We start from the raw sequence: 138,658 nt of genomic DNA, 5'->3' as shown, positions 1-138,658 counted from the left end.
GGCTGTCCGCTTTCCCCCTCCTCTTTGTGCTCAACATCGAAACCCTGGAAACTACAATTTGAGCACATGAGGGGATCAGGGCAATACGATTTGGCAGCACTGATCACAAAACCTCAGTCTTCGCAGACAACATCTTGCTCACACTCATGGAGCCTAGCTCCTCACTTCCGGCAGTGCAGGAGGATTTAAAGGACTTTGAAGCTGTGGTGGGCTTCAAGGTCAACTTCTCCAAATCTTCCATTCTAAACCTTACACTCCCCGAAGCCGATGCCGCAAGACTAAGAGGCCAGACACCGCCTCAATGGGCTAAACACTCGCTCCTGTATTTTGGTATCCACCTCTACCCTAGAATTGACGGTCTCCTTAGAGCCAACTTTCCTCCGGTGATGACACAGCTTCAGTAAGATTTTAAGAGATGGAGGCCTTTGTACATCTCCTGGCTTGATCGGATAAACGCCGTCAAAATGATGGTGCTACCTAAACTTTTATATCTATTCCAGGCGCTTCCAATCAATCTTGACTTCCTTCCACACTTACGTTCTCTTGTCATTAATTTCATTTGGCAGGGAGGAAGGGAGGGGACAACTTCTGTTTCATGTACCGTCCGAAAACATGGGAGGAGTGGCGTTCCCAGACTTTGCGCTTTACTATTAGGCGGCACAACTGCGGGTGGTTCTGGAATGGTCCTTGAGAGAATCTGATAAACACTGGCTCCATATGGACAGGTCGATAGCGGGCAGGTCCATCTGGGATCTTCTGTGGAAGCAGAGGAAGGACAGACCCGCGAACGCTTACCTTAGCACACCCACCCACACCACGCTCAAAGTCTGGGACAATATTATGTGGAGGGAGGGGTGGATATTTTTCCCTTCTCCCTATACCCCAATCCATTTGAACCCTGCCTTTCCACCAGCAATACACGATGGGCCTTTGATTGTTGGAGAGAGGGGATGTGTTTAACGGTTTCCGAATTATTTCATAACTAGGACGTGCTGATGTTTGAGAATTGCCAACGGGACTTTGATGTAGCACAGAGCGAGCACTACCACTACCTCCAGCTGAAGCACTGGGTCTCTCAACCGCCCATAAGAGACGTGGCCATCAAGGAATACACTGCCATGGAGAGATTGGTCAGACGAGCGGGTACCATGAAGGGGGCAATTTCCGCACTATATGCCATACTGCTTGCCAATATACACGCTCCAAGGGCATGTACATGTCTTTCTGGGAACAGGCGGTAGGGCGAGACATTACTGACGAGTGGAAGCACATTTGGGGGGATCTCACCAAAGATTATCATTCAGTAGCCCTTAGAGAAGCACACTATAAGATGCTCCTAGACTGGTACATTTACCCCATCAAACTCAAACGTCGACCGGTGGAAAAAGTGCCTGCATGTGGTGGCGGTGTCTGCAAGACACCGCCATCCATATTAGGATGCTGGCGGTCAATGGCCTTTCCACAGCGGCATTGCCGCCGTGGAAAGGCATACAGTCCATTGCGGGCCCCCAGGGTGAAGGAGGGGGTGAGGGGTGCACATGGGGGGTACCTATGGTACCGCCCTCATTGCCATGCACTACGTGGTAGGCACCACCTGGTGCCTGTCATGTAGTACATGGCAGTGCCGTGCACAGTCCTTTTCCATTGCGGCGGGTCTGCAGCCAGCAGATGCACCCGCAATGGAAAAGTCACAGGATGCGCCCGCCAGTGTGGCGGGCGCATCCTAATGTGCATGGCGGGACCGCCGCAGCATCGGTGGGTGGCTCCACGTTCCGTTACGATGGCAGGCGGACATAGTAATAGGTCCCCTAGTTATTTATAGTGGTCAGTTGTGCCTCCCAGTGATACTTCTTAATTTCGGGTAGGACATACCATCCTCTAGTGAATAAATACAGGAATAATTGGGAAAGTAAAGAAAAGAAAGAGAAAAATAGAAGAAATTGAATTAGTGGAGGTGGAAGGAAAACTGTATAAAAAGATGAAAGAGTTGGAAAGAAAAGAAAAAAATTATGAAATTATGAGAGACGAAGAAGAAACTGAGATTAATTGAAGTTGGCAATTGGGAAAGAATGGTTATTTTATGATAGCTCTAAAATGGGGATTGATGGAGCAAGGTCTCGAGAAAAATAGAGACTTGCTCAGAAGCAATCCGCTCATTTAATTCACTAACAAGTTATTAACCACATCGATGCTATGCATTTTCCCGCTGTGTGCTGGAAGCAACAAAAACACATGTTACATGACGAGCTGGGCTCGTCATGAGCGTAGCAGGAGGCTACCTCATGACGAGCCCAGCTCGTCATGAGTGTGGAAGGGGTTAATAAAGTTTTGTGAAAATGAATACGCATTACAACAACGTGGGGTAGTGAAGCTTGCATATGCATGCCTACTGTGAATAACTCTGAAATAGGACTAATACCGCTTTAAATCTGGGTATCTGTTTCGGAAATGCGTCAACTACATCTGTGTAGTATCAATCAATCAATCAATCAACCATTTGTAGAGCGCGCTACATACCGGTGAGGGTCTCAAGGCGCTGGGGAGGGGCGTCTACTGATCGAACAGCCAGGTCTTGAGAAGTCTCCTGAAGGTCAGCAGGTCTTGGGTCTGTCGTAGGCTCAGTGGGATGGTGTTCCAGGTCTTGGTGGCGAGGTGGGAGAAGGATCCCCCGCCAGTGGTTGTTCTTCGGATGTGTGAGGTCAGCAGAACGGAGCTGGCGGTTAGGGATGTAGAAGGAAAGTTGTCTGTTGAGGTAGGCTGGTCCGGTCTCGTGGAGTGCCTTGTATGCGTGGATGAGGAGCTTGAAGGATATCCTCTTGTTGACAGGCAGCCAGTGCAGGTTTTTCAGGTGGGGGGTGATGTGGCTGTGGCGTGAAACATCGAGGATCAGTCGTGCCGAGGCGTTTTGGATGCGTTACAGTTGTTTGATGAGCTTGGTCGGGGCTCCTGCGTAGAGGGCGTTTCGGTAGTCGAGTCTGCTGCTGACGAGGGCCTGGGTTACTGTTCTTCTTGTATCTGTCGGGATCCACCTGTAGATCTTGGGGAGAATGTGGAGGCTGTTGAAGCAGGAGGACGAGACGGCTTTGACTTGCTTGGTCATGGAGAGCGTTGTGTCGAGGATGATTCCCGGGTTGCGTGCGTGGGGGTAGTCACGCGGCGTTTTTCAAAAATTGACACGGCCAAAGATACTGGACCGGGTGCTGGATGGCGTCACCTCGCTCTACCTCATAATTTGTGACATCCAGTGACACCTATCATAGTGTCTAACCGAATTTAATGCATTACTCATTGAGACTTGACTACTATAAGTTGTTGAGAAAGATTCACTTGAACTCATATAAAAGCATCTGGACCGTTTCCGGATTACATGCATATTTGCATCTTATACTGAAATAGAAAGCGGGCGGACTGCACCACCTGTAGACAGTTTTAAACCGTTATCAACGATTCGGAGTCCTCCATTTGTGAGACATCATTCTGCAGTGCCATTTGCATTCAAAAATATATTTTTTGCCCTGAGGATGCCCAATTCTGGGCGAAACGCGTTGGCTGTCATTTCTGTCAAGATATTATTTGAAGACTGCAATAAAAATATATTTGTAAAACAACTTGAAGGACCACTACCCCCTTTTTTGTGAACACATATGAAACCTTTTCTTGAGCAAAAACTTGATTTGCGCACAGTATTCTAAATTGTTGCCTCTCTGTTCTCTAGTTTTGTCTGTATAATTAGGGTTCTCTAGCAGTGGATCTAAGAGGTGGGCAACTATGGTAAATAAGGTTTTGCCTTGACTATTTGTGTATATACTAGGGTGGTGCAACTGTCGATTTCTACTGCTATTTGCTGTTTGCTTGCGTGCGTGGTCGGTGGGTGTCGGGGTTGCCCTCAGCCACCAAGAGTCATCCCAGGCTGATGGGTTGGAGAAGAGGATGAGAACCTCCGTTTGGTCAGCTTCAGTTGGCTGATCTTCATCCAGTCGGCGACTGCCTTCATTCCTTCGTGGAGGTTGGCTTTTGCGGCGATGGGGTCCTTGGTGAGGGAGAGGATCAGTTGAGTGTCGTCGGCGTAGGAGATTATGTTGAGGTTGTGCTGTCGGGCGACTTGTGCGAGCGGGGCCATGTAAATGTTGAACAGTGTCGGGCTGAGGGAGGATCACTGAGGTACACCGCAGATGATCTCGGAGGCTTTGGAACGGAAAAGGGGGAGGCGGGCGCTCTGGGTTCTGCCGGGGAGGAAGGAGGTGGTCCATTCCAGGGCTTTGTCTTGGATCCCTACGCCGTGGAGGCATGCGCGTAGTGTGCGGTGGCAGACGATGTCTAAGGCGGCGGAGAGGTCCAGGAGGATGAGGGCTGCAGTATCACCGCTGTCCAGCATGGTCCCAATGTCGTCAGCGGCGGCGATGAGGGCTGTTTCATTGCTGTGGTTGCTGTGGAACCCTGACTGGGAAGGGTCCAGGATTCTATTCTGTTTTCTTCGAGGTATCGGGTTAGCTGTCTGTTGACAATCTTCTCAATGACCTTGACGGGGAACGGGAGCAGAGAGATGGGAAGTTCTTGAGGTCTTTAGGGTCTGCCTTGGGTTTTTTGAGCAGGGCGTTGATCTCGGAGTGTTTCCAGCTCTCAGGGAAGGTCGCGGTCTCGAAGGAGAGGTTGATGACGTTGCGCATGTGGCGTGCAATGGAGCGGCTGGTTTTGTTGAAGATGTGGTGTGGGAATGGGTCTGATGGGGAGCCGGAGTGGACTGTGCTCATGGTTTTGATGGTGTCATCGATGCTCACGCTGGCCCAGGCTAGCAGGGGGTCGTGTTCGATGATGTACGGAGGGTCTGTTGTGTTGCTGTCTGTTGTGGCTGTCTGGGTGATGAAGCTGTTGTGGATGTCTGCTATCTTGTGGTTGAAAAATGTGGCGAAGGAATCGCACAGGGCTTGCGATGGTGGGATGTCGTTGGTGTTGGAGCTGGGGTTGGAGAGTTCTTTCACGATGTTGAAGAGCTCCTTGCTGTTGTGTGCGTTGTTGTCGAGGCGGTCTTTGAAGGACGTCCTCTTGGTAGTCCTGATGAGGTGATGGTGGTTGTGGGTGGCGTCCTTGTGGGCTGCGTGGCTGTCCGGAGTCTGTTCCCTGTGCCATTTTTATTCTAATTTTCGGCAGGCCCGCTTGGAGGCTAGGAGTTCTGGGGTGAACCAGCTGGCCCTCTTGCTGGTGTCTCTGTGTGGGGGGGGGGGTTCTTCAGCGGGGCCAGGGTGTTGGCGCAGTTGTCGATCCAGCGTGTGAGGCTGTGGGCAGCATCGTCGGTGTTGGAGGGTTCGTTGGGTGGGCTGAGAGCGAGTTTGTGTGTAGTTGGTCTTCGGTGATTCGTGGGAAAGGAACTGTCCAGAGCTGGAATATGAATTGTCGGATTTAATAAAGTTTGCTTGTTACCAATAAAGTGATGTATGGGAATGAGATTTATGATTAAAAAGTAAGGGGACGGGTTATTTAACAATGAATGAATTGAATATCTGTCTTATAAGCATGGTGTGATGAAGACCACTCCTTGCCTTGTCCAATCAAACTCAGAATTTTCCCGATATTGAAACATTAGTGAGTGGAACCTGGTGAAATGAAAGGTATAATTGAAGTAGTTTAGTTAGTTAGAGGAACAAGAGCGGAACCTTTGCATGGAAGGGAAGAGCGTGTTGGAGTGAATCGCTGCTGGAGCAGATGCCTAAGCGGGTGGAGGGAGCTGAATGCAGAACCTGAAGAAGATCATCCTATCCTGATCCAATTGGGTTAATTCTGAAGATTCTGGAATCAACTCAAGGAGGGAGAGAGTGCCAGAGAAGGGTGCAGTGCAACAGTCGGTATTTTAGAGAGGTCCAGCTGTCCTGTCCCGTTTCCTGTCCTGAAGTCTTTGTCTCCTGAACCTATCCCAATGGACCCCCTCAAGCCCTTTGGCCAGAGGGTCGGTCTTCTAGACCATCCTGGTTAATTATATTTTTCCGTTAATTGCTAAATGTTCTTTTGTCTCTTTCATCTATCCTCTCTAATTAAGGCATTCTTATTATTGCAAGGGTTCGAGAATGATGCATTGTATCACCTAATTGAATTTTTCTCTCATAAGTATTTGGTGTCTACGCTGTAGTGAGATTGTTCACATGCATTTTTTTACTTAAGATAACATTTTAAAACTATTCAGAGTCGGTGGCTATTTGATTATAAGGTTATTTCAAAGTTTTTTTTTGTAAAAACAATTTTTATTGGCATTCAAGTTTGAGATTAGTTTAGTACAAAGAGTAAAACAATGCGGTGATAGCCGACATTTTAGGATAACAGTGCAGTTCTGACAAGACGCCTTTTATATATAACATTCCCCCAAACCGTTCCCTCCCTGTCTCCCACCCCCCTAGTCAGTGTGCCGTTGTCCTCTCTCTCAAGCAGCCGAGCGCCAACAGTGAGTTACCTCCCTGATAAGAACAATAATAAAAGGTAAGTAGTGCATATCAATGGGGGATCCAATCTCTCAGAACCTCTATCGTTACTTGTTGTTAGTGCGTGCCTCACTGGAAGTGGGGTATCCCTTAAAACAATGTCCCTACGGTGTCGCTACTCCCTCATCTTCGCTCAGTTCGCTCTCAGGCAGCTGGAGCGCAATCACTAGGGCCTCCCACGCTCTAGCCACCTCCAATGCCTTGTCATTATCTAGGCGCCTGGCCTGTTGCAGCCGCAACGTGCTCTCCGCTTTCGCCCACCACACCAGAGTGGCCCTCCAACGCAAGTAGCTGGGTCCCTGGCTAGATTTCCAGTGCACGGTGATCTCTCGTTTGGCTAGTATCAAGCCCAAATCGTAAAATTTACTGGTAACGCGAGTACGGGGGGTGTGAGGAAACCATAACAATAAGCAGGCGCCCATATCCGCGTCAATCTGCCGGTCCGTGACAGCATTCGGGCATGTCATCACCGCTTCCCAGTAACCAGCTAGCTCACCACAGGACCAAAACATGTGTGCGAAGTTCGCTTCCGCTGTCCCACATCTAGGACAGAGCGAAGATGCACCTTCAAAATAGTGCGAAATCTTAACTGGCGTTAGGTATGCTCGGTGTAGGGTGAAAAACTGGATCAACTGGAACCTGGCATTCCTAGTGCCCTTCCATGCCCGCCGCAATAGCTGTGGCCACGTCGACTCTGGGATCGGTCGCCCGATATCCCCTTCCCACTTGGCCCTCAGCCCATCCAGGGGCTGCAGGGTTTCCGTCGACAGCCTCCGGTAAAGGCAGGTGACGGCCTTGTAAGTACCAGCAGCCATGACCACATATTGACAGCACTCTGATGTCGGTGGTTCGGTGAGCCCTCCCTTCCAGTGTCTTTGAATACCGGCCACCAGTGAGGCGTGCAGCAGGTAGTCACCTCTCGGGAGGTCGTAAGCGTCTCGCAGCTCTTGGAACGTGAGCAGCGACCCCTCTTTGTAAAGATCACCGAGCATTTGCAAGCCAAGCTCCTCCCAGGTCGCCAGCGCAGACCAGTTGCCGCAGTGCGGAAAAGCCGTGCACATCCATAGCGGGATCTCAGGGGCATATGGGCGAGTGGTACCGGCGCGCCTATGGCAACGAAGCCAACAGCTCCGAATCGTACGTTCCTCCAGTGTGAGCTGGGTGAAGTCCAATTTCTGGCCTAGGATTATAAAGGAGATGACATGTCTTTAAAATAGTCTGCCCACTACCCCCTCTGGACCTCGGAACTCTAAAGCCACTGCCTGGGTAAGCCACTGCAGCTGCGCTGCCAAGTAATACCACTCGAAATCCGGGACCGCAAGTCCCCCGTCTGCCCTGGGGCGCATCAACGTGGCCAGCGCAACGCGCCATCTACCCGACCCCCAGATGAACCCGGAGATTAGGGAGCGGAGTTTGTTAAAAACCGATGCCGGGATCCAGATCGGCAGACTGCGAAACAGATATAATAAACGGGGAAGTGCTACCATTTTCAGTAGCGCCACCCGTCCCGCGACCGAAAGCGGCAGCGTCCGCCAGAATCCCATGCAGCCTCGCAAACTCCGAATCGCTCTGTCGACGTTACCCTCCAGGAGGGCCAACGATGTATGATAGATGCGCGTACCATCGCAGTTCGCCCTCCGGGTGGGAGTCATCCGTCCCTGGTGTCAGCGGGAAGAGGCAAGATTTCCCCCAGTTGACTCTCAGTCCTGAAAGGTGGCCAAAATCCGAGAGCAAGCGCTCGGCCCCACGCAGGGAATCGTCAGTGTCCGCTAAAAACAGCAAACAGTCGTCTGCATAGAGAGAGATGTAATGGGTGTCGCCTCTCAGTGGAAGGCCTTCATACGCTCGACCCATACGGTCGTGTGCGGCCAGGGGCTCTATAGCGAGCGCAAATAGTAGGGGGGACAAGGAGCATCCCTGTCGAGTCCCCCGAACTACCCTGTATGGGGCAGAGATGGTGGCCCCTGTCTTGACTCGGGCAGCGGCCGCAGCATAAAGCAAAGCAGTCCACTTCACAAATCGTTCGCCCAGTCCAAAGGCCTCCAATACCCGGAGCAGGTATGGCCACTCAACGCTGTCAAATGCTTTCTCGATGTCAATCGAAAGGACAGCGGCACCCGGGTGGCCAGTAGCATCGCCCCCCATGACCCGAAGCAGCCGACGCACACAGGTGGCGGTGGTGCGCTGGGGAATAAAGCCCGCCTGGTCTGAGTGCACCAAGGAGCGCATGTGGGCCAGAAGCCGCGTCGCGAGAACCTTGCTCAGAATCTTATAGTCCGTTGTGAGCATGGAGAGTGGGCGGTAGGCCGAATGGGAGCCAGCATCGCCCTCACGCTTCAGTAAGGGTACCACCAAAGCCTCGCGAGTAGTCGCAGGTAAGACCCCGGTGTCCCAGGCCTCCCGGTAAACCGCCTGTAATCGCGGTATCAGTACATCCGCGTAGGCTGCGTAAAATTCAATCGGTAGCCCATCCGTGCCAGGGGTCTTGTGGCGAGCCATGTGCTTGATGGCCACCCGGATCTCTCCCTCAGAGATATCCCCGCCTAAGTGGTCCGCGTGTTCCGGGTCAAGCTGGGGCAGCTGCTCTGCTAATAGGAACTCATCCAGCTCCACAGGTGTACGTGGCATCTTGCTCCTATAAAGGTGCGCATAATATGTCAAGAATTGATCGTTGATCTCGGACTGAGTATAAACCATGTGTCCCTCCGGGGTGGCCAGAGCCACAATCGGAGTGCCTCGGGTCCCAGGACTGGCCAACCAGGCCAGCAGTGAGCCCACCTTGTCTTGCTCAGCATGAGCTTGAACAAGAAACTCCTTATAGTCAAAGCAGCGCAGCTTCTCCATCGCCGACGCCACTTCCTCCCGCGCGGCCGAAACCGCTCCGTGAGCCTCAGGAGTCATGTGATTACGTCGCTCCACATCCCGTAAGCGATCCTCGCTTCGCGCAACATCCTGCAGGAGGGTCTTACGGACTCCCGCGGTAGCCGAAATACAGACGCCCTGAACAACCGCCTTAAAGGGGTCCCACTCTAGTGCCCTACTTGAAGCTGTGCCCACGTTAGCTTCATAATAGCCTTCCACCCCAATGCGTACATCGGCCTTAAAAGCCGCGTCCTCCAACGCCAACGGATTTAACCTCCACGTCGGGATAGCTTAGCGTTGCCGCGTCCATTGGACCACCACCAAGCAAGGGTTATGGTCGGATATCGTTTTAGCCAGGTATTCGCTGTGGCGGACTAAGCACTGATCATCCGGTGAGCAGAGAATGCTGTCAAGGCGAACATGCAGAGCGTGTGGGGGGGAGTAAAAGGAAAAATCCCTCTCTGTAGGGTGTTGAGTTCGTCATGCATCAACCAGGCCCCAGCTACTTTGCCACTCTCCCCTACTCTTCGCTAGCCTGTGCGCTGCCGCCTGCGCCAGTGGTGGGTGAGATCTATCTAATTCCACATCCAGTACAGAGTTAAAATCCCCCCCTAGTAGGACCGTATTGGCTAGGACTGTCGCCAGTTTCCCGGACAATCGCGCAAAAAAGGCAGGCTGTTCCACATTTGGGGCGTAGACGCTGCAGAGCGTCACGTCCCTCCCATCAAGGCGGCCCTGTACAGCCACAAACCTCCCCTCAGGATCGATCACTGTCACCAAGGGTTGGAAGGGGACCCCCGCCCGCACCCAAATCAAAACTCCCCTCACAAAGGGCGAGTATACTGTGTAAAACAGCTGTCCCCGCCACCTGCGCTGCAGAGCCCGCCCCTCTGTTTGGTCAATATAGGTTTCCTGCAGGAAGGCTACCTGAATCCCCCTACGAACAAGATAGGCATGCACCTTGTGGCGTTTCAGCATGGAATTCAGTCCCCGCACATTCCAGGTCACACACCTCAGCTCAGGTAAGGTCCCCATTCACAATAGCAAGTACAGTTCCGAATAAAGAAAAAATCTTAGGCACACTGACAACACCCCAAAACCAGAACCCTAAGACCACCCAACAGTCCCACGTCCCACCCATCCCCAGAATAGGCCCCAAACAGTAGAAACCCATCCAAAAGTCAAAATCCCAAGAAGAACAGTCTCTGGTAACTACCAGAGTCCCACAATAGGTGTGAGATAGGGGGGGTGGCTTGTCGCTATTTCCAACAGACCACAAGCTACATACACCTCCCGACCGGCCCTCTCCAGTGTGCCCTAGGTGCCCCACATCCCCACCCCGTCGGCGGCAGGAGCCACTATGTGTGCTAGACAGCCGCCCAACAACAGTTCCCTGCCCGCCCGGGTTACATGTCTCTACCCCAAACACAAATCAGGAACACAGCAGCCTATACAATACCACTTCGGGGGGGAGGGGGGCATTAGGATCATTCGTCCAGTAAGTCATCTGCAGTTCCAGGAGTGACATGGGGCGGCCCGGGGCCCCCAGCGCCCGACTCCTCCGAAGCCGCCTCCTAGAGCCCCCACGGGAGCCCGACTCCATCATAAGGTTATTTCAAAGTTAGTAAGTATTTAAGATAATATCACCATCAACTAGCTCAACTAATGGTCCATCGACCAGACAAAAGAGATTTTTGATCTTTGAGGGGTTAGCTTAAGAAATGAACAGAGACATTTGAATAAAACCAATCCTAAATGGTTAATGAAAATGTATAAACTTGATCACCAGCGGTTTAGATATTGTGTGAATTTATGGACCCAGGTCAGTATATGGTAGTGGAGTGCCTGTTGATGCTGAACCGCTGGATCAGTACCATCCTGGCATCTGAGACACACACACCTGTTCTTTTTTTTGATAATCAGAACCTGCACAGACTTCACTCCAGCAATGAAACCAAGGTCATAACATGCATCCCTTATCCCACTCAATTGCACAGTTCGTGGTAAGTCCCAAGACCAGTCACCCCTATAATGATAAGCAGTAACCAGGTGTAGCAGTCAAGAGAAAGAGACTGAGAACATACGACCACCAATAAAACCACAATCAAGGGAGGAGGTAAAAACACTAAACTAATAGTGATAAATCGCTCACAACTAAATAAAGTGGATGCATAAACAGACACAGGGAGAGAGTGAGGATCGCAAGATTTTATCCTCTCCTGGAGCACCCTACACCTGGAACAACTCACAATTACAATTTAGCGATGTTCTGTAATATTGTAAGTACATTTGGGGTTTATGTTGTACATATATTTTATGAGCACCACTGCTTAGCTTACCATCTGGCTATATTTACAAACTGGATAAAATAACCAGGCGTGCAGCATTTGCGTTAATAGTTAACAATATGTCAGAAATATACCAGTTTCACTAAAAGGTCCTGTCTAGAAACACGTCACGTCTGCGTTTAAGACCCAAGATGATGCAGAAAGGCATTCAGAGGCTTGTTTCCTGAAGTGTTGCGCCTGCCTCACCATGGTAACGGAACTTGAGGATTATGTAAATGTTTGTGTATTACTGCTTATGCTTTATATAGTGGTTTACGACACCATCAGTGCGTCTGGGTGCTCTCTTGTATTCTGTCAACACTGACTTGTGTAGGTACCATAAATTACACATCGGCTTTGTCTTTCTATCAACTCCCAAATAATAGTGTTATCAGTAGATGGCACCAGAGACTGTTTCATATATTCACTTTTCAGGGAGAGGCAGCCTTTATGTTGCCATTCCGAAGTTTAACAAAAGAGCTCATCCGTAGGCAGGAACACTGGAATTATACTATTTTGTGGCCACAATATTTTCTACATAATTATGGATTTGCAGAATGTGCCAAATAATTTATCATTTGCTGTATGAAGATAATATCAAAAGCAAGTTATCTGTTCGCGTTTTGTGAGGCATTCTGAAAAGACGAGCCAAGGTAAGCGAATGCCATGTGTTTCAACCCCCCCAAAAAAAATATATATCTGTGCGCGAATGCCGTATGTGTTTAGAAACAAAACACAGAGTCATCTGATTGCATTTCTTCCAGAAAGACAAACAAAAGAATAATCTGAAAACATGAGCTGAAGCAATCATAGTTGTGTGTGTTTCTAAACTAAAAATGCCAACCTCTATCATTGAATGCCGTGTGTGTTTGGAATCTGAAAGTACTGTCGTCTGATTGGAATTTTTTCGGAAAGACAATAAAAAGAATATTTTGAAAACATGACCAAAGGCAATCAAATGCTGTGTGTGTTTCTAAACTAGAAAGGAAAGAAATCAAGAAAGACCTTGTGAAACGTGGTGTTAGTTCATTTCCAAGATGGCCGCCAGGTTTTCAGCTCTATGGGCTCCATTGCAAGCACCTGTCTCTTCACTGTGTCTTCATTACAGCGAGGCAGCCAGCGTCTTCACAACTGAATGTAATTTAGTACACAACGCTTGCACAAATGCAAAAACATGGTAAAGCCATCCACCATAAAATGTTTTAATTTAGAGAAGTTCAATATTGACCCCTCACCCCCATGAACTCGAAACAAAAACGGGAAATAAGCAGCTGCCTGACACTGGAGCTCAGGGCAACTGAAAACATTAAGCACTTGTGCTTTTTACACACAGGACAGGGGCGGGAGGTGTTGTTCTGGGAAGGACACGAAGATTAAGTGAACTGGGAAAGCATTGGAGCAGAGCAGATTCAAGAAAATAAAGCTAGACAGGCTGTAAGTAAAACATCCTGAGTAACAACACATGTAACAGAGGGTGTCACCGGGGAGGTTACAACAGGTGAAAAGGAGGTACTAAGGAGGAACTACTAAGCCTATTGCCTAATCAAAAGCCACCATTTACAAAGGACAGTAACAGGAGCCAATTGAAAAGATGGGTGGAAAATAGGCAGAGCCTAAAGTCCATATCTGAATACAGCATGTCTCGAAGAGCCAGCGCAAGCGCTGTATAGGTGAGATCTAAACAAATAACCAATTTCTAAACAGATTTTAAAGCACCAGGAAAGGCCTAAATGGAACAAGATGCACAACATTTGCCACAGACAAGAGTATTCAAGCAAGGTTGCATCTTGACCCTCTTCTGTTCAATTTCTATATGAATGACAGAATGACATGCATAGAAAACTACTTACAGCATTTCCTGATGTTCATAAGAAGAAGCAACACGAGCATTCCGCTGCTTTTTTATGCAGATGCTCCAACAACTTTCCTTATTTCAGTACATCAAAAATCAGAAATCATGATCAGGAAACCAAGATGCAAGAGGACCCCTTGTTTAAATTAGGTAACTATAGATTACAACACAACAAAGACTTTTAAAAACCTGGTTGTATAATATCAAGCCAGTTATCTTAAGCAATCATGTGGCTCAGACCCAAGAAGAACGGCTAAAGGAAATCTACAAGCTGCAAAGAGACACAACACAGAACCAAAAAGGCCAGAAACATGTTTCAAGATTGATATTAGCATGTCAGCATTACGTCAACTAAAGAGGATAGTGTGGAATAAAATAATTGGCTTCCTCCAATAAACAGCAATTGCTGAGTTAGAAAAAGATCTCAGGTATGCGTCCACCGAAAAGACGCAAATGCACAGCCCTTCAATGACATTAAAAGGCAGTTTAGTATATTGAGCCACCATAATGGTACATAGTAACACTCTCACCATAAAAAAGCATCTGGCTAAGGGACAACTCATCATATATTTGCCATGTACATGTATGGATACTGGTCCCAATCCAGAATTCCCTTTGTGCTACTATGTAGAATTTAGAGAACAAACAACAGGAATACACCCATATACCCAGTTGAGAACTGGGCGATGAACGTAACATGAACAATGTCTCAACAGTTAACATTAGTATGCACATATAATTGCAAAAGGAAAAGACAAGAGATTCTAAAGTAGGAGAATGTGCCAATGGCACTATGTATTTTGGAAAAAGTGTAGGAAAACAATAGTATCAGCATTGTTTACACTGAATGTAAGTATAACCAGAAAATACTATGAGCACATACGTGCTCGTGACACATAAGGTGAAAGGCGCAAGTGACAAATGACACAGCGATAAACGTCGCAGAGTGCACAGTGGTGAAATATTTCCAAAGAGCGTTAGGTTCACAATAAATTATTTACACAAAATTGCACAGAAATTAGCACTATGTGAACCAGAGGCAAGCGCCGAAAGCTGCGCTGGGAGTCAATGACTTTTCGACCCTTAGTGAGTCAGGGTCATCTTTAGGACCAGGTTACCGTAGCATAGGTGCTGATGGGGGGTAAACCAGGAGAAATTGATCTTTGCTGATGGGTGCGGGGCCCAGTGAGCTTGGTGTACCGCCAACCGGAGTACACAGGAGTAAGAATGCCTATTTGAAACAAATAACCGTCCCAAGGAATGGGAGGAAGGATGATGACCAACAGAAGTCCTGTGGGTGTGGAGGGCTTCAGCTGCGGTCGCGCGGGTTGTGCATCCAGGGGCTGAGGGTAATGAGGTGTTCCAAGCTGGGAAAAACGCGATGAGCCGGAGGCAAGATTGAGGAGTCCGGGGGCGGTCGTTAGTAAGGCATGCGGTCCAATAGCGAGTCCAGGTCAAATCTGGATCCTTGTGGAGCTGGTGAGGACAATCGGCGTGTGTCCGATTCACAATCCTATACCATTACAAACCTCCACCTACCCAGTTTTCAGTATCTCTTTAGCTCCTTCTCTGTAAACTCGGACCTACACTCCGCTTCCAAGGCGGAGGCATGTACAAAGTACAAAATTTATTGGGCATCTGAGGCTGCTTTAGGAATTACTGCCTCCTCATCACGCTCCTTGAGATGGGTTCATCGATTTTATTACACTAACTACATCTAAAGGCAATAACAAATATTCAGGGGAGAGCTGGTCTTTGTGCAATTGTGTAAATGGCAGATCTTAAGAGAAACAATTGTCAAAATACAGTGATGCAATAAATAGCAACCAGCACACTCAGAACGGGTGAACGGAGGGAATTACTCATTTTAAACACATTTCCAGGAATAGATCTGTCCCATTATTTGATGTCTTTGACCCTAGTATCTTTTCTCGTTGTGTGCCTCAGACCCTGAAGCGGCCAAGCAAACAAAGGAATGCAAAGAAGGGAATCATTTCATCAATGCATTAACCGGTTTTCAGTTCCAGTTAAAGATTTAAGTTAATCCAATGATGTCTCCAAAATTGACTCATGTTCACAAATATATATGTAGCACCTTGAAGTGAAAAGCTCAGTTTCAAGCCTTCTTAAGGTCCAGAGAGGCATTTTATGTGATATATTTGATTTCTCTCAAATACAGAATGCGGTGGTGAAACAGCAGTTTAAAAATAATTGTAATTTCATAATTTAATCTAGCTGGCAGTCCCAGTGTTTCTCTCATACTGTAATCTAGATTATGGGACAATACTGGAATCTGGTAAAGTGACCACCCACTCCTGTATCTTTCATGTATTGCAGATTCTGAATCATTCCGCTTGTTCAGTTTTTCTCTACACATTTGGTCAATCATTTAGTAGAATGTCAACTAACCTTGTATGATAGGAGTTATCGATCATTTCTGGACTTCATTTAGTCTTTCATAACCACATATAACCGTTATGCCTCTATTTTTAATCAGAATGAGGTTTCTGTAGTATGTTGTACTTTTAACTATATGTCAAGTGATGCTTAATTGTCTAGTTTCCTTCTGATTGCTCTGTTACTTAAATGGTTATTCAGTTATTCTGCGTGTATTCGTGGTTTTTCTTTTTTTTAGTGGGCGTCTTCTGTAACAGTTTTGAAATGTACATTGGCAGGCCACATCTAATAATGAAATCCGCACTTACTTTCATCTACCCAAGCTGTACAGTATTCTGAACATTTAGGTCACTGGTATTGCCATACCTCTGTAGACGAAGGATGGTTTCCTGTAGCCATGCATGATTCCTTTATGCCTGATCATCTGTCTGCTCTGTATCAGGTATAGGTTTTCATAGTTAAAAAGCAAAATATTTAGAGGGTTTCCTGATTTCCCTGGTGGGGACTATCTGATGTCATGAGAGGACTTTTTTACTTGAAAGTCTTGCTACACTCACCTGGGTCAAATCCTTCTTGACGAACAGATTTCAGCAGGATGCTAGGTCCCTTTCTGTAAATGTAAATGTAAATGTAAATGTAAATGTAAATGTACATGTATTTATATAGCGCAAATCACTGACCGAGGTCGGTATCTAATCGCTTGCTTAGGGAACCCGTCCTGGTATTCCCCTGTGAGATAACCCCGGCAGGGTATCCACAAGGTGAAAGCCAGGCATCCCGCCGCGAGGGGCCGTTGTGGAGATTAAGCAAGCTATTGCCCAGAGTCGCAGAGTGTGAACCCGTGAGTCGAGAAGGCACCGGAGCGAGAATTATCGAGTCCGTGGAATTTTTATGAGCCCAAGACCCGCCGAGGCAGGGAATTGAACCCTGGTCCAGGGCCGATCTCAGCTTCCGGGTCTGCCGCCTCTAACCCCTGAGCCACACTTCTCTCTGTCTTCCAAGAAACCTTTGATTTGGGGCGTTCCACAAGGTTCTGCCCTGAGTCCACTCTTGTTCAACGTATACCTTAAACCTCTAGCAAAAGTGGTTGAATCTTGGGGCGTGAAAGTAATTTTTTATGCTGACGACACCCAACTAGTGTTCTCTTTTAAAGACCACTCCGAAACATCATTCCACAACTTTCGGCACTGCATGATGATCATCGCGGCTTGGATGTCGGCCAATAACCTAAAGCTCAACACAGAAAAGACGGAAGTCTTATTTTTTAACCAGAAATCTCCCACTCCTTCCAGTCTCTGGTGGCCTGCTGAACTCAACCCTCCTCCGGAACCAGTCCAAGCTGCCCGTAATTTAGGCTTCCAATTTAACTCTGCCCTCTCCTGCAAGACACAAATAAACAAAGTCACCTCATCTTGCTTTGGAAAGCTTCGTATGCTAAAAAAAATCATCCCCTACCTGCCTCTGGACTCTCGTAAGACTGTAGTCCATGCCCTCATCACCGCTCATTTGGACTACGCAAATAGTCTTTATGTAGGTGCCCCGGCGTACCTAGTAAACCAACTACAGAGAGTCCAGAATGCAGCGGCCAGGCTGATTTGCAACATTCCCTTTCGCCATTCTATTTCAGCCCATCTGATTAAACTCCATTGGCTCCCAATAAGACTCCGCATTCACTTTAAAGCCTTAATATTGGCTTTTAGAGCTCTTAATGATCGAGGCCCCATCTACCTCCGTCACAGAATGAAGCTCTCACATGCACCCCGAAACCTCAGATCCAATCATCTCCGCCTTATGATCTGTCCTCACTACCGTTTGGCACGCATGGGAGGAAGGGCCTTTGCAGTGGTCACTTCGAAACTGTGAAACCTGCTCCCCTTAGAGCTAAGATTTATGACGTCCGAACCCCTTTTTCGAAAAAAATTAAAGACCTGGTTGTTTTCCCTCATCTAGTCTCCCCTTATCCCTTTTCATCCCCCTGATCCTCTTGAGATAAATGTCTTCAGCGCCGGGACACCTCCGTCGGAGATAGCTGAGCGCTTTATAAACTACTAAATAAATAAAAAATAATACAGTCAGAACATGCATCCGGTAACAGACTAGTGTGAGTTCTCTTTTGTACTATAATTGATATTTCTGTAATGTACATTCAGAATATTTAAATTATTTCAGTCTACAGTGACTCAGTGGCGTAACGAAACTTGAGGAGCCCCCCTGAAAAATACATGGGGGGGCCCTCCTAGCGGCACAGCCCACCACCTTCTACTTTGCCTCATCACCCAAAAATCTGGTATATTTTGATTTTTAAACCTCCAACATTTAATGAAATGCCTCTATATTGTCTAGTTCAATGTTTTAATAAGAAAGTGGGAAAAACTCTTAATATATAAACTGCGCCATTTGTAACATTATTGTCAAGAGCAGATTATTTAACTGAGACAGCAATCAGAACAATGCCAAGGAGTGGTCCTATTGTCTTAGGAACTGCCTATCGCTGAAGAACAAAGAACAACTATTTTGATAGACAATAACCTGAAACTTTGAAAGACAAACCCAAACTTGCAATTTCACAGACTCGCCTGACAATATACATGAGGAGTACACAAGCTATAACTCAGTATACTGCAAGCTCCAAGAGAGATAAACTAGTAAATTATCTGCATGCCACACACTTGCGATTGTCAAGGGTGTACATGAAAATAACGTGAATTGAAGAAGCAATTTTAATTTCTACCATCATGCCTGCATTAGTAAACAGGACAAAAACAGGCAGGCAAACGAGGCTGGTGATGAAAACTGCTTGGATGCTTCAGAACATTGTTGCAGATGTTTGTCCGTTTGAATTTATCATTTCTGTAGAGTAAACAATGCTAATTGCAAGATTTAAGAATGCGATAGCTGCAAGAATCCGTGGCTGAGTGAATCTGACTAACGCTGTCAACCGTACCCCTCAACTAATTCAAACTGTCCGAAGTAGCAGCGGCATTGATTTCCGCGCCTTTCCCAGTCCCTCCACGAAGATGTGAACCGATTTGAAAAACTAATTCTCTTGCACGACGGCGTTCACACCGCCAGAACAAGAAGACTCAAGTTTGACACCCACGGTATTGATGACACTTTAAAGCAAGCGCACCCTTGGTTACGAAAAAACAAGTTTCCATGGACCTGATTAATACCGCCTCTGAATCAAACAGCAGGACTCGAAACGCGTCGGCATTTCTTCCTTTAATAACATTCAATGCCAGCGAGATTTGTCCACCAACCGGCATCTATTCCCTGATCTGAATACGAATAGATTTATATTGTATCAGGACACGGGGTGACATCTGATAAGTTTCTTCACTCCACATGTTTTGTATTGATGATTGAGATTGAGATTTGTGATCATTGAGTTTTTCAGCAATTATTAATTGTTCCATGTTTCAGCAAAATTGCAAGCACATTGTTGTTATATGTACAGTCACAGGTTCACTATTATGTTTTGTCATTGTAAGTGTTGATGATTTGTTTTTCATTGTGTTTTAAAACATATGGCAATACATGAAGTTGACGACGGTCTTTGTTCTGTGTAGATATAAAAAGCATTTGATGATTCAGCAAAAAGAAAAACAACATAAATCAATGTCAGGATAAATCAATAAAGTTGTGTTTATCCTCAAATTAACATTTATTGTTTGAATTCACATTAGAGGCTTAGGTAACCCCCCTTAGTTTCACAATTGCAAGATTTAAGGCACACGTTTTACAGACCATATCAGCAAGTAGTTGTTAAAGCAAAGGAAAAAGTGCAAATACTTTCAAAGTGCAAAATAATACAATCAACAGTGCAGCAATATACAAAAATCATGCATTTCATGTAAAACAATCCCTCTTTCTTCTTGCATCAAGGAATAGTTGCAAGAAGGCGAGTATTCAAGGGAAAGATACAAAACAAGAAGTAGCAGGAGGGATGGGACTGGGAGGTAATCACTCAACAGGAGTTAAAGGGATAGCTGCAAGAAAGCCTGAACTAAATGGATGGCTGCAAGGAGGCAGGAGCTAAAGGGACAGAGCCAAGAAGACAGAAGATAAGAGGCTGGAGCTATCTTGAATGTATTGTATTGTTATATTTACAGAGGGCTTACTACCCCTATGTGGAGCACTAAAGCGCTTACCTCTTGCCTACATGAGTAGCAAGCTATACTATGTGTAGGGTGTGTGGTTCGAAGGGTGTTGTATTTGTTTTGATGCTCTGTGGGAAGTGTTTCCATGTTGTGTTTGAGGACCACTGAGCGGGGTGTGTGCAGTTTATTGTGCAATAGTGCACAGTGCTAAGCAATCTGACGGATTAGGTGTGAGAGATATGCACGCTATTTTGGTTTTCATCGCTCTGCAGGTCCATTCATGCTATTTCTATAGTTCATAATCCCACTTTGATGGTTACAGCACTGAGTCGTCCATTCTGAGATGCTGTGTCTACTGTTTAAAGTTAATGGCTCTGAGCAGGCATAGATTAAAGAGTAGGGATTTGTGGAGATCTCTGCTGGAATGGACTTTGTTAAAAACATCCCATATCTCATTGCCATTGTGAGGTGCCAAGAAGTAGTCGCCAGTGGTAGTATGTAGGTAGTTGGATCAGAACAGAATTGTCTCTGTGCTGTGCTGCATCACATGTCTGCAGCAGGTTCAGCTGACTGCCCCTGAGATTCCTCAAAGTGAGGATGAATGAGGAGTGTGTGAGCGCTGTACTGCGCAAGATGCGTGAGTTCAAGATGAGTGTGTAAGTGATGCCTTGAGGAGGTATGTACATTTTTGGTGCAAATACCCATCCACATATAGGTTAGTATATAGTGATTTGCGACAAAAACATGGCTGTTTGCTTGTAATGCTTGAAATGGAAATATAAAAGTGTGAGTACTCTATCATCTGGCGAACCTGTTTTCAACTGAGAAGTGCTGGCACTGTCCCATTAAAAGTAATGCACAAGTGCTGAGAAGTTTATTTTATTTATTTATTTATTTGCAAACTTATACCGCGCTAGGACTCGACTCCCGAAGGAGTATCTCCGCGCCTCTGGCATCATCTGTGAGCAAAGAAACCCAAACATATAGCAGTCCTCCCTAGATAAATGACCTAGTACTGAAAGAGAAAAGTTTTAAATTTTTTCCTGAAAAGAAGGTGTTCTCTGCATAGTCTGATTTCCATGGGGAGATCATTCCACAGCTTCGGGCCAGCCACTGACAAGGCCCTACCCCCTTGTCTTGTCTTCTTAAACCTGGGAACACATAGCAGTTGTTGATCTCCTGATCTAAGAGATCTGGAGGGGACATATAAATTAAGCTTTTTAGTCAGGTAGTCGGGGCCTTTCCCTGTGAGACATTTGTGAATGACACAGCATATTTTAAACTTCACCCTTTGTTTCACTGAAAGCCAGTGAAGTTTGGTTAACAGAGGTTTGGATGGAGTACGAGCAGGGACATTAAGAACAAGACGTGCAGCGGTGTTTTGCACAACTTGTAATCTTGCAATAATCCCCTTGTTGGCGGCTAGCAGCAATCCATTGCAATAATCTAATCTACTCAACACGAGCGACTGTACCAGAGTTCTTCTGGTGGTATCAGGGAGCAGGGGGAACACTTTCCGGAGAAGCCCAATAACAGGGAAACAGGAGCCGACCACTTGATTTCCATGTTGTTTCAAGGCAAGCTCTTGATCCAATTTTACTCCAAGATCTTTTACAACCTGTTTAGGCTCAGGGACTGGGCCCAGATCTTGAGGCCACCAGTCAGGAGTCCACAGGCGTTTAGCTTCCCCGAAGAGCATCACCTCCGTTTTAGAAACGTTGCACTGAAGGAAGTTTGATGCCATCCAGTGGGCCACCTTTTTCATCCCCCTGGCAAAGGAGTTTCGCACTTCAGGTGTCAGCGTTTTAAACGGAAAGAGGAGTTGAGTATCGTCCGCGTACGATACCGGGATGAAGCCGTGGGATCTCATGATGTTAGCCAGGGGGGCCACGTAGATGTTAAATAACGTGGGGCTCAAACAAGAGCCCTGTGGCACCCCCTTTGAGATCTCCACCTCCTCCGACCGATACGGACCCAAGATGACACTTTGGGTACGCTTTGTGAGAAAACTCCTTAGCCAGGCCAGCGCCTTGCCTTCCAGCCCGATGTCAATTAATCTGGAGATCATGATGTCATATGACACAGTGTCAAACGCCGCTGACAGATCTAAAAGCACCAGGATAACGGAAAAACCTCTATCCTGTAGCAGGTAATCTCTCAATTAATGTAGTGCATCAGTGCTGAGAAGTGCAGGTACTCTCCCTGTCAAATTTCAGAAGTGCAGGCACTCAGTACCAGACTTCACCTGCCCATTTTAAGCACTGGTTGCATGGGACAGCCCGTGGACCACCTATAGTACACCCCCTTGACACAAAGTATCACAAAGTGCAAGTTGTTCTTAACACTACCTTCTTGAGAAATTTCTGGATTACAAACTGTAGGAAAAAAACGAAGATAGCTCAGACTTTCTAATAGAAAATAAGCTTCCCTCTTTAATACTTTGCAGGTAGGAGACACATTGATGGAATTAGAAACTCTTTAATGTCTCATTAAAAGCTAAAATAATGGCGAATGGAGGACATAAGCACACAGCGTGATTCAGGCTGACCCTCTCTATCTCGAGGGTACCATGAGTGAGGCAGCTCTGAAACCCACACATCACTGTCAACCTCCAGCAGGTCCACCGAAGTGATTGTCATCATTAATGCCAACTGTTGATAAAAATGCCAGGAGTGTATTTCAAAATCAAAGAAGCTAGGCAGTATTGTGTTCCATCATTACCACGTAATAGACTTCAGGATTCCAGGCCACTGTGCTAAGATGACATTATTTACATTCTGTTACCCACTGCAGGAGTTCCCAAGTTCATTCAACATATTTTTCATGAGTTTTGTGGTAAATAACATAGGAGACAGGCATTATTACCTCCCATGTGAATGAATAATATGTTTTAAAAATACATGCATTTGATGAAAATGTAGGCTTTGTTATGCTACTCATCTTGTTGTACCATTCTTGTTGACATAAAGAGAGAATATTTGCTATGTTGACACTAGGCAGTCTACGGAAGAGGAGGTTGTTGCAATCAAGTGTGGTGCTTCTGACTACTACTAATTTCTCTTACATGTTGGTGTAGTGTAGTGCTCATTAAAAGAAATGCCTGACTGCCCACTATGCATCGCACAAACCCACAAACCACAAGCTCGCAGTTGAAAAATGCTTTGTGGGTTCAACCAGCTCCCAATTTTGTGAATTTCGGCCAATTCAGAATTTGGCCATCTTAATTTACCTAGAGATGAATGGATTAAATATATCTCTAGATGTTTTGTTTGCTTCTGCAGCATGATACTCTTTCAGTGAGGTAATTTTTCATGTTGAGGAAATGGGGCATGAGCACACTTGTAATGCAAAGAGAAATGGAAATGTATTTTCCATGATGGGCCTAGCCATGCCAGCACACATGGTAACTATGACCATCATGTTCACAGATGGCCCGAGGGATATTTTAAGGTTTTTGGGGGCCCTGGGCCAAGCATATTTTGGGGGACCCTGTTAGGAACAGTTTTAAATTCATGATCCAGTTTCAGCTCTTTCATGTTCTCGTTGGCCATGTCAGAGACAGTGCACAGGCACACTGGTCCAAATTCAAATTATGTTTACATGTAAACATTCAGGGATAGGGGATGTGTGTTTTTAATACAGTAACACAGGAGTATCTCACTATTAACTCCAAATAATCTCTGTGACACAGACGTTTCTCATATGTGAGGTACTAATTTGATCTTAAAGAAACTTTTTGAATGGCTGTTGCATGTAACATAAACACAACATTTAACTACAAAATGTCTGTAATAGACACTCACCCAAATTGAAAATTAAGCAAGCAAGTGGTAGCTGAACGTCATCTCCACAAACATAATCACTTCAAATATTGCCTAATTTTCACACAGTTACAGAAAAAAACAGGAATGGGGCATGCGTAATTTACTGAATATCTGAATGTGAAGCACGATTAGGTATTTTTAGCAAAATGAAAAATGAACATTGTCATATCAACAGAACACCACACCGCTCCTCCAGAGGAAGCATGCAATCATAGAAAACAATTTAGACTTGTCAATTGTCCGCTTTCATAGTTTCCACCAAGGTGCAATGGAATTGCTGCCTAAAATCCTTAAGACTGGCTGCAGCATCTGCATAAATTGTCATTTACCAGGTTTTTATTTAGGTATGCGTCCCACCCCTCTCCCCCTTGCAGCTACTGGAGTGTTACCCGCCCTGTAATAAAAAAACATCAATAACTCCAACAATGCCCTCGCAGGGCTGCAGGGTCGCTTTCAACAATATTTCACGTAAGGACTAAAAGCTTATTATTATGTGTTGCTCAAGCCTTGCAACGGTACCAAGCAACCTTGCCTGGGGCCCTGAGTAAAAGCAGCCCCGAATGCAGAGAAGTGAAGAAAGAACGCAGCAGAACTTAACAACATAGCGAGCGACTGGAGTACTACTACCAGTCATGCCATCGCCTCACTCTCTCTCACCCACTCACCTGACACCTGCCGCTTCGGTGTCATGCATGGGCCGACGGCAGGAGACCGCAGCTGGAAATTACATTTTGTCTTGGTCCCAATGTCCGAAATGGCCCTATCGGCCCTCGCATGTGTAGTACACTGACTAGTCTGCGTATGACAATTCAGTCACACCAGCGCAGCTCTTCCCACCCTATGCCCCTACCCTGAGGCTCAAGACAGCACTGAAGCGCGTGTGCAGAATACACCATATAATAGCGACAAGCATAACATTAAAATTAGGCCCCAGCGACGGACCCTTAGGGTACTGTGCCCTGCAGGGGCCCCTGGAGCTCGGGCCCCCCGAACTGCGGGGGCGTTTGTTACGCCCGTGCAGTGACTGTCATATGATCACACTATGTAGTGAAAGACTTTTTACAGTTTGGGCCTGATTATGATTTGCTTCTAACTTTCTGACCCATGTGCTAACCCCTGTTTACTCATAGGTCAGAATTACGATGTTAAAGGTATTTAACGCATCCAATATTTATCGGACGTGTTGAATAACTCAACTTTTGTTAAATTTCGGCAGTCTAAACCGGACAATATTTAACCACAGAAAACAGGCAGTATTTACCATATCATGCAGATTTTGGGGCATTAAACATCTAAATCCACAAGTTGTTCCCCATAAACTCATAATAGGAGTTATTTATCGCACCAGATAAATACCATACCCTGTGGTATCATTATTTATTAGGGGCAATAACTACTTGTACTCAGGCCCTTAGGACATTAATATGATTTGTTTCCTTTATCTCTTCCAGATAGAGTGATAGGTAATTTTTTCCCAGAAGTAAGTAAATGTACTTGGTTTCTCTGATGTAAATATTCTTATTTGTCACTGGATCTACATATGTAGTGAAGGTGTGTGGTTCTCAGATGACGCAACAGATTACCTTTTTGAGTGAAAGGTTTATAACATACAGAGCATTTATATGGTTTCTCTCCACTGTGAACCCTCTGATGTATCATCAGTGTTCTCTTTGTAATGAAAGCCTTGTCACATTCAGAACATTTATATGGTTTCTCCCCTGTGTGGATTTTCTGATGAACTGAAAGATGAATCTTTCGCTTGAAAGCCTTGTCACATTCCGTACATTTATATGGTGACTCCCCCGTGTGGACTCTCTTGTGACTGTACAGATCACTATACCGCGTAAAAGCCTTATCACATTCAGAACATTTATAAGGTTTCTCTCCAGTGTGAGTTCTCTGATGTATTGTCAGCCTTGCCTTATCAATGTATGACTTATCACATTCAGAACATTTGTAGGGTCTCTCTCCAGTGTGATATCTCTGGTGCACTAATAGTTCAGTCTTCAGAATGAAAGCCTTGCCACATTCAGAGCATTTATAAGGTTTCTCTCCCTTGTGATTTCTCTGGTGTAATGACAATATATATTTTTGTTTGAATGCCTTGTCACAGTCAGTACAATTATATGGTTTCTCTCCAGTGTGATCGCTCAGATGCCGCATCAGATGAGGCTTGGCTTTGAAACCCTTGTCACACTCAGAACATTTGTATGGAATCTCACCGCTGTGAGACAAGTGATGTCTTCTTAACTCTCCTTTTGTAATGAAAGCCTTCTCACATTCAGAACATCCATAAGGTTCTGTCCCAGTGTGAACTCTCTGATGTATTACCAATGATGACTTTAAACTGAAAGCCTTCTCACATTCAGAACATTTATAAGGTTTCTCACCGGTGTGAGTTTTCTGGTGACTGATTAGTCCACCTATTCTAGTAAAAGCTTTTTGACATTCGGAACATTTATATGGTTTCTCGCCGGTGTGATTTCTTTGATGTAATATTAGCAGGCCCTTTGTGATGAAACACTTGTCACATTCAGAACATTTATATGGCCTCTCACCGGTGTGTGTTCTCTGGTGACAGATTAGACCACTTTTTACAGTAAAAGATTTTTGACATTCGGAACATTTATATGGTTTCTCGCCAGTGTGATTTCTTTGATGTAATATTAGCAGGGCCTTTGAAATGAAACACTTGTCACACTCGGAACATTTATATGGTTTCTCGCCAGTGTGATTTCTTTGATGCATTATAAGCTGACTCTTTGTGATGAAAAACTTGTCAAATTCAGAACATTTATATGGTTTATCGCCAGTGTGTGTTCTCTGGTGAAGGGTTAGACTACCTCTTATGGTAAAAGCTTTTTGACATTCAGAACATATATATGGTTTTTCCCCAGTGTGAAATCTCTCATGAACTGTTAAATCACTCTGTTTTGTGAAAGCCTTATTACACTCAGAACATCTATATCGTTTTTCCACCATGAGAATTCTCTCATGTGATGACGATTTACTCTTTTGCTTGAAAGTCTTGGCACATTTAGAACATTTATATGGTTTCTTTCCAGTGTGATTTGTGTGAGGTAGTACAAGTCCATCTTTTTGACTGAAAATCTTGTTGAATTCAAAGCATTCACATGGTTTCTCATCAGTATGAGTTTGTTGATCTATCAGCAGCTGTGCCGTTGTCATGAACATCTGGCCACATTCAGTCCATTTATAAGGTCTTCGTTCAGTGTAGCCTGACTTTTGTCCAATGAGAGCCATTTGTGATACAGTCTTTACCTTTGAGACATTGAAATGTTTTTTTTTCAGTATGGTTTTGTTTGCCTACCATCAAATGGCTTTTTCTAATAAAAGTCTTGGTAAACACTGCAGATTTATTTTGTCTTAATATGCTGACATCTTCTTGATGTTTTTCCAGATGGGTCTCCTTGATGTTTTTCCAGATGGGTATTTATATAGAAATCTCTGTTACATTTAGTGCATTTGTGCACCTCCCCCATTTGAACACATTATGTTTAAATAATTACATAGTTGTAATAATATTCTAGAGACACTGAGTAAATGCATGTAGCTTCTCCTGTGTCTGTCCAGGTTAGTACTTTCAAGTTAGGTACATTTTACTAACACGTAGAAATGAAAAATAACCTCTCTACATACTAAATTATTGGTACTAATATTACAACTGCAAAGCTGTGTACTTAAATGAAGTGCACCTTTCTCTTTGCCATGACAAATTAAGTAAATAATTTCTACTTATAGTCCCACTGTGTACAGATGCTCAGCTAAGTTAACACTGTGGAGGCATAATTTCTGCATTCTAACTCTCTCCTATTTCCTTTCTCGGTGGTATAAAGTCAATATTATGGCATTAGCTGGCACACTTGATTTGTTAGAAGATAGCCATTTCTGTTCTCATATTCAGTGTTTATTTACATGGCATTACTCTGTGCTAGCCTCTCACTAGGGGATATTCTGATGTGTTGCTAGAGTTGCCTGTTACGCAGAAGACAGCAATAGGTAGATGTGTCCGTGGCTGGTGTCCAGTGTAAATGTATACATTTTCTGTTGTTATTCAAACTACTTTAGCCTGGAAAGATTTATTACATTCTAAACATTTCTGTGGACTTTCTCCTTTGTAGGTCACTTGATTGATTAGAGTTCCTTGAGGTGTTAATTTGTAGACATACTGAAGAGATACTCCTTACTCCTTTGTTGTGAGGTACTATGTCCCTTTCATCATTCTATTGGGGTCTGCTACCAATTCAGCACAGAAAAGGCTGTTTGTCTAAGGATCGCATAGCAGTAACAATTGTAGAGCTTCTTTAGTGGAAAAAAATCTCCGAAAACTGTTCCGTACTTTTCAAGTGGTTAGTGTCTCAAAAGTTGAATTGCAATTCCTGGTGTCCAAGATATTCCTCTGATTATTGCTTTTATTTTTGCTGTCTTTCACTAAAAGGACAAAAATAATATCTAAGCATTAGCATTTCATGAGCCCAAAAAAACAAATATCAGAATTAAAAAAATCTATTTGTTTTCTTATATGGAAATGAATTAACAAAAGCCAGGTACACAATTGTACATTAGCATAGAAGTGATTTAATCATAATCTAATGAACATGGTATTTTATTTATGTGTAAACCAAAACACTCGCAATCTTGTAACGAGATCCAGAGCACATTGTTAGTCATTCATTAACAATGTTCACATCACAAATTATAATGGACACTGAGAAATCTGCAATCCAAAGACCAAATACATGACAACAAACATAGGAAAAAGTGGCAAACATGACTCTGCTGACAACATGGATTAAAACAAAAACCTGGAAGTGTAATCCAATGATTACAGCATGAATTGACGCTGACATAAAGACATCTATCATTAATGGTAATATCCACAGCATGTATTGGGCTAAATATGAAAGCTTCTAAGACATGTATTTACTTAGTTCTTTTATTTGAGCAGCACAGCAATACCAATTACAGTTTTCTGGTGCTAAAAGAGAGGAAGCTGCGGCCAGAAGTTAGGTTTTATTGAACAAATAGCCACATTTTCAAAAGCTTTGTTCAAACAAGGTTATCAGTAGGGGTGGGTGGAACTTGCGGAGCTCTAACCTGCGGAGTTATCTAAAAACTCAGTGGAATTCGCCGAGTTTGTATACGGTACCGAGTGCAAACTGGACCAAAGACGGAAATGTCCAGCTCCAGCACAGGGTGCACCTGCAGGATCGTGTACTGTTGCACTGCAATAAGTACGTGTGCAGCAATGTGGTGCACGTGCACCATCAAGTTCTCGGCTTGCACTATGTGAATGAAAGTAGTGTACAGGAATGGCACCAGGAGCACGTGCACTATCAAGTACTTGCTTGTACAGGACTGAACAAATGCCTGGTGCACGTGCAGCATCAGGTACTTCGATGGCACCAAACACACGCCTGACATCAGTGCATGTGCAGCAGTGCTCGCATAGCACTCTAAGGGAATGGCAGCAGTTCAGCTCCTTCCCAGTCCTAGTTGTTTTTGACCGCTGAGTGTAGCAGTCTGTATGAGCCGCTGGGATTTCTTTCTTTCTGTGCGACCCCCGAGTACAGTGATACCCAGCAAGCTACCCTACACCCAGAGCAGGGTGAAGCAGAGTAGGGGACGGGTGTCGGCCGGTACTGTGTTCCTCCTTCGCAGTTGACATAGTGCGGGTTATGGAGTGACTCCTCTACTCTGGTGGTGCTTCATCCAGGCAGCGTCCACAAGGAGGAGCAAGAAGTGAGCAGGTTACGCGGTAAAGTCGAAGCCAACTGCAGTCCGGAGGCATAGCCAGAGCGTCTCAATGGTGACCACACGCCAGGCATTCCTTTTGTCTCCCCGAAAGGGACACAGTATCCTTCATTTTTGTGAGCGTGCGCTGGTAATCTCAGCCACGCCAGTGGTTGGCGGAGTTTTACCGAACTCCGTGCTCCAAGCAGAGAGGGCAAAACTTTTTTTTTTTTAATTTGTCAAAAACCTTTATTGAGAATGAATGGCACTTCAAGTTACAGTGTATGCAGGTGGAAGGTCCGCAATCGAAGAGGAGGACTACATTTGTTACATATATTATATAAACCATCATATATAAGAAGCTCATTGCATTACACAGAAAGAGAAATGCTGAAGTGAGATGGAAGAAGGCGGAAGGGACCTGAAGAGTGTGTGGGTGGGGAGGCAGCACCTCACGAGCCAACTTCGGCAGCCACGGAGGGCGGGAGGGGAGCGTGGGAGAGGTCGCAAAGGGCAGGGCGCCTTTGCGCTGGAGATAAGAGACAGGCACTAAGTCCCAGAATTCGGACAGAAGTGTCTGACAGCGCAAAGCGTACTCGAGCCAAGCGCTAACCTAGGGCACAGATCTTCGACCCTAGCACATGGAGACCCTGCGCCGTGCGAAAACAAGAAGCATTGCAGTCGGCCGACGAGTAGCGTCTTGCAGAATTTCACAAAGCCTAGGAGACAAAGCAGTGAGTCCGGTGTGACAGGCATAGAGGTAATGTCAGTGATAGCGACGCACACATCGCACCAGTATGCTGAGACCTTGGGGCACAGCCAGGCGAGGTGGGAAAAGTCTGCTGCGGGAGCGGAGCATCGCACACATCTGTCGCTGGGGGTGAGGCCCATTTTGTGCAGCTCACCGGGGGAGCGGTATAGTCTATGCAAGTATTTGAAATGCATGAGGCGCAGGCGGTAGTTTAGGGATAAGCGTTTGGTCTGATTGCAGAAGTACAGCCAGACCTCCTGAGAGAGATCGCCCCCAAGGTCTTCACTCCATGCCGCACGGGCCTGGTCAGTGGAGATGGAAGAGTCCGCAAGCGCGAGGGCGTAATTCTTGGTGACCTGCTTGTGGGGAAGGGGGATGTGTAGATAAAGTTGAGGACAGCCATTGGGGGGGCTGAGGAAACGTGGGATGAAGCCCCCTGAAGAGAGCTCTGAATTGATAATAAAGCAGAGTGTCCATGGGGACGGACTCTGGTGTGAGAGAAAAAAAGTGTTGCTAGGGTAGAGGTCCGACACCGTGGAAAGTCCCAAGCGGGTCGCACGTTTGACCATTCCGGCCGTCTGTAGAGGGGGGCATGTCGGGTTATGTGCAATGGGCATGGCATTTGCAGAGAGCATGCTAAAGCCAGAATATCTCCGGAGCCCATCCCAGGCCCAACGCAAAGTCTCCACTGTGTCGATCTCGCCGTGTGGGGGTATCGCTGGGGCAAAAAGAGTGGTCAGGAGCGGCCAGGGAACAGCAAGATCAGCCTCCACCACCAAGAGCGGTTGGAAAGCCGTCGGGTGTTTTCGCGGCGTGTGACTGATGGACTAAGCTTACAAACATGAACAAATGAGGAGGATGGTTTATTGAAAAACATCTCCAAACGAGTACAAAATATAGTAAAGGACAAAAGATTACTCTATTACAAATCATTTGAAGAAATTAACAAAAAGTCAAGTCTGCTGATTAAAATAAGAAATCTCTACCAAAGACTGTGTTTGTGAATGTCCTAAATAAGAGAAAAGGAAGCATCGCATAACAAGTTTATAATATCTATCTTGTTAATAGGACTGAAAAGTGAACAAAGTGGTTGCGCAGCAATTGATAACACGTTGGTGCATCACTATTATCTTTGGGGGATACCCTGTGTCCACACAAAAAGGAAGCAAACTTTTCTCTGTTGGTCCTGAGGAAGGTGGTACAAGCCCACCGAAACGCGCATCGACCTGGCGTGGAAATTGACATTACAATCTGTGTTACCTCAGTCACAGAAAAAAGAGATTGTTCTGGATGAGAAGTGAAGTGTGTGTAAGTGTATGTATGAGTAGTATGTGAGTGTGTAGAGATGTGTGGCATTGAAGGGTGGTTTCTTTGATGCGTATATATAACTTGAAAAATATATATTTGATGTTGTGTATTTTAATGTCTATATGAAAGAACCAAAGGAGTTTAATGAATTTAAAAAGAAAAATATATAAAAAACGTAGAAAAAAGTATTTTGATATAATACAACAAATCAATAAAATACTGAAAATACAAATATAGAAAGTGTTTTATTTGCTATGCTTTGAAGGGCTTTTTGAAAAGTATATGAACTATGTCACAAGATGAAAAATGATTTAGGCCATGAGGGAATTCTATTTTGTTGTATTGACGTTTTCCTCTCTCTTCCCTGGCTTTAAGTATAAAAGAGGGGGTCCCTTACCCATGTTACAAGCCGTCGAGTGTAGCCAGAAGTGAAGGGAGCTGGCTTGGGCGCTGAGGGCATATAGTTTGAAATCCGGGGCTCCCAGTCTGCCACGCGACAAAGGAAGAGTGAGTATATTATATGTGAGGTATCAAGGTTGCCGACCGGCCGAGACAATGCTGATTATAAGTGAGTGGAGTCTGCGAAAAAAGTGAGCTGTGAGGGAGATGGGGACATTCATGAATAAATACAATAACTTCGGGAGCACCACCAACTTGGCGATGGCTATGCGCCCCGCCGGAGACAGGGGCAGTCTTCGCCAGAGTTGGATCTTAGACTCCAGCCAGTCCACTGCGCGGCTGAAATTGGCCTTTCAGAGTTCGTCCACATCCCTGCTGACCCAAATGCCTAGGTATCTAGTAGGTCCCGACTCCAATGCAAATGGGTAATCAGGAGTGAAGGCTACAGTGGCGTCTGTGAGGGGTAAAAGAATGGACTTGCTCCAGTTAACCTGGATGCAGATAGGCCCCCGAAACGTACCACCTCGCGGACCATAGGTCCGAGATTCTCCAGGGGATTGCAGACATAGAGTGTGACGTCGCCTGCATACATGGAGACAACCAGAGCTCGAGCCGCGAAGCCGAGACCCCTCTTAGTGTGGTATTGTCTGAGCCCGGCAGCATGGGGTTCCATGGCGATAACGAATAACATGGGTGAAAGCGGGCACCCCTGTCTTGTGACCCTAGCGATGGGATTAGGCTCCCTGATCTGACCATTGATCCAAAGGCGGGCTGTGGGATGGGTGTAGAGAAGCTGAACTTTGGCAGAAAAAATGGGCTAAAGCCTAAGCGAGGGAGTAGGTAAAAAAGAAATGGCCACTCTAGAGTATCAAAAGCTTTGGTGTCGTCCAAAAGGGCCGCCACAGCCAGAAGTGCGGGATTGATTTGATGAAGGACAGAAAAAATGGTCTGGAGATTATGTGACGTAGCGTGGCCGGGGATGAAGCCAGACTGGTCCGGGCGAGCGATTAGCGGTATGAGAGGGAGAAGGCAGGAGGCCAGCAATTTGACAAAGATCTTGTTATCAGTATTAATGAGAGACAGAGGACGATAAGAGTCAGGAGAAGCTTTAGCAAGGCCTCGTGGAGCGAGGGAGGGAATTGGCCACACTCAAATGATTGTTTGTACAAAGCAGCGAGGTGCGGACCAGAAAGGCCACAAAAGCCTTATGAAAGGACACTGGTAAGCTGTTAGAACCGGGGGCCTTGTCCCCCAGCACGCTGTTGATGGCAGCCAGGAACTCCTCCATGGAGAAAGGTTCGTTGAGGTATTCCCAGTGGCTGATGCCCAGCCAGAGGAGCTGAAGGGTATGAAAATATTGATCAAGAATGTCAAGCGGGGGCACGGCCCCAGCTGTGTAGAGTTGGGAATAAAATGCAGTAAATTGAGCCACTACTTCCTCGGGAGAGGTAGTTCTGTCCAGATGTCCGTCCTGGAGCGCAGTAATATAAGAGGCCGCGTGGGGCTGTCGTAAGAGATTGGCCAGAGTCTTGCCAGGACGATCCCCCTCGCTGAAGCGGCGCACCTTCGCCTCTCCACCTAAGAAGGAGAGCTCCCTATTGGCTTCATCATTGAAATCAGTGAGTTTACCCCGGAGCTTCGCAAAAGTGTCAGGGTTAGGGTCAAGAGAATGCAAGTCTAAAGCCTTAAACCCCCCCTTATCCTGTCAAGAGTGCCATGAATAGAGCGTAGCACACTGAATTGCTTGGAAATGCATTCACCTCGGATCCCTACCTTAAAACCCTCCCAGGGCGTGGAAGGGGAGTCGTCAGAGCCTACATTGAGGTCAAAGTAGTTTGTGATTGCATTTGAATCTCGTCACAAAATACCGAATCCCGGACCGCATTGGGAGCAGCTGCCAAGAGAAGATGCGCCGTGGGAAGTGAGGGAGTTGCACACAGAGGCGAACGGGAGCGTGGTCGGAAAGGGTGCGCGCATGTGTTCCACCGAGGTAAGCCACGCAAAGGCGTCCGACGTAGTGATCAAGAGCAGGACCAGCAGCCCCAGGAGCCTGTCACGCATGTGCCCTTGCGTGCCACGGGACAGGTGTGCCGCCACGCATCGAACAGTGAGTTATCAGTGAGTATGGAGTGCAGAAGGCAGAAGAGAGGTTGCGCGCGGGTGGAGAGCATGTCAAGAGTGGCTGATAGTGTAATGTTGAAATCGCACTCCACCCCCCCCCCCCCAAAAGGAGCGCGGCTAGACCCAGAGAAGAAATGTGCTGCCTAACCTGCGCGAAGAATTCAGGGTCATCGGAATTAGGAGCATATAGCATCGCGAGGATCAGTGGTTGGGCCAGGAGAGTGCAGCACAGGATGACAAAGCATCCCAGGAGGTCTAGGATACCCCGTGAGAATAGTTGGAATAGAAGTCGATTTCACCCCAATGTCTAGAGAGAAGCTTGGAGGAGGTGGCGGGCAGCAGATGGGTCTCTTGAAGAAAACAAAGGTCAACCTTATGCCTGATAAGGTGGGCATGTACCAGGCGGCCCTTGCAGTGCTTATTGAAATTGCGGACTTTCCAAGACCAGAGAGTGGTGTCCGTCATTTCGCAGTGTCAGGTGAGTGAATGACGGATATGGACAGATGTGCAATGGGGACCATGAGCAGTGGAAATGGGAAGTGCAGTGTAAAAACCAGAAATGGAAGCTAGTGGAGGTCATGGGAGAGAGGAGGAAAGGAGAAGGCCAGTACTGCAGGAGCGGTGAGCAGACCCACGACCATAGCGAGGCCCAGGGCCCAATGGACAACGAGCAGGAGTGCAACAGTGGAGAGAAGGGAACACATGCAGTAACTGGGACAGAGTGGAACTCAGCTATGGAAGGCAGCATTACACCAGAAAGCACAGATTGCAAAGACACAATAGCAGAGGCAGGAGTCAGTCATTATCACTCAGGTTGCTGTAGACAACAGCCTGGGAGCAGGATTGAGAAGAGCATTGTGCCTGGTTAAATTTCTTCGCATAGGCCAATGCAGCCTTTGGCACCGTGAACATATGCACTTTGGAGCCCTGCGTGACACGCAGCTTGAGAATAAACAGACAATATCCCAACTGGTATTTAAGGGTGGGCGGACATTTCCGTTCCGCCCACGGAATGTGCGGAAATTTGCCCTTTCCGCCTTCTGCGGGAAAAGCTGGGCAAATTTCCGCACACTCGGGGGCGGAACGGAAGTTGGCTGCCCGCCTCCCGCCCGCAATATTACATTGTTTAAAAGCCCAAAAATAAGTTTAAAAACACTTACCTTATCACAGGGGCATCTTCCTGTTTTATCTCGTCTTCTTCTTAAAACTGCACATGCGTATATCACACCAGGAATGCTCAGTTTCAAGAAGAAGCCGAGATAGAACAGGAAGATGCCCCAGTGATAAGGTAAGTATTTTTAAACTTATTTTTGGGCTTTTAAACAATGTAATATTGCGGGCGGGAGGCGGGCATGCGTCACGTAACGGGAATTTGGGGAGAGGCACGTAAATTGGTTCAATTTCCGTGCCTCTCCACGAAAGTCCATTACGCGACTTCCGCCCACCCCTACTGGTATTACTGTAGAGACAATTAGACATCTATGCGAAAAGCATTACGATGAACAGAAACAAGGAGACTCGATACGTTTTGGAACGTGCTCATGGCATCGTGTAATTAAAGAAAAATAGGAATAAGAAACACAGTTGTAGCAGCACTGTACATAAATGAATAAGAAAACAACTCGAATTGGACTTGGTGCTTGGTATGTGCAAGTGACACAAGGGTGGCGATGCAAGTGACAATTGTGATCAGCATGAACGGCGCATGGTGTGAAAGTGTTTGAATACACAGTGAAGCAAAAGAACAATGTGGCTCAATTTAAATTGCAATGCGAAAGTTTGTCTGATTTAAAAGAATGATTCAAACAAGCCACACTGGGAGATGCGCCAATTAATGCGCTGAGGGGTCGACGAAGTTTCGATCCTTGTTAATCAGGATCATCTTCCGGACCGGGTTGCCTTTGGAAAAAGGTGCTGTACGGGGAAGGAAGGAAGAAGGTAAGGCTAGGAAAGGGAGGAGGAGGGAGAGGGGGGGAGAAGAACAGACGCTGGCGCAATGGGTCAGAAAATGGCTGGGGAGGCCCATGTAATAAGGGTGCAGTGGGGTCCCGGGGAAGGGTGGTCGAGGGTGAAAGGTCCTGTGGGACAACAAAAAAACAGTGAGGCTGGGAGCTATGCGATGGGCGTGAACAGAAGGAGACAATTGAGGGATAGGGGTGATGAGATCCAGAGGGCGGAGTGGGGAGGTTGGGCTGGATGGAAAAGGGATCACGTGAAGGGTGGCAAAGGAAGAGAGATGCTGAGGTGAACTGATGTCGTAGTGGGGTACAGGCAGACAGCATTCAATTGGTCCATTATCAAGTCATGGTGGACCCTGTTGAAGGCTGCTGAGAGATCACGCATTATTAAAGCAGCGTTGCCCTCGACACCCAAAGCCTCTCTTGATTTCTTCAACAGACTTGATAAGGGATGATTCTGTGCTATGGACTACTCTAAGGCCATATTGTGCTGGATCTAATGAGTTGTTATCCTGTATGACTCTGGTTAGCTGGGAATTCATGGCCTTTTCTACCAGTATTGTTGGGAAAGGAAGCTGTGAGATGGGTCAAAAATAGATTGAGATCCTTTGGTACATGGTTTTGTTTTTTCAGAAGGGGGAGAGTAGATGACTCCTTCCATGCTTTAGGAAGGAGCCCTGATTTGAGGTATGTGTTTATCGACGCCTAGACATTGCGTTCGGAATATAAGCCTTGTGAAAAAAAACGGCATGATCCACCCCGCTTTTGAATCACGGGCTGTTAAGTTTAAGGGACTTTGTCGATGACACGTAAAATGCACAGACTGAATGCTATCCGCCTGTGTTTTAAATGGGAGTAGTTAGTGATCCGTTTCTTTCCATCAAACAGGAATCGGGTTCTAAAGATTAACCAACAAGCCAAGCCTGGCACCATGTAAAAAGATTTCCCGAATAAGGTAATTGCCCGACATTTGATGCCCAAATACTATATGTTGCTATAAACCATCTTGCTTTTTTAAAAACATCAAATTGCAACATAGATTTTCTTTTCACCAACAGCACACGATTGGTGCCACAGTCCACAGGATATTGCTAATTTTGATTTGTTGAATTTTGGGAACATGAGCTCTTCTTTTTCTGAATGTCAAGAAGACAAGGTAACTATTTTTAGGTTGTGCTTGTCCGTTTGAAGTTGAAGGTTTACCTCAGGAGTGAGGATAGTAAGGACTGTTGTTTCTTATCTTTCGCAGGAGTGAACCCCCCAAGGTCCTGAGGAGAATCCCCGCTACTAAGGGGTTTCGAAACGCGTCGACCCTTTCTTTCCTTTCCAGGCCAATCACATGAAAATGTCATTTGTAAATCACTTAGATTGTTTAAAACTTCTGATGGCCTGTGTTTGATTTATTTGTTGTTATTTATAACATTGTTGTGAAACAATTCTATTAATACCCCACCACCCATAATAATAATAGATTCCCCCGAATCTAGGTGTGGGTATTCTCGGTTTTTCTTCTTCTTTTTTCTAATTCTGCAACTATTTTATTCTACTTGTATGTCTGATGTGGTGAGAAAGAAGTTTGTGTATGACTTTTTCATGGAATGAATGTTGGATGACAAATGAGCTCGTACGATTGAGGTCCATTCTTTCTTTGTTTAAAACGTATCTTTCTCTGGTAGTTTTGGTTTATTTTCTAATCCTTATACACCACCTTTTTGAGAATAGATTTTATGATATGTCCCTCTCCCCTTGCCATGATCAATTTGATAATTGTGTATAAAAAAGATAAAACTATTTGTGAAATCTCAAAAAATTAAAAAGATTAAGACTGACATATGTTTGTCTTGTGTATGCGGCAATAGTTTGAAGTCGTTGCGCATCTGAAGTTGGTTGACTCACATAGCAGTACTGGCATTCTGTTCTGTTCAAACTGATTTGAACATAGCATTGAATAGTGAGGTAAGTATTTCAACTATTGGTTCAGGAGTCAATCTAATCACTTATACCGGACAGGGATCGAGGGGAGATCCTGATTTAACAGATAAAAAGAAGTCTAATGGTGGTTTTTCTGAGAGTGGGTGAATTCTGTTAAGAGAGTCATGGGCACTGAAGGACCAGAGCTAATATGCGCGTTCTGGCTGTAAGAGATTAATGAAACCTCTCGTCACCACCCAAGAGCAACTGAAGGTGTGAAAAATCTGTTCGACTTTATTTAAAAAGAACAATGCGAATTCATCGCAAAGAGTATGGCTACTAGACATTTATGAGTGCAGGGAGAGGCTAGTCTGGATACTGTTCTAAAAAGTCCTTTGAGTGTTTTACAGCAGTTAGCTGATTGGCAAAGAAGTCTGTTTTCGTTTTTATTAACAATGCCGTATATATAATTTTCTCTTTCTGAGCTATTATAGCTCTTTATCCAATTGTGTTCTTGGTGCTAGCAAATTTGTTTTGCTCCCTAAGTTCCTATGAATACCAAGGTGCAGTTGGATAGGAATGCTTAGGTTTGGATATATTTTCAGGTGCTAAAATCCTGCACGCTGATTGGATTCAATCAGTATACAACGCCGTAGCTGCCTCTATTTTAGGACTGGGCGGTAAATTCCGTTCCGCTTGTGGAATTGGGTTAATTTCTCGTTCCGCAAAGAACGCAGATTTGCCAAAAATTCAGCGATTCGTGGCTTCACAGAATATTTTGCTTGTTCGCGCTTTCAAAATGCGTGTTCACGAGATATTTCCCCCCCCGAGCACGTAAACAGCGTTTGCGAACAGGAAAAAAGCATCGCGAACAGGGGGAACAAGCAATTCCGCATGTTTGCAGACATTTGTTATCGTTTTGCAGAGCTTCGCATAGCGCGTCTACGCAAATTATGCCCATCCCTAGCCTACTCTATATCCTTGGGTGACATGGAAGTATAGAGCTGTTCTTCTAATAGGGACCAGTTGATGTGTTCCATGCCTGAATGGTAAGTGATCGTGATACCAAGAAGGGGATGCGAAATCAAATAGAATTGCTGAGTGATCAGACCATGTGAGAGGTAATAAACCTGTATAAGCTAAATGCAGAGGATTGGAAAAGATACCGTCCCAGGTGTGGCCTCCATTGTGGGTAGGGTCTAATTGTACTAAACCAGTGCTACTCATCATGTCCTGAAGGACAGCGGTGCCTGAATACAAAGTGCATTCTAGATGGAAGTTAAAATCACCAGGTATGGTGAAATTATTTGTGCAAAGACCCATCTCCTAATAGGGTACCTAGGTTTGCCACAAAAGCACTTTTTGGACCAGAGGTCCAGAGAGTAATATTCCCTTGAAAGAGGGATGGTTAGAATATTGGAAGGAGAAGTACAGGGCTTCGCAGGTAGTAGCAGTGACCGTAGGGTAAGAAGCTGACAATCAGTTATGGTAAATAACTGCTAGGCCCCCCCCCTCCTAAAGGGCCTATTCAGGGTGTGACAAATTAACCCTCTGTAGCATTGACCATTTCGGGGCCCGCTGTCGCATCCATCCAAGATTCCGTAACAAATGCAATCTTTATATTAGGACTTTGAATTAGTTTGGCACACTCACTAGAGATCTAGCATTTAAAAGGGTGCAGCGCAATAGTTTGTCGCTTTGCTTGGCGCTATACTAAGGATTGGCGAGTGTATTCGGATTCATTCCTATGAACATGATCTTGGGTAGGGTGGCCTTACACTTGTGGCAGGCTATTTGAGACTGATTCGGTGATGTATAAAAGTTTAAGCATATGCAGGCAAAGTTCTTACCTCTGGTGATTAGGGCATGTAACTCCGCCCCAGTATACATTCTTATTTGCATTGTCTCGATCGTTGGAGATGCAAGGGGGCTGGCGCTGAGCGCAGTCCAAGCACAGACAGGATTATCATGTGCGCCCGCTAAGCGGATGTGCTTTAGCTGGATTTAAAGAAGCCCCCATGCGAGGTTAGGGGGGCCAGGTGGACGTGTCCTGATTAGTGCGGATAGCATGAAATTCAAATAAGTTTTTTCAAAGAAATTGACTTTCCAACCTGGGTCCAGCTATTCCAGAATCTGAGGAGAGGCTTCCCTGCTCCCAGATTCGTACTGGTAAAGTAAATCCAAACAAATTAAAAAGGGTGCAATAAGGAACACATGGAAGGAATAAAAATACTGCAAAGGAATCCTCTGCAATAAGGCGCTCACTTAGTAAGAGCCAGGCACCTCCCAGAGAACACAACAGGCCCGGCTCCAGGATTTGGGATCTGGGTAGGCCATGAAGAAGAATGGGTGGGCCATAAAGATGAGTTGGCTTGTCCAGAGTCTCCTTGGTGTCCGAGAGCTGGGTGTTTGCATGTTGGGTGGTCTTGTATGGATGTGAGTTGCATACCATATGTATTGCCGGGTTCTGACTGCTAGTTTTAACTAAGTATTGTAGAGGTTTAAACCCATAGGTTTGATCTCTTCTGCTCTCGGCATCTCGCTCTCTTATCTCTCCATGTCACCCTCCTCTCTTCCGCCTCCACCCTCCTTTCTCTCCAGTTTACCTTGCTGTCCTGCTCACTTCACCTTCTACTTCTTCTCACCCCACTCCATTCTCTCTTTACATCATCCTACTCTCTCTCCACCTTAGCCCCATGCGTCCGGACATCCCTTCACATTCTCCACTTCTCTTTCATATTTCTCTCACCTCACCCCCCTCTCTTTCCGCACAACATGATGGACAAGCAAATAAAATGCTTCCACAAGGCAGGTCAATAACCCTGCATCCATCTGTGTGAGCTGGCCCACTAAGACAAGACAAGACAAGACAAGACAATACAAGTCCCTGTTAGGCCTGATGTCATCCTGTATAGGCCTCATCCCGGTTTGCAGGCTTGGTATGAGATTTGTCCAAAACAAACTGGGTATTGAATGGAAACACATTGACAGCTCATGGGGCAACATAGTCCAAGTCACAAAAAACTGAAGCAAACCCTGTTGCAGTGTAGCAGCCCAACAAATTGAAAACCATGGCTCTTTCCACATTTTAACAGAAACATTTGTACTGAAAACCGATGCGTCCATGGATTGCTTGAGACAGCATCTCTAATAACTATCAACCAGAGGTCTTTGTTCGGCTGCAGAAAAGATGTTTCACATTACATCTGGGCCACGCAATTAGGCCTAGAGGCGTTCCTACTAAGACTAGCAGGCAGGTACCAGGGGTCCTGCATGTGGGCCAGTTAGTCCTGCATCCTCGGAGCTGCAATTCACAAATACAGCCAGTGTGCTAACTCTCCATTCACTGCAATAAACCAACCCCAGTTGGAGAACCTTCCAGTTTTTCTCTTGCTGACAATCGGTTGCTGGTTGCTGTTATCCAACAAGTCCTGGAGTTTGCATAGCAACCCAGGCATATTTGTAAACCAATTTATGCTAATTTAGCTAAAGGAAGTTTGGAGGGGTGTTTCACCTGCAAAAAAAGGGTAAAGCTTCCCTCAAAATAACAGTGTTCCCTAAGTAAAACACCAGCAGGGACACTAACAGTAAAATCATGAGGGGTGGGGCCTGAACGGCCAAGATGGCGGACGCGCCTTGGAAAAGCTCCGATCCAGGCCGCGTTAATCCGTCACAATCCTGCTGTGCGCCGCACTACTAGACTGCCTGGGCAAATCCCCCTGCCACCCGAGTCCAGCGCATGGTTCAGGCATATGTGTTGAGCCCAAAAACCCACTTGGCTCCCATCCTGTAGGCGCCATGACGAGGAACCGTGGACTGGGCCTACCTCTGTGGTGTGGCGTGCCCCTGCCCGGAGGGTAAGGCTCCGAAGTGAGTTCCCCAGAGGCCGCGGTGAAAAGCAGCCGAGAGACCTGTCGAGGCGCCCGAGTAGACAAGACTATGGTGGTGAGGTCTACAGGTGTGAAGTCTGCGGGCCCACGACGGGGCTGTCGGAGACACGAGTGGGTGTACATTGCCCGGCAACACTGCTACGAAGACTGTTGGAAGCCAGACGTGGCGATTCCTGAGCGTCTTGAGTGGCCAACTGGCCGTGCAGTTGATCGGGCGGAGGCCTCAGAGCTGAGGGGTTTATGCTGCAGCTGCGCCGGACGGGCATGAGATGACAGCCTAACACTAGGAAGCTGTGGCGGTCTACCTGATCCTTCGGCAAACGCTGAATGGTGCATGCTGGAAATGCTACCTGCAGTCTGGTCGGAGGTCCCAGAGGGCAGACTGCGAGGCAGAAGGTAGGCGGTGGGTCCCGGTGCCAACTCCGGGGAGCCCTTGAAAGTGCGAGCCTGGGGGGGTGGCTGCTGATATAGTGAGGCGGCAGCTCATTTGAGGGCCGTAAGATGCTCCCAGGGTCTGAGTAAGGTGCCCCTCGCTGTTTGGGAAGCAGAGAGCAGAGCCTTCAGTTTACAGTACGATGTGTGAGCTAACGGGGCTCTGGCATCGTGGTGGTTGCGCTGTGGCGGCCCCGGCCGGACTGTGGTTGCCTGCCACCCCTTAACACACTTGGCAGACCCATGTGGCTTTCCATTGCCAGAGCACCTGCGGACTGTGGAGATGCTTGGAGGCAAGCATGAGGCGGTGTACATAGCCTGGGATGGGGGTGTACTAACACTGACCGCCGCTGGACCGAGCTGCATTGGGCCTCAGTGGACGAGTGGAAAAGACTCTACCCTTGCTTGACGCTATCTGTGAACCTGAAGACAACATCCTTCTGGCCGGGTACTGTGGGTCAGTAATTGTAATTGTGCCTGAAGGGTGAATTTGACAGTACCCAGATGGGCCCTGAACTTGGCCAACAACAGGGCCACCATGGGAAAAGATAAGACCACCAAGACTACACAATTCAACAAAATTGAGAATTATACCCAGGTCGTTGCACCGGCGGGAAGCGCTAGTGAGGTGCATACTTACTCTGTCGAGCACTCAACTGTGACAGTCCCACCAAAGGAGCCCACATTATCTGACCTCATGGCAGCCATCCAGAGCACACGCACGAAGCTAGTTGCTAAAATAAACTCTGTGGCCATCGATGTCACCATGCTCTGGGAGGACCTGCAGGGGTGGTGGACTGAGTGACCACTGCAGAGGGAGACGTGGCGGACCAGCATTCAGAGGTGGTGACTCTTCGCGAAATGGTATTTACCAACCGCCTGGAAGTCCGAGTCAAAGATGCAGAGGGCTGGTCTCAGAGGAACAACCTGCGCTTTGTGGGATTTCCTGAAAAGGCAGAAGAGCAGTCGGCGGAGCTGGTCCTCGGGGAGTGGATCAAAAAGATCAAGCACCCACAGACATCATCAACATTCTTCACAGTGGAACAAACACATAGGGCGCTGGAGCAGGCCCCCGTCCTGGTGCGCCGCCAAGGGCCATTATCACCCGGATGTTTAGTACAGAGATAGGGACGCATTACTGCAGCACATGCGAGTGAAGGGTCCCCCCGATCTCTGTGTTCCCGGATAACACCTTGAAGGTCCAAGAGCTGCGGCAAACTTTTGCAGCAGTCAAGGGGAGGCTCCGCAACCATAATCTACACAATAAGTTTGATGTTCCCGGCAAAGTTCCGGGTCCTACATCAGGAAAAGGTGCATTTCTTCTGCTCAGAGGCTGAAGCTTCAGACTCGGTGGACACCCGCCTGGGGCCCCCTTTTCTGTCTTCGGGGAGATCAAGGCCACATACCTTAATGACTAAATGCAGATCATCACGACAAAGACGGCGAGTAGCGAAAACTGTATGGCTTGGCTCGCAAACTGGACAGGGACGCATAGAAGTTTGCTCTGATGGAACACTGCGTGAAATAAATGCCCAGCTGGCAACTCCAAAAATTCATTTAGATAGACAGGATGGCCCTGAGTACTACACGGACAGCACAGACGACGGCCATCCATGATTTTCTCTTGACAAAATATGGTCATTTCTACAGACCAGAGGCTGTGATGGGTGGTGGCACAGACAGGAACTCCTGCAAGGCCCCTACTAATTAAACTTCCTTTACTACATCCTGGACTTGCAGAATCCGTTTGTATGCTTCTGCTGTTGTGGAACCGGGGAGGGAGGTGCTATCTGGATCTGGGCCCCCACATACTTCAATTCCAAAATGTGTATGTACTTTCTAGTAAGCAGAGGGGCTTGGGCGAGAATTTCATCTAGATAACACTGTATTGATGTGCACAGCTTTCACATGTAGGGACCAGGAGTCGTTTGGCTGCTGCAGGGTAGCGAGAGGGGGAGTTTTTTCTTCTAGTCCTTCCTTACCTTGGTGCCGGTCGTGGGGCACCGACCCCTAGTATTGCACAGCAGTTATCTCAATTTTTTTATTTTTTTATATATTTTTTATTTTAACAGTAAGCGAGAGTAGGCATTACAGAATCAGGCGTCATACTATAAAATACAGAACAGGGACAAGCGGGGGAAATATACAGGCAAATAATTAATGCAATGGGAACATGTGGCATATTCTCGATTACGCATAATAAAGCAAAAGGAACAAACAATTATCAAATGATCTAATACAATCCCATCCGCAATAATATAGGATAATTAAAGCCAGTATAGACACCCGAACAAAGAAAGGATCAGTGAAGGTTAGACAGCCCACATCTCGTAAAAAGGGAAACAGGAAAGAAAAAGGGGCCATGAACAAAACAAAGGAAAAAAAAAAACCCTAACCCTGCACCCCTGCAATGGCTACGGCCTAACCCCACTAGCAGCGTGCCTGTCGCCCAAGAACTTGCCCTAAAAGAAGGAAAGAAGAGAAAGTGGAGGAGGAGAAAGCAAATACACTCCTGGCCTCTCATACCCCCCGCCAGCAGCGACCACCCCGAAACATAGTAAAATCAGTATTCAGCAAAATATGCAGACCCATCGGGGGAGTTTTAGCAAATAACCACCAAATCCCGTTACATTATAGGCACAATCCCGTCACGAAATAAAGCTGTATTTATCAGACCCAGGTAATCAAGTTCAGCCCTGGCCAGTACGGTCCTCCGTAAAAGTCTATTGCACTCGAGCCGCCATCTTGCTGGGAAAGACAAAGCGTTCATAGAAGTCCATGGCAGTGCTGCAGGATCGAAAACAGGATAAAAGTACATAATGTCCACTAGTCAAACGAGGAAAAGTGTCCAAAGACAACGAGTTTCTCCAATAGTCACTAAGGAACTCAGTAAGGCATAACAGACCATCAGTACATGTATTAGAGGGCAGCAGGACAAAGCAGGGGATGCTGGTGATACTCATGGGCTTGCTGGCTGATAATTGGGCATCGACCAAGCTCATTGAATCCGGGTCTCGCACGGGGTCCTCGATCTCAGGCATACATCGAACCGCTGGTACCACAGCCAGCTGAAAATGTAATGAAGAGTCGTCATCCAGTCCCAGGATACCGTCCACTTGCACAATCAGTGTCCGGAACACAGCGATGGTTTGCGAGTGGAGCGCCTCAATGGCGGCCATAACGGCCTGCAGCGATAGCGTGCCTTCCGTCCGCCCCATCACCTCTCACTAGGTGATAGAGCATGACTTGAACCCCGGGGGCCGACTACTCCGGGGTAACAGGCCACGCGAATACAATGTCAACAATGGGCGCTCCGCTTCTTGTAAAATCGACACCTTCGCCGTTAGCGTGGGCCCAAGCCCGTCAACCCCGGGAAGGTAGCAGGGTCTCCGGGCACCAGACCCCGACCACGGCAGCCGGTGCAGCACGCTGGTGTGTCCTCGGTGTAGACCGTTCAAAGACTCTTCATCCAAAAATCAACAATTTACGGCCCACTTCGGGAGACCGGGCTCAATCCAGGTCCCGCGGCCGCTGTTGATCAACTACAACCCGGGTAGGTCAGAAATCGAGGCCCCGGCTTCCGTACGTTGTTAGACCGAGAATGGAAACACGGCGTATCTTCGTCATCCGATAAGATAGAAAACTCAGGATTGCACCTTTAGAAGCAGAAAAACTTCACGAGCACGGGAATCCGGTGCAAGTTCAGGAGTAGTGGCAGGATATTCGAGCTGCTGGCGGAGGTCGGGGGAGCCGGGAGCTTACGCGGCCATCTTGATTGCTAGCGTAGCTCCTCCCTCTTATCTCAAGTTTTTGATGTGACATACTGATGAGTACAGAGTTGGGTATGGGGTGGAATCAGCAGTTTTTAGTGCCGCTTGTTGTGAGGCAGACCGGCTTGGTGGTACTACCCAGGGGATGGGGGGAGTTGTGGGTATGGGAAGTTCTTTTCTTGTTTCAACACAGGGTGGGGGTAGCTTAGAAGGATGAAAGGGTAAGGGTGTGACGAGACGCTACCTGGAACTTTGTTCAAATATAGAACAGCTTCTGCAGGTAAACTAAAATGGTAGATAAGACATTTAAATTCCTGACGTGGAATGTCAGGGGATTAGCACAGCCCAGGAAAAGTCAAAGAGTGAATGCATACCTTAAGAGATATCATATCTTGTTCGCCTTTCTCCAGGAGACACATGTCAAGGGGAACTGTCTCCCGGTGCTGCGTAAGCGATTGAGGGGTCAACTGTATGCAACATCGTACTCGCGGTTACGCACGGGATACCTTAATCTGGGTGGCTCCCAGGGTGCAGTTTCAGCACAGGGGCCATGTAGTGGTCACTGACCGCCGTTCTATGATCTTGTCTGGAGTGCTAGATGGACAAGATCTCTGTCTAATTTTGGTATATGCTCCAAATGCGGATCACCCGCAGTTCTTTACTGAGTTGATAACAGCAGCGACTCCATACCTAACCAATGACATATAGCTCGCAGGCGACTGTAATTGTATACTTGACCCAACGCTGGACCGAGAGCCTCCCAGAATACACACAAAACCCCACATGATGTCATGATTGCAGACATTGATGCCAGAGTTAGGGTTAAAAGATGTATGGAGAGAAAGGCACCAGACTGCTAGAATATTCTCTTGCGACACACTGGCAGTGTGTACATATAGCAGACTAGACTATTATCTATCGACTCCAGGCCTCGCAATTCTGACTTGCAAGGTGACATATCCGGCGAGGTATCTTTCTGACCATACCCCATCTTGCTCTCCCTGGCTTGGTAAGTATCGCACCCAGTGGTGCCGCAATGGCACCTATGTGCGGAGGCACTGGCAGACCTGCCAGTTTTGGCAGCGGTCCAGAATGCAATAGGGCATTATTTCCACAAAAGCTGGGGAAGTTTTACGAGTAGGGCTCATGACTGGGCAGCAATGAAAGTGGTACTCTGAGAAGTGTGTATGAATACATCATATGGGGTGCGGAAACAATTGATAGGTGACCTGGAACAAGATGAATCCAAATTATTGCACATAGAAAAGATGCTCCCGACTCAACCTTACAGGCTAGAAGAGTGGTGACGCTTGCGTACCGCCGTACTCGATGACTTGCGCAAACTGGAAAAATACACTTATATGGCCCACAGACAGAGACTATATGCTGCGGGGGAACAAGATGGGGGCTCTCTTAGTCAGATTGGTGAGGCAGCAGGACTCCCAAGTTCCCATCTTGCTGTTGAGTGACCCAGGGGGCACATTACACAAGGGGTATAAATATGCTGATATGACCTCAGCTAACTGACTTGTATGCACTGGAAATGACAACGCCAGACCCCAGTGGGATGTACTTTTGTAGTGGGACTAGTCTGAGGCCGGAAGATAGGCCTATACTCGAGGCAGCCCTGACTAAGGATGAAATTCTTACCTTGTTGAAAAATCAAAAGACGGCAAGTGACGGCTTTCCTGCAAAATGTTATCATAAATCTGCAGACTTAATTGTCGATAGGCTGTTGAAGGTATACAGTGATGCTTACCAAGTGTGGTGCCTCCCGGATACTATGCGAGAAGCACTTGCGGGGTTAGTGCTCAAACCGGGCAAACCAGAAGATGAGGTGAAGTCTTATAGAGCTCTCTCGATGCTTAATGTGGATACCAAAATACTGAGTGATATGCTGGCATCCCGAATGCTTCCCTCCCTACCTACACTTCTACATGAAGATCAATGTGGGTTCATTCCTACGAGGAGCACCATGATTAAATCTTCAAAGACTCTTTAACGACCTCCAGGCCCCTGAAATACAAGATGGCCTACATGCGATTGCATTGTTCGATATAGAACAAGCCTTTGATTTGGTAGTAATTTATAGCATAGATAATACTACTGTATACTGCACCGACCGCCAGAGACCGAACTGGTGGCTATGTGCCGGAGTCCTTCCCTCTATGCCCGGAACGATGTAAGGGTGCCCCCTATTGCCGCTACTATTTGCGGTGGCAATGGAACCGCTCGCAATGTTGCTATGACACCGGCTTATGTAATGGGGAATCAGGGTGGGGAGAACTGTGCATATAATATCTGTCTACTCCGATCACACACCCCCCCCCCCGCAACTTACACTGGCGTGGCGGCAGGAAGGATTCCACTACTTGCAGGGCTTGAAAAAATTCACTCGACCGCTCGCATTTGCGAGTCAGATTAATTCAGGACGAGCTATTTTTAGGTCCTACTTGCCCTTCCTGGCGAGTAAGAAGACAAACTGACACTTGACCTCTGCCTCTGAAAGCAGAGGAAATGTGACAAGATAGCAAGATGTAAAGGCATCTTTATTGCTCACTAAGTAAAAGAGAAATAAAAATGCTTTTAAATCTTGTTAACTTGTCACATTTGCTCAGCTTTCAGAGTCAGAGGTCAAGTGCATTTCAGTAAGGGCGAGGAGATTTTGTAGGTAACTAGACCTGCAGGTCTAGTGCATTTTTTATGATTTTTCAAGCCCTGCTACTTGGGTATTAGGATAACCACAGAGAGGTAGAGATTCCTGGATTTGAACATAGGTAGGGTCTTGACAGGAGTACGTGCGTCGGTCCAACTTTGGAAGGACCTTCCTCTTACACTATTCAAGATGGTGATATTGCTTTGCTGCCAAAATGTCATGCAGGGTTTGTTGTATGAGATCCCCTGACGGTACTTTCGAGAGCTGGACAGCCTCCTCGTGGATCTATTATGGTCCACGAAGCGGAAAAGAATTGGACTACATAAACTGAAACAACTCTGGGAAAGAGAGTGTTTTCAACACCCCAATCTAGAGTTCTATTATATGGCAGCAAACCTCTAGCATGCGATACATTGGTTTGATGAGTGGGATAATTGGGAGAGCTACTGGATGGGAGTTTGAAGGTACTCCCAGCAAAGTGTTGTTAGTCCTTCTCCCGGCTCCTGCCAAAAGAAAACATAGCCATACATTTCTGAGCTAGACACTAGTGGTTGCCAAGCAACAAATTGCTATTAAATGGCTGCATGCATGCCCACCGAGTCATGGGGAAAGGTTGCGGGACATGCTAAAATGGGCGACTGCGGAAGAGGTCAGAATGAGGCATGTTAGGCGGGATGAGAAGCTAGAAGATGATCTAAGGGCGTGAAGACAGATGCTCTTGGATCTGCTTATAGGGGAGGGGACACCGGTTCGGTGTGACATAGTGGAATATCCAATAGCAAAGATACATGGCATCTGCACTGTTATGCACTGTAATCCTGGGAGGCCTAAGAACCACTCAAGGCTCAAAAAGTGTTGTTTTGCAAACTGTTCATTGTATACTGGGATCCCGCCTTCTTACATACCTATAGCTACACCAAAATGTTGCTAATATGTTATCACACCAGAGTTTCTCCTGTGGGGGTTAGTGGGAGGGAAACGAGTTGGTATAGTCTAATCACAATGTATCAGCACATTGATGCAAGTTGCATGATGTATCCGACAGTTGAGGTTTTAAATTTAATAAAATGTTTTTTTTTAAATCTATGAAAACATGATGGCCCCCTCCACCCGACTCTAAACAGAGTGAACAGACTGTCAGCTTGGCGGACATTTGTGGCAGAGTACCTTGTCCAGCAACATCTAAACGAGACTTCAAGTTCATTATTTTACTGTCCACATTAGAATGAACTAACATGACCTTCATGTTTAAATGGTTGAGCATGTGCCTTTGGTTTCTCATTAATCTTCTAATCTTGATGTTATTATTATTATTATTATTAATTAATTCTTGTTGAGGGCATGGCTACCCATAGGCATCCCAGAGCGTACGCAGCAACGGACAAAACCTAGAGTCTTTACTGCAGGTTCTGAAATAACCATGCTTTTAGCTGTTTCCTGAATGTAAGGTGATCTGTTGTGGATCTAAGCTTGGGCGGGAGGGAGTTCCATAGGATGAAGGCATTGTAGGAAAACATGAGTCCACCTGATCGCACTCTCCTTGTTTTAGGTACTGTGGAAAAGTAAATTTTGCCATGTTCTGTGTCCCTACGTGTTCCCCATCTTATGCTATATGTGCATGATTAATATGCATATGTATTCTCTATGACCGATTAAAGACGCAATTACAGTTGTGTCCATCTCTAGTATGCCAGTTTCCAGTTCTCGTGAAAGCTACGAGTATTAGGCCTATGTAAACCTACGTTGCCACGTTTTACAGTGTGCACGTTAATTCATTGAATTGTCCCCGTTTCTAGGCCTCAAAAGAGCCCGGACTCAGATTCAGCTCCTGTCTCCTGAACCCTCTCCGAGGAGCGATACAGCCCCCACCTGCATCCCTGACCCTTCACTTACTTCCTGCCGCGCAGTGCCCGGCTCGGCCTGGCTCTGCCTGCTAGTCTGCCAAGAGTATGTTATGATTCTAGTTATCAGTCCAGCCCTCCTTCTCTGCATTCCTAAGCTACTGAATCACATCAATAGTTTCCGTCATGGTCTAGCCTTTATGTCTCCATGTAAGAGAAATACTGTATTAATATTCATAGAATATTCCTCGCACACGCACTACATGTAGAATAATGCATGCACCAGTCTTAGTGTCTGTTAGCCTTTACCCTGATAACTTTTGGATTCTATCAACATGTACTCTAAACACTAGATACTAGATATGCCTGGGTACATGTCGCTCTGACACTCCAGACTTTAGTCTCCTCTTCTAGCGCAGAAGTCATAGCCCCCCAGTTCTCCCTAGTAACACGTCATTGCCAGTTTGCGCGCACCACTAGGTCAGAGGTCCCAGCTGCTCAGGTAGCCCCCTCCATGTTTCCGCCCCGTTTATGACATATTCTGTTACGTCTACATCACATGTCTATGTATCCGCCTACTGCTACGCCTACTGTATTGAATACCATGTGTTTTGTTTAACTATAAATATTGTGCACTGTTATTAAAGTTTGCTAGCCACTCTTGCCCAGATCCTGCCCCCGGCAGCTGCCATCCCATTCCCATGCAGGCTGTCCTGTTCCTGTCCCGTTATGCTTGATTAAAGCCTGTATACTCTGGCTACCTCGTATCTTGACTCTTATTTATTGAGCTAAACCGTTTATTTATTGTAGTCAAAAATAGTACCGGTAATTAATTATTTATTTACCACATAATGGCGCCCGAATAGGGACTTGCCCTTTTCCCACGCGCCAGAGAAGCCACGCAGGCCCCCTGATCCTCTGCAGCCGTGACGGAACCATACCGTGCACGTGCAGATATTTCTGCTTCAAGTATCCCTCAGGCCCACGGAGGAGACGGAGGTTGCGGTCCAGCGTCCAGGCGAGGCGGTGGAGGAACGCGGCGAGTCCCGACCAGAGCCCAAGCCGAGAGTCCAAGGTCCGAGGTATCCGGAGGCCCACCCGTAACAGAAGTCCGAAGTTCGTCCGTCCGTCGTCGTAGCAGTCCAGTCCAGTCCGAGGCCTTCCGTTCTTGCTGCCCGGTGAGTACCGTTGCTGGGGTAGTATCTAGACAGGGTCAATTAATTTGTCTCTGGTCCGTGGGTTTGGGTACGCAGATCCAACACGAAGTGTCCACTTAGGTGGATGCGGGTCCTGACGTGTCTCTTTATGGGACCGGTAAGTTTCGTACTGTTTTAGCAGTGCATCTAGTCCTTCTAGTTTCTGTTCTAGTCAGTTCTGTTCTCGAGAAATTCATGTATTCTGTTTTCAGTACTCCAGGTAGTATTTTGTCCGAACTGTTATTTTAAATGTTCTTCAATGTGTTTTCAATGTCGTGGTATGAATGTGTTGTTTTTCAGTAATCATCGTGTTCATTGTGTATTGTATTGTGTCTAGACTCCAGTTCAGCCATGCCTCTGTTCTCCAAGTTACGTCAGTTAAAAACTAGAAAAGGTCTGTTAGAAGAAGCAGTTCCTGTCCCGCCTAGGGACAGTCCAGGTCATTTTATGTATCAAAAGCATGGCATAAGTGCCATATTGTATTTAGATTTATGGGTGGAGTACACCAAACAGTTAGAGGAAAAGTATAGATGGCCCGTATCAGGTACGTGGGATGCCGAGTGCATCATGCGAGTAGAAGAAGCATTATGGAAAAAGAAAGCCAGACAGTCTCAGAAAGACGCCATCGAGTTATGGCGCAAAGAATCTCACAGGAGAACAGAAAAAGAAATCAGAAAGTCAGAATTAAGTAGAGAATCCTTAGAAAGGGAATTAATCGAAGTAGGTGAACGAGTTAAAGCCGAACAGTCAGACCGACAGAGAAATGCCCTCATTAAGGGTATGTATCCTCTTCTTGCCGAGGGCTTGCCAAAAGCAACCCCGGAAGCACCATGTAATTTTCCGCCGCCATTAGTTCCGATTAAGCTACGTCACAAACCGACCGCAGCTGATATTTTTCTCTCGTCCTATTTGGACGACACAGTCCCAGAATATGCGAATCCTGCTCCGCCAGCTCCTGTAAATAATGTAATTCCTGCTCTTCCAGCCACCGGGGCACCTGTTGCAGTACCTGTTACGGTACCCCCGGTCCAGCCCATAGTACAGCCCATAGTACAAGTTCCCGCTACATCAGTCACTCTACCAGCACGAAGAGTATCAGTCGACGATTCCAGTTTAGGGGCCGCGGGAGGAGGTCCTCCTGGCACCCCGCCGCCAAATAAACGTATAGGGTTAGTCGAGTTACATGAACGTGCGTTACAGCGTACGCCCAAATACCAGTCCGTTGCAGATATCAGACGAGCTCTTACGGAATGCCGTTATGATCCAGTCCCAGGCGATGATAATATGGTTATATATTCATTGCGTGTAAGACGGGTGACCGAGTATTTGGACACCCTACCGAATATGAAAGAAGATCTAGACAGAATATATCGTTTCATCCGTACAGGAGGAGACCCAGAAAGTATTGGCGAAATCATGTCTCAAAGGAAAGCTGAGACCCAGCTCATGTTATTAAAGTTTCTAATCAATTGTTTAATAAGGGAACCAGATTCCCCGACTAAAGATCCGAACGAAATGAAAATTCTAACAAGGTGGAGTGATAATATAGCCGAGGGTAAACACAGGACAATCAGTAGTATAGAAAGTATGTACAAGAAAATACGCAAAGAAATAATAAGGTTACACGAACAACGTAAAGGAGCACAAGTAAACGAGAAAGAAAGTAATTCAGATACTGAAGAAGTAGAAGACGAGAATACCGCCAGAATAGCGTATGTAGGAAAATCTAGATATTCAGACCGACATTTATGTCCGGAACACAAGAAAGTTTTCCATCATCCAGCACCAGAACAAGGTTCTCTAGAACAAGTATTTCAAGCTACCGATCACATTCTGAAATCACATATCGGTTATAGTGAACTTAGTACTATGCATGAACAAGAACTAGCCCGATCAGCAGTCCGATGGATTACTGATTCTACCACTTTTCCAGACGAAATAGTGGCACAAATGTTTCTGAAACTGCCCCCAGCCGAGCAGCGATTGGTGGGTATGTATATGATCCAGCACCTCATTACATTATATGAGGGTCAACATTCTGATCCAGGTCCGTTACATGATGTTCTAAACGAGTTACTCCAGTATAAATGGAAAGGTTTAGGTACCGATTTAATTAGTGTCATTCTAGAACAGCGCCACAAATATAGAACGTTTCTGAACCCGCATTTTGTTCATGTCTCACCTCCAGAAAGTAAACCATTTTACATAGATAGACAGCATCCCTTACGAGAAGTACATCCAGTTAGGACAGCGGGTGGTGAAATGCAACGAGTATTTGTTTACACCCCTATCACAAAGATGGAACTCTTAGAGATGAAGAAATTAATTCCCTGTCACGACAAAGATCCAGCAGGGTTCCATCGAGAATTAAAAGACATGCTCCGTATGGGAGAATACACGTATCCAGATATAATTAAAATGCTAAAGGTCCTGTTGCCCGCAGGGGTATATGAGAAACTCAAGGAAAAAGAATGGGAGGTGGGAGAGAAAAAGATAGATTGGGCAGTTCTAGAAGCTGAAGATAAGATACGAGTACCAGGTACCGGTCTTGGAGATAAATGTAAAGAATTACCAGAGTTATTGATTCAGGTTTTGCCAAGGTTATTAGCCACGAAAAAGGAAGACTGGGATGCAATCTCAGCATGCAAACAGAAACAGGATGAAGATACTAGTGATTTTTATTCTAGATTCGAGAAATGCTTTATCATCAACAGTGGTTTGAAGACAGGTAGCGAGTCATACCCTCATCTTTTTGTTACTAAACTAGTCGAGAATTCAAGCCCACAAGTTAAGAATCGAGTTTTGAAAGTCGAAAGTACTTGGCAAGCTAGTACCCCGTCACAGATGCTCCAGATGCTCCAGTATCACCAGAATAGAATCAGAGAAGAACAAGAACACGAAAGGAGACGTATGAAAGACACGAAAATGAAAGTACTAGTTGCACAATCTGTTCCACAAGACAGTCAGAAGAGGGGTCCGAATCAAGCCAGTCATCCTGCAGCTCCCGTTAAAGGGACATGCAATTATTGTAAACAGCCAGGTCATTTTATAAACGAGTGTGCAGTTCTGAAACACAACATAGCCACTGGTAAAACTAAAGAAAGACCACGCCCGCCTAGACAAGAACAAGTTTCACAGACTTCTCAGTCACCACAGAATGCACAACAGACAATTCCAGCACCGCAGCCTATCGCTGCAACACAGCATGTTACACAGCAAATGTACCAGTATGCCCAGTCCGAGTATCCAGAGTATCAGCCATATTCATGAAACAGCCTAGAGAGGGAGGTAGGCTTGCCTCTCATCGAGATTCCTGTAGATCAAGAGGGTCCCTATGTACATAGTCAAGTATTAGGGAAAGACAGAAAGTTTCTGATTGATACAGGGGCAAGTAGGACTACTATCAGTCATGACGAGGTTCCAGGGGCTCCGCTCTCAGGCTCTAGAAATGTTTCCCTTGGATTTTCAGGAAAGCCTATTGTTAACGAGATATCAAAGCCAGTTACTCTAGAAGTTGGTCCATTGTCCCGAACTACTGATTTGTTACTTACGAAGTCATGTCCAGAAAATTTGTTAGGTATTAAGACATTGAAGGAATTAGGTGCAGTAATATGTTGCTCCCCAGAGGGAGTTCGTTTGTTTTTGCGTGACTTCAAAGGTCACTATGTATTACGAGATTTTGATCCAAGATTGTCCAATGTACCGCAGCATTTATGGGCGCAAGGTCCAACTGATGTAGGTTTCATGCAAATCACACCCCATCGTGTGACCCTCAAGCAAGGTGTAGTCTTGCCACGAATCAGACAGTACAGATTGCCACCTGAGGCTGTAGCAGCCTTATCCAAAATTATTGACGAGCTTATTGCTCAAGGAGTGGTTGTAGAAACTGACTCCAATGTATGTAATTCTCCTATCATTCCAGTCATGAAACGTACTGATCCAAATGCACCTCCAGTATATCGATTAGTGATTGACCTTCGAGAACTTAATAAATGTATCATACCCCAGTATCCAGTAGTCCCAGATATTTCATCCCTATTGACAGCTATTGATTCTGAAGCTGTATTTTTTACAGTAATAGACCTCAAGAATGCATTTTTCAGTGTCCCGATTCATCCAGATAGCCAGTACCTTTTCGGTTTTTGTTTAAATGGAAGGAGCTATAAATTCACACGAGCTCCTCAAGGTTTCACAGAAAGTCCTAGCATTTACAGTCAAGCACTCAAAAGACAACTAGACAATATTCACATGCCAGATGACACTGCCCTGCTCCAGTATGTCGATGATCTACTGATCACAGCCCGTTCTGAACGTGCTTGCGAGCGAGCGTCACTTACAGTTCTGTATTTCCTAGCAGAGATGGGGCACAAGGTGTCCCCTTCGAAGCTCCAGTTCTGTGTCCAGCAAGTGATCTACTTAGGCCACTTACTGTCCAAGTGGGGTAGGCAGTTGACACCCGATCGTATCCAGTTAATAGCGAGCCTGCCACAGCCCAAGACACAGAAGGAGGTACGTGCTTTTATCGGCCTCACTTCTTACTGCAGACAATGGATTCCTCAGTATGCATTTCTAGCCAAGCCACTGATACAGTTAACGACACAGGAGGCAGCCGTATCGACTGTCCTCCCTTGGACATCCGAACATACACTTGCTTTTAATGAGTTAAAGAAAGCCTTATGCCAAGCCCCTGTTCTAGCAACACCGAACTATAGTAAGCCTTTTACACTTTTTGTCACAGAACGTGATGGTACAGCATTATCTGTTCTCACGCAAGATCAAGCAGGACAATACAAGCCCTGTGCTTATTTTTAGAGCACATTAGATCCAGTAGCCCAGGCTCTGCCTGCGTGCCTCAAGTCAGTTGCAGCCACAGCTCTAGCAATCAGACAAAGTGATTCCATAGTATTAGGACACTCCCTGACAGTACAAGTTCCACACTCCGTGGAAGTTCTTTTAAACCGAACACAGACTCAGCACTTGACAATTGCACGTTTAACAGGTTATGAACTGACACTGTTCCAGCCACACATAGAAATCAGACGCTGCAACGTTCTAAATCCTGCTACACTGTTACCGTCAGTTACTTCAAATCCGGCCACACATGACTGTGTGGAAGTTGTTAACACTATGACTAAGCCAAGACAAGACCTGACAGACATTCCATTACCTAATCCCGACCTGACACTTTATGTGGATGGTTCATGTATGAGAACAAGTACAGGAGAACTAGTAGCCGCGTATGCAGTGACTACTGAAACTGAAGTTATAGAAACACATCGTATTGACACCCTGTCTGCCCAAGCAGCAGAGCTTATCGCTCTGACCCAAGCCTGCATACGTGCTAAGAACCTGAAAGTAAACATATATACAGATTCACGTTACGCATTCGGAGTCGTACACGACTTTGGAGTGCTCTGGCAGGAGAGAGGTTTCATGACTTCTCATGGAACCAAGATTCAGCATGGTCTCCTCATTCAAGCTCTGTTAGATGCAATACATTTACCGACAGCTATTGCTATCATGAAGTGCAAGGCACATACTAAAGTTACTGACATCATTTCCCAGGGTAATGATCTAGCAGATCGAACAGCCAAGCTTACAGCTCAGACACCAGACATTCCAGTTAGCAAGACACAGACATCCACTCCAGAACAGACTACTTGTATGACAGTTAAGGATCCTACACAAGATGTCATAGACATACAATTACATGCTACTCCTGAAGAAATCAAGAAATGGTCCGAACAAGGAGGGGTCCAGACAGATCAGGGATGGGTGACGAAGGGAAAAGCCACATGGTTTCTCCCCGACTCTATGGTTCAAGTCATTATTAATACCGCACATAGTCCAGCACACCTAGGAGAAAAAGCTATGTTAGACAGTATACAGAACCTTTGGTTTAACAAGCACTTACGAGCTGCAGCCAAGCAGAAAGTCCGTACTTGTATGATATGTTGCCAGTTCAATCCAGGTAAAAGTGTTCCGGTGGAACAAGGTGGATTCCAGCCCCCTGACCACCCTTTTGAAGTCCTCCAGATGGATTATATTCAGATGGAGCGATGTCGAGGTTTCAAGTATGTCCTCGTAGTTGTATGCGCTTTGTCCAGGTGGACAGAAGCATATCCAGTTCCAGATTACACAGCAGCGACCACTGCCAGGCAGTTGGTTCGTGAATTCTTCCCCCGTTATAGACTCCCTAGGGTCGTGTATTCTGATAACGGCCAGCCATTCTCATCCGAACTCATGAAGCATGTTTCCCTCTTGTTAGGGTACCAGTGGAAGTTCCATTGTGTACGCCATCCAGAAGCAGCCGGTCTCGTAGAGAGACATAATCAAACCCTGAAAATCCGTATTGCTAAGACATGTAAAGAGAAAGGTGTAGACTGGCTAGTTGCCCTGCCAGTTGCTCTATTCTTCATGCGCATGGTCGCACACTCCAGATCAGGTCTGTCCCCTTATGAGGTCGTATTCGGCCGCCCCCAAACATGTGGGGTACACCTAGACCCCGCAGTATTACAGATATTTCCAGTAATATGTTGACAGATTACCTAGCTTCCTTGATGTCTGCCCTACACTCTTGTCGTTCACAGGTTGCCGCCGCATTCCCAGACAATACCGAAGTGAAACCGCATTAGGTCATTCCAGGCGACCTCGTCCTTGTAAGGAACTTTGATCGTTCAAGTCCGCTGGAGCCTCGTTGGAAAGAGCCGCGACTTGTCCTCTTGACCACCCGCACGGCCGTGAAGTTGGAAGGCCGTAAGGGTTGGGTCCATCTGTCTCATGTCAAGAAATTTCACGGACTCAGAAACAAGACTTTTAATGACATTTCTACAGACATTTCCAATTCTAAAGACTGCCTGAAACCAGACTCTAAATCAAACATTCATTCAATTCCAGAACTGAAAGTTCCTCTGTTGGAGAAAACTTCGCAGCAGGAATATCGATTGAAACTCCGGTCTAGTAAAATAAGTCAGCCAGTTTAATTGTCTAAGTCCCCCTCGGGTGAAACGGTTAGACAGGTATCTGACATGTATGAGATAGACCCCCATAGTGAGAGAGTTAGTCAAAATTCTATACGATGTATCGTTTTTCTAAGTTTCTTATTGTTTCTAAGTTTGATGGTTACCTGCACAAGTTATGCATTTCATTTATGTTTTCCAATTTCTCATGTAAATAAGTTTCCTAATGCTACAGTAGAGCACACATTTAGTGATCTGCCTCCTCACGAGTTATCCTATCGTCTTGCTATGAGAAATAATACATTTATAAGAATGTTACACTATTCACACCAGACCAGCAATGCCACTAATTGTTGGGTGTGTGGTCGACTCCCCCCTTTCCAGACACCGAAGGGAGTTCTGCCACTCTTTCCTTATCCGTTTTCACATAATGTTTCGTGTGGAGCATGGTCCACGTTAACGTCCTCCTCCAATGATATGTCCCTTCTGAATAGAACATGTTTTCCAGACAAGCAAGGTCTCTCCCATAGAACAGGGTTAGATCTAGAGAATGAAGTTTATAATTTAGGTAATTATTCTTCGAATTTTATGGTCCTGAATGTTCAGTCTGATACTACTCCAGACTTACCTGCTATTTCAGTACTACCAGTCAAAGGCGAATTATGTGTCAGAAATAATGGTTCCGCACATGTAGGACATAGTGATTGTACTACTACTGTCGAGTATAGTGACAGTGGGAAATCTATTTTCAAAGCTTCACGTCATTCTTATTTTGTTTGTGGTCAGACCGCATATGTTCGTCTGCCCCTCGATTGGGATGGAACATGTTACATTGCCTTCCTACTGCCACCAGTTTTTCTAGCCCCATCAGATTATCACAGAGACACACATCTAGTACACGTTAGACATAGGAGGGAGATCGAGTCCCCAATTGTCGATCAAACTGAAACTGCTCTAGAACAGTATACAGATTTCAATAAAGGTTTCTTCTTCTTTATAGGCCCTATCCAGAATAGTAAGCTAATCCGTAGGTTAACCAGAACCCTTGAAGCAGTAGTGAATGAGACTACTTCTGCTCTAGGTAACTTAACCGAAGAGCAATCTGCTATGAGATTTGTCGTGCTCCAAAATCGTCTCGTTCTTGACGTCATACTGGCCGATAGAGGAGGAGCATGTAGAGTCATCGGATCTAGTTGCTGCATTTTCATTCCTAATAACGCGCCGTCTGTTTATTCAGCTATAACCAGACTTCATAAAATTGCCCATCAGTTACACCAGAATCCAGGCACCTGGACATGGTCCGGTTGGCTCTGGAGTATCATATCTGCCTGGGGATGGAAAGTATTGTCATTCCTAGGTATTGCAGTAATGATCATATTCAGTTGCTGCCTCTGTATACAATGTGGCCCTGCGATTTGCAGCATTTGTGCTACCTCTTGTATTCCTAGTCCTAAGTCCCGTTCCAAGACAATTCGAGACGAGCAAAGGATGCTGTATGAAATGATAGATGGTATCATGAATATAGATGTTTCCTGATGGAAACGTAGGGTCAAGGAGGGAATGTGGAAAAGTAAATTTTGCTATGTTCTGTGTCCCTACGTGTTCCCCATCTTATGCTATATGTGCATGATTAATATGCATATGTATTCTCTATGACCGATTAAAGACGCAATTACAGTTGTGTCCATCTCTAGTATGCCAGTTTCCAGTTCTCGTGAAAGCTACGAGTATTAGGCCTATGTAAACCTACGTTGCCACGTTTTACAGTGTGCACGTTAATTCATTGAATTGTCCCCGTTTCTAGGCCTCAAAAGAGCCCGGACTCAGATTCAGCTCCTGTCTCCTGAACCCTCTCCGAGGAGCGATACAGCCCCCACCTGCATCCCTGACCCTTCACTTACTTCCTGCCTCGCAGTGCCCGGCTCGGCCTGGCTCTGCCTGCTAGTCTGCCAAGAGTATGTTATGATTCTAGTTATCAGTCCAGCCCTCCTTCTCTGCATTCCTAAGCTACTGAATCACATCAATAGTTTCCGTCATGGTCTAGCCTTTATGTCTCCATGTAAGAGAAATACTGTATTAATATTCATAGAATATTCCTCGCACACGCACTACATGTAGAATAATGCATGCACCAGTCTTAGTGTCTGTTAGCCTTTACCCTGATAACTTTTGGATTCTATCAACATGTACTCTAAACACTAGATACTAGATATGCCTGGGTACATGTCGCTCTGACACTCCAGACTTTAGTCTCCTCTTCTAGCGCAGAAGTCATAGCCCCCCAGTTCTCCCTAGTAACACGTCATTGCCAGTTTGCGCGCACCACTAGGTCAGAGGTCCCAGCTGCTCAGGTAGCCCCCTCCATGTTTCCGCCCCGTTTATGACATATTCTGTTACGTCTACATCACATGTCTATGTATCCGCCTACTGCTACGCCTACTGTATTGAATACCATGTGTTTTGTTTAACTATAAATATTGTGCACTGTTATTAAAGTTTGCTAGCCACTCTTGCCCAGATCCTGCCCCCGGCAGCTGCCATCCCATTCCCATGCAGGCTGTCCTGTTCCTGTCCCGTTATGCTTGATTAAAGCCTGTATACTCTGGCTACCTCGTATCTTGACTCTTATTTATTGAGCTAAACCGTTTATTTATTGTAGTCAAAAATAGTACCGGTAATTAATTATTTATTTACCACAGTACACTGGATGGAAGAGGTTGGCAGATCTTAGATTATGCACGGGTCGGTGGAATGTTAAGAGGATATGATTTATTTTTGGGCCTGTGCGTTCTGCTATGGGCAGCCAGTGAAGTGCATTTATTGCTGGTTTCGCCGATTGTTTTCCTGGGATTTTGAGTAGTAGTCTGGCCGCGAAGTTCTGCACTACTTGAAGCTTTCTAATCGTGGTGTTAGGAGTTACTAAGTATAAAGAGTTACAATAATCCAGCCGGGGGAGGACCAGTGATTGTACCATGGTTTTGAGCACGGTATCAGGGAGTAATGGCAGTATCTTTCTTAGTTGCCTTAGGATGCTGCAGCAGGTGGCTGCTACTTGTACCTCTTGGTGGTCAAGTTTAAGAGATCTGTTGAGCCAGATTCCTAGGCTTTTGATCCTATCTTTGGGAGTGGGGGGTACCAAGACAGTTTGGCCACCTTATATTTGAATGTGCCTCGGCTTTATTTCTGAGAATCATTAGCTCCGTTTTGTCCCCGTTTAGCCTGAGGTAGGATTGGTCCATCCAGGTGGCCACCTGCTCCAGGCAGGATTCTAGGTCAATAGAGCTCTTTTTAGGGTGATTGAGGGCTACCACCAGTTAGGTGTCATCCGCGTGTGTGACTATACTAGCTCCAAAAGGCAGTATTAGCTCGGCCAGTGGTCTGAGGTACACATTAAAAAGAGTGGGGCTTAACGACGATCCCTGCGGTACCCCGCAAGTAAGTGGGATCTCTCTTGCGGTGTGCCTGCCTTCGAACACTTGGAACGTTCTATCTGTCAAGAAGGATTTAAGCCACGAGAGGGCATTTCCTACTACTACCTCCTCTTTAAGTCTGTCTAATAAGATGCTGTGGTTTACTGTATCAAAAGCGGCTGTTAGGTCCAGCAGGATAACTGCCACTGTCCCTCCGAGATCGAACACTTTCTGGATTCATCCATAACTGTTAGGAGTGCCGTTTCCGTCCCATGGTTAAGTCGGAAGCCTGTCTGTGAACTATGTAGGATTTCATGTGATTCCAGGTCGTTGGACAGTCACATGTTTACGTGTTTTCCAGTATTTTACTGACTAATGGGATTAGTGATACTGGCCGATAGTTGACCCAGTTTTCTGGATTCAAGTTTTTTTTTTTTATAAGTGCTTTCACCATCGCGTGTTTTCATCTTACCGGTACTGTCGAGGTGGTAAGGGATAGATTGAGCATTTCCAGGAGCACTGGGAGGATTGTTTCCTTGACTTTCCTCAGCAAGTGCGCAGGTGTTGGGTCGCATGGGGATCCTGATTTGACTTTTGCAAAAAGTTTGTCAAGGGTATTTAAATCCATGATCGGGATGTCCTCCAAAAAATAAGGTTTCTCCGGTCCATTGACTTGTTAGGGGGTTGGTGTATCCTTATGCTGAGGAGGTTGGAACGCATTGTATATGTTAAGAATTTTATTGTTAAAACATTCTGCCAGTTCCTTACATCTCTGTGGGGCTCCTTCTGTGGAACCTTCTGGCTGAGGGCACGTTGATAATGTTTTCGCTATTCTGGCTATTTCTCTTGGGGTGTTAGCTGCTGATTTGATTTTTTCCTCAATATTTAGTTCCTGCACTTTTTTTTATTTCTGTTTGGTATATTTTTATTGCCTCTCTATATTTTAGTTTTTTCTCCGGGCAGTAGTTCCTCCTCCATGCCCTCTCTAGCTTTTTACATTTTTGCTTGAGTTCACGAATATTCAGGGTGTACCATGGGAATCTTTTATTTGCGGGCCTCTTGGCCCTCCATTTGAGGGGGATAGTGGCATCCAAGGATGTAGTAATCCATTCAGCGTACTTATCATAAGCCATATTGGGGTCATTGCTACCGCTAGGGTAGGTCATTGTTAAGATGTCCATCCAGGTTTCGGGGATAATTTGTGCCCACGGTCAGTCCCAATCCTTTGTAGACTGGTCAGTGGGAGGGGGGCTAGGTAATCTCCAGATTATTGGGACTATAAAATGGTCTGACCAGGGAATAGGGACGGGTTCATGTGATAATATATTATCAATGTTTGAAAAAACTGGGTCCAGTATATGGCCTTTATTGTGGGCTGGGCTGGTTACAGTCTGACCTTGTTGAAGAGCTAGTAGATTTTGTGTAAGGCTGTATGCCTCGCCTTTCTTAGGGTCTTCTAGGTGCAGATTTAGGTCTCCTAGGATAGTGAAGTTGGTCGCTATGTTTGCCCTAGATGATGCTATGTTGGTGAGGGATTCCGTGAATATTCCACAGGGGCCGGGGGGTCTGTATATTAGGATTCCTGATAGTGAGCATGTGGGTGTAAAGCTTAGTGTGAAGCGCGCGCTCTCACAGTTCTGTATAATATCAGGTTCAGTGCGCCCTTTTATGTGGTTTTTAAGAATGATGACAATCCCTCCTACCTTCCCTGAAGTTCTGTCTTTCCTTACTATATGATAGCCTGGAGGGAGAGCTTGTACCACGTCTGGGTCTGAGTCTATGTGCAACCAAGTTTCCGTCAGGAATAGAGCTTCCGGCTCCTCCTCACTGAGTAAGATATTGATTTCCATATAGTGCTTTGGCATTGACCTGCAGTTTACTAGAAGTAGTTTAAACTCCAAGTTATTATCTTTATCAGTGGTACCCAGCTCAGGTGTCTGGATTTGGAATTTGCAATTAGGGCAGGTGCGATACCTAGATGATGGGGAGATGCAGTGTCTACAGAGCTTGTTTCCCGGTTTCCTGATTGCCATAAGATGATGCCTTGAGTATGTTATTTGTGCTACATTTGGTCCAGGAGAACTGGCCCCTGGTCCCGGCTGGGTGCGGTTGGGCGCAGGCGGGCTTGCCTTTGGCGCGGAACGGGAGGCATTGGTAATTAGCAGGTGTGGTAGATCAGCAGGGAGCAGCTGATTGGGGAGAGTGAGCGGAAGTCGTAATCCCTTCCAGTGGCACGTTCCGGTCTCTCCACACAAACCGAAAAAAATCGGCGGTTGACCGGGGACCTAGTGCTGAGGGTGAATGGAGGTGGGTAGCTGTGACAGACTAAAAACAAGTTATGCAGGATTTAAAATCTGTACGTTTTAAGCAAATAAGTAGTTTAAAAATGGCAGGTACCAGTGTATGGAGCCCTTTCCCAGGCGCTCTTCCCACACACAGTCAACCTCTGTATTTGCCTGGCGCGAAAGCTGCACAGGATGCGAGGCACCGGTAAATAGCCGGTGTGGTCGATCAGCTGGGAGCAGCTGATTGGGGAGAGTGAGCGGAAGTCGTAATCACTTCCGGTGGCACGTTCCGGTCCCTCCACGCAAACTGAAAAATCGCCGGTGGACCGGGGACCTAGTGCTGAGGGTGCGGTGAATGGAGGTGGGTAGCTGTGACAGATTAAAAACAAGTTATGCAGGATTTAAATCTGTACATTTTAAGCAAATACGTGGTTTAAAAATGGCAGGTACCAGAGGCAACACTGGTGATAATACTCAGCCAGTAATACGCACTCTTATAGAATGTTTTATTGTTGGGGGTTGCCGTAGGAGAGAGCATAATATATACAGCAGGCCAAAGGGTGCCAGTGACCCAGCAATCAATCAGTACCACTGCAAGTGCAGAGCATTCTTCAGAGGCTTGTTTTAGATCACACAATTCAGTCCAGAGAACCATATGATGAGTTGTACAGGGGATCATATTTTGAAGATTATTCTTTTATGTCACAATTTGAAGTATTCAAAAGATATGGAGTCATTGGGTTTGAAGCGGTTATAAGAAATAGCCAATGCATCAAGAGGCATGTCCTGGGACACCAAAGACAACAATTTAGTTAATTTTCCTGTATTTGTATTTGCAGTGTTTTCGTAAGCTAGCCATTGCTGTCTGTCACGAGTTATCTAGTGCATTGTGATCAATAACACCCGCAATGCCATACATGCAGTGAGAATCATAACACTCATACCTCCCCATCTCAAGTTCATGTCCTCAGACCTTTAACTCATTTTCTCTTGATCCTCATTCCGGGCTTCAACAAAGATGTGTTTAGGAGGACACCCAGATACAAAGCTGTTCTCCTCTCTGTAGCAGCTATTAATGGGGCACTGGTACAGGGTTAACAGCCAAGGACTTAAAGGGTTCCTGTTACACCAAGGCGTTTGGCACCCAGACCTAAAGAGCAGAGTTTCTCTATTCTTGACCTAGCTGACAGCTGACGAGACAGGTTTCCCTCATGAGGTGAACAAATCAATAAAATAAAATGTCTCCTTTGTTTACTGGGTTGAAGTTAATATACCTAATTATATAACGCAGTAAAGAAACAACAGTGGGACCATTTTCATAATCCCGAATAATGTTACTGTATTCAGTACTGTGTACAGGACTGCCACCAGACCAGTGAATTAACCAGGATGACCAGTTTTATCATTTCAAAGCCAAGAACAACTTTGAAATGTGTAAAATCAGTAGTTTCCCCCTTTCAGATTTGTAAAACGGTGAATAAAAAATTGAATTCCTTCAAAAAGTAATCCTAAACTGCTCTTTTTACAAACATTGGAGCGAATAGAGGCAGAATTCAGCTCTTGTACTTTCCAGACTCAGCCCCAGCTCAGGGTCCTTGAATCAGCCCCAGCTCATGGTCCTTGAATCAGCCCCAGCTCAGGGTCGGCTTTGAATCAGCCCCAGCACAGGGTCGGCCTTGTATCAGCCCCAAATCAGGCTCGGCCTTGTATCAGCCCCAGGGTCGGCCTTGAATCAGCCCCAGGGTCATAAGGAGCTGGAGAAGGCCAGGCGGCCACTTTGAAGTCATGCAACACAAAAAAAGGCCCAAAAAGGAAGAATAAAGGAGAAATAAAGAGAAATTACAAGAAAGAAGGGAAATCAAGTACAGCAAAAGAAGAAACTGCACAAAGAGTAAGGAGAAGAAGGTCTGCACAATAACAAAATGACAGAAGACATAAGCAACAAGAATACCGCAAACGCAATTTTCCGCACCCCACTACCGTTCAGCTTGTCAGAACCACAAACAGGCATTCGGTGGAAAAGATTGCTAAGGCAATTCGGACGATAAATGCGTGCCAACTGCAAGGCATACACAGATGACCAGAACATAGACTTGTTCTTAAACTTTGTAGGTGATGAGGTTGAGGACCTGCTAATTACATTTCCCCGCGATCAAACAGCAACATACAAGGGAATAATAAAGTGTCTCACAGACAAATGTAGATTTCGAGAGGTGCACGTTCAACACCACATGTCACCTAGCAGAAGAGTCCCTCGACGATTTCGCAACCAGACTGTGGAAACTAGTAACCTATTGCGAATTCGACAAGTTTGACAAAAAACAAGCAATAAGACTGTGCATCATTGAAGGCGGTCAGTCAGTGGAATTCCGCGCACAAATTCTGAAGTAACCAGCCTCGCTCGAGAAAATACTGACCATGTCCCAAGCGGAGGCCAGAGCAACAACTCATGAAAGACAGATGGAACTGGGAAAGGCAAGAAAAGTGGAACAAGCAAACCGCGTAACTGGAAATGTCGAGAAGAGAGACAATACACCACCAACAAGAAAGAAGCAAGAAAGAACATGCTATCGATGCGGACTTGAATTTCCACATACCCGCGCATGCCTGGCAATGGGCCACAGATGCAGAAAATGCAACAGAGAAAACCATTTCGCAAGCGCCTGCATGAGTGAACAATTTAAAAGAGAGCGAGGAAGACTACTAATGCACCCTTCTTGGACACGGTTGGTGCTTCCTTAATGAGTTGCCTCAAGCCCGCCCTGTATAGACTCTAGCAAACAACAACCTGAAACTGGAACCTAATTAAAGGTAATACATCTGCATGTCTCAGAAATGCTTGACTCTCAACTGGTCTCATGTCAACTAAAGCTGTGAATAAGTGTCTTGAAGAATACCGTGGGTCTTCTAAATAAGCTGGTGACTGTTATTTCCACACACCTGCGGCCTGCAAACAGGCCTTCCTATCAGCTTGTGTAATGGCGACACTAGCTTACTGACTGGGAATGCCAGAAAGAATGCAAACATGAGAGTTGCTTTAAACAGCAGAGTCTCAAATTCTGCATATTTTTTATGGCCTGGTTTAACAATGCAGCTTTTGCCAGAAAATTATGTGAGAACTCCAGGAGAGGGGCTTTGGCTTCGCCCACACTTTGTGAGCCTGGAGTACATGTTTTGATTAGGCAAAAGGTGTGCACTTCCACAAAAAGAGCTTTCTCTCCACACAGCTGTGATCATTGTGTTTATTTATCCAGCTGCCCGAGGTTGAACTTTCAAGAACACACACATGCTGTTAAATTGTCTAAGATAACTAGATACTTTATGTTGTTTTTCTCTAACAGCAGCACGGATCGGAGGAGAGCAGTCATTAAACGACATGGATTGATAGGTCTGGCTTGACAATCCAACTGCCAACTGACCTTTTAACCTACATGAATATTATTCTACAATTATTTGCTACTACATTATTGCATATCCAATCCCATATTATCTACTTGTAATGCTTCACATTACGGTACGCAAAAAGAACAATTGATGGACAAAATGCTGAACAATGTCAAACATTCACTCTAGAGATCTGGGTCTAAATCCATAGTTTTTTTACTCGCCATTCCGGTTTGGACCCAGCCATATGTAAATCAGTCTTGACCCTGCACCCCATGGGAACAGTTCATCCGGAACTACGAGGCCAGGTCCTCCATGGGGCGAAACAATCATCCTTGTTTTCTGAGTGGCTAATCTGGCTGATATGGGGTGATATCCTGGAACCGGTCCCAGGATGGTGAGCGAAAAACTATGCATTTAGGCCAACATCTCTGTACTGGAGGTGAATATTTGACATTGTTCAGCATCTGTCCTTCAATTGTTCTTTTTGCATTTGTCACCCCGAGTGGGACGGGTAAGCCCAGACATGGGTCTTGTGCTCTCCATGCCACTGGAGTCAAGCTATCCTGGCTGATGAAGGCTGAAAGCCCGAAACTGGTCCGAGGATGCTTGTTTCCAGTCCAGGGAGGACATGGCCTGGAAGTTCGGGCTGGACTGTTCCCAATGGGCGCAGGGTCAAGACTGATTTAACCCAGATCTATTGACTGGGGAGAATGTTAGATTTGCTCTGCATTCCGTCCACTAACTGTGTCTTTTGCTTTCTCACCCTAAGTGCACCGGGTATGCCCAGACGTGGGTCCCGGGTTCACTGTGCCACTGGATTCAAGCTAGCCGAATGTATGACGATACAACGCATTTTTTTTACAACGCACTACCATTACAACGAAATTTTTACAACACAAAAACTATTACAACGCATGTATTTACAACGCATGTTTTTACAACGCAAATACCTTTACAACGCATACCATTACAACGTAAGTATTGGTAAGTATATAATAATATTTTAAATGTAAATTAATTGAAATTAATATAATTTAATTTAATTAATTTAATTAAAATTTAATTTTACTTTATTTTTATCCTGTACCCCTGTACCACAAAAACCCCAAACTGTCCCTAAACCCTAAAAATACCCCTTTACCCAAAAACCCAAAACTGACCCTGAACCCTAAAAATACCCCTTTACCCAAAAACCCCAAACTGACCCTGACCCTAAAAATACCCCTTTACCCAAAAACCCAAAACTGACCCTGAACCCTAAAAATACCCCTTTACCCAAAAACCCAAAACTGACCCTGAACCCTAAAAATACCCTTTTACCCAAAAACCAAAAACTGACCCTGAACCCTAAAAATACCCCTTTACCCCAAAACCCAAAACTGACCCTGAACCCTAAAAATACCCCTTTACCCAAAAACCCAAAACTGACCCTGAACCCTAAAAATACCCCTTTATCCCAAAACTGACCCTGAACCCTAAAAATACCCCTTTACCCAAAAACCCAAAACTGACCCTGAACCCTAAAAATACCCCCTTACCCAAAAACCCAAAACTGACCCTGAACCCTAAAAATACCCCTTTACCCAAAAACCCAAAACTGACCCTGAACCCTAAAAATACCCCTTTATTCAAAAACCCAAAACTGACCCTGAACCCTAAAAATACCCCTTTACCCAAAAACCCAAACCTATAACATTTTAAATATAATTATATACTTACCAATACTTACGTTGTAATGGTATGCGTTGTAAAGGTACCTACGTTGTAAAAACATGGGTTGTAAATACATGCGTTGTAATGGTTTTTGCGTTGTAAAAGTTTCATTGTAATGGTAGTGCATTGTAAAAGTTGCATTGTAAAAGTTGTTTCCCAGCTAGCCTGGCTGATGTGGAGTGCTGCCCACATGTCTTATTTTCAGGCCAGGGAAGACCTGGCTTGGCAGTTCAGGCTGAACTGTTCGCATGAGGCATAGGGTCAAGACTGAATAGCATATAGATGGGTCTGAACTTGGGTGGCGAAGTGAGCTAAAGAACGATGAAGGATTCAACCCAGATATGTGACTGGGGGTGAGTGTCTGAAAAGTTTCAGCGCTCCGTCCATCATCACCTTGTGTTTGCTTTGTTCGCCCTAACTTGGCAGGGTATTCCCAGACGTGGGTCCCTTGCTCACTTTGCCACTGGATTCAAGCTAGCCTGGCTGATGGGGTGTGCTAGCCCGAAACCGGTCCCAGGATGTGAGTGTCTGAAAAGTTTCAGCGCTCCTTCCATCATCTCCTTGTGTTTGCTTTCTTTTAAAACAAGGGCATAAATTGCTGTCTTCATGGCTGTAACATAAAAGCGATCTTGAGAATGATTCTCTTAGATGGAGGAGGAAAGAGATTTCAACATTTGCAGCCTTCCTCTACTACTTCCAGAATCCAAGAATCTCACGTAAAATGAAATGCTTTTTCCTTCCTCCAACTGGTCGCTTTGGGCTAATTTCACCATAATCTGGAGTACTGGGAATTCGTTAGGGAAGCAGGCCTTCTGTATGGTTTGATTCTTAAATCTTCTTCCTCTTTGTTTCTTTGAGTTGTAATTAGATTCCCTTATAGGGGGTGTCTAAATGAAGATTTAGACCGACTTTGCCTAAAAAGAAGAGGAATGAGACTGATGGGTTTAAGAAGAGTGTTTCTTTTCCTTGAATATTTTATGTAGTCTTTCTTCAAGCTCAAGACCAAAAATCTTGTTTTCTTCGAAAGGTAGATGCAGGGCTGTATTCTTTTGTGCTTAAACAGTTTGCCAGTCTCTCAGAAATATGTTCCTACTGGCACTACCATAGCTCCATCAGAAAGAACTGCTGCTCTAACCACATGGAAGGAGATATCCCAAAAAAAATCATACGGTCCTTCCAGATCTTCTAAAGCAGCTGTACTTTCAGATCCCTCTTGAACAGTTCTTTAAAGCCTGATGTATAACTCTGGCTCATGCAGTCAAGTCCTGCATCATGCCCCTGAACACAGTGTGTATAATGCCCCCGATGATACCCCTGAACGCTGTGTGCATCATGCCCCTGATCATGTACCTCTGAACATAGAGACTCACATCTCACCCCAGTACAATGTTGCTTCTGCCCCTAAACACTCTCTTCACTAAGTGCTAGATAATATCCCCTCAAAGCACTACCGAATACCCCCGAGCACGGCGTGAATGCACTCTTCGCTAACAATGTAAGTATGCCTTTGGGTGCAGTGTGAGGGTGCTCCATTGTTTTATATTTTTTTGTACCTTCTGTATGATTTGGTAACATGCTCCTTCTGTTATTGCAGAGCACTGGATGCTTCCTTTGTTTACATGCCGCTCTATGTAACGATCAAGCTGAGGGGCCGTTTCACAGAACTAACTTAAGACAAAATCATAAACTTACTACTTTTGGTATTCACAGAAGGCATTTAGTAGTAGTAGAGTTAGGATTTTGTCTAAAGTTTGACTTAAGACAAACTTAAGACAAACTTAAGACAGACTTAAGACAAAATCCTAACTTAAGTCTGTCTTAAGTCTGTCTTAAGTTTGTCTTAAGTCAAACTTAAGACAAAATCCTAACTTTACTACTACTAAATTCCTTCTGTGAATACCAAAAGTAGTAAGTTTAGGATTTTGTCTTAAGTTAGTTCTGTGAATCGGACCCTGAGATCTTGCGAGATCTTGGTGGCCATGTTGAGTGAGGCTGGGTGCTGTCACTGGTGTTCGCATTCTCACAAAGAGGATGTTTTACCTCAAGGACACCAGCCTGAGCTGAACTCAACGTTGGAGCCCAAGCCTACCAGAGAACAAGTATCATCATTAGTGTAGCATCCCCCCTAGACTGGTAGCATGCAATGAATCACGCCACACACAGAGCTGGTTATTACACGTCTTCATTCTTCAGAGTGTAACCATAAACTGAAACGTAATGCATCATGAATTTATCAACCCCACCCAAACAATTACGTCATTGAGCTAAGGAGTCCATTTGGAACAATAAGGGTGCCGCGCTCTATTATGCACAAGACACTACACTTACCTGAACATGGAAATGCACCCTTCACCCCACAGCATCCAGACAACTATTTTGTTAGAATCTGAAAGATAAAAAGACAACCAATTAAAGTCAGGTAAGGTACCACGCACCGCGCATACATGCACACTAAATTAAGTTGCAAAAAACTATAAAAGCAAGCAAATCATCAAGATGGTAGCCAGTGTCAGATCAAGGACAGTGTTTCTTCATATTTTCATGTTTTTCTGTCACCAAAAACATATTCCGCTACCAGAGGCTAACGCTGCTAATAGAGACTAACACTGCTTCCAGCTGCTACCAGTGACTAATAATACCACTTACTTCGTTGTGTAGCCAGTGTGCTTAACGGTCTATTTCTGTACAAATATCACAGACATTCCTAAATCAACAAGTGGAACTTCGTGAGATATTAGGTGATTGATCTGCTAATGGTTGTTCGGTATTTTGCATAACCGCCTATTGTATTAGTGGAATGTTATGCATATGACATACCTCTGTTTCCTTTTGTGCAGACATTGTGTACAATAACATGAGGAAACAAAGATCCTAGAATCCCCAGGTGAGATGTAGCACCGTTTCCGTATACGTGCACGACGCACCACTTCAGAAGACAAGACTAGTTGATCACAGGTATCTACAGTTGACATATTGATATCCACAAACAGGGTAGAGGGAAAGGCATCCAGCATGGAAGAGATCAGGTATTCATGACTGTCTTATTGGGCTTACGGAGTTGATCATCATCATCATCACAACGGGGCAATTCAAGGGCTTCTCAAGTAGGTCCATATCTCTGCGAGGCCTTGGGCTACTAAGGTAAGTCCACATCATCTGATACATACATGCTGCATAGATGCCAGCCCTCATGTCAGGATTGGACACAGAATATAACTTCTTTAGAGCAGTGTCTACTCTTATCTGTGGAATCTGAATCCTTTAACATTTTCATCTCTACATAAGCATTCGTAAAAGTCATCTCTGGATAGCAGACTGCAATACCTCTCCAAAAGAAAGATTATCAGTTATTCTTGATCAACTATCGCCATATTACTCTTCTGGATGCATCAGGAAGGATCTTTGCAGCCAGCATATTAGAAAAATCTTTGGGACTGGGCTTCGTCTAAAGGAATTAGACCACATGTACAGGCTGTATTCCGACCAAACCACTCTGCAATGGTTAGCATCGCAATTGTACAGACCTTAATATGTACTATATGTGGTTAGAAAATTGCAAATTCTATAGCGCTTTCATTGACTTCTTGAAAGTTTTTTGCAAAGTGGACACGCCGACCCTTTGGGAAAAACAGATCTCACTGAGCATACCATCGGATTTATTAACCTCATCACTGCGGCGTGAATTCCGCCGCAGTGCTGAAGATTCTTATCGCGTAAGTGGTCATGGCGGCTCCCGGCCGTCTTTAGCACACGCCCACCATGACTCATGACGGCCGGGAGCCGTCATCAGCGTCGAAGAGGTTAAAACTATTTTTAGAATTGCATTCCCCCACTATTGCAGAGCATTAATGGGAAGAAGTGATGGACTAACACAAACAATTCAGACAAATAACCGCCGAAAACAGAGCCGTCTCTAGGCCTCCCATTCTTTTTTCGATATATCTTCATGATCTCCCCACTCAATTTGTAAATATTAGGAATTTCCTTCCACGGGATACAATTCATGATCTACTAGTATTACTGTATGCAGGTGATGAGGTTTTATTTGATCGTACTTCAGTAGGCTTAAAAATAAATTTAAAGCTTTGAATGAATATGCAGGAAACAACTGTTTAGAAATTAACATCACTAAAGCCAAAATAATGGATCTGAAGGGAAGAAAGCATTGTCACCCTTTTAGTTGGTACATAGGTAGAACACCAATTGAAATGGTAAAATCATACATGTATTCAGGAAAAGACTGCCAGAGACTCGATAATATTAATTTTAAACATTTTGGAAACAAGGCATTAGGGAAATATGGCAGCATTAAATCGGTTTATAAATTTTCTGGAGGGAGACATTTTAAACACTTAGTAGAATTTACAGAGTAAATATCCCTCTGGTTCTTACAAATGCACTGGAGTATATTACCATTTACCAATGGTACTTTTTAAACCAATACGAAGGCACAATTCTTTGAAACCTGGCTATGATAAGCCAAGGAGTCCCTGTGCAGGTTTTTCTTTTGATAGTCAATTTTATTGATTTTGTGAAAAGACAATAATAGAACCTGAGTATAAACAGCACAGCATTTCCACCAGCATAATTACAGATGACATTAGGAGAGTAAAACATTATGTTGGTATACATTGTCGTATTTCCGCCCTCCGAATGATACATAAGAATGGACCCAGAAAAGACAGGGGGACTGATTAACCCACCAGTCCCAACCATTTGCCCCAAATTTTCAGATGATTGTCCGGGCATCCCCTGGCCTCGTACAGTACTCCTTTGCGCCATTTGGTTATGTTAGGCGGGACGGGATTTTTCCATGCCATTGCACAAGGGTGGTGCCTAAGAATAACTTGTCTGCTCTAGAACCGTCCAGCCCGTCTGTGATCCCTAGTGGTATATTCAAGGGGTTGTGAGGTACCTCCCAATAGGACGCTATGAGGGGGCAAAACCATACCACACGGAAAAAATCAGCGGGCTCAGCCCCACATCGTGTACAAGATGGGTGTGGCATTAGTCCTGCCCTATGTACGCGGACAGGGGTGAGATAATGTAAATTGATACTTGTATAGCGCACTACTCACCCGCAAGGGTCTCAAGGCGCTTGTACGAATACCGCTGTGGAACCCATCCTGGCTCTCCCTGTGAGGTGTCCACTCCTGGGCACCCCCAAGGTGGAGGCCAGGCATCCTTAGCGTTGTGTATGTAATGTATGTATGTATAGGCATTTATATAGCGCACTACTTACCCGTAGGGTCCCAAGGCGCTTCGACCGCTGCGAAACCCTTCCTGGTTTCCCTGAGAGATGGTCCCTTAATGGGTCTCTCCAGGGTGAGACCAGGCATCCCCGGCGGTCTGGTGGGGCCGTTAGTGAAGATGAGGCAAGCTAATGCCCAGAGTTGCCGAGTGTGAACGCTGATCAGAGTGGGCACCGAGGCGAGAGAATTATCGAGTCTGCTGACCCTGGTCCAGAAACCTGCCGCGCCGGGAATCGAACCCTGGTCCCGGGCCGTCCTCTGCTCTCGGGTCTGCCGCCTCTAACCAGTGAGCCACACTACTAGATTAAGCAAGCTATTGCCCAGAGTTGCAGAGTGGGACCCATGATTCGAATAGGCACCGAGGCGAGAATTATCAGGTCCGTGGAATTTTGAGCCCAAGACCCGCCGAGGTGGGGAATTGAACCCTGGTCCCGGGCTAGACCTCTGCATCAGAGTCTGCCGCTCTAACCATTGAGCCACACTTCTCCAGGTATGTAGATAGTATAGTTTGACCAAGCGGAGTCCTGCTGAGACAGTGATGGTCTTGGGGGCCATCAAGGCATCTCTCCAGTCATCGTCTTCCAAAGCACACAGCCAGGCCTCCCATCTAGTTCTTAGTGGGTCAAGGGAGGTGGGACCATTGTTAGTTAAGAAGCTATAAATGTGTCATACCACCCCTCTCCCCAAGTCGCCCATTGTGATTTGAGCTTCTAAGGAGCTGTGCTCTGGAAGCAACATGGCTGTTACTATATGTACGCTGAGCGCGTGGCGGAGTTGTAAGTAGTTATAAAACTGTGACGGGTGGAGTGAGTGTCTGGTTTGAAAGTCCAAGAAGGAAAATATATGGACGCCGACCCAAATGTCACGAGTTGCGAGATACCAATAAGATCCCAGCCCCGGAAACCCTCTAGGCCCCCCACTTCATGTAGCCACGTGCCTTGCCAGAGGGGTGTTTGCTGGGTCAGCCTATTCCCCCATTGGGTATGATGCAGGGAGGCACGCCAGGCTAGCAGATCTGCGTGGGTTACTGTGGGTAAGGTCTTGGGTATGGGTCCCCGCACGGAGGGGTCCCCGTACATCATAGTCTGGACCTGAGAGAGCCCCAGATCCCACAACCCGGTCCTATAGGCGAGGTCAGACCAGCCCCCATTGAACCAATCGTGCAGTACTAGGAGGCATTTTGCTAAGTAGTATAGATACAAGTTTGTCATACCCATGCCTCCGTCGAAGGGCGAAATTTGTCAGCGGGAGAGGGCTATGCGTGGCCGTGAACCACTCCAGAGGAACCTCGCGATTAAACTGTCCAACCCCCTGAACCAACGCCGGGGAATAGAGGATGTAGTATTTTTAATGATGTATAGAAATCAGGGAAGAATCATCATATTAAAAAGTGCTACTCTACCTAATGGGTTGAGCGGCTGGGCTTGCCCCTTCTGGAGGTCTTTTTGGTTTTTGTGACTAGTGGGGTGACATTATATGCCCAGGCCAGCTCAGGGAGCAGAGCGACCCAGATTCCCAAGTATTTAAACGATTGTCGTCTGACGGGGATGGTAGACTGCCAATCAAAGCACTCTCTAGATAGATGCAGGGGCACCAGGGTTGATTTTGCGGCGTTTCAGCATAAGCCGGAGACTCGCTCGAAGGTACGGAGTATTTGTAGGCATCTGGGGCCGGATTGGGTCTGCTCTGCGAGGAAGAGTAGGACATCATGTGCGTATAAGGCAATTTTGTCCTCATGAGAGCCTTTCCACTTCCAGTCCTGGACCCAGTCATCAGCACGAATGAGGGTGGCCAGGGGCTCCATTGCCAGGGCAAAAAGGAGAGTCGAGAGGATTGCATGAGAGCATTGAAGTCTCCTCCCACCACCGTTGTTCCCAGCGGTAAGGAGCTAATCATCTCCCCAATGCCGCCTAGAGTCTGTGTATGTATGGCATCAGGAATATAATTGGAGAGGGCCTTGTCGCCCATTGTTCCGGAGAGAGCAACAAAGGGACCGTGGGGATCCCTGGTGCTTTGAGTAGGTACGAAGGGCAAGTTGCGCTTCAGTAGGATCTCCACTCCGATTGATCCCCGTGTGAAGCCTGAGTGCCAGGATCTGTCGAACCTGTATCTTCCGAGGAAGGGACAGAGATTACCCATAAGATGGGTTTCTTGGAGCAGGAGTATGTCGGGGTGTATCTTTGGGCATGCCGCAGAACAGCGGTGCGCTTGATTCTGTCCAGCAGGCCGTTGACATTCAATGACATTACCCGGAGAAAGTCTCCTCTATGTATTATCTGTGTCATGGTCGGTGTGAGAAGCCCACGGAATCCCGGGAACCCTCCATGTGGTGGGAGTGTTTGGGTGATGGGTAGTGTTGGATGGAGGCCTCGCCTGTTGGTATGTAGTTTGAGTGTAAGGCCATGCTGGTGTAAGGTGTGAGGACTTCCGTGTATGAACGTCTTTGGGTCTGGACTTCCCTTGAGTAGTCCGGGAATATCATAATAGTGTGGTTTTGGTAGGATAGGGTTTTCTGAATGCGGGCCTGCCGTAGGATCAAGTCTCTTTCTCTGAAATAGAGGATTTACCATGATTCCTGTGGTCGGCTTTATCCAGACATCCCACAGGTTCATGTGTGTCTTTATTGATTCCTTGGGTCGGCACGGGGGAGTCTCGGTATCTCTCTGGCCAGGTCGCTTAGTTGTGTCGAGATAGGCTTCGACTTCAGGCAGAGCATGGCTCCACCATCGATGCGTCAGAGCCACAATAGTGACAAGGGTAGGCAAGTCCCTGGGACACAGCCACTTCAGCTCGAAGTTCGTTCAACTCCCTGATACGTCATGTGCAGGGCAGATTGGGTTGGTAGGGGAGTGGGGCTAAGTCTGGAGATCACCCGGTAGTCCGTTTTTCTTGGTGGTTGTTGCCCATAGGATGTAGGGTGGCAGGATTAAGGTCCACCACCTGTGTGGCGCATAAGGGATGCACTTGGTCTCCCTCAGGCATCCAGAGTCCAGTTGGGGTTTTCGGGTGGAGTTACTGGGTGTGATAGCGAGTGCACCCCTTAACTCAGTAAGGAGGCCAGAGAGCAGAATCCTGGGGGCCCAACGGGGAAGGGAGAGGGGACAGAAACCCACCACTGCGCAAATTCGCAACCGATCTCCCTACCTGTAGGCGTTCAGGTGTCGTCCCGCGTTGCTGCTCAGTAGGATGGTGAATTTGGCTCACTTTCTTCAGTGGAGTCAAAGCTCTGCTCTCCCCTCCTAGGTCTCACCAGTCCTCCAGGCCTAGGGTGAGCGCCTCTGCATCCGGGGTTCCCGCGATTCAGGAAGAGGGCCCACGCCAGGCTCCGAACCCCCTCGGAGCAGGGGGCAGCAGCAGGGGAGTCCCAGGAGGCTTAATAGGAGTGAGGGGGTTTAGGCCTTCATTGGGTGCGGGATAAGCACGCACTGAGACCCACTCTGCTTCAGGGTCAGCCACAGTGCTTGAACAGGCATCCAGGGCCCAAATGCAGGCTGGTCCACACAGGCTTTCATGTTGTGCTTGTCTCAGATGTCAGAGAGGCTGTGCCAGGCGGGGCGGAGAACGGGTACAGGGCCAATCATTGCATGGTTGTGTTAGTGGCACCCTCGGGCCTCTGACTGCTGCCGCAACCCGATGCGGGTTTCACAGGCGGTGGCGGGCCATCGCCACGTTGTTATGAGGCGGGAGGGTGAGATCAGGCCCCTATGCTCCTGTGTGATGGGTGTGGCCCACCATTTGTCCGAGGCGCAGCCGGGAGGTCCAGGCTCACCGGAGAAGAGAGGGAGGACCAGGGCCCGCCGCCGCATGAAACAGCCTCCAAACTCCCCACCAGAGGTCGGCCAGACGCCGTCCTGAGCCACTAGTCCGCAGGATGACAAAGCCGGTTCCTCTCCCTCGGTGGTGTCAGGGCTCCGGCTCCCCCTCCCAAGACTCGCCAGTCCACCAGGACCAGGGCTGGCGCCCCCGCACCAGAGGTTCCCACGTCCCAGAGAAGGCGCTCCCCCAGGATCCGGGCCCCTTCGGAGCAGGTGGTGGATACAGAAGAGTCCCGCAGAGACTTAATGATCAGGAGGGGTGAGAACTCCACTGGAGGCCCCCGCTGCGCGACCACCGCTGCCGATCCCCGTCGGCACGGGTCCTGGCCGTCGTCAGGGGCGGGATGGGCACGCCTTTGGTCTTATCCTCTCTCAGGGACAGCTCCGGTGCCCGAGTCGACACCTGGGGCCCAGATGCACACCAGCCCAAGCGGACCTTCAGTTGCGTCCACTCCAGGTTCGGGACCCTCCTTGCCGGAGGGTCCCCACCCCTCTGGGGAATGCACAAGTCTTCGTCTGTCACCGGTCCGCGCGGGAGACGACTCTAAGCACCAGACCAGGACACCGGGTAAGGCTACAGGCCAAAGTGTTGTTTCAGGGCCAGCCGTCGCGTCTTTACATCTATGGTTTTCCCAGGGCCTCTGATTGCTTGTCTTACTTGATGTGAGGGCCCCAGGAATGCAGCGGGCCGCCTTTACACCATTACAAGGTGGGAGGATGATCGCTGGTCCTTATGCTGTTCTGTGGACACAGGGGTGGTGTAACTAAAAGCTTTATAAATGGAACTGAACTGAACTGTGGCGAGTGCGGGCTGCCATTTTGTCTTGGATGCAGTCGGAAGGCCCTGGCGGATCTGACTGCTGCACTTCACGCCTCATGGTTCTGCTCCACGCCAATGTCCACCCCTGGCTGCAGCTGAGTGGATGCCAGTGCTGGAGGGGAAGATTAGCTGCCGATGGTGGCGGACGACAGAGGGGTCCAGAGCACTCTCAGAGTGCAACCGCCATCTTGACGCTCCAAGCCACGCCCCCGTACAGGTTTTAAGACTAGAACTTGATCTTACTAGTTAATTTGCCGCGACAATGGCAAAAATAGTTTAATGGGCCTATAACTCATTTCATACAAAAGAAGGTTCTCTCAAAGATATATTGAGGCAGGAACCCCTAGAAGTACACAAAATAACATACTTTTATGGAAAACCTAAAATTGGTGTTAAATCAACTGGAATGTAAGATGGAATGTTTGTGTGTCTAGACCGTGCACAAATTAAATTTTTCTTAAAAACCTTGATTCCAAGATTAAGTCTCCCTTTCATGATGTGTGAACTCTGGAAGTGCATACTGTTACTGTGTAGAGATGTCCTTTTTTGGTCTTGGCTTAGAGACGTGCGAAGCGCGTTCTCGGCAGAGAACTATAGCAATCGTTTTAGGCGACAAACGGAGACAAGAGCTGGGCACGCGCCCAGCATTCTGAATGGGAGAGGGAGCGACAAGAGCTGGCCACACTCGGATTTGGTAGCACGCACGCTCATGGCGCCAGCGTCTCCGCCGCGTGCCGATGACTGCTCTGTTCCTGGCCGGCTTCACGGAAGGCAGCATGCTTGTTATGATAAGTCATCTACAGGAAATTGTTTAATTATACAATGTTTTGTCCTAACGTTACCCAGAAAAACACATTCTGTAATGGTAGTAGCGGTGTTTTAAATGAGAAGGTGCCCTCAGGCACTGCCTTTCTTAAATTTGAGAGGGGGCAGAAGTACCAGCACCTTTTCGCACTGCTGTAAAGCGTTTGATGGATGAATGAATGAATGAATGAATGAATGAATGATTACGTATTTGTATCGCGCATGGCTACCCGAAGGCATCCCAGCGCTTTAGACAACGTTCACTCACCAAGATCAGACAAACAGGAGGGTTTTCAGTGACTTCCTGAAACTAAGATGGTTACTTTCCATTCTAAGATAGAGTGGAAGATTGTTCCAGAGTCTAGAAGCCTGTAGGGAGAAGCGTCTGCCACCCATGCGCACTTTCCTCATTTTTGGAATTGCGAGGAGATTCTTATTAGAGGATCTTAGTTCCCGCTTAGGGAGGTAGGGACAGAATAGTGACTGTATGAGTGAGGGACCTTTTTTGTGGATTACTTTATGGACCGTAACCAGGGTTTTAAATTCGATCCTCTGCTGCAGCCAGTGCAGTTGACGGAGTGCAGGTTTGGCCGATGTCCTTCGCGGTATGTTCAGCAGCGTGCGTGCTGCACAATTTTGAACAGTCTGCAGTATCTTGATTGTACCTTGGGGGGAGCCTAGATATACCGCATTGGAGTAATCCAGGCGTGATAAAATCAGCGCCTGTACTAATATCCTTCTGGCTTCAAAGGGAAGAAGACTGATAATCTTTCTCAGAAGCCTAATAAGTGCGTAGCATGTGGCAGCTACCTTACGGGCGTGGACTGAGAAATTAAGAGCAGGGTTCATCCATACCCCAAGGCTCTTAATTTGGGTCTTCGGCTTGGGTGGTTGACCCAGCTTGTCTGGCCACCAGCCCTCCACTGTAGTTGGAGCCTTATAACCCAACATCATCACCTCAGTTTTAGACCCGTTCAGTTTCAGGAAGGATTCATCCATCCATTCCCGAACTTTATTGAGGCAGCTGGAAAGTCTTTCAAAAGGAGCCTCCTGGGTAGATAGTGAGATGATCAGTTGCGTGTCATCTGCGTATGTAACAAGTTGTACTCCCCAGGGAAGCACCATCTCAGCCAAAGGCCTCATATAGATATTAAATAAGGTGGGCTGAGGGATGAGCCCTGGGGTACACCGCAGTTAAGACACATTTGGGGAGAGGATGCATCATTATCAAAGACTACAAAGGTCCTGTTAGACAGAAAGGAGTGCAGCCACTGTAGAGCGTGGCCTGAGACACCAACTTCCTCCAGCCTGCGAAGCAGAATGGAGTGGTTCACGGTGTCAAAGGCCGCGCTGAGATCTAATAATAATATGGCCGCATGATTCCCACTGTCAACGATCTTCCTTGCTTCCTCAATCACTGTGATCAATGCAGTTTCAGTGCCTTGATTTCTCCTAAACCCTGTCTGCGTAGTATGGAAAAGATTATTATCCTCCAAGAAGGTAGCCAATAAAGAATTGACATACTTCTCAGTAAGTTTACTGACAGTGGGCAAAAGAGAGATGGGGCGATAGTTGGCCCAGTCCTCAGGGTTAAGATTGTTTTTTTTTAACAGGGCCTTAACTTTAGCCTGCTTCCAGGTTGATGGTACCTGGCCCGAAGTCAGAGAGGCGTTGATCACCTCCTGAATGACTAGGGCCACCGTATCAGATACCAGATTTAGTATTGTGGGGGGTGCGGGGTCATTCGGGGAGCCTGATTTCAGGTTCTTTAAAAGACACTGAGTTGTAAGGAGGTCTATCGGACAAAACTCATTAAGTAGAATTAGGTCCTTATGGAGTACCAAGGGGGGTCCAGTGGGCAAATTCTGGAAAGATGAGTATATGGTGTCTAATTTATTGAGGAAGAATTTGGCCAATTCCTCGCAACGTACCTGGGCCAATCCTAAATCTTCAGTTGGGGCAGGAGTAGTGACCAAAGCTTTAAAAATTTTGAAGATTTCTCTTGGGGAATTGGCAGCCATACTAATCTTGGTATGATAGTAATTGGATTGGGTGATTTTAATCTCATCCTTATACTTTTTCAGGGCAAGTTTGTATTTGGCCTTGTCACTTTCGGAGTAATGCTTTCTCCACTGTCTTTCCTGTCGCTTGCAAGCAAGTTTTAGTAATTTCAAGTCAGGCGTGTACCAGGCTTTCTTGTTCTTGCCACTTCTATGAGATAATTCTATCTTTGGAAGGGCAAGATTCAAAGAGGTCTCCAGCCACAGATTGAGGGACATATCAGCTTGCAAAGGGTCAGAGGAGATTTCGGGTCGAGTGTTCTTAAGTTTGGCATCCCAAGTTTCAATAGGTAGTTTGGACCAGATCCGACAGGATTTTTTTATGAGTTTAGCAGGTTCAGGTAGGTTCTGCGAGGGCATAGAAAACAGTATTAATGAATGATCAGACCACGGGATCCTGATCGCATTATCATAACTCAGAAGCTCGACATTGGTATAGCAATGATCAAGAATATGTCCTGCTGAGTGTGTTGGATCCGTGACTAGTTGTTTCAGATGGAGAACTTCGAGACCGGTGCTCAATTTAATGGAGGCCGGTGCATCAACTTCCTCTGCATGGATGTTGAAGTCTCCCAAGATGGTAAAATTGGGGTGGATGGTAGAGTAGTTGCTAGCTACGCAGGCAAGATCTTCACAGAATTGACCACATGGGCCGGGAGGTCTATAGAGCAGAATTCCAGAAAAGGTGTTAGTGGGAGAAAAGGAGATGGCAAATTTAATGCTTTCAGCCCCAGAGATAGAAAGATTTTCAAATCGACACCCAAGGATATTCCTATAGATAATGGCAATCCCTCCCCCCCGATCAAGAAGACGATCTAGTATATGGCATAATTGGGAGGTAAAGCCCGAACAATATCCGGTTGAGAACAGTCATTTGTCCAAGTTTCTGTGAGGAAGAGTACGTCTAAGTCTCGTTCCTCCACCAACATAGCGAGCTCAGTCGCATGTTTGGGTAGGGAGCGACAGTTAAGTAAGGCCAGACGGTATTTATCAGCGCCGCCCTCCGTGCGATGTAAAATTTCGGGGAAGAGATTATAGCTGCATCCAGTGCAAAAGTTGGGGGCACAAATGTGGCTACCCAACAAAATACACTTAGTGGACACAGAAGGTTTCAGATCCAACAACTCATTCCGGCTATATATAATCGCCGGTCTAACCTGTGTTGTGGAGGATAGCATCGTGGCCCCTGGTCCCGGTCTGGCACGGACGGGCACAGATGGGCTGTCCTTAGGCGCTCCTTTGGCGCGATGTAGGCGCATCCGCAAAGCGCGTCCGCTGCGCGGAGAGAGTACGTATGGCTAAATACTAACGCCGAGTGCCTGGCGCTTCCGAAACTAGACTGCACCCTGCTCAGCAACCTGGGAGATCCCTCCCTAAGATGGCCGCCGCGTTTTTGTACTTGCCTCCTAAGATCGAGGCTGGACTGAGCCCTCAATCGGCACAGTCAGTAAAGTACAGGAAATTTTAAAAATGCCTCCAAGGCTAAAGTAATGCAATAACACAAGAAATAACAATTTTTTTTAAAAACGAACTTCAGAGCAATTCAGAGTGTGCTGTGGCAGTGTGTGTCTCCCGGCTTCCGCCTCAGGAGAGTAAGCGTGTCTCGCGAGCAATGTTAGTTTCTGGCTAAATACTAGCGCCGAGTGCCTTGCGCTTCTGAAACTAGACTGCACCCTGCTCAGCAACCTGGGAGATCCCTCCCTAAGATGGCCGCCGCGTTTTTGTACTTGCCTTCTAAGATCGAGGCTGGACTGAGCCCTCAATCGGCACAGTCAGTAAAGTACAGGAAATTTTAAAAATGCCTCCAAGGCTAAAGTAATGCAATAACACAAGAAATAACAATTTTTTTAAAAACGAACTTCAGAGCAATTCAGATTGTGCTGTGGCAGTGTGTGTCTCCCGGCTTCCGCCTCAGGAGAGTAAGCGTGTCTCGCGAGCAATGTTAGTTCCTGGCTAAATACTAGCGCCGAGTGCCTTGCGCTTCTGAAACTAGACTGCACCCTGCTCAGCAACCTGGGAGATCCCTCCCTAAGATGGCCGCCGCGTTTTTGTACTTGCCTCCTAAGATCGAGGCTGGACTGAGCCCTCAATCGGCACAGTCAGTAAAGTACAGGAAATTTTAAAAATGCCTCCAAGGCTAAAGTAATGCAATAACACAAGAAATAACAATTTTTTTTAAAACGAACTTCAGAGCAATTCAGAATGTGCTGTGGCAGTGTGTGTCTCCCGGCTTCCGCCTCAGGAGAGTAAGCAATGGGAGAGTACCGGCACTTCTTCTCATTGGTAAACAGGCACCCAGACAACACCGGCTTTTGGCATGGGCGAGCTGGGCTCAGGCACAGGGCGCCAATATTCAGAGGGCTGGACGGAGCTGTATGTATTAACGTTATGCAAACAGCAGCAAACTTCTCACCTTTCTCCAACCTCTGTGACTCTGCGCTCTCGTTTCTTTCAGTTTAAAGCATTTTTATTCATACCATGGAGGATATTTTTAACGGACAGCACATTAGCCCCCTTCCTTGCCCCCTTCACCCTCTCATCCTTCACCTTCTCACCCTTGCTGACACACACACACAAATGTTGTTCATGCTACGAATGGCGGGGGACCTTGCTTTTGAATTCCATGATCCTGTTCACATTTATGCACTGAGATCAGATCGGAACCACCCTCACGCTTTCCCACAAATCACTGCAGAGAGGCAGTGTTTTGCTTCCTGACCAAGGTTCAGGGGCTCGGTAATCTGACTCATCCCATTAATCCCATATATTGCATGGGATGCTGTGTGCATACGTTGAAATACAAGTGCCCCCTATGAACACGAGGGACGCTTGTTGTTCACAATGCACTAATTGTAAAGCATAACACTTTACAGCAGCTGAGCAAATGTTCAGTATAATAAAGAGGTTATGCACTTTTCTTACTTGTATTCGATCATGTGCACAGATGCTACAAGAGCTGTAGTGTGTGTAAAGCCTTTAACCAGTTCTGCTTTTTAGCAACTGAGTGTTGCATTTTGGGACTTGTAGACTTGTTATCGCCCTTACAGGGACAGGATGTTGCCGGTAAAAAAATCCAGGCCTGGCTGAAAGAGAGGTTTATCACATAGGCCCCCATGGAATCCCACAGCTGTGTCTGCCTGCGTGCGAGTTGTGTGTCTGTATGTGGGCCAACAGATATCTTCCTGCCGCTCAAATGCAGAAGGTGGGAACGTGTGAGGTTCCGTGATTTCCGAACCGGACTCGATTTTGTTTGAGTTGTTCGTGACGCCATTTTGTGCTGCCCTCACGTAGGCCGTGGAGGTAACCGAACTAACAAAGTTGCATAGGCTTCGTTGTTCATGTACGCATTAACTAGGCCTTTTCTGACTTGCGAGTGAACTGCAAGACGCTGACCCAGTCACCTGAAACTGACCCTTTTGCGAAGCCAATTTCTCTAGCTGATCGTTGTCTGAAATTGCCAATCAATGTTCAGGATATCGTTAACTTTAAGTTCCTTGCACATATCTTATCCTATTGAGCATCTGAATTGTTCCTTTTCTTACGACTTTTCATTACATGGGTAGTGCTTTCAATTATGGGTTTGTCCGGCTTGTGGAAATCGAATTTGGGACATTCCTAATAATTAACTTGTGGGTTGGTACGATGTAAATTGAGCTTTTTGCAATGTGATAATGTGTGGGGAAATGTATTTCATACGTCAGTATTTGTCGCAGTGGATGTGCATTCATAATGAGTAAAATGTGGATAAAAAGTGATGTCTTGCTCTACGAAAATTGAGCAGTCTCCTGAGTTGTACACCGTGTTGTATTGCTGGGATTACTGTTACTAGCTGCAGCTAATAAATTTGATCTCTGACGCCACCTAGAAGTATTCCGTGTCTCTGTATACCAAGACAGGGGAATCCGAAGACTTTGGGCGTGTCCCTGGCGCCGCTGGGTTCTGCAAACCCGGTTCTTCACATGAAACGAGGCTCCAGGACATCGGGAGAGTCCCAGGCGCCCTGACCTAAAGCTTGCATGTCAACACTCACTAAGAGAGGATGCTCAGGGCTGGTGTGTCTTTTGGAGCGGTTTAGACAGCATGTGAGGGCATTTATAAAGAGACAGCATGAGAGACAGCAGAGTGGGAGTGACAGCAGAGTGGGAGTGACAGCATGAGAGAGAGTTACAGCATGAGAGACAGCAGAGTGAGAGTGACAGCAGAGTGAGAGTGACAGCATGAGTGACAGTGACAGCAGAGTGAGAGTGACAGCCAAGTGAGTGACAGCCAAGTGAGAGTGACAGCCAAGTGAGAGTGACACCATGAGAGAGTGACACCATGAGAGAGTGACACCATGAGAGAGTGACACCATGAGAGAGTGACACCGTGGGAGACAGCAGTGTGAGAGTGACAGCAGTGTGAGAGTGACAGCAGAGTGAGAGTGACAGCAGAGTGAGAATGACAGCAGAGTGAGAGTGACAGCATGAGAGAGTGAGAGCATGAGAGAGTGAGAGCATGAGAGTGACCCCATGAGAGAGTGACAGCATGAGAGACAGCAGAGTGAGAGTGACAGAGTGAGAGTGACAAATGCAAAAACAATATGTGATGGACAGAATGCAGAACAATGTCATACATTCACCCCAGTACAGAGATCTGGGCCTAAATCCATCGTTGTTTTGCTCACCATGCCATTCCAGTTTGAACCCAGCCATATGCAAATCAGTCTTGACCCTGTGCCCCATGGGAACAGTCCAGCCCGAACTGCCAAGCCAGGTCCTCCCTGGACTGGAAACAAGCATCCAAGGACCGGTTTCGGGTTTTCAGCCCTCATCAGCCTGGATAGCTTGATTCCAGTGGCATGGAGAGCACGGGACTCACGTCTGAGCATACCCGTCCCACTCGGGGTGACAAATGCAAAAACAATATGTGATGGACAGAATGCAGAACAATGTCATACATTCACCCCAGTACAGAGATCTGGGCCTAAATCCATCGTTGTTTTGCTCACCATGCCATTCCAGTTTGAACCCAGCCATATGCAAATCAGTCTTGACCCTGTGCCCCATGGGAACAGTCCAGCCCGAACTGCCAAGCCAGGTCCTCCCTGGACTGGAAACAAAACAGGTTTTGAGTGTGCAGGGTGAGCAGTGTGAGACTGTGTAGGGTGAGCAGGTTGTGTGTGTCTAAGGTGAGCAGTGTGTGAGTGTGCAGGGTGAACATTGTGTCAGTGTGCAGGACAAACAGTGTGTGAGTGTGCAGGGTGAGCAGTGTGTGAGTGTGCACGGTGAGCAGTGTGTGTGTGTGCAGGATGAGCAGTGTGTGAGTGTGTATGGGTGAGCAGTGTGTGAGTGTGTAGGGGCAGTGTGTGAGTGTGCAGGGTACGAAAACACGAACTAAGTCCACCACACACACACACACACACATAAGACCACACACAAGACCACACCACACACACACACACACCACCACACACACACGCTCTCACACCACACTCCCACCACCACACACTCACCACCACACACTCACCACACACCACCACACACTCACCACCACACATTCACCACCACACACTCACAAACACACACCACCAGCCGTCAGTGCACGCTTTTACCGGGCACAAACACCACCAGCCGTCAGTGCACGCTTTCACCGGGCACAAACACCACCAGCCGTCAGTGCATGCTTCACCGGGCACAACCATCACCAGCCGTCAGTGCAGGCTTCCACCAGGCACACACCACCAGACGTCAGTGTACGCTTTCACCAAACACACACACACACCACCAGCCATCAGTGCACGCTTTCACCAGGTACACACAACACCAGTCGTCAGTGTACGTTTTCACCAGGCACACACCACAAACCATCAGTGCACGCTTTCACCAGGCACACACACCACCAGCCGACTGTGCACGCTTTTACCAGCCACACACAACACCAGCCGTCAGTGCACGCTTCCACCAGGCACACACACCTCCAGCCGGCAGTACACGCTTCCACCAGGCACACACACCACCAGCCGGCAGTGCACAATTTCTACAGGCACACACACCACCAGCCATCAGTGCACACATCAATTTTTAACGCATCCACAGTTAACTATTGTAGCAATCGCAGTATGGTGCACTTTTAAACATATTCATCTAAAGCGCAGCATGCCACCATTGCTACAATTCCAATCCAATCCACATAATTCCACTACACACCACATGCATACACATGGCTAAAAGACATTGCCATTTACAATGCCATTAGGTCTAACTCAAATATATCCGAGACCTATTGCATTTCCAATGCTTGTTTAACAATGGGATATCTCTGGCTGCTCAGAACAGTACAGTGTTACTGCTCTTCCTTTCACGATGTGTGCTCTCTGGCAGCTCAGCCTGTTGTGGTGTATTGATGTCCCTTTCACGATGAGTGATCCCTGGCAACTTAGAATATTACAGTGTTACTGCTCGTCCATTTCATGAAGTGTGACCCCTGGCAGCTCAGAACATTATTGTTACTGATGTCCCTTTGACAATGTGTGATCTCTGGCAGCTCAGAATGTTACTGATGTCCCGTTCACGATGTGTGAGAATGTTACAGTGTTACTGCTCACCCTTTTCATGATGTATGATCTCTGGCAGCTCAGAATGCTACAGTGTTACTGCTCACCCTTTTCATGATGTATGATCTCTGGCAGCTCAGAATGCTACAGTGTTACTGCTCACCCTTTTCATGATGTGTGTTCTCTGGCAGCTCTGGGTGCTACCGTGTGGCTGATGTCTCTTTTCATGATGTGTGATCTCTGGCAGCTCTGGATGCTACTGGTCTCCCCTTTGACAATGGGCGGTTTCCTGCCTCTCAGAAATATAAAATGCCCCTAACACAACAATTACAAAGGCTGTGTTGGCTGGTTTTAAGAAAACGGGCTGCCGTTCATGCCTCTACCCTCTGAAGGGTGGCCCTAGGCTTTGCACATCAGAGATCGAAGAAGCCCCCAGGTGAAATGCCCTCGACATACTAGTGCAAGTGGATATCTGCCTGGCTGTCAGACCGCTGGTGGCTCGGGCTAAGACCCCATAAAAGCCTCTGGAGAGCTGAGGACTTGACACCCCTCCTCCTTAGAGATCCTACATGATGGACCCAGCCCCCCACCCCCACCCCCGACCCCTTGGCCCAGCGGGCTCTTTTTAATGTTATTTAATGCACCCGACAGATTGGTTCAAGGGCCCCAGAGAGGTTCAGTGACACCAACCCGCAGCAGCTTCAGGTACACGAAGGACCAACCAACCCTGGAGAAACCCTGCACTCTGGGGACAGCAGAACTGTACACATGTACATTGGTGGTCACACACTGGAGCAGGAAGCACTAAAATGTGCACTAAAATGTGCCTTTAAAGGGAAACTGAGTTTTAAAAAAATGCACATTTTTAATAATATCCATTGTACCTTATTATGAATGCATGTAAAAGGATGCATTTTAACAAAACCTCGACCTCAGATCGTACAAGTGACCATACATCACAACCTATAAACAATAATGACATGTAAATAAAAATAAAGCTGCCCCCCCAAAAAAATCACACTCAAAATCTACAATCAATAAAAAACTAACACAGGTGTACTTGACCCCTAATGTTTTCCTAAATCTAAATTTTGTCCATCTTCCTTTGATCTAACAATATGTTTTCAGTTACGTTAACATTACGCTTCAATGATGTCAGTTTTTGTTATGTCTTGAGGCTCAAGATCAGGTGGCATCACTTCCTATGATACAGGGTCGAAGATCATATACCACTTCCTAAGATGCCAAAGGGTGTGTGAATGCACTTCCATTACCCCTAGCAATTTAGTGAATTGCCCTCTGCCTCTTCCCTCCCTCCTTTCCTACCAATGACATAGTTTTGCTGACATGATAAAATGGTGTTATTTTACCAATAGCCAGAGGTGTGTGGGCCTGGCTAACCTCTTTCGTCCTTCTTCACTATCATAGAAGGTTTTTATGTCCCTGGGATAGACAAGGGAGTAGTTTCAGGGGGTGTTTGGGATGATACACCCCCCTAATAAATGGATTACGTAGTAAATAGTTGGGTAAATGTGCTTTAACTCGGGTATGGCGAGGTGTTTGTCGTGTTTCACTTGGAACTATTACATACACATGCAGACAAAAACACACACACATTGTCACCTTTGTTTTAAAGGTCTGAAAAATTGTTATTTTACAACATTTTTTGTTTTAAGTGCCCTCCACTTCCTTCCTACTGCTCCTTAACCCGCCCCCCGCCCGCCCCCCACTCTCACCTGCCCTGCTTCTCATATAATGTATTTGAACCAGTGTGATTGTTGGGAAACCTGAAGCTCTCACCCCCTCAAACCTACTGACCAAGCTACACCCCTGCACACGAGGTATAAACACGCCACACTTTTATACACGAACGTACAGCTGTGTCACATCAGCATCATAAAGACGTATGTACCTCAGCTGCAGAAGCATGTCTGGTGGCGCTGTACAGACGAGAGACTGCACCATCAGCTGAGACAGAGCAGGGAGGATGGCAGACATGACAGAAGGACAACAATGGCACCGGGCTCACTGGCGCATGCGCAGAAACAGGACTCGGTGGATTAATTAATGTTACTAGCATGCTGTAGTGTGTGGTGTCCCGCGCGTGCGCATGCGCAGACCGCCTCTCTACGCACGCACCAATGAGCAGTGGCTTATCCCTGCGCGCACTTCCGTAGGCAACTGACAGGTGTTATGTGCGCCTGCGTGCGCATGCGCATATAACACATGTCAGACCGGGATAAACACATTTGTTACCCCAGTCGTGAGTTCGCCCCTTCCAAACCCTCTATATGAAAAAACTATGAAGAAATTAAAGTGTAATCTGGAAACTTCAAGGGCAGTCTCAAGATGTTCAAGTCCTCTGGGAATAAAAGCGCCCTTGCACATTTGATTAAAATAAATGTGCTGTCCCAACAATCTTCCTCTCTTGAACATAGAATATTTATATACATATAACACTGATTTTGAAGAAAAAAAAGACTAATAAGCTACAGAGGGCAGCTGGTACTGATATACAAAAAAAATCTTCAACCTAAACTCCCAACCTATTCCAAAGCAGTCTTTTCAGTTTGGGCAGCAATGCACAGGCCTCCATAGTAGAACTTAAATGTTTGAGCACTTTGAAATCGCTCCTACCCAGGATGGCAGTACATGGCAGTATTTTTCCCCCTCCTCTAGACCTAAAATTATGTTGGGGGTACCTTAGCTTATATTTACTGTACATTGGATGGCTCCACATATGGTCCAGACATTTCACATTAACTTGGGATTGCATTGTCTAATATAAAGCAAGCCCTAAGGTGATATACAATTAACTTATATCCACTTTATATATTATTCACGTACAAGCGAGTGGGGTGCATGTCAAGAAGCAACAAACTACTTGGCCAATAATACACGCTCTAATATAATTTTTCCAACACCTCGTCAGGGGGTAGGGAGCTGTTTGCCCTGAGGGGGTAGCATCTTCTGAACACTCTTTTGGGATTATTTTGGCTCTAAATTGTACAGCCTATAAGGAGCAACAGAGGACAAGCCAAATTTTACATTGCCTAAATACAATTTTAATAGTCCACCCTCCAGTCCCTTACTTTTCCCCTATGATTACCGCATAGTAAACTCTTACTATTCTTGATCCCGTACACCAGGGCTTTAAGTGGGCCGGGTCTCACCGGGTCTGAGCACCAGCAGTTTTTTTCAAGAGGGCCTCGAAACGGGTCTCTATCGGGCTCTGTTTTGTGCCCTGGCACAGGCGGTCCTGCAGTGACAGCTGGCACATCGATGTGCGCGTGGTGAGTTGTAGTGTCCGGCCCAGTAATCCACACAGACGCAGGGTGATAGTTAGAGACCTTCTTTATTTGGCTCCTTTCTCTTCGTGGGCTAACGGCTAACTGCCGTTCCTGGTCCCCGACTCCTCCCTTTCCTCCCGCCCTCGTCCCACTTCGGGCAGGTCCTAGTGACTGCCATGTGTGGGCATCACTACATCGCCGCCCTCTGTACACAAAAGAAAAGCAAAAGAACACGGCATTATATTCTCACACAGTAACTATTTACAGTTCTTCAATCAGGTGAGACGGTTTTGTGATGACCCGTCTGGGGCGTGATTCGGGTTCAGGATTGTTCAGTTCTGGTTCGTCAGGGGTCCCCCTGAGTGCCTGACTGTGACTGGTCAATGTCTATGGTTCTCTTTTCTCTGCTTCATGTTCCGTCAATAGTTCTTTGACCTCAGGACTGCATCTTTTGAAGTACGTCGTATTCCTGGTCATGCGTTTTCCATCGTTTTCCGCTTTGATCATTGTTCCTTTCTGTTGTATCACCTTCAGTGGCGTCTCGTGATATCTGCAGTCAGACTTTCGGCGTTTTCTTGCCGTGCCAGTACCCAGTCACCTTCGCGAATTTGGTCGGAGATGGTATGTCGTCGTTCATCCGCATAGTCCTTCATTTTCTCTTTCTTTATTTTGTCCGTGGCCACTATCTCTTCGTGGTCTGAGTCTGGATACCGTTCACTCTCTGCAGTGATCATCATCGGTAGCCTCGTGCGCACTGGTCGCCTCAGCATGAGGGTGGCGGGGCATTTGCCTGTGGTTGAGTGGGGCGTGTTTCGGTAGGCCCTTAGCACTTCGTTTAGTGCTGTCTGGATGTCCTTTCGGGTGAGCTCCGCTTGCTGAATGGTTTTCTTAATGGTGGTCATGAAACGTTCGATCATTACGTTCGCCTGGGGCCATAGTGGCGTGATCTTCCGGTGTTTGAAATTGAGGTGTCGGGCAAACTCGGCGAAATCATGACTGTTGAATGGGGGCCCGTTGTCGGACTTCACCACTTGGGGGATGCCCCATGTGGCAAATACCTCCCCTAAGATCGGTATGGTGCTGGATGCTTTCGTGGATGTGCACAGATGTGCGATGGGGAATCTGGAGTATTCATCCATGAGGACCAAGACATTTGTTGCCAGACGCCCTCCGGTAGTGGAGACATTTGTAGCGGAGCAGGTGGATCTGGGCGGCTTACCAGTTGGCATTGTGGGCAGTCTTTTAATGTCATTTCGACCATCAGATCCAGCGTTGGGAACCAGACTCTTTCGCGGAGTGCTCTTTTAGTGTCTACTATGCCCCGATGTCCTTCATGTGCTAGGTTTATGACTCCTTGTCTGAGATCTCGTGGTACAACAATTCTGGTGTCTCATAGGATGAGTCCATTGGTCGCTATTGATAGTTCGTCATGGACGTGCTTGAATGCTGTCAGGTCTTGGTCTTGTGGTCCACTGGCTTGTGGGTGTCGCCAACTGTTCGTTTGGATCCGACGTTTTACTTCTTGTAGTGTGACATCGGCTTCAGTCGCTTCGCAGATGGCCTCCAACGGAACGGCTGGGGGTCGTGATTAATCTACAACAAAGTGAAGGTATTCGTCTGCGATCGATTGCTCTGAGTGACTGTATTTGGTGGGGTGTCTGGACATGTAGTCTGCAGGATTTGTGGCTTTTCGTGGCTTGTGTATGATAGCATAAGTATACTCTTGTAGCCTGAAGCCCCAGCGCTCTATCCTCGGTGGCATTTTTGTTCGAGGTTTTCCAAAGATCGTGGTTAGTGGTTGATGGTCGGTTACTAGGGTGAAGTGTTTTCCAAAGATGAATATGTGGAAGTGTTCGCACGCCCATACTACGGCCAGGCTTTCTTTTTCTGGCTGGGAGTATGCTCTCTCAATGTCTGTGAGACTCCTGCTGGCGTATGCCACTATGTGTCGTTGGTCTTCTTCTCAGTCGTATTGTGCCAGGATGGCTCCTAGTCCTACGGGGCTAGCATCCACTGTTATTTCCGTTTTCTTCTTTAGCTTGAAGTAAGCCAGATTTTTGTCCGACTCTACCGATCTCTTGATCTCTCTGAATGCTTCTTCACAGTCGGGGGACCACTGAAATGGCTGTCCTTGTTTGGTGAGTGTTCTCAGTGGGTGGCTTATTGTGGCGAAGTCGGGTATGTAACGGGAGCAGTAGCTGGCCATGCCTAGGAATGAGCGGACGTCACCAACATCATCTGGGCTCGGGGTGTCGTTCAGCGCTGCTACCTTTTCAGGGTCTGGTTTCATGCCATTTCCAGAGAATATGTGACCAAAAAATGTCAGCATTGGCTTGTGAAACTCAAATTTTACTTGGTTGAGTGTGAGGTTGGCTTCCATCAGGGCATGACAGACCTGATCCAATGCTCTGTCGTGTTCTCGAGTGGTTGCTCCGTAGACTAGGATGTCGTCACTGTAATTTAATACATGAGGGATGTGATGAATTGTTCTTCTGATGGCTTCTTGGAATATTTCTGCTGCTGAGGACACCCCAAAGCTTAGTCTTTTATACCTGAATAGTCCCAGATGCGTCGAGAAAGTTGTGATGTATCTTGACCATTCGTGAAGTTCAAGCTGATGGTATCCTTTGTTGAGGTCTAGTTTTGAAAATATTTTCGCTCCATTGAGTGATGTGATCATGTCACTGATGTGAGGGCCTGGATGTCTCTCCCTCTCTATGGCTGTGTTGGGTGCTCTCATGTCCACACATAGACGGACTCGGCTAGTGTCTCCTTTCTTTGGGACTACCACCACTGGCGAGACCCATGGTGTTGGTCCATCCGTCCTTTCTATGATGTCAGCTTCTAGAAGTTCGTATAGCTCTTTCTCTATGGCTTCTTGCAGGTGAAAGGGGATCTTTCTGTAATGCTGGGCCACCGGTGGGATTTGTTCATTGATATGCAGTCTTATTTGGCAGTTCTTCATTTTTCCGAGGCCTTGGAAGAGCTTGGGGAACTGTTGGATGACGGTTGGTTTGTCCTCCACTTGGAACAAGACGTCAATCAGTTTTAGTCGCTCGGCAGTGGCCAGACTTAGGAGGCAGTCTGCCTTGGGCCCTTCGATGAAGTGGATGCAGGCCTGTATAGTGCGATCTTGGTACGACAACTCAGTTGCGAACTTCCCCAGACACGGTAGTGGTTTTTTGGACATCCATCTATATACTCGTACGTGAGCGTCGACTAATTCGGGAGGTGGTCTCATGCGTTGGTACTCCGCTACGGGTAGGTAGTTCAGTGACGCCCCACTGTCCAGCACGAACTTGGTAGGATGAGAACCTACTCTGATGTCTAGCCCCCGATATTCCTTCAGCCGGTCAGGGTCTGCCACACAGTAGACATGTTCGTTTCAGACTCTTGGGATGGGAGAGACAGATCTGGACTCCCTGGATGATGATCGTCGTGACTGATATGTTCGGCAGAAGTGAGCGCTCGATTGTGACGACCCAGTGGATGAGTCTCGTCTATCCTGGACTGCTCGGACGTGATGACGACTGCTTTAGGGATGGTGTTGTCGCGGTGGTCCTCGCGGGTCTTTTTTGTGCACTGTTCCGCACATGCTTTCAAAATGATCAACCTGGCCACACTTTCGGCATCATTGTCCTAGTGCTGGGCAGGCATCTGCATGCGGGAAGTCATAACCGCACCTATAGCATTTCAGTTGTTTGTCTGAGTGTCTTTTGTTGTGGCTCGTGCTGGTGTGTCTCTTGGATGATTGTGAGTAGTGTTTCTTCGATCTGTGAGACAGCCCTTGAGGCGGCGATCGTCAATGCGCTGGTCGAAATTGCATCCTGAATGCATGTTCTCGTTTCTCTGGTTCTCGTTTCTCCCCTCTGTCGGCTTCCATTTTCTTTGCGTGTTCATTGGCTTGCTCTTCTATTCTCGTCATTTCTTCAATGTCCTCCAGCGAGTAGCTCTTCTTGAGCAGCTTGCGTCTTAGTGTCTCTGAAGTACAGCCTTCTATGATTCGTAGTCGAAGGGCATCTTCAGTGGGTCTATTGCACTCGCCAGTGATTGTTTGCTGTCTCTGTTGCATTTGCTAGGGTTTGTTTGCCAAATCAGGTCTTCTGCCTGCCTTCAAAATGGCCGCCGATGATCCCTCGCAGGGGATTGGACAATGCTGCCTGACTCTAAGATGGCCGCCCGGGAATCTTGTTTTCGGCGAGATTTCGGTCGTTTTGCTCGTTCCTTCTACCGGAGTCACTCAATCACTCGGTGCTTCCACTCCCCACTCACTGCTTGCCGGTTACAGCCGCGATCCACTGCCAGAGTCACCGCTGCAGGTGGGGTTAGCTTTCCTTGCCTTTTGCCACCGGAGTGGGCTCCCGGTGGGCACTTTGGGTGACACACTCGAGCCTCCACACGTGGGGCGAGTTCCGGCTCCCGGTGGGCACTTTGTACGATGCGCTCCAGCCTCCACACGTGGGGCGAGCTCCGCTCGTTCCGCCGCCGGGGTGGGCTCCCGGTGGGCGCTTTTATGCAGCGCGCTCCAGCCTCCACACGTGGGGCGAGCTCCGGGCCGGTCAGATACTGCCTGGTTGCCGCAGTAGCCGTCTACACGCCTGGGATCTGGCCACCTTCGTCGCCAGTTGTAGTGTCCGGCCCAGTAATCCACACAGACGCAGGGGGATAGTTAGAGACCTTCTTTATTTGGCTCCTTCCTCTTCGTGGGCTAACGGCTAACTGCCGTTCCTGGTCCCCGACTCCTCCCTTTCCTTCCGCCCTCGTTCCACTTCGGGCAGGTCCTAGTGACTGCCATGTGTGGGCATCACTACATGATTGTTGTAGGGGAAGGCAAATCCTTTAAAGAGAGTCATTTTCTCTCTGGATTATCCTTCTCTTTTTGAAACTCAGGAGCAGCAACATTGTCGTGGTGTTACCAGGGCTTTAAGTGGAAGTGTTTTCAATATTATATACAAGCCATAGTTGCTGCTTATTTATCTTATGCAACTAGCAACCATTGACAAAGCCAATAGTCCTGACTTGTAGGTATGATGTGACTTGTTGTATCATATATCTGAACGCAATTACAGGAACAGCAAAATACAAGTCGGGCGGAATCAATCAATCAATCAATCACAGCATTTATATAGCGCACTACTCACCCAGAGGGTCTCAAGGCGCTAGGGGAGGGGGGGTCCGCTACTGCTCGAACAGCCAGGTCTTGAGTTGCTTCCTGAAGGCGAGGTGGTCCTGGGTCAGGCGGAGGTGGGTCGGTAGGGAGTTCCATGTCTTGGCGGCGAGTTAGGAGAAGGACCGTCCTCCTGTGGTGGCTCTTCGGATGCGGGGGACGGCGGCGAGGGCGTGGCCGGTCGATCGAAGCTGGCGTTTGGGAGCGTAGAAGTTGAGGCGGCTGTTGAGGTATCCTGGGCCTTGGTTGTGTAGGGCTTTGTGTGCGTGGGTGAGGAGTCGGAAGGTGATTCTCTTGTTGACCGGGAGCCAGTGCAGGTCTCTCAGGTGTCCGTAGATGTGGCTGCGGTGGGGGATGTCCAGGATGAGTCGTGCTGAGGCATTCTGGATCCGCTGGAGTCTCTTCTGGAGTTTGGCGGTGGTTCCGGCGTAGAGGGAGTTGGCGTAGTCCAGACGGCTGGTGACGAGGGCCTGGGTGACCGTCTTCCTGGTCTCGGTGGGGATCCACCGGAAGATCTTACGTAGCATGCGCAGGATGTTGAAGCACGACGAGGAGACGGCGTTGACTTGTCTGGTCATGGAGAGGGAGGAGTCCAGGATGAAGCCCAGGTTGCGTGCGTGGTCTGTTGGTTTGGGTGCGCTGCCTAGGGCGGGGGGCCACCAGGAGTCGTCCCAGGCGGAGGGTGAGGATCCCAGGATGAGGACTTCCGTCTTGTTCGAGTTCAGTTTCAGGCGGCTGTTCTTCATCCATTCGGCTACCTCTTTCATCCCTTCGTGGAGGTTGGCTCTGGCGGTGGCGGGGTCGTTGGTGAGGGAGAGGATCAGCTGGGTGTCGTCGGCGTAGGAGATGATGTTGAGGTTGTGCTGGCGTGCGATGTCTGTGAGGGGGCTCATGTAGACGTTGAAGAGGGTTGGGCTGAGTGAGGAGCCTTGAGGAACGCCGCAGATGACTTCGGTGGCTTCAGATCTGAACGGAGGGAGGCAGACTCTCTGTGTCCTTCCGGCGAGGAAGGAGATGATCCACTCCAGTGCCTTCTCCTGGACTCCGGCGTTGCTGAGGCGCTGTACTAGGGTACGGTGGCAGACAGTGTCGAAGGCCGCGGAGAGGTCTAGGAGGATTTATTTATTTATTTATTTAAAACACTTATAAAGCGCAACTGTCACCTGGCAGGCATCCTGGCGCTGAGAGGCTTACTCCTGAAATAGAAGCAGTGGGAGTTTGATTAGGGGGGGTCGTGGAGGGGGATCTAGGGGAAGAGCCAAGTCTTTATTAGTTTCCGAAAAGGCAGGAGCTGTGAAGTATGACGAATGTCAGCGGGCAGACTGTTCCAGAGCTTTGCAGCCGCCACTCGAAACGATCTTCCCCCGATCCTGGCTCTCTTGAATCTGGGTACTATTACAAGTCGGGCGGTCGCAGATCGCAGAGCTCTGGTTGGTGTGTACCAGGTAAACATCCGTTGTAGAGGTCTAGGTCCTAGCCCGTGTAATGCCTTAAAGACCAAGCAGAGAGACTTGAAGGCAATACGTTGCTTCAAGGGAAGCCAGTGTAGCTCGGCCAGGGCAGCCGTGGTGGAGGATCTCCTGGTCCATCCGAGGGCCAGTTTGGCTGCTGCTGACTGGACACGTTGGAGTCTGTCCAGCAGTACCAAGGGGGAGTTGAGCAGGAGAGCATTGCAATAGTCAAGGCGACTAAGAATGGTACACCTGACTATCTGTGCTCTTGCGGGTAGTGGAAGTAGTGGCAGGATTTTACGTAGTGATCGCATAAGGGCCGAGCAGGTAGCGACTGTTCTTGATACCTGTGTTTCCATGCTCAGTTTGTTATTCAGCATGACGCCCAAATTCCGAACACTGGCCACAGGTGGCGGGTTGTCTGGATTTTCCGGAGGCCAGAAATCAGTAGGCAGAAGGCGAGGTATGCGGCTTGCTGGACAGAACAGGACCTCGGTTTTAGAGGAGTTGAATTGGAGGGAGTTATGGTGTAACCAGCCAGCGGTATCTCTCAGACAGTCGTGGAAGGCTTCTAAGGTAATAGAGTCTTCACCCTCCCAGGAAAAGATAAGCTGGGTATCGTCTGCGTAGTTTACTGTGGTCATGTTATGTGATTTAATGAGAGTGACCAGTGGTAATAAGTAAACATTAAATAGAATCGGACTGATAGAAGAACCCTGGGGTACACCGTGAGGGACTGGGGAGAAAGCAGATTGAAAAGGGGGGAGGGATACAGCCTGTTTCCTGTCTCTGAGAAAGGAGTGGAACCAGAGCAGGGCTGAGCCATCAACCCCAGCCTCTCTCAACCTCTCTAGCAGGATCACGTGGTTGACAGTATCGAATGCGGCAGACAGGTCCAAAAGGATCAAGGCCGCCGCCTGGCCCCTGTCTGCACGCACTCGAAGTTCTTCCATGGCCGTAAGTATAGCTGTTTCGGTGCCATGGACTGGACGAAATCCGAATTGGAAGTCGTCCAGAACGTGATTCTGCTCGAGGTGGGTTGACAGGCAGGTGCTGACCCATCGCTCCACCACTTTCGCCGGAAAGGGCAGAAGCGATATGGGTCGAAAATTGGAAAGGCATTCTGGATTCAGGGATGGTTTTTTCAGAAGCGGGGTGATTAGAGCTTGCTTCCAAGGGTTTGGAACCACTCCACTGCGGAGAGATTGGTTGCAGATCCTCCGAAGGGTGTGGAATAGCTCGTGCCCGTATGCTTTCCAGATTTTTGGGGGCAGTGGGTCAAGAGGGGACCCAGAGGTGATGCCCAGTGCCAGTCTTTCAAATTCTGCTTCGGGAATCTGGGGGAAAGCCAGAAGACTTTCCCTGGGCGAACCGACTAGACTGGGGGGATGGTTTGTGGGGCAGGTTGCAGGGGAGGTAGGCGGGTATTGGGACGATGAGAATGCCAGGTTATTGATGATTGTCATGATTTTATCCAGAAAGAACTGTGCAAGATTATCACAGAGGGTCTGGGATGGGGGGATAGTTTTCTTCGCACAGTCAGGGTGTATAAGATTCTCTAAGATCTGAAATATGTTTTTAGAGCTGTTAGCTGCATTGACGATTGAGGAGCAATAGTAGGCCGATTTGCTCGCTTTAATAGCCGCTTTATATTCAAGAATTTTATTTTTCCAAAGGGTTTTATTGATGTCACAGTAGCCGTGTCTCCACTTCCTCTCGGCCTGCTTACAAGCTGACTTGAGGGTTTTCAAAGAGTCAGTAAACCAGGGAGCAGATCCTCTCCCTTTAGGATTACCGTGTTTTAAAGGGACAATGGAATCCGTGATGGATGTTATCCTGCTACTGAAGGTTCTGTAGTTGTTTTCCACCGAGCTTGTGAGGGAAACACTGTCCTCTATATCGAAGACTGGGGTGGCAGAGCCAGGCTTTTCTAGAGCTTTCCAGTTCCGGTACGTAAATTCAGCTGGACGACACTTTTTGGGCTTATTAGCAGTGGTACTAGTGATATACAGTTTGATGAGTGAATGGTCGGTCCAGCTCATAGGCAGAATGTCGCCCACTTGTGTTAGGCCTGAACTCGAGAAAATAAGATCTAGTCGATTGCCTGCAGAGTGGGTAGGTTGCCTAATCAGTTGGTGAAGCCCCACACTATCACAAGAAAGCAGGAGGTTGTGTAGTGCTGTGTCGAGGCTGCCATTTGGCCAGAGATTAAAATCTCCCACGATGATTAATTTATTATGGGAGGTTGCCATATTTGTGAAAGTGGTGAGAAGGGCTTGTTGTTGCGGAAGGGAGAAGGCTCCTGGGGGCCGGTAGCAAGTAATGACCGTAAAGATATCTCCCAGGTGGCAATTTATGGCCAGACCGAGGAGCTCGACCCCAGGCACTGGGTCTATGTCTATAGTGTTTACAGTCCAGGAGGCACGGAAAATAATACCAACTCCGCCGCCGCGGCCTTTTGGTCTGGGGAGGTGCAGGATATTGAAGTTGAGTGGACATGCAGATGCAAGATCAATGTCACAGTCGGCCTGTGTCCAGGTCTCGGTTAGAAATAGGACATCAAGATAGTGTGTTTCTATAAGGAGGCTGATTTCAGTCGCGTGTTTAGGTAGTGATCGGACATTCAGTAGGCCTCCTGAAATCAGGCCCCTATGGGAGAAGTCAGCTAGGGGAAACGCAGTGTCCTCAAAGGTAAGCTTACCTTCGGGTGCGGATCCTTGTAAATATAGCAATGTGTCTCGGGAATAGCGTGGGGGCTGCGAGTCAATTTGGCCAGAAGTGGCGGCGCTGGTCGCGTCCTCGTCGCGGACGAGCGCAGACGAGCTTGCCTTTAGCGCGCCTTCGGCGTGCCCGCTGCGCTCGTCCGCTGCGCTTCCGATATTGACACATGGTTTATAGTGGCGACTGATGACGTAGGGGGGGGGCGTGGCCAGCAAAGTGTGGGCGTGGCTAAACTCTCCCTCGGCGTGCCAATGGCGCCCAGAAAGCAGCGTTGTGGAGGACAGGCAGTGTCAGCTAGTGGTCAGCTGCACGGCGCGATCAGGGTAAGTGCCAGATAGAACAAAGTGCAAATGACAGTTTTAAAAACAGCAATACACAAATTATTAAAAAATAAGCTCAAGACAGACTCCCGGCTTTCCGCCTCAGGAGTAGCACAACAATGAAGCGACGCTCGTTCTCAGCGCGCTTTAAGAGATGCCGTGGGGGGGGCGTGGCCAGCAAAGTGTGGGCATGGCTAAACTCTCCCTCGGCGTGCCAATGGCGCCCAGAAAGCAGCGTTGTGGGGGACAGGCAGTGTCAGCTAGTGGTCAGCTGCACGGCGCGATCAGGGTAAGTGCCAGATAGAACAAAGTGCAAATTACAGTTTTAAAAACAGCAATACACAAATTATTAAAAAATAAGCTCAAGACAGACTCCCGGCTTTCCACCTCAGGAGTAGCACAACAATGAAGCGACGCTCGTTCTCAGCGCGCTTTAAGAGATGCCGTGGGGGGGCGTGGCCAACAAAGTGTGGGCGTGGCTAAACTCTCCCTCGGCGTGCCAATGGCGCCCAGAAAGCAGCGTTGTGGGGGACAGGCAGTGTCAGCTAGTGGTCAGCTGCACGGCGCGATCAGGGTAAGTGCCAGATAGAACAAAGTGCAAATTACAGTTTTAAAAACAGCAATACACAAATTATTAAAAAATAAGCTCAAGACAGACTCCCGGCTTTCCGCCTCAGGAGTAGCACAACAATGAAGCGACGCTCGTTCTCAGCGCGCTTTAAGAGATGCGGTGGGGGGGCGTGGCCAGCAAAGTGTGGGCGTGGCTAAACTCTCCCTCGGCGTGCCAATGGCGCCCAGAAAGCAGCGTTGTGGGGGACAGGCAGTGTCAGCTAGTGGTCAGCTGCACGGCGCGATCAGGGTAAGTGCCAGATAGAACAAAGTGCAAATTACAGTTTTAAAAACAGCAATACACAAATTATTAAAAAATAAGCTCAAGACAGACTCCCGGCTTTCCGCCTCAGTAGTAGCACAACAATGAAGCGACGCTCGTTCTCAGCGCGCTTTAAGAGATGCCGTGGGGGGGGCGTGGCCAGCAAAGTGTGGGCGTGGCTAAACTCTCCCTCGGCGTGCCAATGGCGCCCAGAAAGCAGCGTTGTGGGGGACAGGCAGTGTCAGCTAGTGGTCAGCTGCACGGCGCGATCAGGGTAAGTGCCAGATAGAACAAGTGCAAATTACAGTTTTAAAAACAGCAATACACAAATTATTAAAAAATAAGCTCAAGACAGACTCCCGGCTTTCCGCCTCAGGAGTAGCACAGCAATGAAGCGACGCTCGTTCTCAGCGCGCTTTAAGAGATGCGGTGAGGGGGGCGTGGCCAGCAAAGTGTGGGCGTGGCTAAACTCTCCCTCGGCGTGCCAATGGCGCCCAGAAAGCAGCGTTGTGGGGGACAGGCAGTGTCAGCTAGTGGTCAGCTGCACGGCGCGATCAGGGTAAGTGCCAGATAGAACAAAGTGCAAATTACAGTTTTAAAAACAGCAATACACAAATTATTAAAAAATAAGCTCAAGACAGACTCCCGGCTTTCCGCCTCAGGAGTAGCACAACAATGAAGCGACGCTCGTTCTCAGCGCGCTTTAAGAGATGCCGTGGGGGGGCGTGGCCAGCAAAGTGTGGGCGTGGCTAAACTCTCCCTCGGCGTGCCAATGGCGCCCAGAAAGCAGCGTTGTGGGGGACAGGCAGTGTCAGCTAGTGGTCAGCTGCACGGCGCGATCAGGGTAAGTGCCAGATAGAACAAAGTGCAAATTACAGTTTTAAAAACAGCAATACACAAATTATTAAAAAATAAGCTCAAGACAGACTCCCGGCTTTCCGCCTCAGGAGTAGCACAACAATGAAGCGACGCTCGTTCTCAGCGCGCTTTAAGAGATGCGGTGGGGGGGCGTGGCCTGCAAAGTGTGGGCGTGGCTAAACTCTCCCTCGGCGTGCCAATGGCGCCCAGAAAGCAGCGTTGTGGGGGACAGGCAGTGTCAGCTAGTGGTCAGCTGCACGGCGCGATCAGGGTAAGTGCCAGATAGAACAAAGTGCAAATTACAGTTTTAAAAACAGCAATACACAAATTATTAAAAAATAAGCTCAAGACAGACTCCCGGCTTTCCGCCTCAGGAGTAGCACAACAATGAGGGCCGCTGTTTCTCCGTTGTCGAGTAGAGCTCGGATGTCATCGGTAGCTGCGATCAGGGCGGTCTCAGTGCTGTAGTTGGCCCGGAAGCCGGACTGCGAGGGGTCGAGGGATCCACTTGTCTCGAGGAAGGCGGCCAGCTGCTTGTTGACGGTCTTCTCAATGACTTTTGCAGGAAACGGGAGCAGCGAGATGGGGCGGTAGTCCTTGAGGTCGGAGGGGTCCGCTGTTGGTTTCTTTAGTAGGGCGCTGAGCTCGGCGTGCTTCCAGCTCTCCGGGAAGGTAGCGGTGTCGAAGGAGGTGTTGATGATGTCCCGCAGGTGGGGTGCGATGACAGCGTCGGCCTTGTTGAAGACGTGGTGAGGGCAGGGGTCGGTCGGAGATCCGGAGTGGATGGAGTTCATCGTGCGGACGGTGTCTTCGGTGCTGATGGGAGTCCAGGTGCGTAGGGTGGTGGTGGGGGGCGGTGGTTCGGTCGTGGCGTGCGTCGGTTGGGTGCTGAAGCTGCTGTGTATGTCCACGATCTTGTTGTGGAAGTAGGAGGCGAGGGAGTTGCAGAGGTCTTGCGAAGGGGTGATGTTGTTGTTTCCGGCGTTGGGGTTGGAGAGCTGTTTGACGATGTTGAAGAGTTCCTTGCTGTTGTGTGCGTTGTTGTCCAGTCGTTCCTTGAATGCGGTTTTCTTGGTGGCGTGGATGAGTTGGTGGTGCTTTCGGGTGGCGAGCTTGAGGGCAGCCATGTTGTCCGGAGTTGGGTCTCTGCACCAGGTTCTCTCTAGGGCTCGGCAGTTCTTCTTGGAGCTCTTGAGTTCGTCGGTGAACCATGGGGCTTTCTTGCTGCCGGGTCTGCTAGGCGGGGTCCTCAGGGGGGCGAGGTCGTCTGCGTAGTCGCTAATCCACTTCGTGAGGTTGGTGTCCGCCTGGCTTGGGTTCGTTGTGCTGGTGGGAGGGTTCATGCTCAGGGAGGTCACAAGCTGGTCGGCTGTGATCTTGTTCCAGCTTCTGCGTGCAACCTGTTGCTGGTGGTGGTGGATCGTGGTCCTTCCGAAGCTGAAGTGGACGCAGCTGTGGTCCGTCCAGTGGAGTCCGGTGGCGTGGCTGAAGGCGATGTCCTTGCTGGATGAGAAGATGGGGTCGAGTGTGTGTCCGGCGAGGTGGGTGGGGGTGGTGACCAGCTGCCTGAGTCCCAGGTTTGCGAGGTTGTCCAGCAGGGTGGTGGTGTTGCGGTCGTTGTTGTTCTCCAGGTGGAAGTTGAGGTTCCCGAGGAGGATGTAGTCAGCGGAGCAGAGGGCGTGCGGGCTGATGAAGTCGGCGATGTCTTCGCTGAATTGTGTGCGTTGTCCCGGGGGTCTGTAGATGAGGGTGCCTCTGAGGGTGGTCTTGGGTTGATGTGGATCTGGAAGTGCAGGTGCTCGGCGGGTGCGAGGGTGCCGTCGGTGAACACTATGCTAAGCACGGATTTTTAGTTTACATGGTTTTAAACCACGCCCTTAATTACATTGAGCACGCCCCTTTAAGAGACCCCCCAGTTTTTTCATCCCACTTAAAGCCCTGCAGAACACAGCTAAGAAAAGTTCACCCAAAAGCCTCAGGAAGAGGTAACACTGGGAGGGAGGGACGCAGAACGTTACTTACTGTGAGCTAGAAGAAAGGTACAACGGCATTGAGAAGTATGGTTTAAAATGGTATAATACAAGAAGTCCAAGAAAAGTATGGATGCTACATTATAATGGTTTTGATAATTCAGTTAGACAGCTCATGGATGGATTTGAATGTCTGATTTAAAATGTTTTATTAGATTTTAGCCTCAAGTGGTAGCCAATGGTAGACATGGCAGTGTTCTTTCCTCTCAGGCAGTCCATGCGGTAGAGTGTATGGCTGCTTTCGGGGGTTGCAAGGTTATTGGCATTAGGCCAGATAGGATGATATTTTCTGCGTCTAATCCGGATATTATCATTGCATAAATGGCTGACTTGAGTCTATAGTTACAGAGCAGAGATGTCATTCTTTGTAATTGATGATGGAGGATACTTGTGGTTTGGGCAAGTTTATTTACATGAGGCTCAGATGAAAGTACATTGCCTGTATAAAGGCCAGTAATCTTGCTGATGTTGATGGGTGGGGTGGCAACCATTTTTAGCTTAAACAGTGATTAAGGTGGCCTGGTCCTTTTGTTAGAGTTTTGAGATAGTGCATTGAGCTTTAAGGAGTTCTCTATGCCCTTTAGAAGAGCTTTTCCATGCACTTTTGAGAGGTAGGCTCATTTTCAATCTCACAGAGATATTTCATAGCTCGGGAATTATTTTATGTAAGTTGCCCCTAAATTATATATAGTAATATTAGCTAATAGGCAAATGATCTGGGCAGGACGTCAACACACATACCTTTCTGCAACTGTAGAAGTCAAATGTTCTCCTGGAATGTTGTTAACACCATAGTTGTGATCTTGACAATGCCAACACCCCAGAAAGTCACGCAAGAGTCCCCGGTTGAGGAAGTTATCAACAACAAAGTGAGCTAGCTTTTCCCCCCACCGCATGTGAGCACAAATACTAGAGAGAAAAAATGAAGTGTTGTTTTATAGATTCACACCTTAGCTTGTAGCATAACTAGATTGGAGAGAAGTTGTGATTTTCTTTTGGCTGTAAAAGTAGTAATCAACAAGAGAGTTTAAAGTCTCCATACCTTTTTTAGTAATGAATGCATATATAATTCCCAGTAGTCCTTTGGGAAAACCTCATTATGTGAACTTGCTAATAGTATGTGTCTTATTATTTGTAAATTCAATCTTTGGGGTTTAATCCCAATTTGAGTGATGAGTGTATCAATACAGGTTTCATGCCCACATCCTATGACGCTTTAAAACCTGCCCCATCTGAAGAATATAGAATTCCTCCTTACAAGCGGCCAGCTGAGGACCACAGCTGGATTGATTATAGAGGACCACAGCTGGATTGATTATTCATTATTATAGATTGATTATCTGTAGAATTGAAAGAGAGAATACCATCCTCTCTGCCCTTCCAGCTAACTCCCTCCTACCCCCAAAGACCATCCTCCATACTATGGCTCACTGAGCCACAGAGAACACAAATCAGATCATATAACCCCAACTTTAAGGACTCTCCACTTTTAAAAAAAAATCTTTTTATTCAAGGATAATGTACAATAATCATGACAATTTCAGCATTTTTCAGAATTTCGTTTCACCTGCATGTATATAATCGTCATTCATAGTGATAAACTTCCATTTTCCATTTTCTGTATTTAAATGAAGAACATTCCCAACATAACACCCCCTCCCTCTCCCTCCCCCCCTTGGCACTTACATAGGTCACCACCTGATCATTCATGAGTTTAGTTTTCCATTCGCATGTATTATATTCAGTACGATCTGCTGCACCGTTACAGGGGTTGCACATAATTTCTCTCGTATGTCTTACTCGTGCTGTGCACCCAGTGGCATTCCCGACTTCCACATGTGTGTTGGAACCTAGACCGTGAAGTGGCCGTTTATCGTATGCTAGGTACATCTCATTCAGTAACCCGTCTCTGCAGATCGGTCAGACTCAACTTCCTCCCCTGCCTCAAACGATCCCAGTATCGCATTCCATTCCAATGATATGGGAGTCTTCCTGAGCCTGTAAACACTAAATGTACAGAGTTCCCCAAGAATTCATGTTAGTGTGGCCTAGCAGTCTCTCTCTCAAGGAATAGACGTGTAAACAATAATCAGGGACCCGCGGGGATCCCTTGTCGGAACTAGGAAACCTCATACAACTGGGTAGCTGAATGATTTTATTTTCATCCCGCAAGGTAGTTGTCTTGCCTCATCACCGGCTTCCTGCTCCTACGTCAAGCCGGCGCTGCAATGCCTGACGGGTAGCACGATGTGCTACACTTTTGTGGAGATCTTTTGTTCCTTGCCGTGGTTGAGTGCGTATGAGGGACCCAGAAAAATAAAGTAGTGAGCGTGAGAAAGTGTATTAAAAAAGGTTAGTTTAGTCCATTATTCGTGTGGCTAACTGCCTTAATAAAATAGTGAAGGAGGGGTACCGAGACTCAAAGGTCAATGTATTTTGGCCTCGTTCAACCCTCGCATGTGGTCAACATGTTTCATGCCCTATAGGCAATTCTTCAGGACCTAGTTGTGCTCATTAACTAGTAAAGTACCCAATTTGGGCGTTACAGTGTATGCAGTATACAACCTGAGGGGTAAGAAACCAGGGCAGGTCAGTGGTCCTGTGAGGACATCACCCTGGAAAAAATGAAAAAACAACAACAGACAAGTGTTCGTTATATACCGTGAAGCACATGCTGCTTATTGTGTAACAGCATGCCATACTGTACACACCTCATCAACCAAGTAGTAGAAATTAGTCTGACTTGATCTATTGGTATGGCCGTGAGAGAGAGAGAGAGAGAGACTCAAGAGGCCCACAACACTGTTACTAAAGACAGGTGTGTCAACACCTTGTAGTTAACTAGAAAATAGTGGTCTAAAAATAGGTAGTCTACTTATGATTCCTATGATAGATTATGTGAATAAATTAGAAGAAGAGGAGCCATATGCGTAAACTTAGAAGGTGGGTTGAGGGTTCAAATAAGGTTAATGGGAATTAAACCGTAAAATCTTACCCTCAGACTTTGAGAAGGCGCCCCGCAGACTGCTGAGGTGGCACCCGTGCTTCTAGGTTCATACCTGTTAAGTGAAGGAGGGGAGGTTTGAATCACCCCTTCAATACATAAGCTGTGAGGTTGATCCGGCCAACAATATATAACAGGGGCCGTGTCCTCCCAACCACTCGATGGTCGCCCAGACATACCCCTCAAGGCAGACCGATGCGCCGGGACTTCCGCCCCATGCACCCGCCGGCAACACTGACCATTCAGCCCCACACCAACATAATAATTAAGTGGGACTGAGGTCAGGTCCGCCCCCAACAGTGCCCCACGGTGTGGAGGCGCGGCACCCCTGGGGGCCGGCAGTACGCTCGGCGTGGGGTGCGGACGCCCCGCACACCGGCGCCATCAGCCCGAGTGAGGGCAGTCTCACGCGGCCCTGGAATGGTCGCCGGCGAACAATATCCCCAGTCGATCAGGAGGGTGGGATGGGTGTAAACTTGCTTACCCGGTCAGCACGAGGCTAGAGCCTCTTGGAACCTCCACCCGCGTGCGGCGTGGTCCGGCACTCAGAGCAGCTGGTACCGCTTTGCGAACCCCATCGCCATTTAAAGCAACACCAAAATAATGAGGTTACGTCCGGGTGGGGCGTGTCCCGAGGGACGTATTTTGACGCAGCCACTCAGATGCCTTAAGCGAGGAAGGTGATTAACAGAGATGATGTCTCTGGAATGTTTCCTCAAAAAGGCGCGCCATATTGGAAGGGGTTGGGTAATCAAGTATAACTAAAAGGGGGTGGATTTTATTTTAGTTAATTTGAAATTCCGAGGTACAGAACAGGAGGGTGGGGGGGGGAGGGGGGAAGGGGAAGGGGAGAGGGTTGGGGGGGGAAGGGGAAGGGGTAGAGGGGGGGAAAAGGAAGGGGGGGGAAGGGGGCGGGAGGGGGGAAAAAAAGGGGGGAAAGGAGGAGGGAGAGGGAAGGGGAGGGGGAAAGAAAGGGAAGGGGGAAGATGAGGGGAGGAGGGGGGAGGGAGGGGGGAGGGGAGAGGGGAGGAGGGGGAAGGCGAAAAGAAGAGAGAGGGAAAGGAAAGGGGGGAGAGAGAAGGGGGGAGGGGAGGGAAAAAAAGGGAAGGGGGAGGGACCCATCATTGCCACTGGGCTACTGATACTAAGTTCTCATGGTCACGTGATGAGTTCTGCACTGCCTTAAAACTAAGGCGCCTGCTACTTAAATTATCTGATTAATAAATTCCAGGGGACGGAATCATTCAGTCCACGGGTGTCTAATTGTAAACGATGCACCCATCTCTGTTCAATTTTGTGTAACGCTTGCTGACTGATCGAAGGATGCCATTCCAACACGACCCACTGTATGTTTTCGGCTGTATGGCCATGCTGTTTGCAATGTTCATACAGGCGTGTATTTGTCTTGGCGCAGCGGATGTTGCTGTTGTGTTCCATTATGCGTATTTTGACAGTGCGCATCGTCATCCCAATATACTTTAGCCCACAAGGGCAAGTCAGCATATAGATGCATCTGCTACTGTTGCAGTTCGTATGCTTGTTGAGGTGCCAAGTAAAAGTGTCCGACAGTGTGATGACCTTTCCTTGTATAGACTGGGGACAGACGACACAATTGCCACATCGGAAATGCCCTACAACTGGTGGTAATCCCCATAGAGTGTTCTGAGGGAGGGTGCTCATCTTTTTTGGTCGAGTGTGGATGAGAGTATCCTTAAGGTTCGTTATTCTTTTGAACGCAAAGCGTGGGCGTGGGATATCTAGTCCAGCCGTGTTGAGGATGCCCCAGTGAGTGTTCACTGTCTTTTTGATAAAGGTCGAGTTCTTTGTAAAGGAGGTTACACAGGTAATCACATCCTCTTTTACTTTGGTGTGCGTTTCCAGTAGAGATTCTCGATTATTATTGAGTGCTCTCTTCACTGACTGTTTGAGAAGTCTAGTCGGATAACCCCTATCCTGTAGTTTGTGTTGAAGGGTAGTTGCCTCCTGTTTATAGTCCGTTACTGAGGTACAGTTCCTGCGGATCCTCAGAAATTGACCGAACGGCAGGTTTTCCTTCAAAGCCCTAGTGTGGTGGCTATTGTAATGCAGGAGGCTGTTCCTGTCAGTCTCTTTTCTGTAGAGGGTGGTGGTGATCTCTGTGGGCCCCAGCATGATGGTTAGATCCAGAAAGGGTAAGGAGTGTTCAGATATGGTCCCTGTAAATTTAAGATATGGGTTTTGGAGATTAATCCATGTACAGAAGGCCTCACAACCGGCCCGATCCCCTTTCCAAAAGATCACTATATCATCGATATAGCGTCACCAAAGGGTCAGGTTTTCGAGGAATGGATTTTTGTCAGGTGGATAGATGAAGTCCTTCTCGAAAGTAGCCATGTAGATACACGCCAGGCTCGGCGCGAAGGTCGAACCCATTGATGTGCCACGAATCTGGTGGTATAATTGTGACTCATATCTAAAGAAATTCTCCGTGAGGGCTATGTTGGCCAATGCCATAATGAAAGAGATCGGGGTGGGAGATGACCATTCCTCTGACCTCAAAGCGATCTCAACTGCCTCTAAGGTTGCCTGTTGGGGAATGTTTGTATAGAGGGCTTCTACATCCAATGTCAGTAGAAGGTCAACATCTTCCCTCCCATCCACATCATTAATCAGGCGAAGGACATCTCTGGTGTCCTGCAGAAATGATGGAAATTTCTTAACAATGGGTTGTAGAAACACATCACAAAATTGGGAAAGTGGTTCCAATAAAGACCCTATTCCGCAAACGATAGGTCTGCCAGGAACCGGGATGACGCCCTTGTGAATTTTAGGTAGTGTATAAAAATAGGGCGTCACTGATTCGGTGGTAATGAGAAACTCAGCTTCCTTCTTGGATATCCATTCGTTCGTCTCTCCCTCAATCACCAGACTCATAATGGTAGTAGTCAGGCGTTTGGTAGGATCTGCGGTGAGAGGTCTGTAGTGGATGTTATTAGACAATTGTCGTCTGCATTCTCGATCGTAATCATCGTAATCTTGAATCACCGTTGCGCCCCCTTTGTCAGCCTGTTTAATGACGATGGTGTTGTCGTTACCCAATGCGATGGTGGCTTGTCTCTCCGCCTTCGTCATGTTATGGAACTGGTTGATATGTGGTTTGTTCTTAAGGCTGGCAAGGACTGCTCGCTCGAAAGTAAGGACTTCTGGGGGGACCATCCCATCTGATGGAGTGAAGGTGGAAGGTTTCCGTAGTCCAGTATCCTGGTTCCTCGGATCAGGAACGCATGCAAGCGTATCTTTCTGAAGAGTTGTCTGATTTCGATCATCTCCTGGAAGCAGTCGGGGGTCGGTGTAGGCATAAACCCCAGTCCTTTCTCCAAAACCTTGCTCTCAGTGGGGGTCAGAACTTTCTTTGAGAGGTTGACAATCAGACTCTTCACCCCCTGGTGGTGCTCCTGGTCTCCACCATGGTCTGTGGTGTCGGCTGGTCTTGCCACTGTACCCCTTTCTGTCCGCCTCGCTTTCGCCCTCTTCCTCTGCCCCAACCTCTGCCTTGAAAAGGTGGCGGGTTCAAAGGGTAAAATTGGGGCGGCCCTTGTGGAAAAAAGGGGGGGTATTGCCAAGGAGGTACCGGTTGTGGAGGCCCAAGAAACATGGGTCCTTGTTGGTAGCCTTGTTGCCAGTTGGGGTATTGTGGGAACCGGTTATTCTTTGGAGTGTATCCTCCACTCGAATTGCTACTATTAGAGCCTCGCCTATTGTTGTTATCCGAGTTATCCTGAGCCCCCTGCGCTCTTCGCGTTGTAGTTCCGTGCTTTCAGCTTTCCCCCATCTAATCACTTCTGCCCTCCATGTCTCAGGGTCTGGTGGTCTAGGCGATTTCCACTTCATGGTTATGGTGCGTTTCGCTAGGACTAGTGCTAGATCGATGAATCGTGTGCCTGTACTTTTCTTGCGTTCTGTAGGGCCTAACCCCAGTATGGTGTGCTCTAATGTGGTGTAGGGCTTAGCTGGGACCAGTCTGGACAGGTCACCCTGCACTGTCATCCAAAAGTAGCCTAGTTTAGGGCATGTCCATTACATGTGCACTAGCCGCACGTCATCCGTCCCACATCTAGGGCACGCGTCAGTTGTGTCGGGGAACATGGTGTGCAAACGGTGGGGTGTTAGGTATACCCTGTGTACTATCATTAGTTGTATGAATTTAAATTTCGGGTTTCTCGACACCTTCCTCGGGTATTTAAGGATACGATCCCACTCCTTGTCTCTGACTGGCCTCCCTATGTCGTGTTCCCATTTTTCTCTCAGTGGTTGCAAAGATACAGCCCTGCCCTCTCTTATGCCATGTGTCAACCATTTCGTCAGATGGCTACCTGAACCCATCATGTATTGCATCGTGAGGAGCGGATTTGTGGGCCGCTCTAATCCACCCGTTGCCCACATTTGCATGACATATCGCCTCACTCCGACGTGGAGTAGGAACAACCCTCCCGATATGTGGTGTGCATTCCGGAAGACTTCAAACGCCATAATCCTGCCATCCGCGAACAGGTCCCCGACCAGTGTTATTCCCGCAGCATGCCATTCCGTGAGCATTGAATTCGATAATGTTCTCAAGCCCCCTGGTATTCCCAGTAGCGATATGGTGGGTGCATAGGAGGACGTGGTAGATATATATTTCACTGCCCTCCTCCAGTAATCGACAGAAAGTCGAAGCAGGGGAGGCGTTGATCTCATAATCTCTGTTCTTGGCAGCAACAGTGTGTGGATAGTATCCCTATTCCACTCCGCCTCTGATATACCAATTTCGTGTAAGTTCCGTCCCGCCAGCCAGTACGCCAACCATTGAAGTTGGCATGCAAAGTTATATGCCCGAAGATCCGGGACACCCATACCACCTGCCTCCGTGGGGAGGTGTAGTTTAGCTAGGCTGATACGTCGCCTCCCAGTACCCCAAATCAGTTCTGTCAAGAGTGTATTGAGCATTTTAAAGAAGGATGCAGGTATCAGTAATGCCAAGCTTGTGAAGTAATAAAGTAGACGGGGCAACACCACCATCTTGGAGATAGTCACTCTGCCAGCCACCGAGAGCGGCAGCACTGTCCAAAATTGTACTTGTGACCTCATTGCCGTCATTGCCTTCCCCAGGTTTCCATCCAACAGATCCTTTGTCTCTCTATAAATCTGTATTCCGAGGTATCGGAAGGTAGATTCCGCCACCTGAAAGGTGTGGGGCGCGAAAGGCAACTGTACTGCCGCCTCATTGGCAGAGAAGAAAAACCCGTACGTTTTGGGTGCACTGATAGTGAGTCCCGAGAGTGACCGGAAAGTTTCGAATATGTCAGGGACCGGGTCTAGTCGTCCCCCAAGATCTCCGAAGTACAAAATGATATCATCGGCATATGCCGATACCACATGGGTCATCCCATCTCTCCGTATTCCTCTGTGCTGCGCGGACCCACGGAGTTTACTAAGCAGCGGCTCCAGTGCCAGTATAAATAATAATGGGGACAGCGGACACCCCTGTCTCGTACCTCTCGCTATGTCCAATTGCGCCGAGATGCATCTGTTTGTGCGAACCCGGGCTGTTGGGCGGGTTTATAGAAGTCGGACCCAGGCCGTATACTCCGGAGGTATACCGAAGTATTTAAACACCGTGAGCATGTAATCCCATCTAATGGAGTCGAACGCTTGCTTCAGGTCCAGCGAAAGGCAACCCTCTGTGTCCCGGCCCGCCTAGCATTAGTTGACTGAGTCGCCTCAGATTCATTGCAGTGCTTCTGCCCGGCACGAACCCGCACTGGTCTGGGTGTATCAGCTTCGGGATATACTGGGCTAGTCTTGCCGCCAGGATTTGACTAAAGATTTTGTAATCGGTGTTTAACAGCGACAAAGGTCTATAGTTTGCCAGGTGTAAGCTGCCCATTCCCGGCTTTAGTAGCGATACAATTAGAGCCTGGAGTGTGGACTGTGGAAGACCCTGTGTACGCAGCGCTTTCCTGTATACCACAAGAAGTCGTGGTGCTAGGAGGTCTATAAATGTTACATAAAATTCTACAGGGAGACCGTCCGTGCCAGGGGGCTTTTTTCGGGGCAGTGCTCTTATAGCTTGGCAAATTTCTGCAACTGCAAGTGGGCGCGCCAGTTCTTTACTCTGGCAGTCCTCGAGCCGTGGTAATGTCAACCCCTCCATGAACTCCTCGAGTGCCTCTTCTAGCAGCGGAGCATGCGGTCCATATAGTAACCCGTAGTAATCCCTAAATGCTGTGTTAACGTCTAGCTGCGTCGTCGCCAATGACCCTTTTTGGTCATTGACCTCCAGGATGGGTCTTTGTACTGGCTCATCCCGCACTATTCGGGCCAGTAAGGGTCCCGCTCTGTCCGCCTGTGCATGCTGACGGCATGTGTATTCTCTGTAATCCAATATGCGCAGTTCCTCAAGCAGTTCCGCATGTTGGATATGCGCATCCTGTAATGGCGTAAATGGTATGTTCGTGCCAGCCGCTTCACTTTCTAACATTGCCAACCGCCCCTCTACTTCGCGAAGTCTTTCCATTACAGTGTGTCTCATTCCCACCCGTGTGCTCATCGCCTCTCCCCTGATGGACACTTTAAAGGCATCCCATTCTACTTGGCGGGAGCTCGCAGAGCCATCGTTCACCGCAAAATAGTTTGTAATTGCGTCAGAGACGGCTGTGCGAAAAACCGTGTCCTCTAACAGTTCTGGTGTTAGTCGCCATGTGGGTATAGGTGTTGGGATTCTACCCCATTGGAGTGTAACTTCTACCGGGTTGTGATCAGATAGGGTCTTACCCATGTGTTCCGCTATGGTTACTGCCCCCAATAGAGACTTAGTGCAAAAGACATGGTCAATTCTGGTATGTAACTTGTGGGGTGGTGAATAGAAGGTGTATTCTCTGCTTAGTGTGTGTTTACCTCTCCATGCATCCATTAGGTTCCATCCCTCTGCCCATTGCACTAATGATTCGTCCTGTCTTCTAATCTCAGTAGCTTGCAGAGGAGGGTGGGACCTGTCTAACAAAATATCCAGCACTGCATTAAAATCCCCACCCAGAAGCCACTGATATCCCGCCCAGTCAACCAGCACTCTGTTGATGTTAGCCAAAAATGCCGATTGGCCAGCGTTTGGCGTATAAATACTGCCTATCACAACTGGTGCGCCATCTAGTAGCCCCCTGAGAAACACATATCTGCCCTCCTTGTCTATTCTCGATTCGGCTAGTTTGAAGGGGACTGAGTTTCTCAATCACACAGCTGCTCCTCTCGAGAATGCAGAGTAGGATGTAGCGAAGAACTGTCCCTTCCATTTTTTAAGTAACTCCCCACTTTCTGCATGCGTCAGGTGGGTCTCCTGAAGACAAACTATTTTAACATTCCTGTGGTTGAGTTGTGCAGTATTCTGTGCCTCTTATGCACAGAGCCCATATCACGAACGTTCCAGGTGCACATTTTATAGTCAGTAAGAGTCCCCATTCCGGTCTACAGCAGTCAAGGCCGGTGCGCCTCGCACCATGAAATGTGTGTACATACTCCGCCGTGACCCCAGTGCCAGTACCATCCATACCCCCCCAACTATTAGGTCCCCAAGTGAAACCCTTCGGGGTCCAAACATAGATGCCCAACGTGGGCATAGGTACAACCTAAACATTACTATGCTTAATCTTGCCTACACTCGGGGGCGTTCGCCCAAACAGTCGCACTGGTAGTGCTCAGTTCACAGTAACCTCCTTCGTTACCCCCCTTTATGCATCATATTCCCTGACCCTACTCCCACCTGCCAAAAGTTCAGTGATTACGACCAGTACGTTACCAGTCTGTCACTGCTGCACCATTGTTCAAAAGTTCTCGGCCATTTGTGCTGTTATGCGTGGGAAGAGTTGCAAGCTATCTCCCGCATCCGAAGTCTCGGTTCTTGGGCTGGAGTGGCTGATGGATACAGACCCTGTGCTAGCATCATGTTCTGCCAGGGCAGTCGTCGTCAGATTCGCCAATTCAGGAGTTTCCCCTCCTCCTCCTGACGCCCCATGCAAAGAAGCCCCTTGGTCCTCTGGCTCCGCGTCGTCCAATCCGGTCTTTTCTGTGACTTGTTCATCCTCGGCTTGTCTACCTTGGTCCTCGTGGTCAGCATCTTGGGATGGCGGCGGTGTCAGTGTCACTTCCATCCACTCAGAGGCCTCCTCCGGGACTTTTGGTCTATGAGCTCTTTCCACGCTGTACATCGGGGTGAGGTGCGCTGGATCCACCACCGTTCTTATCCATTCCTCCACGAACCGGGTCGGGTTTTTCCCCTCCCTTCTCTCCGGAACGCCAAGAATGCGTACGTTATTACGTCTTGACCGCCCCTCCGCATCATCCATCCTGTCCCTCATGGTCTTAAACTGTTTTTCCAGCGCTTCCAGGCGTGAGGAGTGCTCAGTTTGTTGGGGAATTAAGTCCGCCAGTACGATCTTATGTTCGGTCACTTTTTCTGCCAGCTTTTTATGATCATCCTTCAAAAGCGACAATCCCGTTGACATGGAGTCCATCCTGGTTTCAAGTGCCTCCCTGGAGGCTCTAATTTCGTTCAGAATAATGTCCAGTTTGGCCTCTTGAGAGGTCAGACCAGTCGGGGGGATTGCATCCTCCTTAGTTGGGGCCAGTGGGTCCTCCGATCCGGATGAGTGTGTCCGTCTACGCTGTCCCGGGTCTTGCGAGCGTAGCCTGTTCCGGCCCATGTTTAAGGACTCTCTACTTGCTAGTGTTTGAGGCACACTTTCAAAATCTGATGTTGAACTCCTGGACATTTCCATGGGCAAGAGAAATCCCAGGAGCAAGAATTTGCTTCTACAGAAATGCTACCAAATACTCTGACAATTGAAGAAAGGGAGCATTTTCTTTAGCAGGGAACTTAAAACCAAGGAAAGAATGATGGCGAAGCGCTGCCCACTCAAGAGTCTTTTATCAGTCTAAAGCTTAAGCCTTAGCCCCCCTGATCATAGTCTTGGGGATGGGGACCTTGCTAGATGCAGTGCTGTTTTCTCTGGTTAGCGCAAACGCCTATTAAGATACTGCACAGAGAGCTCACCCAAGTGGCATTAAATGTGCTCAACCCTGGTAAACAAGACCAGGTAAAAGCTGCCTTGAAATGACTGGTTCTGGGTGAAGCCAACAATCAAATCAAGATTCTGTGCACCAACCCCAAGGCTTACGATTGTTAAAGCCTTGGCTTTTAAAAAAATAAAAACACCTTATTAGAAATCCCACCTTATAGCGGGGTCCTCCCAAGGTCGATAAGATGCATACCATTCATTACAACAAATTCAAAGGTGAACTTGCACATTACAGATTCATAGGGACAAAAGATTTTTTTTTTTTGCAGAGTTTTATATTGCACGAACTTGACCCGAAGTGGGTATCAGAGCGCTTTACATAGCAACAGTTACGTTACATGAGGACACACATTCATTTCTGTTAGGCATGGGGAGATTAAGTGATTTGCCCAGAATCACGGGATGTTCTGCGTCATTGCCAAGACTCGAAACCAGTTCCCCAGATTCGAGGTCGACCCCCTAGCCATTAGGCCAAGTCCTCTTCCCGAGCTAAATAAAGCTGGTCTCTGTAGTTTCTGTATTGTCTCCAACTTTAAACCATTCCTCTCAAATGTATTTTGCTGGCAAATGTCTCAGCATGCAGCCTTTAGTTTATCTTGCTGTATCATTTGTATGGAGATTAACTCTGTTACAGTTTTCAAATTTTTGTTCTTGCGATTTTAGTGCTATAGTGTTTTGTTTTGTTCCTATGTTTACCCATTCTAAGGATTACTGACAAGACTGTGCGATATATATATAGCAAGGGCGGATGCCCGAAACGCGTCAGATTGTTTGGTTCAGCTCATAAATAAACTTGTGCCTAAAAATAAGTGTTTCGGATCCGCGTGATTTTCCTGGGTCGCTACGGTTGGAGCCTGGGAGGTTGCACTTGTTTGGATATATATATATATATAGATATATATATATATATATAGATATATATATATATATCTATATATTACCTACTGGCGGTCGCCAGTAGGTATATATAGTTAGGATTTTTTCTCTATGGGTTTTTGGAAAATTCTATGTCTAATAACTTTGGCGTTTGTGGACGAAATTGGCTGAAATTTTCAGGAAAATGGCACATTTTGTTTCTGAGCAGCCCCTTAAAATTGGGGGGGGGGTTCGTCCAGGGGGGGTCGAGAAAAAAGGGGGGTCCCAAAACGTGTTTTTAACATTGAGTTTTCCATAGGGCGGTTGGCCTCACTTTTAGCCCGAACGGCTGAATGGATTTGCACGAAACTTGGCAAAATTGTAGGGACTGGTAGCCCGATGTGCCTTTTGTAGGTCTCAATATATGTGCTACAGTGGATTTTGAGAAATTAACGTTTAAAAAAAGATATATATCTGTAACAGCGGACCGGGCAGCGCTCCAGGACGCGTACTTTTCGCGCAACGGAGCTTTGTGAAGCGAAGCTGATTGGTTCTCCGGCATCTGTCAACATTCCAAACAGTCCGTAGCGGCCGCCATCTTGTCTCTCGGTAGGATCGAGAGACAAGAGGAGGCCAAAGCGAAGGGGCAAATGACCATAAGGGGGAATAGTAGATCCTCGCTGACCCCCTAGGTTTGATGTGGAGGTTTTAAAAGGGCCCCGCGGGGCAAAAAAAAAAAATAATAATAATAATCGAACGGCTGAATGGATTTGCACGAAACTTGGCAAAATTGTAGGCACTGGTAGCCCGATGTGCCTTTGCTAGGTCTCAATATATGTGCTTCAGTGGATTTTGAGAAATTAACGTTCAAAAAAGATATATATCTGTAACAGCGCACCGCTTCGCGTACTTTTCGCGTTACGGAGCTTTGCGAAGCGAAGCTGATTGGCTCTCCGGTGTCTGTAAACATTCCAAACAGTACGTAGCGGCCGCCATCTTGTCTCTCGGTAGGATCGAGAGACAAGATGAGGCCAAAGCGAAGGGGCAAATGACCATAAGGGGGCATAGTAGATCCTCGCTGACCCCCTAGGTTTGATGTGGAGGTTTTAAAAGGGCCCCGCGGGGCAAAAAAAAATAATAATAATAATAATCGAACGGCTGAATGGATTTGCACGAAACTTGGTAAAATATTAGGGACTGGTAGCCCGATGTGCCTTTGCTAGGTCTCAATATATGTGCTTCAGTGCATTTTGAGAAATTAACGTTCAAAAACAAGATATATATCTGTAACAGCGCTCCGCTTCGCGGAGATAAAATTATATCTGTATTACCTAGCTGTTGCTAACACCAGTTAGCGACGGCTAGTAGGAGATAGCGACCATCTTGGGCCCCACTTTGCATGTGAGTGATATTTATCACTAATGACATGCAAAGTGGGCATGCCAAGATGTTAGCGACTGGAAACAGTCGCTAACATCGCTATCTCCTATTATCAACTTTTGGAAATATTCGAGATAAGCGCGAATATCTCCAAAAAGTAACAGCTGCCCTGAGCAGTTCTTAGCCATGTTATCCAATGGGAGGTGGATAACATGGCTAAGAGCATTAGCTCGGTAATGCATGAATATCGCTGAGTTTTCAGCGATATTAATGCATTGCGGTCGTTTTTTATCGTATTTGCGATAAACCTTGATAATAGCAAGGTTTATCTGCGATAATTTCTGACGGTAAAAAAATCTTTGCAATGCATCGTTAGGGATAAATATCGCTTAACTTTGGTAATATGCCCCAACGTCTGTTAACGTTCGATTCAAAGGAACTGTTGAAAAACATTGTCTGCGCCATCTTGTCTTTTTTCAAATGCCACACTTTTGTCGTGCACGGCAGCCATTTTAGATGCCTTGACCAGACCCACTCTGTGCACGCTGTCGATCCTTAGCATGGCTCCCCACCCTCACAAGCATCTCACCCAGGCAGTGGTCACCCCCGCTCTCTGTCTTATGCATGGGTAATAAACCTCCCCCCATCTGCGCTGCTCTTCCCTGAGAATCACACCCTGTGCCCGCCCGACACCTCCCTTTCGCCCTATTCACTACCGCACCCTCTGACACTCCTTTTCCTCTGTGTCCGTTTGTCCAGGCCGGTCCTAGGCTATCAGCTAGCCCTGCAGATGTAGTTTATGGCCACAGCTGTAAAGAATCACCCCTCTTCAAAGGAGTTATAGTAGATCAAGGCCCACACTCGATGAGATCCGTCACAGCAGAAGCGTTGCTATTATCTGAAAACCATCCTGTATTGTGATTGGGGAGGGGACCGAGCGTGAAGCGGAAGATTCCAGGGATGACTCTTTGTACATCAAAGTTTTTACAATTATGTGTCACATTAAAAATATATAGCACTCCGACAAAGTAGTAAGATTATAAAACTTTAATAATTTATAAATATATACAAGAAAACAAAAATAGTAATAACATATAAACATTTTTAGGGAAAAACAACGAAGTAGCGGTCGGCTGTGCGAATAGTCCCAACGCAGCACAACGTCCAGATTTCCGGCGTGGGGCGTCGCGGGGGGTGGGTCATCAGTAGCAAACTGTTGTGCGAATAGTTCCAAGGCAGCAGAACGCGCCGAAATCTAGATGACACGAAAGTGATGTCTAGTAAGTTGCCACCCAGCAAATAACGGCGTGGGGCGTCACGGGGGGTGGGTCATCAGTAGCAAACTGTTGTGCGAATAGTTCCAAGGCAGCAGAACGATGGCACCAAGGTGATGTCCAGTAAGTTGCCGCACTGGTTTTGGTATCCTACAATGCTGCTCCGAATAACGGCGTGGGGCGCCCCGGGGGAGGCGGCGTGAACGGGCCTCTCCAGGTGGAGTGTCATCTGTTGTAGTGGGGCGCCCCTTTACCGTTTCAGTTGCCATTCCGTCCGTTTTTGGTCCACTGTGTCAAAAGCCGCAATTCAGCTGAGTTGCGCCCACTCTTGCGGTGCAGCGATAGGCGGCTGTCACAGGACTCTCAAAATGGCGGCAGGCTCTTTCCTTTTTGGGCCTGGTCCACTGAAATGGCCCTGGGACACCTTGGAAATCGGACGCTTGTCTGCTAGGTCTTGGACCCCATTCTCGAAAGCGTCCCCTCCGCCTTGAGAATTCATCAAAAGTTTTGGGGGCCCCGACTCCTGCAGGCTTCTGGTGGGGAGCGGCTGCCATGATTGCTCGCGGAATGACCACGACGGAGCTACGAGATGGTGGTGCTCTCATGCTGACGCCAGTTTAGTCTGAAACATCCAGAAACAAGGTGGGGCTTTCATCGTTTGGGAAAAAAAAAAGTTTTCATCCAATGAAAAGTGTTGTTTTTAGGTCATATGATCAAGCCTTCCATCATTAGGAAACCAAAAGTAAAATGAACCAATGAAAAGTTTTATAAACAAGTCACATGACCTGTTATGCGGCATAGGGTATAAAATGCGGAGAAAATACGTTGGCACGTGAGGCGGCGTCAGTAGCGGACCGATGTGCGAATAGGCCGAAGGCAATACAACGCGCCAAGATCCGGATGGCACCGAGGTGGTGTCCAGCAAGTTGCAGCACTGGTGTGGCCATCCTACAATGCTGAAAGTCGGCGTGGGGCGCCCCGTTGGCCTGTGAGTTTGCGTCAGTAGCGGACCGATGTGCGAATAGGCCGAAGGCAGCACAACGCGCCAAGATCCGGATGGCACCGAGGTGGTGTCTAGTAAGTTGCCGCACTGGTGTGGCCATCCAACAATGCTGAAAGTCGGCGTGGGGCGCCCCGTTGGCCTGTGAGATGGCGTCAGTAGCGGACCGATGTGCGAATAGGCCGAAGGCAGCACAACGCGCCAAGATCCGGATGGCACCGAGGTGGTGTCTAGTAAGGTGCACTGGTGTGGCCATCCTACAATGCTGAAAGTCGGCGTGGGGCACCCCGTTGGCCTGTGAGTTTGCGTCAGTAGCGGACCGATGTGCGAATAGGCCGAAGGCAGCACAACGCGCCAAGATCCGGATGGCACCGAGGTGGTGTCTAGTAAGTTGTCGCACTTCTGTGGCCATCCTACAATGTTGAAAGTCGGCGTGGGGCGCCCCGTTGGCCTGTGAGATGGCGTCAGTAGCGGACCGATGTGCGAATGGGGCCAAAGGCAGCGCAACAATATTTTCTGACTGACACCACAAGGCGCTGAGATGCCAAGATCCGGATGGCACCGAGGTGATGTCTAAGTTGCGGACTGATGTGCGAATGGGGCCAAAGGCAGCGTAACAATATTTTTTGTATGGAAGATACCACTAGGCGTTGAGATGCCAAGATTCGGATGGCACCGAGGTGATGTCTAGCAAGTTGCTGTACTGGTGTGGTCATCCTACAATGCTGAAACTCGGCGTGGGTCACCCCATTAGCCTGTGAGATGGCGTCAGTAGCGGACCGATGTGCGAATAGGCCGAAGGCAGCACAACGCGCCAAGATCCGGATGTCACCGTGGTGGTTTCATAGTTGAGAGGCACTTCATCTGCAGTGGGGCGCCGAGATCCGGATGGCACCGAGGTGATGTCTAGCAAGTTGCTGTACTGGTGTGGTCATTCTACAATGCTGAAAGTCGGCGTGGGGCGCCCCATTAGCCTGTGAGATGGCGTCAGTAGCGGACTGATGTGCGAATGGGGCCAAAGGCAGCGCAACAATATTTTCTGAAGAGAAGACACCAAAAGGTGCTGACATTCCATGATCCGGATGGCACCGAGGTGGTGTCTAGCAAGCTATGCAGTTGAGTTGTGTGCGCACTTGCGGCGAATAGGTCGAAGGCAGCATAACAATGTTTTTTGAATAGAAGACACCACAAGGCGTTGAGATTCGGTTACCACTGAGGTGATGTCTAGCAAGTTGCCGCACTGGTGTGGCCATCCTACAATACTGCTCCGAATAACGGCGTGGGGTGCCCGAAGGGGGGGGGAGCTGGCGTGAATGGGCCTTCCTAGGTGGAGGCTCGTCTGCTGTAGTGGGGCGCCCCTTTACCGTTTCAGTTGCCATTCAGCTGAGTTTCGGCTGCTCTTGATGCTACAGCGACAGGCGGCTGCAAGAGGACTCTCAAAATGGCGGCCTGTTCTTTGGATTTGGGCCTGGTCCACTAAAATGGCCCTGGGACACCTTAGAACTCGGACGCTCGATTTTTTTTTCCTTTCCTGTACATGCAAAAAAAGGTAAATGCCCGGTACGTTACACGCTTCATCTGCCACGATGAACTCTCCAGAGGAACCGAAAAAAAATATAGTTGTGGTAACTATACCATGCATCGTCATATGGAGAGGTGGCACCAATTAATTATAGTGCTGCATAAAAGAGAGATTTGGAGGAGAACCCCTGACCTGCTAGTACATTCATCAAAGAAGTGGCACTGAGAGCTTCAGAGGCAAGGGAAACGGTCCCAAATATTTAGAAGAACTTTGGAAAGATTAAAATGACATGTTTAGATTGTGGCAAATTAATTTCATGTGGACAGATGAGTGTTACTCTAATAAATACAGCATATGAACATCATCATAGTCGATGGTTGGTAGAGACATTTTGACTATATCCTGGACCTGCCCGTCCTCGCCCAAAATGGCGCCGGAATAAATGGGACTCGTAACTCCTTGTTGTGTACTGGTTGCAGAACCTTGAAATCACGAGATACGTATGCAGTTTTGAAGCACATGGCGGGCGGGGACGAGAATTGATTGAATATTTCGACATCCCTATTGATATTAAGTTCTGATGTGTTATTGATTACTGTACTGTTGAAAGTTCGAATTAACGTCACCCATGGTACTTGCCCGCAAATGTATATCTAGATAATTTTATTGTAATTGGCCCTGTCGTATTTTAATTATAAAATGTACGTCCACCGATTCCGTAACTGTTAGACACCTTAGTTCTTGCAACCTAATGGCCCGCCCGTTACGTTCCTCTACAGTGTAAATGTCTATTCATCATATACGATTACAGTTTGCTCTGTGGCAGGCCCACGTGGTTATAGGCTCGTATTTGTATAATGAAATTTTCACAATAAAGGTTTTTAAAAGAAAACATGGTAGTAGTATATACATTGGTAAAGTTTTTAATAATAGTGACTGTTTTAGAATCATTAAAAGGCAAGTGAAATAAAGCAGACCAATTACATGAAGGGTAAAAGGTATAATACGAAGGAACGCAGTAAAGATAAATGGTCAAGGGCTGTTGTGTTTTCTATTCCTGCAACATAAAGTGATCGATAAGAATCTCATATTCAGGCGTATCGGCGACTAAGACAGCAGGTCGACCCTCTTTTGCTCAACGGCTCCGTCATGGGACGAAGAAACGCTCTTTTTCTCGAAAAAAGAATATATTTTACTTGCAGGACAGTTGTAAAATTTCCGGGAAAGTACATTAGCCTGGAACATTATAACATATATTTAAGAAAAAATAATGTTCGGAAGTAATGAAAAGCGTAATTTTTAGGTCATATGACCAAGCCTTTCATCATTACAATAAGAAAAGTAAAATGAACCAATGAAAAGTTTTATTAACAAGTCACATGACTTGTTATGCTTACGTTACGCGCTGCGCGCCCCGGATGACTTCCGGATGCGCTAACGCGGCGCGTCATATGACGCATTACGCGACAACGCAGGTACAGAATATAGTCAAAATGTCTCCACCAACCAGCGGTCGGAACACAACCCCTTTCAGCAGGCTAAATAATTCTGTTAAATGACAACAGAAGGGACAGGCAACAAGAACCATCAGTCAAAGAGGGGAGGGCTAGTTCTTCTCTACCGGGTTACATTGGGGCGCTACCGGAACTGATCGAATTGGTAGTCTACAGTGTTTCTGGATGTTTCAGACTGAAGCTGGGGTTAGCATGAGAGCAGCACCATTTCGTAGCTCCGTCGTGGTCATTCCGCAACCAATCATGGCAGCCGTTCTTTATCGTTATTTTGGGCGGGGTGGGTGGCGGAGCCGAGCTGTTTTGCAGCCATCATTGTGTGGAGTTCAGTTCATCTCACTAGTTTTGTATTTGTCATGAGTGGTTGTTCCTAATGTTTCTATTTTAGCGAGGTCAAAAAGAGATCCCATTAGTGGCCTACTGATTTTGCTTGATTCCTTTTCTTTTTTTTTACACGATTTTTCGTTATCTGCAAAGACTAAACAGAGTATTGCGACTCTGTGTTTGTTTGTAAATAGAGAATGAACCAAAGAGAACTAATTCTAAAACAGTAAATACTTGGATAACAATCAATCAAATGGAGAGAGAAGCAGGCATGACGGATTACAACGGGGGCAAAGGCCTGCGTTAACTACCTTTCACTATCTGCAAAGAGAGAGTACTCCTAATAGAAATGAGGGGGGGGCACCATTCAAAGCAGATCAGTGTGCATAAACACGAAAATGTTTTCACTTACCACGTACTTGACATTCGACAGCTTATGATATTTGCTATTAAAAAAACATTGAAATTCACTGAAAAAACCATAGGTTATAGACCATATATAGTTAGGAATTAGCATTTACAAAACCTTGAAAATTCACTGAAAAAACCATAGGTTATAGACCATATATAGTTAGGAATTAGCATTTAAAAAACCTTATTTTACTCACACAAAACCATTGAAATTCCATATATAGTTAGTTGCACTAACTATATATCGCGCACCCGCAATCCACTGCTGATCATGTCACATATTACATCATTCATGACATGGTCAGTGACATCACTGATGACATCACTGATGACATCTCAAATGACATCACTGATGACATCACTGATAACATCTCATTTGACATCATTCTTGTGCTAATACGATAAACCTCTTCAGACTCTAATATAACCTTAGATACACTCAGTGTATACAGACACTCACACACTGCCACTCATCCATGGAGTTACTCACACACCCAGTCAGTCATGCAAAGAAACAATCTCACCTCCATTTCTTCAACTATACAGTTAAACACACCTTATTTATTGAAACATATACTAACACATATTTACTCTCTTATACAATCCCTGATACAAGTTCACAATGATCGATACAACCACTCACTCATTCAGTGGCTCTCATGCACAGTTATTTATATATGCCAACTCTCACATGTACTGTGTTTTACATATGTACTTACTATGACATGTAGCATTGAGATATCCATTCACTCATCAATACACTCATGCACACAGTCAACTGCCCATGTAGCTGTTTCCACATGCACTCTTGAACTCATACACCTAGTGAATAAACTGCTCACACATCTATGCATAGAGTCACACACCTTCCAGCCACCCCCACACAAACTCAATCTCCCATAGAAATACTTGGGCAACCAATTAATAACACATATAGCCTCTCGTATAGCTAATGATCAACACATGCAGCAGTTTACAGAACAACAGACATAATGATGCACAAATTAAGACAGTTTAGTCACTAACCCATGCATTCAGTGAGACACATTTAATCACTCACTCATACAGTCAGTCACGCACCTACTAAATCCTTCATCCAGACACTTATACATCCACTCATTCTTCAATATGTAAGACATATTTTAACTTTACAGAAACATACAGTCACTGGATGTTGTCATCAGTGATGTCATCAGTGATGTCATTTGAGATGTCATCAGTGATGTCATCAGTGATGTCACTGACCATGTCATGAATGATGTAATATGTGACATGATCAGCAGTGGATTGCGGGTGCGCGATATATAGTTAGTGCAACTAACTATATATGGAATTTCAATGGTTTTGTGTGAGTAAAATAAGGTTTTTTAAATGCTAATTCCTAACTATATATGGTCTATAACCTATGGTTTTTTCAGTGAATTTTCAAGGTTTTGTAAATGCTAATTCCTAACTATATATGGTCTATAACCTATGGTTTTTTCAGTGAATATATATATATATACATTCACTGAAAAAACCATAGGTTTCATACATGTTATAGTTAGCTGGACATTTCACTCATACAAAACCATTGAAATTCCCCCATTATAGTTAGTTCAGCTAACTATAACTCGCGCGCCCGCAATGCACTGCTGATGACGTCACATATTACATCACTCATGACATGGTCAGTGACATCACCTATGACATCACTGATGACATCTCAAATGACAATCACTGATGACATCATCCTGTGAATGTGTGTCTTTCTGAAAAATAAATATTCTTTATACATGTATATCTAAAGGTCGATGGAAGAATAAATGGGTAAATAAGTATCTGAATGGATGTTTTTTTTGTAAAAATGATTGCATAACTAACTTATTAAGTGTATCTTAGTGAATACATGTTATGTTATGTTATGTTAATTTATTTCTTCTATAGCGCTCGGCGACTCCGAGGAGCATCCGGGCGCTTTGGTGAAGAAAGAGCAGCTAGTAAACAACAACACAACAACTTAAAAGCAGACACAGGAGAGGGATCACATTTGTTTCGTGAACAGCCACGTTTTTAGCTCTCTTCTAAAAGTAAGAAGATTGGGAGTCTGTCTGAGAGAGAGTGGTAGTTCATTCCACTCCTTCGGGGCTAAATAGCGAAAGGATCGACCACCAATCCTTGCACGCCTGATTACTGGGACTGTCGTTTTAGATAGACAGGATGATCTCAGAGATCGACTAGGTACATATCGGGAGAGGCGTTTCCTTATGTACTTAGGACCAGTTCCATGTAGAGCTTTAAAAGCAAAAGTCAGACACTTGAAAAGAATTCTTTTGGCGATCGGTAGCCAGTGTAAAGAATTCAGTAAAACCGTAGCTCCTGCTCTTCTCGGCAGTCCATAGATAGCACGAGCTGCGGAGTTCTGGACTACTTGCAAGCGGTTCAGAAGATATTTTGGTAAACCCAAGAAAAGAACGTTTGCGTAGTCCAGTCGAGATCCGATCAAGGCCTGAACAATAATCTTCCTGTGCTGGAGAGACACCAGAGGAAGAAACTTCCTCAGCATTCGCAAAATGCCAAAGCATTTGCCTGAGAGACACGAGATATGTGGCCCAAAGGACAGTTCACTGTCCACGATCACTCCCAAATTTTTTGCCTTGAGAGACACATTGTCAGGAGGGAACAGATCTTGTGGCCACCAAGCCTTCCAATCTGGTTCACAGGTGCATCCAAAAAAGAGCAGCTCCGACTTGTCGGAGTTGCACTTTAAACCATTGCACCTGAACCACTCAAAGACCGCACTAAGGCAGCCCCTGATCTTTACGCCGTCGAATGCCCCACCCTTATCACAAGTGAAAAGGATCTGGGTGTCGTCGGCGTAGGATACAATCTGGGCGCCAAAGGATTCCGCGACTACCGCCAGAGGTGCCATAAAGATGTTAAATAGCATGGGGCTAAGAATGGAACCTTGCGGAACCCCTACCTCTAGCGGAGCCATATCAGCGGAGAATGGTGGTGCCCAGATCGTTTGCCGGCGGTCGGCCAGAAAGGATTTAAGCCATTTCCACACCGTTCCCCGAATGCTGCTCTCCCAGAGTCTTATGAGGAGGCGATCGTGAGGAACGGTGTCGAAAGCCGCCGACAAATCCAACATGACCAACATGGCCCTTCCCCCAGAGTCGAGTCTTTCCCTGATGGCATCAGTGACCTCGAGAAGAGCCGACTCCGTGCTAAAATTTGCACGAAACCCAGATTGCGTATCATGCAACAGGTCATTTCCTTCGATGAAATTGGAAATCGTTCGATGTGCAAATCTCTCGGCCACTTTCGCCAGAGCAGGGAGAAGGGAAATAGGCCTGTAGTTGGCATGGATAAGGGGGTCCAAGGTGGGCTTTTTGATCAATGGCAGGATCAAGGCATGTTTCCATGCCAACGGAACCACTCCAGTTGACAATGAAGAGTTTAGAAGAGGGTTCAACAAAGCATTTAGGGCAGGTGCCACCTTCCCCAGATGTTTAGCCGGGCACGGGTCAAGTGGAGAGCCTGATTTCAAGCCTGACAGAAGCTCTAAGGATGTGTCACGGCATAGATGTGGAAACTGTAAAAGAGAAGGGCCAGGATCCTCCCTAAAAGGGGGGGGGGATGAAGGATCTACAGCCGACCGAGAGCTAGAATGGAAAAGAGAGGCTTGGATGGTAGTGATTTTATTTACAAAAAAATTTGCAAGCTGTTTTATCCATACTTCTGAATGAGTATGAGCTGGTGTACAAGTGGCTGGAGAGGTGAAATCCAGAACAACTTTAAAAATTTCCTTGCATCCATTTTCTGCCTCATCGATACGACGCTCGAAATAAGCCTTTTTTTCACTCCAGATTGACTGGTGATAGGCTTTAGTTATTACTCGAAGCTTCATCTTCTCGGTCGGGTCATAGGCCCGTCTCCAGACTCTCTCAGCCCTTTTACAACCCTGCCGCTGCTCTCTTAATTGGGGGGTGAACCAAGGGGCCGACGCTCTACGTTCACCTGATTTAAGCTTTTTTTCGGGGATTAAGGTCTCAAGTCTGGCTACCAGCCAATCGTGAAAGAGGCTAAGGTTATCTTCCAAGTTGCCCAAAAGAGGACATGGACAGATGGTAAGGGCCTCCGATAACATATCCACCGAAAGCAGATGGAAAGGGCGTGAGGTTCGCGTGGTCTCAATTAATTCTCTCCCCCGAATCGGAGCAATGGCAGGTACGGAAAAAGCGATCAAAAAATGATCAGACCATAATACTGGTTCAATAGCCGTTATCGTAATAGATTTTGTTGAAAAAATCTGGTCTAAAATGTGACCTTTATTGTGCGTCGGTGTCTGCAAAAATGGAGACAATCCTAGTGTAGCAGTAATGTCACTAAGTTTCATTGCAGCGGGGTCCAATGTATTATCCATATGGACATTGAGATCCCCAAGAAGCATGCAATGCTCAGATCTGAGACAAGGGACTGAGAGTGCTACTTGTAGTTCATCAAAGAATGGCCCTACAGGCCCCGGGGCTCTGTACAAGAGAATCCCAGTACAAGCCTGGAGAGGGGAGAGCTGAAGGGTGAAGCCCAAAGCTTCACATCCCTGGATATTCTCTACCAGGAAGGTTGCGCAGGGTATGTTTTTATTTACCACCAGAGCTACACCTCCCCCTCTGCCCGATGTTCTATCCCTCCTAAAGATGTTGTATTCCGGAGGGATGGCATTGGCTAGATCAGGAGTGGAGCAGTCACTCAGCCAGGTCTCAGTAAGGAATAAACATGCCATATTGGAATTATATAATAAATTCCAGATGTCAAGGGAGTGACAGGTCAAGGATCTAGTATTCAGAAGAAGACATTGATATGGGGCCAGGGTATTGTCCTGCGCGGATATAGTAGTCTTTAAAAGATGCCAACCGCAAATCGGACAGCCTTTCCTAAAGGCTCGGCAGCCCGGAAAAAAAGAGTGGCATAAGTTACGGGGAGGGCGAAGAGCAAGTAAATCTGCTGAATTATAACAAATCATATCCAATAAAATAAGACAAAGATCTAGTAATGAAATACTAAATTCAACAGCCCACCGTCCAGCTCCGTCCGCTGCCGAGACGCTAACGGGCGCAGACGGGCAGGACTCTGGCAAGACTCCGGCAAAGCGGAGGCCTACCCGCTGCGCGATCCCGCTGCGCTCGGAGGACTGGTTTAAATAGTCCCTCCAGGTGGGGAGCTGAAACGACCCTCCGGTACACCCAAGATGGCGCTGGAAGAGCGACAAAGCCCTTCACAAGATGGCGCCCGGTAGGAAGATTTACAGAAAACCCTCACCAACCCCAGAACCGGACCCACACAAGCGGCGGTGTGATAGACAATTAAAATGCAGGTAAGGGGTGAGCCCAGGAATACTGCCAGTTAAAATAAGGGGATAAGAAAAAAACTAACAAAATGGAAAAACGGGCTTTTAAAATCACAATGCGCTCACCACGCTGCGCAAAGCTGTTATAGCTGCCTATGCCTGGCCAGTCGTTTCAATAAGGCTGTTCAGGGCCCCAAGGACCGCCTTAAATAGTCCCTCCAGGTGGGGAGCTGAAACGACCCTCCGGTACACCCAAGATGGCGCTGGAAGAGCGACAAAGCCCTTCACAAGATGGCGCCCGGTAGGAAGATTTACAGAAAACCCTCACCAACCCCAGAACCGGACCCGCACAAGCGGCGGTGTGATAGACAATTAAAATGCAGGTAAGGGGTGAGCCCCAGGAATACTGCCAGTTAAAATAAGGGGATAAGAAAAAAAAAAAAAATGGAAAAACGGGCTTTTAAATCACAATGCGCTCACCACGCTGCGCAAAGCTGTTATAGCTGCCTATGCCTGGCCAGTCGTTTCAATAATTTGCATTAATTAAAATGTATTAGCGAGTAATGCTTAAATATGTAAATATCTGTATCAGTGTCTCACTTTGTCTATAAGTGGCTGCATGGGTTGGTGAGTAGCTACATGAGTGTGTATATGGGTTATTAGTTTGTTTTGTCAGTATCAGTATGAGTGTCTGTATGGTTCAGTGGGGGATATTACTTAGCGTATAGATGCATGAATGAGTGACTCACTATTTGTATATGTTTTGAAGACAGCATGTGTGCAGGACTGTATGAGTGGATGAGTGTGTGTACGGGTGTGTTAGCGAGTGAATGACTGTCTCAATAGTATCTTTATGAGTAACTACATATGTTTTAATCTAGTACACGTGAGTATTGATGTATATAAGTGATTATATGTGAGAGTGAGAGATTGGACGAGTTCCTGTATAAATAAGTATGTATTTCTATAAGTGATTGTTTAAGAGAATAAGTATGTGTACGTTTCTGTAAAAGTAAGTGTAGTGGTGTGTGTATAGCTGTATATGTAAATAAATGGATGTTTGATAGTTTATTTGCATGTGTGAGTATGTGTGTGAGTAACTATTGGTGAGTGTCGGTGTGTAACAGGATGTATAGGTGTATGACTACATATGATGAGTGAGTACATGTATGAGTGACTATATAGAACTGTTGGTGAATGAGTGGATGTGTATGTAGATTTTGGAATTACTGAATAGGTTGTTCTAACTGGTATTGGTATCGCCATTTAAAAAAAAAAATTAGTTTCTATTTTTGAATGTGTGTATCAAAGGTTATATTACGCTGAGAGGAGGTCTGCCACTCTTTCACAAGGATGATGTCATCAGTGATGTCATTTGAGAAGTCATCAGTGATGTCATGAGTGATTTCACTGACCAAGTCATGAGTGATGCAATATGTGACGTCATCAGCAGTGCATTGCGGGCGCGAGCGTTATAGTTAGCTGAACTAACTATAACGGAGGATTTTCAATGGTTTTGTATGAGTGAAATGTCCAGCTAACTATAACATGTATGAAACCTATTGTTTTTTCAGTGAATTTCTAAGGTTTTTTAAATGCTAATTCCTAACTATAACGTGGCTGAAACCTATGGTTTTTTCAGTGAATTTCTAAGGTTTTTTAAATGCTAATTCCTAACTATAACGTGGCTGAAACCTGTTTTTTTCAGTGAATTTCAAAGGTTTTGTAAATGATAATTTTTAAATGTATTAATTGTTATTTTATTTATACTGATTTACATTATTTGAAATTATTTATTTTTAGATATTGTATTTTTTAAATTACATTAGATATTTTTATATAAATTGAAAAATAAATGTTTTTTAAAATATTGAAATTGTAATATTTTAATTGTTTAAAATATTTTTTTGATTTATATATAATTATATAGCAGGCAATGATATCCTATGGAAGGAAATTCAGGGTTACTGTAACTACGGTTAGAATTACTTTTCAGGATAAGTAGTGGGCTGAAAGATGCAGCACTGAGGTCTCTCCTGATAACAGGTGAGTAAATCGGAATTCGTAGTTCGGCTGATTTTGGAGGAATAGTTTAAAATTCCAAAACTCCCCAATTTGAAGAATTTCCAAGTAAAACATGTCAATGTTAGCCTATGAAAGGAAATTCAAGTTACTGTAACTACGATTAGAATTACTTTTCAGGATCAATAGTGGGCTGAAAGATGCAGCACTGAGGTCTCTCCTGATAACAGGTGAGTAAATCGGAATTCGTAGTTCCGCTGCTTTTATAGGAATTTTTTAAAGTTCCAAAACTCCACACTTCGAAAAATTTCCAATTGAAACCACTCAATGTTAGCCAAAGGAAGGAAATTCAAGTTACTGTAAGTATGGTTACAATTACTTTTCAAGATCAGTAGTGCGCTCAAAGATGCAGCACTGACGTCTCTTGTGATAACAGGTGAGTAAATCGGAATTCGTAGTTTGCCTGATTTTACAGGAATATTTTGCTCAATAGTGAAGGAAGGGGGCGGGGCCTGAGGTAGCATGTGTACAAACACGCCCTGTGGCGTGTTTCAGGCTGGGGAATTAATTCCTCTTCAATCCTGAGGTCCCCTGTGAGCCAACTAGCCCACCACGTACCTCCAGTAGGCGCCAGGGAGCTGCACTGCACACAGGAGTTCAGAGGGCACGCCCCCTTTTTACAACACTCTGCAACGCAGCTCTGTGGTGCTTACTGGAGGTACCTGTTGGACTAGTTGGCCCCTAGGGCTCCTCTGGATTGAAGAAGAATTAATTCCCCAACTTAACCCCTTCGATGCTCATGACGGAACGGTTCCGTCATGAGCGTTGGTTGAGCTGTGCTCATGACGGAACCGTTCCGTCATGAGCACAGCTCAACCGACACTCATTCTAAGTTGGAGGATTAAGTCCTCTTGCAACTAGCCCACCAGGGACCTCCAGTATGCGCCAGGGGGCTGCGTTGCAGAGAGGTGTAATGAGGCCACACCCCTTTTTACACCTCTCTGCAACGTAGCCCCCTGGCGCTTTTTTAGAGGGGGAACTGATTCCCCTTAAATACTAGGGGTCCCTGGGGGCCAACTAGCCCACCAGCAACCTCCAGTATGCACCAGGGGGCTGCGTTGCAGAGAGGTGTAATGAGGCCACGCCCCTTTTTACATCTCTCTGCAACGCAGCCCCCTGGTGCTTTTTCAGAGGGGGAACTAATTCCCCTTGAATACTGGGGTCACTGGGGGCCAACTAGCCCACCAGCAACCTCCAGTATGCACCAGGGGGCTGCGTTGCAGAGAGGTGTAAAAAGTGGCGTGGCCTCATTACACCTCTCTGCAAGGGAGCCCCCTGGCGCATACTGAGGTACTGGGTTTTTCAGAACCGGTACTGAACCGGTAACCCAGCGGTGCCAGGGAACACACCCAAAGACCTCGAGTCCTTTCCTGATTTAGACCACAGAAACTCAGAGTCTTCTAGGTGAAGTCAAGGATCGATTTTATTGGCTGCAACCAAGGTAACAAGCGTCCTAGAAGTACAACACACGGGAAGTATATTCTCAGGAGACTGTTGCAATTCACAAAGTCAGGCTTCTCTTTTTATACGAAATATTGTGCTTTAGGCAAACATTCTTTACATTTTACTATACTATAGAAATGTTTCCATTACAAAGGAAAAGCAGAGTCATGATGACAAGGCCACAGTTCAGTTTGTCCAGCCCACAATAAATTACTCGGCAAGGCCCAACATTTCCATCAGATATCGGTGGACCCCTAATAAAACCGGGCACCTCCCCATCATAAAGCAAGTGAGAGAAAAGAGCAAGGACAGGTGTGAGCAAGATTTGGCAGGGTGTGTGTGCGATGAAAAGGGTTTCATGGCCTGTCGTGCCTTGATGCTATCTTGTTCGGCCACTGGGAGAGGAACTGACCAAACAGGTTCGGCCTGGGGCAATGGTTCCTACTTGCCCAGGTCAGAGAAAAGTCAATCAAGGTGTACGTGTCCTTTTGAGTCGGATTTAGCTGTATTATATGCCTATGTAAAGGGCAACTCACAAAATGGCTGCCGTACACAAAATGGAAGCCAAGGGTTCAGAACGAAAATGACGATTTCGAGATGAAATCGTCACTCGATTACGACGAAAATGCTTGTACATAGTGTACTAGCCATTCTCGGTCTTTCATGCTACAACGAAGTTTTATTCACGAGTTCAGAATTTTCAGAACCACAATACTGGAGACTCCTGGTGGGCTAGTTGGCCCCCAGGGACCCCAGTATGCAAGTGGAATTAGTTCCACCTCTGCAAATGCGCCAGGGGGCGCGTTTGCAGAGAGGTGCAGGGAGGGGGCGTGGCCTCCTCCCGATCCTGTTTTTTTTTTAACCCCTCCCACGCTGGTGACGGACCTGTTCCATCACGCCCCTCGGGTGGGCTGTGCTGGTGACGGAACGGTTCCGTCACGGCCCGATCGCCGCGCCTTCGCGCCGCTGATTTTGCGCCTGCGCCGCGTGTTCTATTGAGCGAGCGGGCCGTGACGGAACCGTTCCGTCACAAGCACAGCTCACCCAAGGGCCGTGACGGAGCGGGTCCGTCCCCAGCGTCGGAGCACCGCGCGCCCCCCCCGCCCCTTAGCACTGAGGCGGAATAGCCGCAGCAGCGAAAGGGTTAAATTGCTTTTAAGAAGGGGGGCTGTGTAGCCCCCCTTATGTTTCTTTTTTTTGGCCCTGGGGCCCCCATTCCCAAGGGCCTGCCCCCAATTTTTATTTAAAAAAAAAAGAAAATCGGGAAGGGGGCCGCGTGGCCCCCCTCCCAGGGTCATACTCCGCCCCAGGGACCCCATCCCCGGGGCATGGGCCTTTTTTTTATTTAGGAGAGGGGCTGCTTTGCCCCCCTCCTGTGGCCACCTTTGGCCCTGGGGACCCCATCCCCCAGGGCCTGCCTTTTTTTAAATGTATTTTTTTTTTTTTTTTTGGGGAGGGGGTCCGCATGGCCCCCCTCCCGGGCCACTTCTGGCCCCGGGGACCCCATCCCCCAGGGCCTAGCCCTCCTCGTTGGGGGCCGTGAGAGGGTCCCCAAGCCCCCCCCGGTCCCTGCCGGCTTCCCGCATCCTGCAGGAGCCGGCATTGCTTTTCTGCATGGGAAGCAGCTAACATGCTGCTCCCCATGCAGAAAAGCAATGGTCTTTGGTTTTTGGAAGAGAGAGAGCAGGTTTCCCGGGACACTGCAGGAGCCGGCCCTGGGGGGTGGCGGTCCCCAGGGCCATCAAGGGCTCCAGGAGGGGGGCCGCGCAGCCCCCTCCCAACAATTGTAAAGGCCCGGGGGTGGTGGACCCCCCTATTTTAAATATTAGTGCCCCGGGTAGGTGGCGGTCCCCGGAGCGTGTGGGGGGCATGAACCCCCCCGCATACATAGTAATTAAGCCCCGGGGGGTGGCGGGTCCCGGGGCTGCGCGGGGGCCGTGAGCCCCCGCATATTTAGTAATTAAGCCCCGGGTGGTGTCAGTCCCCGGGGCTCGGGGGCCTTTGAGGCCCCCCATCATTAATATCAAAGCCCCGAGGGGTGGCGGTCCCCGCGGCTGCGGGGGGCTGTATCATAATTACTCTGCCCCGGGGGGTGGTCCCTGGGGCAGTGTGTAGGGGATCGGGACCCCCCACACTTTTTTTTCATTATGCCCCGGGGATTTGGTCCCCCGGGGGCTAATTTTCAAAAAAGCAGACCGTTTTTTTGTTTTTTTCACTTGGTACGCGTACCTACGCATATCCCACGATTTTAAATCCTTTTTAAGTCCTTGTGGGACCCTCTGAGCAGGCCTAGGGTGTCAGGGTGTGTCTACCCTGCCTCCTTTGCGTGTTTTGCGCGTTTGTTTTCTGCTTTCTTGTGCCTCGGTTCTAAAAGCATTTCTTTTTTTAATTGCGGGATCCATGGATCCTGCAGATAATGTTTAAAAAGATGAAGAACGGGCTCCCTCGCTTATTTAGTTATTGCCCCCCATGAGGGCCAGGTCCAGGGGTCATTCAGATAATGGAGGAGGGCATGCAGGCCCCCCCAGGCAGCTTATTGTCCTGGGGACCACACCTCCCTGGGGCTTGTTTCTTAATAAGCGGGGGGTCCCTTCGACCCCACCAGGCCCCGGAGACCACCACCTCCCGGGGCCACATGCTAAATATAATTGTGGGTCCTCTTGGACCCCCCCATGCCCCTTGGGACCACCACTTCCCCAGGGCAAAATCTGCAATTAATGCGGGGGTCCTTTTGGCCCCCCACAGCCCCGGGGACCACCAACTTCTGAGGTAAAATAAAACATTAATGTTGGGTAGGCACCAACTCCCTGGCTAAAATGAAATTCTTTAAACTTAAATTTGGGGGCCCACACAGCCCCTGCAGCCCCGGGGACCACCACCTCTGGGGTTGTTTTGTGTACTACATGGCCTGGGGACCGACAACCCCAGGGGCTGCTCCTACTATGTCCCAGGGGGCCCAACCCTGGGACATAGATGTTTGCTATGGCTTGAGAGGAACTCTACTGCTCCCGCCAAGCCATAGCTAACTGTGTCCCTCTTTCAGCAAGCAAGAGCATTAAAAATGCTTTTACAGAGAGGGAGCTGCATGTTTTGCAGCTCTCTCTCTGTAAAAGCAAGGTGGCTCTGGCAGGTGGCGGGGAGCTGGCAGGGACCACGGGGGCCTTGATGATCCCCCCAGAGAAGGTGTCCTGAGTGGGACGAGGGAGCCCTCAATAGAGGCCGGGCTGCCTGCGAATAGGGTTCCCAAGCTGAAATGGGCCCAGGAGAAGGGTCACGCAACCCCTTGGTTTTTTTAAACAAAAAGAAAAGAAAAAGACCGGAACAATACATTTTTTTAAAACGGCCGTCCCTAGGGAATGGAGTCCCCAGTGCTAAAATTGGCCCAAGGAAGGGGGTCACGCGGTCCCCTTTCTCTAATAATAAACATTATAAAAAAGAGATCAGCAATCACGAGAGGCCCTGCACCCTTTTACCACCACTCTGAAAACGCACCTCTTGGTGCATTACTAGTTGGGGGGATGAAGTCCCCTGGACTCCTTAGGATTATTGGGGGCCAACTACCCTTGCTGTTGCCTCCAGTGAGTCCACACAGTGAGATTGCTGAGAGGTTGTTGGAGGCCACGCCCCCTTTCTCCACCACTTTACAAAAGTTTGCTTGGTGCGCTGCTGGTTGAAGATGAAGTCCCCTTCGCACCAGAGGGTCCTTGGGGTCCAACAAACTCTCCTGTTACCTCCAGAAAGTCCCACAGGGTGCGATTCCTGAGAAGACTCAGGAGGCCACGCCCCCTTTCACCACCACTCTGCAAACGTGCCTCCTGGCGCACTGCAGGTTGGGGGATAAAGCCCCCTTGGGTCTAGAGTGTCCTTGGG

At 47.2% G+C, this 138,658-nt stretch overlaps 1 protein-coding gene across 1 annotated transcript; it reads right to left on the bottom strand.

Annotated features, from left to right (window-relative positions):
• Positions 1–19,548: 19,548 nt before the first annotated feature.
• On the bottom strand, positions 19,549–90,865 carry LOC144772260 (uncharacterized). Its single transcript, XM_078656482.1, has 3 exons — positions 90,766–90,865; positions 71,899–71,956; positions 19,549–28,281 (listed from the first exon to the last, which is right to left on the bottom strand). The coding sequence occupies exon 3, from the start codon at positions 27,091–27,093 to the stop codon at positions 25,348–25,350; it is 1,746 nt and encodes a 581-aa protein (XP_078512608.1). The 5' UTR covers positions 27,094–28,281; positions 71,899–71,956; positions 90,766–90,865; the 3' UTR covers positions 19,549–25,347.
• Positions 90,866–138,658: the final 47,793 nt, after the last annotated feature.

Source organism: Lissotriton helveticus, chromosome 8, assembly GCF_964261635.1.
Source record: "Lissotriton helveticus chromosome 8, aLisHel1.1, whole genome shotgun sequence".
NCBI lineage: Eukaryota > Metazoa > Chordata > Amphibia > Caudata > Salamandridae > Lissotriton > Lissotriton helveticus.
Note: the sequence above shows the minus strand (reverse complement) of the source record. Positions and strands in the feature narration are given on the sequence as shown.

Bases quoted from the DNA above. Each gene is read 5' to 3' on its own strand.
- LOC144772260 (XM_078656482.1), bottom strand. From the start codon at position 27,093: ATGGCTCTCATTGGACAAAAGTCAGGCTACACTGAACGAAGACCTTAT.